Source organism: Poecile atricapillus, chromosome Z (assembly GCF_030490865.1).
Source record: "Poecile atricapillus isolate bPoeAtr1 chromosome Z, bPoeAtr1.hap1, whole genome shotgun sequence".
Lineage (NCBI taxonomy): Eukaryota > Metazoa > Chordata > Aves > Passeriformes > Paridae > Poecile > Poecile atricapillus.
The window spans coordinates 117,759,831-117,883,588 of NC_081289.1; the positions used below are offsets into that span (position 1 = coordinate 117,759,831).

Sequence of the window (123,758 nt, forward strand, 5' to 3'; positions counted from 1 at the left end):
TTACATTGTCATGGGGTGTCTGTAGAAATTGCGGGTGCTTTCGTGGTCAGGCTGAGATACTGTCTTTACTTTAGGTCCCTGAATGGGACCTCCATGACCTGCCAACACTCGGTCACTCAAAAATCACATCAGAGGGGAAGGATACTGGTCATGTCTGACAGTTGTCTCTTTTCCTTTGCTAGAGCATCCTGTCATTTGTGAACTGCATATGGAAGATTACTGTTTCCCAAGCATGTTTCTCTCTTTTTCATGGTCTATCTTTATCCACTTGACATTTGCACTGTTCTGCACCCACCTAAGACGCTGTGGAGAATACTATCATGACAAAAATTCTTGCTATCTTGCTATCTCTGTGATGAAGGCAGAGATGCTCACTTAGAGTAATATTCTTTGAGAAGATTATGCATACTTGCAACTATTTTTTATTATAAAATGTTAATTAAACATTAAATTATGTAAATATCTAGCATACCATTTTACAAAAATTGTACATCCAATTCAAATGTGTGGAGAGAAACTGTAAATATTTATCAGCTTTATTTATTCCGAAAAGTTTGGGTTTTATTCTGATATGTGAGTCATAGCTCCTATTAATACTGAATATGTAAAACGGAACCCCATTGTTACAGGTTTTCCAAAATGTTTGCTTCTGCTTTAGCAGTTCTACCCTTGTTGCATTGAGTTTGGAGTGTTACCTCTAATTCAAGGCAGGAACGGTGCATGGCGTTTATTCAACAGTGCACTCGTGTGGCAAGACTCAGGAAGTACATAGATAGTGTATCAGAATTCCTTGAATACAAAGTATTTTTCTTATTACATGATAAAATACAAAAAAAGTTCTTATAGATCAATGCAATTATATTTCCCAGTACAATTTTTTTTTTCATTATTTTTTAAACCTACTTTGATTGCATACCTAGAAAAAATATCCTCTTTCAAATAATTCGGTGATACAAGTCAGAGGTCCCAATACAGGATATTATCTTGTTTGGTCATATGTGAGCCCTTCTTCACTGAAACTTAGTTTCAGAGTGTAAACTCGATATCTTCATTTCTTTCATCACAGTAAAAGTTCAAGCTTTGACAGGAGATCTGAATATAACTGAGATGTTATCACACCAAAATCTCTGAACACATTTTGTGGTTACTCAGCCTATGAATTGTATGCAGTATGATGACTAATAGTTCCCATATTCTCAAAGCAGGGCCACATATATAGCAAGAAGCAAAAAACTTATCTTAAGTTACTGGGTATTATTGCAGAGAGTATAAATGAGCCAGGAAGTGAGTGTTGCAGGCCAGACATCCAACAGGCACAAAACTTCTAAAAGAGATGCCGGCCGCATCTCGTTTTATTTAATTTATACTAGAAATTCCCACTCTACTTGAATGGTTGCTTTCTTGAGTTATGTTTTTCCCACAGTTGATTAAATCACCACACATGTTTCTAGAGTCCATCCACCACTCCTGTCCCTCTGCTGATGATCTTCTACCTTCAGCTTGGAGTGGACAAGACAAACACTATTCCTGAGATCAGTTATTAAAGAAAACACAGCATTCCCTCTGTTTTACAACAGGACATACTGATCCTTATGATCCCAGTACAAGAAAGACTGCAAAGTATCATTTCAAAAGCAATTTCTTAGATACAACAAAGAGAGAACTGTTATCCTAGAGCATTTCAGATCCCGACAAACCACAAGCAGTGCAGCATCAAATGGGTCTGTAAAAGGAGTGCATCACGGAGACCCTATCCCTTTGTGGTCATTCCGAAAAGCTATAAGATGTTTTCCTTAAAAGAGAACAACTTTATTAATAATTTCTACTGTCAGAGAGGATGTTTGCATAAGGACTTCCGGCTGCAGCTTTAGGTAGAGGCAAGGTCACAGAGATGCCAGTACAGTGTAGGAGCTGCCCACAGCTGCTCTAACAGTGCACTGCCTGAATTTATCCTGTGGCCGTGGGCTATGCAGAGCACAACGCAGATTTGAAGGCTACACTTGGGTTGACTATTGCATGGATCACTACAGTCTCAGTGTACAAGGATCCTTCCAAACAGGTCCACCTTCCTGCAGGATGGAAGCTTTTATTCCCATTAAGAAAACTCCATTGCGACCAAGGTCTCTGGAGTGATCTCTGAAGAACAAGAATGCCCCTACAGAAATAGAGGTGTTTTCTTCCTGCTCCCTTACATTCATTCTCTCCCCCTCCCCACCCCAGCAGGGTGCCCTCCGCTTTTCATATCGTTAGCAATGTGAAGTGCATAAAACCAAAATCACACACAGAGGCGTGTCTCGAGGTGCTTTGCAGTGCTGTGGAGACAAGTACAACTGTGGAGTTCCCTGGTGCCCGGGCAATGTCCCTTAGGATCTCGTACAGGGGTGAACTGGACAGAACGTGAGGGCAAATGTGAAAGGACGACAAGTGCACCCCAGACCAGGAAAGCGTCGTTAGTAGCAGCCTCCCCTCATAAGGCACTAATTCCTAAAATAAGCCGGGCAGAACCGAGCGTAGAATTGATTGCTTTTGTGAGCTGCTGCCTCGCTTCGGCGGCTGAACATCTGTGGTGGCACACCTCTGACATGAGACAACAGACCCGTTACGGGGCGGAAATCTCAGCCGCAGCAGCACAGGATCAGGGCTCTGCGGGGCCGGAGTGCGCTGCCACGGCCACGCGCGGCCGGAGCAGCCTCACCCCTCCCGTGAGGGGCTCGTCACCCCGGCCCGGCCGCGAGGCCCCGCCCCGCGCGCACCAGCGACCGCCCCTGCGTCGCCCCCGCCGGCTCCTAGCTGGGCGCCCTCTACTGACGTCACACCACACCCGGCGCTACACTCCGCCGCGGGCGCACCGCCGCTGGCCGGGCGCGCGCATGCGCGCTGGGGTGAGAGGCTCCGCGTTCTTTCCCGGTCGGGGGGGCCGCGCCCCCTCTTTCCCCTCAACTCGCGCTGCCTCGCGCGACGCCCGTTACTCGACGGACGCCGCGCGGCACCGGCTCGCACCGGCTGCCTGTCCGGAGAGCGCGCGAGCGGCGGGAGGTCCCGGCCGGCCCGGCGGGAAGGGCGCACGCGGGGGGTGGGATGCGCCGGTGCCGCCGCCGGCGGGTGGGGGAGAAGGGGGCGGGCCCTGAGGGCGAGGGCGCGGTCCCCGGGCGGGCGGGGCCGCGCGCCAGCCCAGTCGGTGCCTCCCTGCCGGCGGCCGCGTCCCGCCCCCCGGGCCGGCGGGGCGCTGAGCGGTGTCTGTGTGCGCAGGTGAGCCCGCTGCGGACCCGGCGGCCGGGCGAGGCGCAGCGCCGCAGTCCCCGGCAGGTGCCGGAGAACGGGCCCGGGGCGGGAGACATGGAGTCCCGCGGAGACCTCCCGGCGGATCGGCCCTCGCTCCTTCGGAGTGGGATAGAGGAGTCCGAGAAGGAGACGGATGATGAGGGAGGGAAGACTGCCTGGCAGCAGAGCCTGAATCCCGAGCTGCAGCAGGGGTACCGCATCCTGCGCGAGTTCCTCCTGGAGAAGTACCGGCCTCTGACGGCGCCGTTCCTGAAGCCCCTCGCAGATCAGGCATTTTTCGGGGAAGAAGGCGCTGGCTCCCTCTCGGGCCGTAAGAGCAGCCAGTCCATGCAGCAGCTGCCAGCTGGAATATGGTTATTGAAAATGGAAGAGAAATTTTCCAGTGGGCAGTATACAGGGATAGCAGATTTCGTGTGTGACTTCAGGCTCATGCTGGAGACGTGCTATCGGCTGCACGGTGTAGACCACTGGCTCTCCAAACAGGCCCAGAAGCTGGAGATGATGCTGGAGCAGAAGTTGGCGCTACTATCCCGGTAGGTGTAGAGAGCTGTTGGGGCCGTTCCGCGTGTTCTTTACACAAAGTGGAACAGGAGGGTGTGTTTCTTTACGTTAAAAATTCGTTAAAAGAAAACACGCATCGAACAAAACCCCACAAGAGAAAGAACACTGGAACTTTCAATACTTTCATGAAGATTAACATTTCCTATTGGGAACTATTAAAATCTTAATTCAAAACGCTTTGCAAATTCCAAACCTCAAAATGCCAAATAGAGCACAGCATTTCCTGGCTAAGATTTTCCTTCTGAAAGAAGCCTTTTGTGAACATGGAGGGACACTTGTTTACACAAGATGTCAAATGCTTCTTTCTTTATTTTATTTTATTCTGTCGTGAAGCTGCCTGAACTCTGTATGAATATTTGGCTCTTTGAAATTGTTATTTTGCAAACAGTGAAATTTTTACTGCTCTTAAAATCGTAGAAATAAAATATTAAGCCGAAGTTACCTGCTTGGAAATGGTGTATTTTTTGATAATTATGAAATAAGAGACAATGCTTAACGTACTATAGTCTTAAAGGGCAGAATGGAAATCATGGTGAGTTGAAATGTTAAGTTCCTGGCAGGAACTTTCTTACCAGCCAAAGCAGCTGAAACATAGAAAGCTCTCGAGCTGTATAGTAGAAAGCCTAATTTAAATCACAACTGAAGTACATGCTTTCTTGTGAGCTTGTCATAGGCATAGTTTAGTCATTATTAGAAAACCATGGTGGCTTCTTACAGTGAAACGCCCACTGGTCTTCTGAATGACATAGTATTCTGCATGTAAAAACCAAGAGGTGTTTTTGGTGAAGGACAGAGGTGGAGAAGGAATTGGAAGAAGTATTGGAAAATATATAAAACTGTGTGTCCATCAGCTTTAAGTTTGCTAGTGACACACAGAATGAACTGATAAGCTGGTAAGAATGTTGCTTGTGTAGGAAGAACACATCGGCAGTGGTGCAGAAGTCACCTGAAAGCAGAGTGAGTGTATTAATTCAATGTATGTTGCTGTAGCAACGGTATATTTGAAAGTGTTTCTGTGAAACAGCAGTTTTGGGACAGTCTGGTAGTAGAAGAGAAGAAGCTGAACGTAGTGCTTCTGGTTTGCTTGAGTAAAACCTGATATTCAAAAAACCCACAAAATTCCTGGCTTAATAGAATTACTGCTGGCAGATAAACAACAAAAGGCAACTTGTAAGATTTTGTGTTTTCAAATAGCAGTATAGTAGTTATATAGTAGGTATTTACTAAAAGATAAATTCAGTTGCTCTTGTCATTCTTCCATTCAATCCATGGTATTTCTCAGATAATTATCAGGAAATACTGATCTGTGAAGATAATCCTGCCTCAATGTGTAGTTAGTTTGTCTTGTATTAACTCTTCAGAGATTTGTAAAGATTTTTTCATTATGTCTGTGTGCACTAGCTTAGTAAAAGTTTCTTGGAACTCTAATTATAGAGGATTATGGAAAAAGTCAAAGTTCTTTTACGATTTTTAATTAGACAAATTTGGTTGAACGTTTAACATAATTTTATTTGTAACATGAAATTGAAGAGCTACTTCTTGGAACAATTGTTCTTACGTCATTGCACAGCAGTGTTTAAGTCAATGATCTCCTTCAACTGATTCAAGGGAATCAATCAATATTGCTTGTATAATTCCTGGATGCTACAAGCCACAGAAAATTATCTTAGAATGGAGGTTCCTTTTGAATAGAGGTGGGATTTTTCTCCTCTGTCCCTCAAATCTTTTTACAGGTGGTGAAAAACTCATACTAGTTTTAGTGGAGTATTTTGAAACACTGTAAGAGGAAATGTAACTTTGGAGACAAATTTGTAGTGTTTTGTCTTTCAGTTTTTGTAGTTTTAACTAGGACAAAACTAGTGTTTTACATATGCTTCCCCAGCCTAAACTAACTAATACACCTTTCCCCTCACCACCGAGCCCCCGACTTTTAGGATTCTGCTAAAAATGATATTTTCTTATCTTAAGTCTTGTGGAAGTTTTTTTCTTTCTAAATACTTATGGATTAAGATAGAGAATTCCATCTCCAAATAATATTTGGTAGCTTGTGGTAAATACACTGTTTTTAACTGGTGTGAAAACATAGGTCATATTAGTGTGCTTGGTTTAAGTTTAAAATTTCTTAAAGGAATTTTCAAAGTGGAAAAAATTGCAGGTGAAAAAATACCTGATTTTTTCTGAGTAAATATGCTCAATCCATGGTTGATAGGCTAGGCATTGAGGTGCCACTGGTATGGAAGTTCATAGTTGTGAACTGGCTTTCTTTTTTCTTCTAGGCATTTAAGAGAGAAAACATCATTAGCTGTAACATCTAGAGGATGCTATGGGCAGGACGAGGAGAAAACAACAGGATGCATTTCTACAAGACGTCGTTCCACACCTCGCAATTTAGTAGGTTTGTCAACAGGCATGTTTGAGTCTGTGATGGTTCAGGTTCTAAGACAAGAGGAGCAACTGAGAGCAAAAGAGGAAAAGAGGTAATAAGTAAAACAATTTTGTTTTAGTTTTGAATAGTTGTGTCTTCCTAGTTTTCTAGAGGGGCTAGCTTCTTATGGCTTTTTTTAGGTTAATAAACATTGTGGTGCTCTTGTGGGCTTAAGTTCATGACTTCAATACAGTGCATCCACAAAACAAAAGAATTGGTACCCATTTCTTGAAAAATTGGTGGCATCATTTAAGTTTTAAATTAAATTACAGCTGCACTTATTTTAGTGTGGCAAAGCTTCTAATATTAACTAAAAGCATCCACAGTAATTTCCTGCTAGTGCATTGTGGTTTATCATGTGTATCCTTGGACGAACTAGAAGAACGCTTAACTACAGTCTAATTCCATGATCTTGTCACTGCCTCTCTCACTGATAGCCAGAAGCAAATTGTCTCTGCCAGTGCCGCTGCTGTTACCTCACTGATGTGGCATTTCAGGTTGTCAGTTAGGTAACAATTTTAGATTGTATATGTAAATAACTCTGAGATTTTATGGTCTTCTTAAATTTAAGTTATATATTTCCAGGCAGTGTTTAATGTTAATATGTATCACTTTGAGGAAAATTAAGCTTGTATGTTTGTTTACTATAACAGTAATTTGAGTGAATCTGAGTGTCTAAAAATGGCACACAGTGGTAAGACAGTATTTGCTTCAGAAAGCAAAATGTTTCTAGCTTTTTTCAAAGTTTACAGCTTTGTAGACTTTTCCCCCTGTGTAACTAGCTTGCTTTTAATTTTGCTGGTATTCTTAATTTTCAGCAGATTTGAAGCTATATGGCTGACTTAACTGTAGACAGTACTTTCTGTAGAACTGCCTTCTTTTTTCTTACCACTAATGTTCTCATCACACTTTGCTAAAAAAAAAAAAAAAAAAGCAAAGATTAGTGATCTTGGGTTATTATTGGTGAAATTCTCTTGTTCCCGAACTCAGAACTTGGTAAGAATATTAGGAAAAAGAATATTTTGATTGGATTTTAATTCATTGATAGAGTCTGTTGAACAGTTTGTCAAACAAAATAAAAATTACGCATTCATACACCTGTTTTAAGTACGCTGCTGCAAAACTGTAGTAATTAACTGTTAAATCCGTGTATCTGGATATACTCAGAAGTCCCAGATCCTAGGCAAAAGATGATTGATTCTACAGAATATTCCACAATAACACAAAAACACCACAACTATCTTGCCTCTTTACGCCCTAGAATTTTGAACTGTACCACTTATTAAGAAGTAATAAAAATCTGTCAGTAGATAGCTGGTTTAATATTTGACTCTATTGACCTCTCCAAGTAATCATGCTTCAGATAGCTTCTCTCACTATTATTTCTTAATCACATCATGTTTTCAAAGTAATTGGGACCTCTGAACCAATTCTTTCTCAGCTCACCAAAAATGTCCCAAAAGTACCTTTTCCGAGCACTTTAATGAAAAAGGTTTGGAAGTTGAAAGCCCTATAAAGTTAGCTGCACATTTCCAGTGAAGATCATATTTTACAGTATATATAAATTTTCAAAGTGCTGTACATATCAATGTACACACTTTCAACACTGTTTTTAATTGAGAATGTATTGCAACTTTCTCAACTTACTTTGGCTTATTGCTAAAGTATATATTATGTTATTATGAAGAGAAAATGTTTTTTCTGCTAATTTTTTTTATTTTCTTCAGAAATCTAATATACTGAGGTTGGCACAGAAGAGGTACTTTCTAAACAATATGTAAGATTGCAGCCTTTGGTATTTTAGTTGGAGAGCACAGTGCTGGCAAATGAGTTGTGTTTGGATTGGCAACATTTGCTCTTCACCCATCTTTAGGATCTTCAACTCATCTTTAGGATGAGTTACCAGGAACATAAAAACAGGGCTCAGTTTCTGGCCATCTAGTGGGTGACTTAGTATGCTTGTAGTTGTAATTTATGCTTGTAGCCATAAATTATCTTTGTTTAGAATGTCTCAGAGTTGCATGCTCTCAGTCCCAGAATAGTAAGATGGCAAATGCAAGGGCCTTTCTATAATATTTATTCTCATATCCAAAGAAATTGCCTGGTGAAGTCCAAGTTTATATGTAATTCTTTACTTTAGATATTTAGATACTTTCATAAGACACAGGCATCTTCTGATGAGAATTAAATTAAAATTAAATTTAAAATAGTCAAACATATAAATAAATATAATCAGGTATATTATATAGGAATAAAACTAAAATACAAATTAAATTAGTAGATTAAATCCTTGAAATACTTTTTGATTATTTATTTTCCACAAAATCCTGGAAATTGATTTTGCTTTTTTTATAACTGCATATTCTGGAAGAACATTCTGGAGTGGGTTTTTTTATCTTCTCTTCTGTAGTAAACTTCAGGGAAATCCTACACCAAATCTTTTAGTTATACAGGTATCCTTTATTGAGAGTTCTCTTTTTCTTTAATTGATAAAATTAAAAGAAATCCATTTTCTTTAATCCAAAAAGTAATTTATCCATTTCTCGCATGATCAATTTCATTTTTATTTATGTAATGTTTTATAACTTTCCCCAAGTGACACATTCATGATGGTAGACTTGACATATAAAAACTTAAAAGATATCATTGCAAAGTTGATTTCACTATTTTGCAACTAATAATTTTTTGTACAGCAGCAAAAGCACTTCCCCCCACCAAGGTGCATATATGAGAATATCTGATTTATGTTTATTGTCAGTCTTGCTTGTCAGCATTCCTTTTGTTCAATTGTTGTAATTACCAGAATATTGACTATCTTCTTCAAATTATTAACTACATTTCTATGAGTTTCTACTGAGCTGCTTGCTTACTTGTTAAGTAAGTAACAAATCAATTAATTTACATATTAATTAACAAAAATAGTCGTGCAATTATTCTATAATTAGAAATTATTGACTAATTAGCTAGATACCGAAATATAAAGGTAGATTCCTACTGAAATTTTTAAAACCACCAGTGAATGCCAGGTAACTGGTTGATTTCAGTGGGAATCAAGTGTCTGCATGGCTTTGGTTTGTTGAAAATTACATAGGCAGTTCTGTATCTTTCATCTCTGAAAACATGTTCCTGGGATAAGTTTATGACATATTGCTTAAAACATTTAAAGAATTGAATTCTAGTTGCAAGTTAGTAATTTAATTAAGGAAATTGTGGAATAAGGTATGCTTATATAGTCAATTTTGGTTTTTATGAGGATATTAGCATGCAATTAATTGGATCCAATGGAAAAATATAGTGTATGTAATAATAAGATATAAGATACTTGAGATACAGAAATAAAGTTATATGGGCTTCTCCAAATTTAGTGTGTTCTAGCTACTAAATCTTGGCTTAATTTAGAATAATAAATAATATTGCTAATCTGTATATAACTTTCTATTTTATTTTTTAAAAGAAAGTTTGTAGAAACAAGTTATTGTGAATTAAAATAATTCTCTGTGTCTTGTCTTTAAGAATTCTGGTGTCTGACCTTTAACCTGTGAATCAACACTTCTGTTGTTAGACTTATACTTGGTTACATTAGACATGGTAATTGGGGGAACAAAATTAAATCTAGTCTTTGTCTCCTCTCCCCACCAAGAAATGTTGCAAGCAGGAAGCAATTTGCTTGTGATATGAGTCTGCTGCCTTAAATAAGGGAGGAAATTATAAGAAGAACAAGGAGTTATGTCTGGACTCTGTTTTAGGTGTTATCTCTACTTGCATATCATGTTTGCTGAGTTTTAAGGTCAGATGCCGCTCTTCTTATCCACTAACCTTCTCATCACACTTTGCTAAAAAAAAGAAAGCAAAGATCACTAGGGTTATTCTGCAGCAAAACAGCTGCTGCAGATGTGTTCTAGGAATATGGCTGTTGTTAGTGTAGAAAAATCAACTTTACCTTAGAATAGTTTTGTTACTACTGGAAGTCCAATACATATATACAAACATATTTCTAGTAAATTTAAATAGAAGTTTGAAACAACAGGATATTTTACAATTGCAGTCAGCATGAAAGCTAAATATGTAAGTCCAGAGAATTTCGTAGTATAAGGATATTTGTGACACTAAAATATCAAATGTCTTCTTACCTCCCTCTCCAGTTTCTCTCTTCCTTCACCCCTGCTCCCTTGTCCTGTGTCCTATTCCCTCTTTACTTCCCTTTATCCTCTTGAAAAAAAGCTATGCCCTTCAAAACATGCTAGCAGGAGGACCTCAATAATGAAATTAATGAAATGAAAATGTGCTATCATTTACATTTTTTTCTTGAATGTCTGCTGAGAATGAAATGATAACAGATATTGTGATAAAACAACAGCTTAAAAAGAAGACAAACTTTTTACATGAAAAAACTTACAATTTTCTTTTTAAAGAGCCTTTTAAAACATTCTTAAAAATTACATAATAATTGTATTTTTATCTAGGCAGAGGTGTTTATTTTGATAATTCTACCTTGGTTTAAATTTTCACTTGGTAAAACGTTGAAACTGCTTGCAAAGATGATATTTTTGGATTGCCTACAGCTTTTTTTTTATTAAACAATACTGAAATGCTGTTGTTTCTACATAGGTTCCATCTCGCCATGTACTCACTATTTAGTCTTGTTGCCATACCATATTAATAAAGTTCACACCTTTTGGAGGCAAGGAAGTATGTTTTACATTTAGGAGGAACGAGGGAATGGGATCCAAAAGTGCTGTGAAATTTATATGTGAGACCACTTTTGTGTAGTAGAATATCTTCCTCTGCCTCACTTGGACATTAGGTATTTTTATTTATTATATCAATGCAATATTAGCACATTTAAATAGAACATAAAACAGAATAAAAATAACACTCATTTTAGATGTGCAAGTAGTATGGCCAAATTTAGTGGTTTATTCACCAAGAATGGATAATAGAAGTTTGTGCTGCAAAGTGGGATTTTGTCTTTATATTCCATCCTTTATATTCTTAAGTTAATGCTGCACTGGGAGACTGAAGTTAAGAATTTACTGACTTGTTTGCTTTTACCTTTTATGTTTTACATAAGTCTATCTTTCTGAACTTACTAGGTATATAAATAACAAGGATGCATATATGTGGTATTAAAAATTTCTGTTCAAATTATGGTAACAAGTCACTGAACATTTAATTTTATTTTAGAAGATAAAGTATTTAGTAGAGTCTTACTGTGTTTTATGGTATTTTGCATATGCATGACATGTTTCTCCTGTGCTGATACTGAAGTGTGGACAAAGCTACTTTGTTGCATTTTTTGCATTGTTAAGATAGCTAGTCAATAGTTTATGCTTGAAATACATGCCCTTCAAGCTGGAAGCCACTATCAGCTTCATGTTACTGAAAGAAACATTTTAATTTATCATTACTCTTTTGCTGAATTTGGAAGGCATTGATGCTTTCAATGGATACATAGCATTTATTTGCTACTTGTTTATGAAGAAATAATATTGGAGACTACCAATTTGGAAATAAGGATGTGAAAATTCCAGTAGCAGGTCACATTTGTGTTAGAGGCAGGTGATAGTTTTCACCAGCGATAGAAGCTTCAGAGAAAAAAGAAGCTTAGGATGAGCTCTAAAAAAATTTTCTGTAAGTACAGCTGTATCCTATTCCTGTCTTTTGTAATCTGGTTGTGCCTTTAGGCAAAAATGTTAGTTTACTAGTGCAGCAGCATTAAAGAAAATTTCCTTCTGTTGGTAACTTTTGATATTTGTGTGATTCATGCAGATGTCCAGTTTTCTGCTTTGGAAATAAATTGAGATATCTTGTATCTTAGATGGTAAGCTACATGTAATTGACTATCTGAAATGGAAGCGTTTCTTTTTCTAGCATGTGTTGCCCTTAAATTTCATGATGAATTTACAAATAAAAGCAAATAGAAGTTCCCAGTCTATCATAAAAGGTTTACATACTGCTGTTATGTTTCCTTTTGCCAGTGTTTTGTGTGGACTCCCAGATAACTCAGAAGTTTTTACAGGCCTCTGGTTACTGATAACCTCTTTTTCCGAGCATGTTATTTCTGCTCTATCCTGTTTTTTAGATAGGGGGCCCAGAACTGAATATATTTTTTCAGGTGAGGGCAATCCAATCAATCTAATAACAGTTTATTTTTGGTATTATTTTCCTTCACATTCTTTGTGTGTCCTGATACTTGTTTCTTTTTTGACCACCATTGCAAACTGGCTAGTAACATACCTTGGGATGTGAGGGAAAATGGCTCTTGTACTTGTAAATGAAGCACTTAGCAATTAGGCATGTATACTTGTGTGCTGAGGAAGGGAAGTACAAGGCTAGTGATGTGAGCCACAGGGCAACCATTTGAAAACAAGATTTATGTGGAATTTGTTTCAGAGATTTTTATATGGATAGTTTCTTGTAAATACTCAATTTTGATTAAAAGGGATTGAGGAAGGAAATATATTTTTTTTAATAACTGAAAATCTAGACAACTCAAACTATTGATTGAGTACATATGCCAGGTTTTTTTCTTATCTTTCTCCTTTTTTTAAACTAGTGGTTATAGAAAAAAAAAACTGCAGTAATTTCCCATTTTGGTTGATGTGTTTTGCACTGCAAAGACAGACGGAAGTAAAACTTCAGTTTTACTGTGCTCTTTATAACTTCAAGATAAGTATGTTTGACATAGTGTAGTCCTGATTTTTTTTTTTCCTCTCTCATTTCTTTTTTCACCCAATATCTGAATTGTCATGTAATTTCTTTTAATAGGCAGAGAGATCAAGAAAGAAAGGAAGCAGAAGAAGCTAGTCAGAAAGAAATAGAAGAATGGGAAAAATCACTTTTAGCTCAAGCAGCACCTACAAGGATGGAGACAATGTGGGAGATTCCAGCTATTGGTCATTTTCTTTGTTTAGCACAACAGATTTTAAATTTACCTGAAATAGTATTCTATGAATTGGAACGTTGTCTTCTGATGCCTCAGTGCAATGTTTTTTTATCGAAAATAATGACTTCTTTGTTAAGTCCTCCTCATCGCAGACCTACATTGCATCGCAGGCCTACATTCTCCTACAGGACTTGGGAAGCAGCACTCAGAAAGAAAGTGCAACACTGGTATACTGTTGTGGGGCAGACCGACAATCCTAATGGTGCTGCAGAAAAACTTGGATTGTGTCCCCAGTTTTTCAAAGTGCTTGGAGAAGTTAATCCCTTGGAGGAAAAACCATTTCATGAGCTACCATTCTACCAAAAAGTATGGCTGCTAAAAGGTCTCTGTGACTTCGTGTATGAAACACAAAAGGATGTTCAGGATGCAGTGCTAGGTCAGCCTATCCATGAATGCAGAGAAGTAATTCTTGGTTATGACTGCTTGGAAAATGCATACGTTCACTTTCCACAGTTCTGTGGTGCAGATGTTCGAATTTACAAACAAAAACCTTTTCAGGCTCCTGAATTCCCGTCTCTTCCCATCAAAGTTAGAAAAGTGCCACGTATTAAATCAGAAAGAGTAAAACATGAATATGGAAGCAAAAGCAATGGGGAAGTCAGTTCTGCTGGGACAGAACTGCTGTGTCATTCCAAGACAGAAGGAGAGAAAACTACAGACATTGTTATCTGTCCAGAAAAAAGAACACGTTTAGGTAGCTTTAGAGTCACTACAGAGGAGATGAAGATTGATTGTGAAATAAAAGCCTCGAGAGTTTGTGACATCAAAAAACCTGGTTGTTATAAAGAAAACTTCAGGAATTTGATTACTTCAGGAGAGATTGTTGATATAGGTGTTCACCCTAGTTCAGAAGAAATAACAGACGTGGAGAATGGACAGAGTTGCACTGAAATGACCAGAATAAGATCTGAGCTGAGTCCGTTCAAGGAGAACACACTGAAAGCTTGCCAAATGCATATCAATGGCACTTATAATGAAAACCAGGGCAGAAATTACCATGAATCTGCTAAAGAAACAGTGCTAGAAACCTTAATGCAAAATAATAAGAAACTAAATAAGATGCTGGCAAAAAAGAAGAAAAAGAAAAAAAAGAAGTTGAAAGATATTCTAAATGAAAATTTACAGAGAAAACTTGATGACTTGCAAAGAAAGCGTGAGATTCATCTTCATCCATTCAAATCATATAAATCTGAAATCCAGAACAAGTTATTTATAATTAAAAAGAAAGCAAAACATAAGAAGCACAAGTCTGGTAAGTTGACATTTTTACTTATAGTAAAAATTAGGAGGATACGGATTTTTTTTTTTTTTATAGTTGTTTTCTTAGCTGGTAAGTCTACATTTTATTTTGTGAGAAAGGAGAGCCTTATTGCATTAGACAGTTTGGATATTAATCTTAGAGTCAAAGTTACCTACCCAATAACACAATATAAAATGTGAGTGGATTAAACTGTGATTCATTTGCAGAATGTATCTTTAGAGAACATAATTAATTGGAAGGGTCAATTTGTTGCAAAAAAATATTCAGGAGAATGAATGTGACTGCCTGCTTGGCATCAGAGAGTGTCACTTGAAGGCATTTCATAGTATCTTGTATTATAGCAATTATGGAAGGGATGTTTCTCCCTTTTCTGCTAATATTATCTTATCCAACTTATGAAGAAACATAGAGTAATTGTAGGAGATGATGAATCCAAAGTCACTCATAATGTAACTGTGCAGTCTTAGGTCACCAAAAAATACTGCTTTGTGGGCCTTAGTCTAACAATCTGGGTACATTGGTATCAGAATTTAAGCTGATGACATTTTTATTACAGAACTGGGCAGCACCCAGTTAAGTGTTTCAGGTAAGTGATATACAACCCAGGTTTCAGTTAAATCAATGGAAAATTTCAAAGGTATTTGCAAACAGTAAAGTTACAAAAGCCTTAAGTCAGTTCAAGTTGTTCAGGTAGCTGTAGTATTTTTGATGTCATAGGAAGCAACGTAAAAGCTTAATCCTTTTGAGTCCTGGGCTAAGTTATCTGTGCTAGATTTTAGCAGACTCCTTCAAACATTATATTTTTTGAAGTGACAGGCTGCTTTTCAGAACAGTGTAGACTGACAGATAAATATTTGATTTCATCTGAAAAGCAAAAAGCCAAAACCAAGCATCTGGGTGATGAAAAAATATCGTCTGAAGGTTAAGAAGCTAGCCAAGGTCTGATGGCAGGGCATGTAGCTAGAAATCAAAATTTAAAGCTAAGAGAACAAGTAATATTTAGATCCTAAGTATTTGCACATAAAACCCCAAAACTGTCTTGCTATTCAAATCACAAATTCCTCCTTCCAAAATATTTCACTGCCTACATCTAAACAGAAGTTTTAAGAGTTGCAGTTGAAGTTCATATATGTAGTATTCAGGGAAACTGATGTATTTACATTTTCCTTTGTGACTGTTAGCTCTCCAAATGTGTCACTGTTTTCAGTCTTCTTAAAACCAAGCAAACTCTGCCCGAATGGCAAACAAGGAGTCTCATTTGGGGAACTGTTGTCCTTTATGTCATGTTATGTTGAGGCATTTCCCATCTTACTCTGACTACTTCTTCATTGCTGGAGAAAATTTTGCAATAACTTCACAGCATTGCAAGAAAGTGCTTTTCTTCCTATGTTTGTTAAATGTCCAGTGGTCCTGTAAAATGTCCAGTGGTCCTATAGCTGCTAGGCTGAAATGGATAGCATTGGATTCAATTCATGCTAATACCTTGTTGTTTTGTAATGCTTCCTAATGTTTAAGGTTAAGTAGTTCCTAAAGTTTAAGGCTAAGTAGTATTTCTTAAAGATTCTCTGAAATTAAATCTTCTGTTTAATGGTTCCCTTACAATGTAGAGCAGAAAAAGTAATTTGATAAAGCTTGTCTTTATCATTTACAAAAATACCTGATTTAAGTCTGGTCCTAGCCATAATAATTCTTTACAATGTTCTTTAAGAGTACAGTAAGTAGAAGAGAACATCAGGAATATTAAAGTGAGGACCTTTCATTACTTTTTCAAAATCAACAAAATTATTTTTTTCCTGCTATTGGTTCTTTTAGGCAGCTAAATGTAACTGAGTCACAGTTTGTGGTTCTATTGAGATGATTTGCATATTCCTGACTTGCTGTGGCAGTGGTACCCATAGTGAATATAGACTGGTCATGCAGTTTTTCGATCTGAAAACTTCACGGAAATATTGTGAACAGAACTTACTGGAGAATACAGCTATGTTATGACCTCTACCATAGTGACAGAGTTTTCTTACAATTTATGAAAAGGTGTGACCACTTTATTGAATCTATGTCTTTGAAACAAGGTGATGGTTATTATTGTGGCAGTGTTCTGTGTCAGTATTATTGACAGAGTAGTACTGAATGTAATGGAATGAGTCAGAGCAGTTCTATAAACAGCTGCATGCTATGCATTGATTTTTATAAGTTATTTTCTTACTGGAGTTAGATAACTTCAAGTGCAAGGCACAGTGCAAGAGCATGAGAATCCTACAATTGCATGTTTGAAACATGGATTGGATGAAATTCAGAACATCTGTAGGGTTGAGAAAATAGAAGGGACCAGAGGCTGCTTGAAATAACTGTGATGTGCCTGAATCAGAGGTTGAAGTAAGTGTAAACTGAATCTCTTTTTATTCAAATTGGTATAGAAAATACCAATACAGCGTACAACTTTACAAGAACCTTGGATGTAAATTCTGTATACTCATGCTCTGGAAAATTCATGGTTGTCTTCCTGCTTGAAGCCCATTTTACTATATATTTTATTTTTTAGAGTACCACTGCATTTTGTACATGAAGTCAAGCATTACTTGAATATGATAAAATTAATTTAATTTTTGGCAGCAATTTTGTAGTGCCTGGTTTTTACTGTCCTTGGGAGTTTAATCTACAGAAGTCTCCTGGAGACTCTTCTCTTCAGTGTTGTAAAAACTCTGTTGTGTTGTCTCGCCTGTAGATAAAAGAACAGCCTGTTGATCACCTTGAAAACATTAAGTGAGGTATTCCAGCAAGTAACAATGTAGACCATGCATAAAGCTTCAGTGCCACTGTCTACAGAAGCATGTACCACTGAGGTTTTATAAGGTTTCAGATGTTGTTCTGTACATCAGGAATATTAATGCACTTGTTCAGACTGACTTAGATCATTTGACCACATAAAAGTGTATGATGGGTCAATATGGAAGCTTCAAAACTCTATAATAATGCTTCATTTTTCAGATTGTATCATGTTATATCTGCTAAAAGAGGAGCTGTTGGGAGCAAGATAGAAAAGTAGGAGATTAAAAGGAAATAGGATGTATTTGTACATGTACTATGTACAGTAGTTGCCAAATCTTTGAAAGACAGGAAGTGTGTCATACGAATTTGTTAACAGAAAGATGCATGGCCTGTTAATCAATATGAGAGCACTGCAGTTGCTGCTAGAATGTACTGAAAAAACAGGAGTTCTTGCAATTGGACAGGGCTAACTTAGCTGTTTTCTACCATGACAAATACTACTGAGTTGGTGTTTGATATTAAAAACATCTGTTGCCCCATCTGGGATAACAAGACTCTGCTCCATATCCAAGAAAAAGTTGCAGTCTTATAAAAAATAATTAATAAGTTTTTATTCAAAATTGCTCTGTGTTGTTACTTTATAATTTGAAGCATGGATTGGCTTTGCTTTTGCTCATCAAGGAGAAGCCACAAGAACTCAAATACCAGAGTTCATAATAAAAAGTTTTACCAGATCTGTAAAAATGTTTCTGTTTTCAAATCACATTGATCTCAATGTAGAAAAGGTTAGAAATAGGTTGTATTGTTCTTGCTGAAGAAATTTACAAGTGTCAAGAACATTTCTTGGGCTTAGTGTTTTATTAGTCTCATTTTTATGCCAAAAATATTACTAGGAGATACCTGAATTATCTCTTTGTTTCCCCTTCTTCACCCTTAGATGGCAAGACCAGCTTGAGGTGGCTTATATTTTAGTTGCATCTAATCTCCACAATGTGCTTTTTGGACACTCATTTCTTCAGGTCTTCAGGTCCTAGTTGTTATGTTTGTTAATTGCTTGTGTATCTATTCACTGACAGTATCCGTAGAATTTGCTTTGGCTTGAAAGGAAAACTTATGGCAGTCAGATTTCTCCTCGACCTACTGAACTTAAGTTTGATGTCTAAGAATTTTCACAGAGCTGGCCAAGGGATTCTTGGTTCATAAAATGTTGACTTGCTATGAATTCCTCTTGGGGGTGAGATGCCTCATAGTCTCTTCCAGTCTGAGCTGAAACCAAACTGAGATGTGAAGCCTTTTGGAAAAAGCTGTGTGGAGACATAATTACTAGTTATGACACAGTAAATTGTTAGTGGATGTAAATTTACACTGGAATATCTTTAAATATGGGTAGGAAGCAGGCTGTATTGAATTGAGTAGATTAACTAAGCAGATTATGTATATGACATTCTTAATCATAAGTATTTTTCTAGTAAGGATTTAATAAGGTTCTAGTAAGGTTTACTAAGGTTCTACTAATGTTCTAAGTTTTTTCTAATTGACTCTTTTAGTTAGTAATTAAGTGTATTTGTACAATAAGTATGCTCTGAAAGGCACAGTGCTCCATGATTCAAAATGCACTGTGATCTAACTGCTGTCAGAAACATTACTTCATCTGCTCAGGAGTTAATATAAGTCTTTGAGATAGTTTCTTCATCCAGGATTATGGACAAAAGATCTCTAGCAGACCTTAGTGGAGTGATTTGAGAAGTTGCCTCTCACTGGTGATTTTGATATCCCAAGACGGCATTGTTTTCTGGATGTTTAAAACCAATTACATAGAAAAGATACTTACGTTTATTGCACAGTTGCAAGTCTGGGTGCTGTGTGGAAATCCACAAAACCATCACATCTCTGGATTACAAAACTGCATTTTTGTACACTTCATAAAAATGTATTTCACTTATGTAATACATATGAGTTACAGATAACTGCCAATCGTGAAGGACTTGGTTTCTGTTACCATCGTTTAGAACTGATAAATGATTTTTGAAAAAACAGATACCATCTTTTTAAAAAGGGAGAAATTGTCAGTTCTACCACTACAATTTCCTTCTAATATTGATTTTGTATTTTGAAAGGGTGTTACTGAGGTAGAAGATGAATTTGCCCTAAGTAGTTTGCTGTATATATTAATTCTCTCCCATGGTACAAGTATCTGTAGGTTTTTTTTGTTTGTCTGTTTTTAATACATTATATCAAAAATGCCTGCACCATAGGGACAGCTGGTGTCAAAAAAACAGGAAAAAGACTGTGATGCTGCTCTAGACAGATATGTACTTAGCTCATGGCAGTTACCAGCCTGGGAATTTTGTTGGCTTTTTGGTACGTATATTCCAACTGGTATGCTTTATATGTCAGACTCTAATTTCATGAGTAAGGCTCATTTTCTTGTGCTTCTAGATGGTTTCTTTTAATTCTTGGTCTGTCTGTAACTCTGTATCTTTCCTACTTCATGCTTTTCAGATGCTGATGTGTGGAAAGAAATGTTTATTTTATTTGGGTTTCTAATTATTTATAACTCTTCCTAAAAATTTTCATCCTCCTTTTCATAAGGATATAGTCAGGAAAAGAGAAAGAATATATCTGTTTAACTGTTACTTCTTGAATTACACTGCATCGTACATCATATAGCACTGGATGATGAAAATAGTCAAGTAAATACTTGTTGAAAAAATATTGACAAGTATTCTAGTAAAATGAAAATTCTGTTTTAAACATATTAAAATTTTTCTTTTTGTAAGGAAGCAAGACAATCTAGCTGCCTTATTTTTTGTAGTTTCATTTAGTTATCAGATAACATTTTTAAAAAGGGCTATAGCAAGGGGCCAACATGTGACCAGACTCCTTTTTGAGTCAGTTTGTCAAGAAAGCTTTTAAGCATCTACTTTTCATTCAGTGAACAGCATTGTTTTCAGTAGTAGCATGCATCTGTATTCATAAAGTATGTAACAAAAATGCTGACTTTTTTTCCCATTGTCAGAATGTTTAGTTTGTTATTCTAATAAATAAGCTTCCCTGTTTTATCATGTATTCTCTGATGTGAGAATTCTTTTTGGACATTGAGGGCATTTAAAATTTTTAAATATGGTTGGTATGGGTAGTTTCTAGGCTGTTTTATTAATTTTAATATAGCTTGATTTTATGTGGAGCTTCAGGTCTAGATTCTTCAAGCCCTGGACCTTGTCCTGTTAAGTGAGTTTATTTCAGAGTCAGGTAACATGTTCAGGAAACTCACAGTATAATAAACTGGAAATATAAATGCCTAGACATCTATGAGTATTTGTATGTATGTGTGCATATGCATATGCACACACATAAAGCATCTGTTAGGAAGAAGGTTAAGTGAAATTTTTGCCAGTATTTTCATTAAAATAAATATTGAATCTGCCTGTGCTTGTACTATTGCCAAGTGCCTGCAATCAATCTAGCTGACAACAAATTCCACATTGGATGATTATTTTCTTCAAGCTCTCTTTTTGTCAAAGGTTTTTAATTATTGTTTAGGACTCCTGAATGTGAACGAGTGATAATATTAGAGTGATGATTTTGGCCTGAGTGAACAAGTTAAAAGTGATCTTGTTCTAATTTACCGTATGAATGTAGAAATAATCATGTAAGAAACTTTGCTGTCATGCTTGGTGACATCACTAGATTTGAGAAATGTGTATGACTTGTAAACGCCTGTACTGTAGGTGGTAAAGCACTTGCCTTACCTTCACAGAGATTTTTTTCTTCTGTTTGTATATAGCACAGCTGCCTGTGAAGTGCTTTATAGGACGTTGGTTGCCTTTTTATAAAAATGTTAGGTATTGCCACAAGCAGAAGAAACAAATCAATCTAATTTCCTTGGTAAATTAAGTATGTTCAATCAGGGATTTCTAGATACTACTTGTGTTTTGAGGGTATCTTTTTACTAATAGATACAGAGATTCCAGATCCTAATGTGTTGCTCTTTAGAGTGTTAGAGAAACCAATCTTGCAGGTAAGATGCTGTGTTTCTTAGGTTTGTGTCTTAAGTTCGGGATTTCAATTCTTTGAGAAGAGTGGTGGCAATGCTACTTACAGAACTTAAACTTTTAGGCGCTGTATTATTGAAATTATTGTAGTATTTTTTTTTCTTTTTTTTCCTTCCACTCCACACAAAAAACTGCAGTACACAGATCCTTGTTCAATGTTTGCTTCTGCTGAGTCTAGTTCTGATTCATCATGTCTACATGACTTGCTGAAAACCATCTGTTAGTTGCAGTTTAACTTACAAGTTGGTAGTAATTTGGTTTTATTAATGAAGTACAATGAACAGCATTATGAAGCTTTTCTCTTTTAATCTTACAAGGAAAAAAATCGCTATCTAAAAAAGCAATCACAAAGAAGAGGAAAGGTGTCAGAAAGTCTACCATACCGGAATTTCAGGTAAATTATTTTAATTTTTGTTTTAAGCACTTGAAATCTGAATGTCTATGAAATAAGTCCTTTCATTTCTGATAGAGATCTTGGAAATATTTACTGAAGCTTCTTCTAGTTTTAAAGGTTTAAACTGATATTTTTGAAAGTACATTTCACCTTCTCTTGGTAGAAAATACTTTATCATTTTTAGCATGTGCAACTTGAACATTATTGTCAATGTTGTTTATGATCGCAGATACATTTGTTACAGTATAAAACATGGGAAAACTAGGACTTGTTAAAGACATTTTTAAGGTAGATATAATCGTTTGGGTTAAAATTACTTGGTTTTATATGAGGTGTGACAATGTGGTTCTTGAATTGAAATATGCTTGGTTAACTGAGGGACTTGCAAAAAATTTATAACTGTGCTTTCCATGCTTACAGCTGTTATTCCTTATCAGTATGTGATTTCTTGGCTTCTAGGACCTCTTAGGTTCTAGAAAGCAACAAGAGTTTTAATTATGCTAATATGGTTTTATGGTGCTGTAGTAGAAGTGTGACAGTACATCAGTTCTAAGTTGCTCTCTCTGTATGCAAAGCTGCTTGGATTGAAGTCCTCCTTTGGCTTTTTTTCTTTCTTTTTTTCTTTTTTTCTTTTTTTCTTTTTTTTTTTTTCCTTCAGAGAGCAATCTGTGCAAGTTTGGCCAGTAGGCTTGCATTGAATCACGGCTATTTTGTAATACCCTCACCCTGAATCAATTGAGCCCATCACGATCACGTTTCAGATGGAGCTAGTAGAATTTATCATGTTAAAATTGGGTACTAACAGTCAGTGTTGAGAGATGACTGATATTTAAGTGTACACTGACTTTGTCTGTATTATAATGGTGGTGATTAAAATGTTTTGCTAACAGCTCCAAAAAGTAGGTACATGTATATTTTTTTTCCCCAAGCATATTATCTCCATACCATGGATATATACAGTTGGTTTAGAAATAGTTTCTTACATTATTGAATAACTTAAACTAATTAAGTTGGCTATCTAAAACCTAGCCCAACCTTTGAGCTTCAGATAAAACATATCTGTCTAACTGTATATTTCTCTTCTGTAAAAACCTTATATTAAAATGTAACAAAATACTTCTGGCTCTTTTGATCAGAGCTAGGACTCGTATCTGTTTTAGGCGAGACTCGGACTGATCAGTATTGAGCGGTTTAATCTTATTGGGGAGTTTTTTAACAACAACTTTAACAACTTAGCCCGACTCTTTCAAAAGGTATGACTGTTAGAAGAATTTGCAAATATTAAACCTTTTATATTTGGAATAGTACTAAAACCTTTGGAGTCTAGTAATGTATGCTTCAATATACTCTTCCCCACATACATGAATGGCCAAACTATGAAATTATATAACTGGTTGAAGGTACAAGTGTATTTTTTAAATATTTGGTAAATCGGCTTAGAGCTAACAGGCCCTGTGAGATATGCTGGGAGAGTATAACTACAAGAATATTGCTATTCATGTCCGCACATCAGTTCTTTTGGAGTGAAAGTTAATTTACTAAGAAGTATAATATGTTTCATATGCCTGCAGCCTACAAATGTAAGGAAAAACCCAAACCCAACCAGAAGGCACTGCAGTTTATAAGATTAGGTCCTGTATTTAAGTATAGATCTTCTGAAAATCATGACTCGGCTTTAAAGATGAGTAAATTAGTATTAATAAGTCTTTTAATATGTGCAGGGACAGAAATCAAAATCAATTATTAATGAAAATTCAGTAGGTAATAGTGCTACTTAATCTAACATCTAGAATGCGGTTTTTACAATATATAGCTCAAAGCTGCTTTAAAAAAAAACCTTGCAAACGACAAAATAAACTCAAATCAAAAGCAGATGCAAATTAAATTCTTTTTACCAAATAAAAATACACAAAAACCAAGTCCCGGTTTTAATATTTTGAAAATTACTGGAGAAGTGAGTTCATAGCTTCACAGATCGTGATTTAATTGTCTCTTGCTTATTATTCTGAGTTCCAATCTTATTACTGTTGCTCATTAACATTTTAAAGAAATTAACACTAATTTTAGTGCTGTACAGAAGGGACACTAATGTGTTTTTTGTTTTTTTCCCAGTTACAGAGTACATTTAGGTTTGGTGCTTCACTCAGTCTTTCCTCATTTCACCTCATGTACATTCACATGTAGTTGTATAGACCTACATGTATGATGATTAAGAGGAAAAGGAACATGCATGCTCTGTTTCAGTGTGTCTTTAACATTTTCAGTTTTATCAGCTACAGTCTAAATTAAATGCAGATCACAGAAGGGGGCTATCTGGACGTTTTCTACATGTATATGTCAGTGATAAAAGTGCAGCTTCATAGGAAATATAATTATTGAGAACAGTCATTACACAAATAACTTGAAATAAAGTGTGACACCTTGTTGAAAAGAGTAAAAATTCTGCAAAAAGTTTGTCTGAAGTTAAGGGGGCAAGGAAAGAGCATCAGTGATCTGGTGGAATACAGTAGGTTTGTATTTATCAGTAGATCCACAGATTAGATATGGTTCTGTGATGTTAAAGAGTTCATATATAAGTTGATTACAGGAGAGTCCCAAGTTGGAATGGAGCTTGATCCCCCTGTCTTCCTTTAAAAAGTTCAGGGCAGATTTTTTTTTTTGGTGTCTTTCTTCCTTGAAGTCCTAGGAGTCGATGAGGGTTTTTGAGATCTGAGATTGCATCATAAAATCAAAATTGAACACTGAATTTGAAATCTTATTGACTATCTGAAGTTTCCACTGCATACAATTGAAAAACAGGATGCTTATTGCCTATGAAAAATAAGTCCCTAAGTAGCAAGTACTGTGCCAGATATGATGATGTCTTTGTTGCAGTTAACATGTACACTTCTAATGAGACTATGTTAATGTAAATGTTTATAGCCTGGATCTTTAAGCCACCATGGAGTGTTCTTGAGAATAGGGACTAATCTTTTACTCTCTCGGATAATTCAATACAGAAACATTTTTTCACTTCAGATTATTTTCCTCATGATAGGTGATTAGAAGGCATGTTCTTCAGAACTACCAGTAAGCTATCAAAGTGTGACAAAATATTAGATTGTAACATTAATATTTTTTTTGGCCTTCATGTTAACTTACTCATCAAAACATACAAAACAGGTGTCCTAGTTTAGGACAAATTAGGGAGGAAAACTCCAAATGGGGATTTCCCCAGGGAAATGCCTCCTCCCCACCAACTGGTCCGGGAAAGGAAAAAAAAAAATTCCTTGGAGAGAAGTGGAAAAAGCTGTTTATTTAACAGAAAATTGAATAATATTAAATAATAAAACCTCTTGCTGTTCGATGGAATGGCAAGTCTAGGGAGAAAAGTTCTTTTCATGTGGTGTAGCTCGGCTCGCTCAGGTTCTTATCAGTCCCTCCGGCGCTGGAAAGTGCCGAGGCCCAGGCCCCGGTGGGCCACAGGCGTGAGCTCCTGGGGTTTGGCTGGGTGTTCAGTCCAGAGCAGGCTTGCACAGATCCAAGAAAAGGAGAAAACAAAGGTCCAGGGAACTCCTCTGCCTCAGCTAGCTAAAACTAACTAAAAGCCAGAGAGAAGCTCTGTCCCGCTGTCTGTCCGTGCTGCAGACACCACAGTCCAGGAGCGAGATGTGTGGGAGTGATGTTTTTCTTTAACACAAACTGCGCGCTTCTTCTTCCCCCTCTCTTGCTCTCAGAGCCAGCCTTAAAGGTGCAGAACTTAATATATAACATAAACCAGACGATTTGGGATACCAGTATCATAAAGTCACCCCAGGACAACAGGTTAGAAGGCAATGTTGTTTGTAGAAAATTGAATCTTTGAATTCCACCAATTACCAACCATGAACAAAGAACACTGAAATATGAATATCATTGGAAGAAATAGCATCTAGAGTCCATATCAAAATATATTTTCATTACTGTTCTTTTCATCCTACCTTCAAAACGCTAGCTTCATTCTCTAAGATAGGAAATGTTAACCACATGAGAGAAGTTTCAGAATTAACTTTTTCCCAGTTAGTATGCATCTTTATTTCCTCATCTCAAATCGTACTGTGAATGAAAAAAATCAAACTTTTTTCTTGAACCGTTTTTATAGTGCTTTTCAGTACAGTATTAGAGTATTTAAAATACTAAACTAATTTTGGCTGTAAATCCTCCAAGCTCAGCTGCTGCTACCTTCCTTGTTTTACCAGCAGGTAACTGACACACAGTTGTGACCCTCAAATGTACATCTCATCTGATGAAAATGAAACTTAGATGAAACTAATGAAACTAACTGATGAAACTTAGACACTTGATTACTCTTGCCTGTCACCCTCAGCCCCAAGGCAATTAAACTATTTATTGGCTTTGTTTTTTCCCATTGATGTAGTTTGGATTGGTCTGATAGGAGAAAATAAAAAGCGGCAGTAGAATTTAGTAACTGAATTGTCAATCAGGTGTATAGTCAAAAAATGGATTACAAGTGTGTAGGAAAAACCTTTATCCATGCCTTTATTGGCTTTTGTTAAGTACTTTGCGATGTACTGTTTTGCTTAATTATACAGTGTAATAGATTTCTTCACAGGCCAGAAAAAGCCAGTATTTGGCTTCAGTTTATATTTTAAGTATTTGGGACTCCTTAAAGTGCAGAACATATAATTTGAACCTAATAGAGAGTTACCCATAGTAATTCTGTTTTCTGGGTAAAGATACCTTTCACAAGTAAATTTAGCATAGATTGTCTGTGCAAGACACTGCCAATTTCCTTATTAATTTGGTATTCTACACTTGATAAATGTGGAAACTGTAAACTCTGATTTGAGTCACTCCATTTCCTCAAAGCTCCAAATATGCACTGTTATGAAAATAGTGACATGTGTGCACTAGAGGTTTCTAAAATTTATTTTGCTAAAAGTGTCAATTCAGTGTTTTAATAGTTACTAGAAAAGGAGCTATTTTTAATATTAATTTGCTGAAAATCTAAAACTGCACATGAATTTGAAGTAAAAATATATTGTTATAAATTAGTGATCTGTGAAAAATACTTAACAGGTATTTGATAAAAACATTTTAGTGAGAGTGAGTTTTGTATGGGTGTTTTAAATTTCATTTTCTTAAGTTATTGCAACGTGTTTTCAGTAAACAAAAACATGTCTACCTAAGGGCATTCAAAAGAAGCAAGTCTTAATAAAGACTATAAATCCAAAACATCTAACATCTTAATAATTTCTGGTTTTCTAAGTCTTAACTTGCCCTAGATGATGGCTAGACAAAATGCACTGATCAACTTCGGCAATTTTTTCAAGGAAAGAACATCCATTTTCTGAATGTAAAAAAAATGTAAAAAGCTGATTTCTAAAGACAAGAATTAGAAGAATATAATACTTTTTCAAAACATACATTAGGTAGGTAGATCTGGTCGATTACTAGGTTGCCTTAGAGTCATCAAAGTTGGAAGAAACCTTGAAGATCATCCAGTCCAGTTGTCCACCCAGCACTGCCACTGTCACCCCTATGTGGTTACATCATCAGATCCAGATGCCTTATTGGAGGCATCCATACCCGGGGATGGAATACTCTGTGTATGCATGTAAACTCGTGTTCAAGAAAAGTTGTACCAAGTGTAATATGCTATAAACATAGTATACTACAAAGCTAGTATACTTACTTTGCCAGGGAGTTATTTGGTACTCAAAGCTGTTCTAAAGTTATCACTGTACTTGAGACAAATTTGGTAGTTGTCATACACAGAAGTTTTAAGAAAATACCTACATTTTGAAATGGAAGCTTACAGGTAGAGATATGGTTTATGTTTGAAAAATAAGAGTGTTTTCTACTTAGATTTCTTCCTCTCAACAAGTCCTGGTTTTTTTGTTGTTGTTTTTTTTGTTTTTAATGTTTAAAAATACTGTAAGAAAATAAAAATCAAATGGTGGCACTAAGTAATAATGTGCTTTTAAAGCTTATTTAATTTCACTGTACATTTTCCAAGTCCCACATCACCAAGTGTTTGTGTTCATTTGTTTTTTTAGCTTATTTGCACTAATCTTGATGAACTCAGGGAATTAATCACAAAGATTGAGAATGAACTCAAAGATCTGGAGGACATTAAAAAGAAATCGGTATGTGACATTAAAAGCTTTCTCTTGTATGGTTATGAAACAATGTCAGTTACTTGCTGAAGCCTGTCAACTGAAGTTTTTTATGCTGCTTAGTAACTGCATGAAACCTCCTAAAGTTGATACTTGGGGACTGTAATCTTAATCTTTCCTGTGTGTAATGTTCTGTTCTCAATGTTTTTATGATAAGTGAATTCAGTACCTGTGTTAGCACTTCTCCATGCCAAAACAAAATATAGATAGTGATAATACCTTAGAACGAGTAGTTCATCTCCATTAGACATGAGACTGTTTTCCCTTGAGGACAAGTTCTTACCAACAAATAATTACAGGATAGAATTCTCATATCTGCCTATGCAGTGTTGATCAGAACTTCTAGCGAGCTAGAATTCTTAATTCCTCTTTTTTGCATGTGTTATTAAAATTTACTTTGTTTAATATTTACTGAAGGAGTTTGTACCAGAAAGCACGCTATCTCACTTTTGATATCAGATTGAGATAAAATTTTACCAATATACACTGTATCACTGAGTCTGTGCGACTGAAAACCTCCAAGGAGTAACAGATAAGAGAATCCAACATGTCTGACCTTTTGTAGGAGGCAGTGATTCTTATTAAGATGATGGATGGGTTTAAATACATGAATAGTGTTCATTTAAACAGCCCTCTACAGTGAGCTCTTACTACTTCTTCATTGCAATTCTGTTTATTGAACTTTTCATAGGCACTTCTATGGTGGCATTTCTGTTCTTCTAGTTAGAAGTGTTGATTTTTCTATATTAGAAGTCAGGCTGCTTTTAATTGAAATGAAAGTTTATAGCCTCCTAAAGAATCAATATATTCTTAAGTTATTTAAAAAGGTGAGAGAGCTGTGGTAGAAGAGAGACAAAATAAATTAGGATTCTGAAAGACAAGTATTAGTGTAAACAATTAGCATAATAGTTGTTAATGTAGGCAAAGGAATAATACCAGCTTAATCTTGAAATTATTTTGTAGTTGCTAAATTGCAAACTGGTTTTATCATAAGAAGGTTATCAGAAGGGCTATATCAGCAATAGGATAAAAAGCCAAAAATTAGATTGAAATGCTACTAGAGCAGATCAATAATCTTAGTGTAGGTGAGTCTTTAAGTCTAGTACAAAACTGTAGGAACAGGACTTCTTCAAGGGTAGACAAATGCTAAATATGTCATAATTGCACTTTAAACTGAAATCTGATAATGTCATTATGTAAGTAAGTTGCATGACTTCAGCAGGAATACTATGTTTAGTTCTAATCGTACCATCTTAAAAAACCCAAACAGTTAAACACAGGGGAATTAAGATACAATTCATTCAGCATTCAGAAGTTGTGAGGTAAGGACAATCTTTTTGTTGTGTTTTAATTGCTGAAGAAGTGGTTATGAGTAAACAGTAAAGTGAAATACCGATTCTGAAAAAAATATTTGCTGGGGAAATGTCACATTTACCTTTTAAACAAACAAATAAAAAAGTGCTATATTAGGTGAATTATAAAAAAACCCCTCATTTGCTAAAATGATGTTCTGCTTTATAAGGAAAGTCTTTAGGATTTCATTTTTGATGTCTAACACCATGTGTAATTATGTTTGATGTCTGAAAAACTGAAGAAAATGCAGACTTTCATTCTTCAGCTCTAATGAAATGACAGTGGCAGTTTCAGAAGCATCCAGAACTGAGTTTGTCCAGTTTTTCTGAAGTGCATTTGTTAAGTAAAACAATATTCTAATTTGATAATGGAAATTTGACCTAATGTGAAAGTTTATTTTAATAGGTTGTCACTTACTTGCTGTTCATGGACTTCTTTCTTGTTTTGACTGAAAGATGGTGATGTTCTTATTACTTCATTCAAAAATATTGGTTTTTGTTTGCAGTAAAGACCTGGGTGAAGCCATGGGAATCTTCTTCACAAGTAACTTCCTTGATAATTTCAGTTGTAGTAGTTGCTAGCATATGTTGCTGAGAAAAACCTTCAAGGCGGGCTTTAGAAGGACACATTTTAGAAGTACAGCTTATTTAACTTTAAATTAAGACTTTCAGCTATAACCTTTTCTTTGTTGTAACCTCCCTTTTGTTACTTTGAAGACCATACTTGAGTACATAAAAGAAATTCTTTCTCCAGAATTTGGAAGTAATGGAGTGCATGACTAAAGAGCTGAACTACAGGGCCTTTTTAGTATGAATAAACCTACACTGTTTTCCCTCATTTTTTTTTGGTAGTTGGACTGGTTGTATCTGATACTTTTCACAACATCAGCTTGAGATAACAAATGGCGTGACAGATTTTTGTGTGGCAAGTTAAAAGAAAATTAGAATAGGGTTATGTAATGGAAAGTAATGGATAATTTTAAATTTGTGCATTTCCACAAGTTTCTTTTACAACAATGAAATTATAAACCTGTTGGAAAGTATTTTCACAGTTTGGCTGATTAAAACAGTTTGGTTCTCTACTCTTATATACCTGTATTATCTTTTGAATTAGCTATGTGTAATATTTTTCCTTTTAAAAAGCCTTGTGCTTTTTCTTGATTACTGGTTAGTTTGTTATATCTGTGATGACATTTGCTTTGTGCTAGTTTGCTGTGACTTTTAAGAGAATTAAATTTGACCTCAGTTCTTTAATTTTGAAGAGTTCAACTTTGTACTTGAACTCCAGACACTGTTCTGAAGCAACACTGCAATTTCACATATGCATTCAACTGACATAAGCCAAAACTGCTGCCAAATAAATAGTTCTTACACCCTGTGTCTCTGGAAGCTTCTGTTTTCTGTGCCATCCCATGCGAGAGTCTAGCAAAATTCTTTGTTCATTGCATGGTGAGAGTAAAGTACTTCGATTTATCACATTTGGTTGGTGAATTGTTTATAAGCCGGACCAGTTTACCAATACAATTTATCATGGAGTTGCACAAATAGGAATACCTTCTATTCTGCTACAAGCTGAGTTGTCATTGTTAGAGCAGAAATGGCCATCTACAGGCAAAAGAAAGTGAGACAGATTTTGACAGGAAAAGCACCTTTGTGTAGCAGGTGAAATTGTATGTGATATTACTATTTTGGGTGTTCTAAAAAGTCTGTTCCTTCAGCTACTGAACAATTCCTTTCTTTACCACGTATTACATATCCAGAAGGAGAGGAGAAATGAGTCAGATTTGCTATTATTTAAGTAGCTGACTGGAAATAAGAATGTGAAGGGTGCAGAAAGGGGACTTAAAGTTTAATGTTTTGTGTACTGCCTAGTGAAAGGCTGATTCCCAAAGGAATGTCTACCCTAGAATTTCTTCTAGCTCTTGTACATTGCTTAGGACATGTGAAGCTGCATTGTTTAATTATAAACTGGAGTAAAGGTTGAATTGATAGAAAAAACCCCAAAATTTACATTAATGAAAATTAGATACTAGTAGAAATTAGGCTTCTTTCGTTGCTAATACTTAGATGAGGTATGGGTGAAATTACAAGCAGTCAGTAAAAATTATAAACCTACAGTAGGAGAACATACTGGCTAAAAATTCTATTGATTTTTTCAATTGCATTTTTAGCTCTTGCTTGTTTTTTTAAAATTTAGACTGTGTATGTAATATGCATGGCCATTTTGTTGAATGTGAGCTTCTAGAAATTTTCTATAACTAGCAAATTGACCAAGATATGCAAAGTAGCCTAATTCCACATTTGCAGTGGTATTGCTGAAAAAAATAATTTTGACAAACACACATGATAGGGAAGCATTTTGCTAGTATATTTAGGATCACATAAAGACTTCTATCTAATATATGAAATTTCTTTTATGAGAAGAGGCAGTGAAGTAATGCATTTGGATCACTACAGAGGATAACAATTACCAGCCTCTGACATTTTGGATCCCGCTTTTTCCTAGGTCTTCTCTGTATGGTCAAATCAGTGGGACTTGCAGTGTGAATGGAAATCTTACTGACTTTCAGATAATCTCCCTCTCATGTGATGTGAAGTAATTTTTTGTGTGTGTGTGAAGCTGTTAATTAAGCTGCTTAGTTGATCAGTTGTATGTACTTAACTGTTGCATATCATAGCAGAAATTTTTAATTTTTTTTTTATTTTTTCAAACCCTTCTTGACATTGTGTAGTATGAAAGTGACAGGACTGCAGGTACTTGCGTATAATAATGAACTTAGGGTTTTTTTGCAGGTGCTAGCTGAATTTGTATTAAAATGAATGGGGTTTTAAACATGAACATGGAAAGATTTCTTGTTTACTGAAATACAAGATGTTATTTTGGTAGCACTATTGGATTTGAATCATGCCCTCTAATTGGTAAGTGCATAGCTGTCTAGGGGGGTGAGAAGGAAGGCTGGAGCCCAGGATTCCCGCAGTTAAGAGAAGAGAACCTTCCCACAGAAAAGGTTAAAACAAATAATGGGCAGTACCTTCCTGAGAAGGTGACTACATCATCCATACAGAGAGAGAAAAGTCAGACAAAGATTAAGGGAAGGAGAATTTTTTAATCAAAGGACACCAGCCAAGGTTACAGGTAATTATGCTTTGGAGAAAAGGCTTTATTGTTTGCAGAGGTCTGTAACACTCTGATGTTCTTGACTTAAAAGCCAAAAAAGTAAAATCCTCCCTTTAAAGGTTTTGTGTTGCCATTGTTCCTGGAGGTTATAATGAGATGGTCCCAGGAGGTTGAATGCCTTTGTCTTTGGAAATGGTTATTTGTTTAGGCAGGTAAGTCAAAAGATCTCAAAGCAAACTGAGGTTTTCTGCAGCATTAAGTCACCTACAAAAGTATGTATTTCAGAGCATACCTGAAAATTTGAACTGAAAAACCCAGTGGTTTAGGTCAGAAATGGAACTTCAGACAGAAATTAATTTATGAGGCTTTTCAAAGGAATATATTTCAATGTCCAGGGTGGAACATACTTTCCATGTTTTTTTTTTTTATGAGATTCCAAATAAGCTGCTGTTAAATTTGTTCATGAGGTGTAAGTATCTAAACTAGGAGACAGCTGAGACTTCTGAGGTTTTTAATTGATTTGTTAAATTTTATTTTTAAAATATGTTAATATATGGAAAAAATAAGGCAAAATGGTTAATTTTAAAAGTTTATAAAATATTCCCTCTCTGTTCAGTGAAGAAATGGGAAATACTATCATGTTTGAAAATATTTGGCAGGGAACCCATGTTTGGATAAGAATCTACAGGGACTTCTGAAGAGCTTCCCTTCAGCAGACTCATGTAACCATCAAAAATAGTTTATTAATATTTTAGTTATTCTGACCTTAACTTTGCAAACAATGAAGTGGGAAAACCTACTGTGTCTTCTCATTTGTGGCCTACAGAAACATTTTTACTATCTTATTATTTAAAATCTTACTCAGTTTTTATTCAGAGGTTGACTTCCTCTCCCCATTCCTACCTCCTCTTGTCCTGACCACTTCTTCCCTCCCCAATGAAATATGTGCCATGCTTGAGACTTTTGCATGAAAAGGGTTTTCAGTTATACTTGTTTTAATCAGCATTACTGTATATACATAAATGTACACTCAGACAAAAAATGCTATAATCTGAGAAATCCGTGTATGTACACCCATATGCAGGCTTAAACTGCAGGTAAAGTGAGCTACAATAAAAGAGATTCCAATAAATCACAGGGTTTGAAGGTATATACTCTCTTTTTATGTCCTTATCCTGCACACTTGATTTGTACTTTAGTCACTTCCAAATACTGTTATTGCTTCTCTTGAAAACACTAATATGAGCCCAAGATACTGAATTTTGAGACAGGAATTTACACATTTGCATCCATGCAGCTTCTTGTACTTCTGAGGACAGATTGAAGATGGTGAAGCATTTGTAACATTTAGTTGTATAATATGAATGAATAAGGCCAATTTTAGGTTTCAGTTTTTGAAATCTTCCCCACAGTAATTGTCGTCTCTGATATTTTTAACTTTGGCTTATCTCACTGGCATTCAGTATTTTTGTCACAGTCTTCAGTTTTCCTTCGCTTCTCCTGTTTTCTGTCTTTGTCTACTTTTTTTACAACTGTTTCTCTTGCTATTTCATGCTTTTCCATGTGTAACTGACTAAACCTCCGACAAATGTATTTTATTGGAGAAGGTTTCTTTAAACCACTTTTGCCATACACCTTTCTACAGTTCCAAATATGAAAGTGTGGGTTCTGCATCAGAGATGAATATGTATTCATACGTTTTTGTCACAGAAATACGACTGTGTATTCAGAACGTTTCACAATGCTTTGGATTTTGGTCAGTTAGTATGTTGTTCTGAAGAAATAATTCAAGGCATTCCTGTCAGCACACAGCACTAGCAAAACAGCTGCTTTTAAGATGCTCATCTGAAGAACACAGAAACGCTTGTATATCCAGAGTTAAGAAGATACTCAGATATATGAGAGGGAGTTAAGTAAGATCTTAATAACTTAGAAGATATAGATTTTTGTACATAGTTTAAGATCTACATATATCCAATTGCTTTGTAAGTTGCAGAAGTGTAAGTTAGTTAATAACTTTGAAGTTTTTCTAATGGAGGAGTAAAACATGGCAATTCAGTGCTGTATAATTTCACTGTTCTAAGTTCAACAGTAAGTTTATGCTGGTAATATTTCTCTTGTGTTTTTATGGCTTATATATTTTTATATATATATTTTTAAAATTTATAAATATATATATTTAAAATTTAAAATCAACACAGTGATGATTGTGTAGTCTAAAGAAATCCAAAGAATCTAAAGAAAATTAGAACGTGGTTAAACATCTGAATGAAAACAATTTCATAGTAATGAACTAAATCAGTCAAAGACGAAGCCTTGGTAGCAAGAAATTTATTGCACTTTGTTTTGGTGGTGTTATTTTTTGTTTGTTTTACTTTATTTGCTTGAAAGAAGAGAGTATGAGATCATTTAAGGATATTACTTGGTGTGATCAGATATATAGTTCATGGAAGTACATGCTGGAGCTAGGATTTTCATTAGCTGCTGGTAAATGCTCAAAGATAAAATTGATTAAGAGATGTCATAAGTGAATTTGTTTTATAATTTATTGTAAGTCATTCTTCCTGACTCTGCTTAAACACAGTATTCAAAGAATATCAGAGGTTGGTTAGCTTATAATGTTCAGAATGATGTTGCTGAAAGTAAAATACCAGATACTGACTTTCAGGAACTTTTACTGTAGAAGATAACGCTAAGCATTTTCAAAATTAAAACACTTTCAATAATGGATAAGTTTGCATAGTATAAATACATGGTCTTGTCATGCATTCTTATTCAGTCAAAATTGGAATTAAGTGTCTGAAATTGTGGTATTTGGCCCATTAATTAGTTATTAAGAACATTCAACATTAATCCACACATGATTTGAAAAAGTTACTGATTTCTTTTCTTTAGGTATCTGTTGTCCAAAGCAGCTGGAGATCACCAACTCCCTCTCTGTGTGACATCACTAGAAAACGCTAGACTGGTGATGTCACACATACCACAGAACCCTGCAGCAGAATGGAGCAGGCATATTAAGGGTAAGTTTTCTCCCTCCACCACCACCCCTTTTCAACAATATTGCATGGTTTTATAAGATTACTAATTTTCTTTACTTTATATTCCTCGGATATAAAGTAAAGATTACAGACAATCTTATAAAACTGCATAATATTGTGGTGTTGTGTGTGTGTTTATTTAAAAGCAAAACAAAAACTCCTATAAAACGTTCAGCCCTTACCCCATGTATCAATATCCTGGCTCCAGTCTGCTTTGGGGTTCCATGATAAGTATGCCAGAATAGTGTATGTTGGACAATCAATCACAGAGAGTGGAGTCAGCATTTCCTGGCTGCTCTGGATGTCAGAAACCTTGTTTTAAAAGGTAAGTTTTCAGTTGAATATGTTGAATGTCTCTGCATTTATATGGAAACATTCAGCCCATTTCTGAAATGTATTTTTATTGTGCTTGCATTTTAAAAATTTACTTGTAACTTGACATAGCTCAAAGTCACATTTTATATTTCTCTGTCTAGTTCTCCTCGGTTATTTTCCTGTGTCAATACCTTATATTGTGTTTCCAGAAAAAAAATAGTGTCTTGTTTGTCACTACTTAGAACAAGATGGTAACTAAATTCTGTTTAATATCATTCTCAGTGATCTGGACAAGGGGATCAAGGACAACCTCAGTCTGTTCACAGACAACACCAAGCTGCATGGGAGTGTTGATCAGCTGGAGGGCAGGCAGGCTCTGCAGAGGGATCTGGACAGGCTGGTTCATGGGCCAAGGCCGTGCTGTGAGGTTCAACAAGGCCCAGAGCTGGGTCCTGCCCTTGGGTCACAACAGCCCCAGGCAGTGCCACAGGCTGGGGCAGAGTGGCTGGAAAGCTGCCCAGAGGAAAAGGCCCTGGGGGTGCTGGTGACAGCAGCTGAACGTGAGCCAGCAGTGCCCAGGTGGCCAAGGAGGCCAATGGCACACCTAAAATCCTTTGTTCAGTTCTGGGCCCCCCACTGCAAGAGGGACATTTTGGTGCTGAATTGAGACCAGAGAAAGGCAATGGAGCTAGTGAAGTGTCTGAAACATAAATCTTGTAAGAAGCAGCTGAGGGAGCTGGGGGTGTTCAGCCTAAAGAAGGAGGTTCAAGGGAGACCACAGCTGCCTGAAAGGCGTGTGTAGGCAGGTGGTCTTCTTTTCCCTGGGTACAAGTGCTGTATGTTTCTGATTAACATATACCTTTGAAGATCCAGCCTAAACCTCCTAAACTTCAGTTGAGTTTGTAGCTGATCTCTTGGATTATCATTTGGTATTACTGAGAATTTACAACACAGGCATTTGTGAAAACAAGTTTATTATTGATAGAAATTTATAGGCAGCTATGTAATAGGGAGTTAAGTCATAACTTCATTAGTTACTGTTTTGCCTTCCCCCACTCCCCCCTCCCCCCCATATGAAAAGAAATGCTGAATTTTGTAGTGATATGTCTTAAGACTATATTTAAATTTTTTAATGTCTTTTTAGTGTTTCATATTAAAGGTATAATAACATCTAGCATTTATGTGGTTGCACAGAAAACCAACTGAACCACAATAATTTAAAAGATCAGGATTTTTTTATTTTCCCAGTCTTTTTTGGCCTATGCTTGTTCTGTCCTGACTAGTTCTGAGGAAAAAAGATTCTTCTCATGGCTAAAATTTGTTCATGCTTCCATTAACAGGTTTATTGTCAATTCCAAAACCCCACTACGAAAAGTAATTGGGATAAAGGGAAATAATTAATCTATGTTTTTAAAAATTATGTTGCTATAAAATTTTCATTAAAATTACTTGGAAGTATGGTTCCTCTTTGCCTGTTTCTCCACTCTTTTGAGGTCATTCTGAAGGGTTGCACAGCTCTCTGGGCTATTTGCCACACTTCGCAGCTTAGAGCTTACTGAGGAGACATCTGCCCCTTAATCCAGGTCACTGATGAACAAGTTAAACAATACTGGAGCAGTAGTGAACCTTTGGGGACACCACTGGAGACAGACCTCCAACTAGAGCTAGCTGTAGAATTAGGGGCCAGGAATCTTTTTATGTGTGCTTTTGTAAGCAGAGGGAAAAGAAACATTTGTTTTTCTGTGAAGCAGTAATGAAGTCAGTAAAGTCTTGAAGTCTGTTCTTGACTAAACATTGTACATGTGCTGGCTGCCTAACGGTTGCTGCTTCAAATTTATTCAGTGGTCAGCTGATAATTATCTTTCTCATAAATACTCTCCTTTTCCTACTTAAGTCAAAATCTTATCCTTATTTAAAGACAAATTAGGCTCAGAAATTAATAATTTCTTGGGGTTTTTACTTTGTAGTGATTTTTCATATTTTTTAATATTACATTTTCATACATTTTCTTTGCTAGAACAACTGCATGTATAGCATTTCTATTTCACAATAGTAGTAGCATTGTTTATTTTTGCTAATTGATTTTTGTTTTGAGACAATGTACTAATGCTCTGTAGTATATAAATACACTATTTTAAAACAGCCTGCAAAATGTTTTATCTTACAAGAAAAATAAATCTGTGCATGTAATATTCTTTTGTATGTTAACAATTCTGTTGATTGCTGATATTAAGAGATAATACCAAGTACCTTGGTGGACTATGGTATACACAATGTCTGTTTTTGTTGTGGTGATTAGTGAAAGATTTTATGCATGTGACTGTCCACAAGTGAAGGAAATTATAATAGTTTACTGGCTTGTCTGTATGTTTGACACCGATCATTATGTCGTAATGTGGCATAATGATCCTACTTAAAATCTTTGCTTTTGTAATTTTAATTGAAGAATGAAGATAACTATTTGTTTTGTTATGTAACATGTAAATGATTATCCATAAAAAAATAGATCCCCAGTCTTCAAACAAGCATTCAACTTGAGTGATCTTGCTGTACCTTGGAGAGATCTGCTGAAATGTGTAGAGAGAAATTGTCCAAACTCCTTAGGAAGATCATTCTTGTAGACTGAAAGGCAGCTGTGACAAGCTTTATCCAGATTTCCTGCCTTATGTTTTTTGGTGTGCCAGACCACAGGAAGCTGTAAAGGATATGTGCACTATCAAAAGCTAAATGTGTATATGAAATAAGTAAGTTCCCAAGTCTTACTTCTTTTTCTGGCAGAACCATAATCTCTTTACATCTTCTCTGAACTAGTCAAGAGCTAAAATCTTCATTTACATAAAATGCACAGAGTTAGTAGAGTGGCAGAAGTACTATTCCACATCCCTTTTATAAATTACATATATATGCATTGCTCTGTCTTTTATGCAATGAACTACAGAATAAAGTTTTGGGAAGAAATATGTACAAGGGCTATCTGTGATTGTTAAGGGGTGTGTTCTGCAGCACCATGGCCACCATATTTGTCATTTCCCAATGTTTTCTCTCGTTATTCATACTTTCTAGATACATAAAAACATGAATATAAGATTACATATATCAGTTTTGAAAATAAAACTTTTTAATTACATTTGAATTAAAAACTTAAAGGATTTTATGTTGGAAAATTGGTCTTTGCTACATAGTCTGTTGCTTCATAAATGATGAATTTGCTAAACTTCGCTTTAAAAGAGTTTTTTTCTATAACTTTAAATAAAATGTAATGAAAAATTTTTATCCTTGAAAATTGTAGTAAAGTTTCTTTTGCTAGTAATAATGTTATAATTGATGCCACTTCTCTTAAATGAGATTAGGGTGGTATTTTCTTTAAAAATTTTAACTCAGAAAAGTGTACATACATGGTTGATTTCCCTGACCTTAGTGGATTACTACCTATGTTAGTTACTCATTTAATTTTAAACACATGGTGTATTTGTAGAATCCTGTTTCAGTTTTAATTTTCACCTGTAAAAAGTGAGTGTCCTTGCAGTATTACTTTTCCAACTAGGACATCATCCCTCTGTAGTATTAAAATTGAAGTAATAATGTCTTACATAGGTTAAGGGTAGATGTAACTCTGAAAGTTTCTAATCTTCTATTCTGGTTGTTTTCCTCATGTTATATCAGTGTTCCAGGATTATTGTAGTACTAATACAATCTAACAAGATTTAGGTCTAATGCTATGATAAATAAATGGAATTTATGTTTTCAGGGAAGATGGTACCACCGGAAGCAAGCAGTAAAGGAATTGCATGGTACGTTGTTACGACTGCTTAATGAACTGTTACCATGGGAACCAAAGCTAATTAAAGCATTTCAAAGAAACAGGTAATTACCTGCTCTTTTTTTTCAACAGTGGTGCATGGGATGAAAAACAGAACAAAATTCACCTTTTAAAAACTGATCAATAAGTTGACTTCCTAAATAAATAAAATTATAATAGTTTGAGGAGAAGAGTGAGGCACTGGCAGTTGGAAAAATATCTTATATTCCAGAGTTACTGTCTCCAAAAAAATTTGAGTTTAACCCACTAGTGTTTCTTACCTCTAGAACACTCCAGAATCCTCAAGCATGCTGATCAATAATATATCACAGTACAGCTAGGATTTTTATTGCTGCTTATTTGGTTAAGAAATGCTGAAAACCTTTCTCTAAGAACTATACCAGGGCTTCTTAGAATACTCTGACTATATAAAGCCACTTAAATTAACTATTAATGAATTCACTGCAGAGCAATTCTTGAAGCATTGTTTTGAGGTCTTTGTAACCTCAACCAGTAAATTAGAAATGTATCTGGAAAGATGTCAGAGGAAGATAAGTGAAGTAGTGACAGGTTTAAATCTAGTAAAGTGCAAGTATGAAGGTGCTACTCTGATTATAAATTGTGGAGGGATTAGATACTGTCTTGAACCTCAGTGCCATTCTTACCTCTTAACTCTACATCTGTTGCTATAATTGCACCTTAATTTTGCCAGGCAGGCAATTAAAAAGCAAGGCTTAAACTCTGTGACAAAGGAGAGGAAAATAGACTGGTTCTTAAATGTTGAGTGTGATAGAAGCAAGTTACACTGTTATGTGGTGCAGAGCTAATGCTGAAAAGTGTAAAAGGTGTCATGTTTAAAAAAACACGACAACATAACACCAAAGGCATTAAATTGGTTCCTCAGTACCTCATTTTTTGACTTTCATGCATGAATTAAAAATCTTATTTGGAAATTTGGGATACTGTTGAATATTTTGCTTTAAATAATGGACCCAAGTACAAGTTTTGGGTTTTTTTCTTTTCCTTTCAATTCTCATTTCTGTTCATTTACCTTAGCTGTTAATTTCTTCCTGTCTTTCACAATTCAGAATCCTTCTGGAAATGTGGCAGATATTATTACTGTCAGGAAGAATTTGTTTTCCAGTATGTGAAGTTTACAATTTTGTGTTTTTGTAAATTCTGTTGTGGAATGGTTTGCTGCCTAGTAATCATGTCTGTTAAATCACAGAATCATAGATTGGTTTGGATTAGAAGGGACCTTAAAGAACATCCAGTTCCAATTCCCCTGCTGTGGGCAGGGACACTTTTGCAGACCAGATTCCTCAAAACCCCATCCAATCTGGCCATCCAGGAGTAGAGTTTCAGCAACTCTGGACAACCTGTTCCAGTGCCTCACCACTGTTGCACTTCAGAATTTTTTCCCAATTTCTAATCTAAACCTACTGTCTTTCATTTGAAGCCACGGCCCCTTGTCCTCTCACTACAAGTTCTTGTACAGGTCTCTCTCCCCAGCTTTTTTGAAGGCTCCCTTCAGGTACTGGAAGGCTGCAATTAGGTCTCCCTGAAGCTGCCTCTTTTCCACGCTGACCAATCCTTCTCAGTCTTTCTGCACAGGAGAGGTACTCTATCCCTCTGATCATCTTGGTGACCTCCTCTGGACTTACTCTAACAGTTCCATGTCCTTCCTGTGCTGGGACCCCAGAGCTGATGCAGCACTGCAGGTGGGGTCTCAGCAGAGCAGAGCAGAGGGGCAGAATCCCCTCCCTGGCCCTGCTGCCCACGCTGCTCTGGATGCAGCCCAGGACACGTTTGGCTCTCTGGGCTGGGAGTGCCCATGGCTGGATCATGTCCAGCCTCTCACCCACCAGCACCCCCAAGAACTTCTCAGCAGGGCTGCTCTGATCTGTTCACCCCAGCCTGTGCTGAGACTGGGGATTGCCCCAACCCTGGTGGGGGTTTGCACCTTGCACTTGGTGCACCTTGCACTTGGCCTTGTTAAAACACGAGGTTTTCCCATTGACCCGCTTTTTAAGCTTGTCCTGGTCCCTCTGGATGGCATCCCATGCACTGTCACTGTTGAGAGGAACACAACACAGGACACTAGAGGTTCATGGAGCAGTAGCAAACTTCAAATGCAGCTGCTTTTTACAGGGTTTTCAAAAAACCCACCCTTGGTCCTGATTGGCTGAATTAGGTTACCACCCAGATCACTGGCCTGTAGTTGTCCATGCTGTTTGGGGGTTGGCTGGCATCTGTTGTTTGAATTTGAATTGCCTAGCTTCTCAGTGCCTTCCTTCTAAGCATGTTTACCTCTTTTCCCTAACAGCATAGACTTGAGTTATAATTAGGATTATCTGTAACTGTTAGGCCTCTAGGCAGCTGTTAGCCACCACAGTCCTCTAGGGGTGTCATATGCACCACTCAGTTTGGTGTCATTTGAAAGCTTGCTAAGAGTGTCCTCAATCCCTCTGTCTATCATTAGTGATGATATTAAATAACTCTTGTCTGAGTATGGACCCTGAAGGACATCACTAGCCCCTGATGTCCATCAGGATTCTGTGCCATTGACCACTACCCTCTGGATGCCAACACCCAACCTATTTCTTATCCATTGAATGGGTCTGCTTATCAAATCCCAGTCTCTCCAATTTAAGAGGCAAGGATGCTGTGGGGAGACCATGTCAAAGGCTGTATAGAAGTCCAGATAAATGACAACTGTAGCCATTCCCTTGTCCACTGATATACTCAGTCCATCCTAGAGGGCCACTGAATTCATCAGGCAGGACATGCCCTTGGTGTAACTGTGCTGGCTGTCTCAAATCACCTCCCTGTGCCTTAGCACAGGTTCTAGGAAGGTCTGTTCTATGATCTTCCCAGGCGCAGAGGTGAGGCTGACAGGTCAGTAGTTCCTACGGTCCTCCTTTCAACCTTTTTTAAGATCGGTACAATGTTTTGCTTTTTACTGCTATCTGGGACTTCATCTAACTTCCAGGGTTTATTTTTTTTTTTCAAATGTCATAGAACATCCTTGGTAAATACATCAGCCAATTCCCTCTCTTCTGTACATTCATATTCTTCAGGTGATCACGAACCTGATCTTTACTTAGTGGGAGGGACATTATTCTCCCAGTTCCCATTCTGCTTTCCATCCAGTCAGAAGGTTTGTGAAGAAATACTGCCCTTGAAGGCTGAGGCAAAAAGCCTTTGAGTACCTCAGCCTTCTCCTTATTCATTGTTACCAGTTTTTCCACCCTTATTTATCAGAGGGGGTCACCTTCTTTGGCCTTCCTTTTGTGGTTAACGTGCCTGTAGAAACCCTTCCTGTTATTCTTTGTGTCCTTTGCCAAGTTCAATTCCAGTTTTGCTTTGGACTTCTTCACCCTGACTCTGCACAACCAAACTTGATCTCTTCAAGCTTTTCTGGTTTCAGCTGCCTGTGCATTTGCTTCTTTCCCTTCAGTCTGACCAGCAGTTCCCTACTCAGCCCTGCTGTTCCCTTGCCTTCCTTCCCCAGTTTCTTGCTCCTGGGGATTGCCAGCTCTTGCACTCTGTGGAAGACTTCCTTGCAGATCTGCCATCTCTGTTGCACTCCCTTGTCCCTGAGGGAAGTCTCCCAGTGGATCCCACTGGCTATCTCCTTGAAGAGTTGGGAGTCTGCTTTCCTAAAGTTCAAGGCCTAACTTTGTTCCTCGCCCGGCCCATATTCCTCAGGACTGCAAACTCCACCAATGCATGATCACAGCAGCCCAGACTCCCTCCAGTCTTGATGTTCAAGGTCAGCTCACTTACACTGGTGCCCATCAGATCCAGGATTGCATGTCCTCTGGTAGGGCTGCTGTGTATTCCTTGGCTCAAGAAGGTATCCCTCATGCTTTTCAGGAGTCTCCTGGCTTGCCTGCAGCCCGCTATGCTGCTTTCCCAGCAGATTTTGGGGTGGTTAAAGTGCCCCAGCAGGACAAGACCCTGTGATCATGGTGCTGCCTGTAGCTGGAGCAAGCGGGCTTCATCAGTAGGGTCCCTTTGATCAGGGGTCTGTACTTAAAACCACCCACAAGGTTCCCTTTCTTGCCTTGGTCCCTAATTCTTATCCACAGGCTTTTGACCTGCTTGTGGCTGTTCTTCAGAGACAGATGATGTCTCTACCTCCTGATGTAGAGGGCAACCCCTCTGCCTCTCTCTTTCCTCACCTGTCTCTTTTGGAGAGCCTGTAGCCATTGATAGTCACACTCCTGTCACATCCCACCAAGTTTCAGTTTCAAGGTGACAACTTTCTAGCATCACAGTGGTTTCCAGTGTCTGTTTGTTGCCAGTGCTGCATCCATGTGGTTATGGAACACAGAACTGTTGTGCAAAGTGAACACACTTATAATATATATGAGCTGTGACTGATAGTAGTAAATTTTTGTCTGGAACAGGGTAGTTGAGATCTTAAGTATGTGTGTCCTGGTAGCAAAAGAAGTATGCACTTGGAGTGCAAGATAACTTCCAAAATTAACTGAATTCAACTCATGTTTTAGTATTTATGTTTTAGGCTGTAACCCTAGTTTAACTGTTTGGACTTAAACATAGCATACCACGGACCAGGTCCACCTGAAGAACGATGTTTACGAATCATGGGGAGGAGAGAAAGATAGATGGAGGATTCTAGATCACTGTTTTGGTCTGGATTCATTATGCAGCTGCTAGACAGTCATGTAGCACCTGTGACAGTGGTGAAGAAGGATGTGGATGGCAAAAAGCAATTGAGAAAAATTTGCTTACAGTTGTCCACCATAAGTCAATACCCCATAAGTCTCACTGCAGTTGCTCCATCCATAGGGTGTCTCAGTGAGATACTAACATCTACTAATTGAATAACAGTGTTAAACTTCTAAGGTGTGAAGGGCTGGGCAGCACTTCTTCCAGATGCCATGGTATGGAATAAGAGTCTGGAGTTTTGCATCCTTCCTTAGTTATTGTCTTTAACTAGTGGGAACACACTCTATGATCAAAATCCATTTTTTTCCCTTCTGAAAGATCCTCTAGCTTTTTCAAGATTATGACAGAGTATAATGTTGAATTGTATTTGAATAGCAGCAAGGTTTAAAAGGGAAAGTTATTTATGCCCACTGATTACAGTTGTTCACTGGCCTCACAGCAGAAGTTCCTGAAAAGAAAAAAGGAAATTACATCCAGAAGTAGTAGTAGTACATCCAGTAGTAGTTCCCTGATGTGCTCCTATAGTTCTTCCACATCTAGACTTCAGTCAAAATCCTGATGACAGATTTGGAGAATTGTCCACATTACATCTTCATACAGGCTTCAACATCTGCTCTTAATGAGAGTGTCAAAGCTGGGAGTAAACAATTAGATCTCACTGACCCATATCAGCCCCACCTGGCTGTCCATCTATGCCACCTGTCATGGGCCTAGGTTCCCCATTTCAGGTCATTCTTCAGCCTTCAATCTCTGCTGCAGGTGTGCCAGTTTCCAGCTCAACTACAGCAGTTACTGTGTCTGGCCATGGATCCTACTGATCTGGACTGACCCTCAGACTAACCTTCTACCTGCATCATCACTATGGAGCTGCCCAGAAATCACTCAACTGGGTGGGTCCTGACTCTGGCAGCCATCACTGCTGATGGCAGTGATATTAAACTTTTGAATTGATTTCCCAGTTTGATCTCAGAATGCCTCAGCACCAGGAACTTGCTTGTTGATCTGGGCTCTTGGTTGAAGCTGGTTACAGTCCCTAGGCCTGCCCTGCTTCCTCCTTCAGGTAGAGTGGAATAGCTTTTACTGACTGGTGAGGCTCATGCCCTACCAGCTGTGACATTATTCTTGGCTCCTCCCTCTCCATCTCATAGAGAGCAGCTGGCCATTGCTGCATTCAATGCAAACAACTGTTAGACTAATGCAAAACAATGAATAAATTTAAGATCTTATTGTTAAACGGTCATAACTGTCATAAGAGTTAGTCTAGATTCTATTCCATGCGAGGTGTTGATTGCTATAATCTATTTGCTAAATAATCTTTCTGGGCATTGTGCCAGCAGAATCCTGAAGTTAAATGTATTTGTACACAAAAATAGCTACTATATCCCATCTAAACAATGGTTTATAAGAAGGGACAATTAAAAATACGTAGAGTTTAGCAGTATCAAGGTAAGTGGATGTGTTTCTGAATGAAGTGTTGGAGTGAAGTACCCATGTATTTCTGTTATATGCACATTCTTTAGTGGAATGTGAACCTATGGAAATGGTAACAGGAGCTGTTCTAATGGGCCAGAGATAAGGAAGTGTTCTTAAGGAGAAAGTTATGGTACTCTCATAGCTGAGCCAAAGGTATGATGTGTTTAAGAAAAACAAGATTTACTTGATTCTCTTCTTGCAGTTGTCTTAAAAATAAGGAGTAGACTTTTTACAGTTAATACTTAAGTCCATACAAGTATATTTGTCATGTAAAAGATGAAGGAGGAAAAGGAATATGGATGCAGTAAAAAGGTGGTGGTCATTTGACTCAGTCTTTTTGCTATTGTTAGAGGACATAATGAAATAGAATTAAGTTTGGGAAAAGTAAGGCACATTGTTGTCATTTCACATTTTCTGTATTTTAGAGATTTACAAAAAGAGCTACACTGTAATTATTTGAAGGGCACAGGAAATTAAATCTACACCAACTTTTTGTTTGGTAGAAAATACAAATAAAATTAATGTTTAAAACAATGTGGTTTTTTTAGAAAATTTATTTTTGTTATTTTTAAGGTCTAGATTGAAGAAGAACTATGATGACTTTAAAAGACATCCAGACCATGATAAATTTACCAGAGAATTGTGGAGTAATGATGAAAGTGAAGCTGATTCTGGCAAAGAATCTTTTGCAGTAGTATGTGGTAAATCATCAGAGTCTGCAGAACATACAGAAGTTCCCAAAAAAGATCACTCAGACAATGGTAAGCATCTACTGGAATTCAGTAGCTTGAACTTGATTCAGGAGCTTAATTGAGTTGATTTGGGAACCTAAGTTTTCCATGTGAGCTTGTGTCCTACTTTTTACCTTAACTCTACCACTGTGATAATATGAAAATAATTTGTGGTACATATCTGTCAGATGTAGACTTGAAGAGGGCAGACATGACCAAGATGAAAATTCTGCTGTATTGAAGTGTTGGCCATTTTTTGTGCTTAACTATTTCTGTGATAACATAGTAGATCTGTGTGGAACTTACTTTTATGGTGGTTGACCTTGACTGGCTGCCAGATGCCTACCCAACTGCTGTCACCCCCCCTTCCTTAAGAAGGGAGGCTAGGGAGAGAAAACAATATGGAAAACCTTAACAGTCGATATAAAGACAAGAGAGGTCACTCATCAATTACTGTCACAGTCAAAACAGAATCAAGGAGAATTAATTTGTTGTCAATTGAAAATAGAGTTGAATGGTGAGAGACAAATAAATACAAAACCTAAACTCCCCCCTTTTCACATATCCACCTCCTTCCAAGGCTCATTTTCATTCCCAATTCTTCCATCTCCTCCCTTGTCAAATGGCAAGGAAGGATTCAATCTGGTGACTGAGGTCAGTTCGTAACAGTCCCTTCTGCTCCTTCCTCATCCCTGCTCCAGTGTGGGGTCCCTGCTATGGAATACAGTACTTCACAAATTGCACCATTGTGGGTTCTCTCCATAGGCTAGAGTTTTTCAGCATAAGACTGTACTAGTGTGCATCTCCCATATGCCATAGTTCCTGTCAGGAACCTGCCCCAGGGGTGGGCTCTTTATGGGCTGCAACTTCCTTCAGGGCATTCTACTCACCTGCTGTAGAATGGGGTTCTCAAGCATCTGCAATATACATACCTGTACCAGCATGGTCCTCCATGAGAGCAGGTAAACCTGCTTGATTGGGAGTCTTACTGGGTTGCAGAGGAATCCATTCCAGTGCCTGGATCACCTCTTACCCCTCCTTCTTTGCTGACCTTGATGTCTACAGGCTTGTGTCTATACATTTTTTCCTCAGTCCACTCTGTCACATGCTTTTGCATGTCACATGCTTATCCATGAGACATCACCAACTTGGCTGACAGGCTCAGCCATGTCCTGCAGTGGATTTGTTTTGGAACCAGCTGTGTCTGACACAAGGCAGTTTCTGGCCTTTCTCCTCAGAGAGGACCCCCTGCAGTCCCATGCAACAAAAACCTCAATGCATGGCCCTTCTGTCCACCTGGCCCTCCTGAATGCATTCTAAGCCCTCTTACCACTTCATGCATCCCCTGCTCACTGGCTAGTCTAGCTTGATGCAGTATGAAACATGGTGTTTACGTCTTTGTCACACAGGCATCCCCCACGCACCTGTTAGGCCAACCCAGATGCCCAGGCCCTCCTGCTCACCAGCTAGTCTACCTTGAAGTTTACCACAACTTCAGCACACACACACTGGATTTGGGGAGGATACAGACAGTCACCCTCCAGCAGCTGGCACCAGGCCCACAGCCTGTAACCTCTTGCAGCTGTCGTTGCAGCTCCCCTTACCTCTACACACTGCTTCATGGGTTTGTACAGCTGTACCAATTCCCTCATCCCTCCTGGCTCCATCTCCAAGATCTCCCCTGGTTTATTATTATAAACCATTATTATTATAAATCAATGGTATTAGGTTCCAAAGTTGATCTTCCTGCAAGAAGCCTCTGCAGTTTCCTGAGAGCCCATCAACTAATGTGATTGGTGAAGCTGTTTCTTGACATTGTCTCCATTTTTGTTTGGTTAGATCTGTGTCTCTGTATATTTTTTTTCCTGGCTTTTCCCTTTTCCCCTCAAGATAACCTTGCTCAAATATACATTTTCATGCTCTCATATACTGTCATATACTCTCGTATACTGTTATCTGTTTATCTGATTGACCGGGTTTGGTTTTCCTCACTGTCTCCCATTGCTGGTCAGGTTTCAGTCCCTATGTTCTTGTTTATTACTTCCTCCTTTCTTTATTACCCCCTTTTTTGTATTGCAAAAGTCCTTGACCAGATACTCTTTAAAAATTAGACATTTCCTTTCACATACCTTTACTCTCGCAAACTAGTGCACTGCCTTTAGCGAGACACTGTAAAACTGTTTTATAGGGGTATCAGTTGCAAACATGTAAAACACAGTTTCTGTTTTAATATCCTTGCAGATGAGATGAAACTATTAGAGATGAATTTACCTGCAGGAAAAAACAGAATTCTGAAAAAAGAATCAGCTTCTAAAGAGATACAGAAGACACTGCCCAAATGCATTAAGCGACAATTCAAGCAAAATAGTTGTCTGGATCAAGGCACAAATGAGCTTTCACCAAGGAAGAAAGCTAAGCTGAGCACTGACGAGGTTGTGGTCCAGAGTTCAGATAGTAACCTGCAGTCAGATAGTTGCTCGACTGAGCTGAAACAATTTGAAGGGTCAACTCAAGAGTTACTTTCCTTGACAGATCCTGCAACATCAGTATCAAACTTTCTGAAAGGGACCAAACCCATCCAGGCCTTGCTTGCCAAGAATACTGGGAACAAAGTGACCTTAACAAATCAACTGTTGCCTCCTGCAGGCATGAACATACCTACTCCTGAAAAGTCAGTTTTACCAGCTTTGGAATCATCACTGATCAAACCAGCATTGACCTGCCAGGCCAGTTCAAAGACTCCTTTACAAATGGTATACAAAATGCCAAATGGCCACTGTGTACCAATAGACGTTCCCAACAGCTCAGTGAAAATTCAAATGCAAGCTATGATTGACCCTAAAAATGGAGAAAAAGTCATGCAACAAGTTCTTATTTTACCTAAGAATTTTCTTCTTCAGCAGAGGGAAGAAAAAATTGTGTCCAAGGATATTCAGTCACAACAACAAAAATCATTTGAGGTGCACTGTACATCTTTACCAAAAATGTCAAACATCAGTGTTTCTTTAACACCTGTTCTGGTAACAGGCCCTGCAGATGCCACTCAGTCATCCACTACAGTTTTTTCCAAGAATACTACCCACTCATCACAAGTGACTAGTCCAATGAACACTACACAACCATTGCCGAATGTAACTTCAGCAGATAACTTATCAATAATTAAGGTAAGCCAAAGTGAGAAGGACAAAATCAAGACTACAGTTTCGACTGCTACATTGCCTGTGTCTTTGGCTTCACCTACTCTTTCCACAGCTAGCCAATCCTTGACACCAGCAACAGCATTAAATGCATCTACAAATGCTGATTCTGCCTCTAATAGTCTTGAATCACAGCAGCAAACCAACTCCCCTGAAACAAAGCAAGAGCTAAAGACAGTGTGTGTAAGAGAATCACAATCTATTCTGGTCACAACACGAGGTGGAAACACTGGAATTGTTAAAGTGCAAACAAACCGAGACCAGATTTCACCCAGTAGTTTATGTCCTACTTCAGTTTTCACTTATGCATCTCAACTTCAGGCCTTCCTTGTGCCAAAAACCACAGCAGTATCATGCTCTAGTTTTGCATCTGTAGCAACAGCCACATCTGGTCTCCCACATGTTGGACAATTATCTCCTTCTGGATTTGTCCCCTCAACAGCTTCTGTTAATGCTCCAGCTTTCCCTGCTGATTTTACCCAGACAATGGAGAAAAATACTAAATTCACACTACGGCAGCCAGCTGTTCGGGATTCTTCATGTCAGGCAAGAGAGAAGTCCTGCCATGTGTCTTCTTCTTTATCATCCATTCCATTAGCTACCAATTTGGTGTCTCCAACTCCAAACAGCCCTGTTAGTGTCACTAGCATTGGACAAACTAATGTCAAAACTCCATATTATTCTGTGCACCATCAAGGGGACACCAAAGCGAAAACAAAATCTGTTACACAATCTGAATCAAATTCTGCAACAAATGGAGAGTTAATCAGTGGTGCTCCAGTCCAGAAATTTACATTATTCACAAATCCACCCATTTTATCTCCCTCTGGGGCATCAGGGGTCAGTATTATACCCTGTCCAGCATCCACTGCTGCTAATGCTCAGAAGCTGGTTTTCATTAACACACAAATTGCCAATGGCCCATCAACCACCAATCTAGTTGCAGAGTCATTGAAACAGAACCTTCCTTCTTCCCTAACCAAAACCTTTGTTAATGCCACAGAGCAACCACAGTTGGTTTTGATCCCATCTACAGTAGGAGCACCAATAAGAATAAACTCATCACCAACTATTGCTCAAGTAAAAGATGTGAAAATTGGACTAAATATAGGTCAGACCATTGTAAATACTAAAGGCAGTGCACAGGAGGCCCTACCAGTTAATATATTGCACGCTGGCATTTCTAAAGGAGAAGACAAAAAGAGGACAGCCTTAGGCCCATCCTTGACAAGTAGTACTGTGGTTCCTGTTCCAAGTTTTGCTGTGTCAGCTAATAAATCTGTATGTGTTCCAACAGAAGCTGAAAACACCGTTACAATAACAACAGCAAATGCACGAATAGAATCTGTTTCAGTAACATCAAGTGGAACTTCTTCTGGGACCCAGTCTACTGTCTTGACTGGTGGCAATGATCCCTCAAGAATAAGGCCGGTTCTGTGTAATCAGATTTGCACATCAAATATTGGAAATACTGTGGGTGTGTCAACTGTGAAAACAGGACATCTTGCTTCATCCGTGCTGATTTCAACACAGCCAACAGTATCTCCGCAAGACTTAGGATCTGCTCTGCAATTTCCAGTTATTAGTTTGCCTGGACCTGCAGCCACCCCCCACAAGGTGTTACATACAGTTCCTCAGTTGGCAGCAGTTCCAGCTCCTTTTCCATTACCAAAAAGACAGTTGCCCACACTGGTTCAGTTTCAGTCATCAGGAATGTCAGCTGCTGTGTCAAGTCATGCAAGTATTCACAAACCTCAGAGTGTGTTGCCCCCACCATCACCAAATACAGGTGAAGTAATTAGTTTTCCCAATCTTTCTGCCCTACAATGTCAGCAGGTGCCTCCCAGTACAGAGAAAGAAAGTCATGATTACACTTGTGCTTCTACTGTTCAGATGTCTGAGGCTTCACCCCCTGTAACAAGCAAAACAGGAGGAGTTCCATTGAATGAACCTTCCACTCAACAGAAAATAGTCATTAATACTTGTATGCCTTTGGCACCTGGAACTCAGATAATGATTAATGGTACTCGTTTTGTTGTTCCACTACAAGGCCTTGGAGCTGGCAGCCATGTTCTTCTTCTCTCCTGTAATACAAAACAGACTCCTTTAACAATTAACCATCGTCAAGAACCTCAAGGTGTACCAGCTGTTAATCCAATAACCTCAAAAATCATCCTAGCACCAAGTAATTCATTAAGTTGGCAAATACCAAAACATCCTTTGAGAAGTTCTACAAAAATTGTGAACTCTTTTGGAGCTGCAGATGCTTTACCCATTGTACATGCAACACCGCAGATATTTAGTACTCCAGCTAGCTCATGTACTCCACTGTCTGCAGTAACTCTGTCTGTGTCTTCAGTGACAAAGTCTCCCATTAATGTAGCTACATCTTCTGTTTCTGCTGTTCATCCTCCAAATTCTCATTTACCAAGCAACACATCAGTGTTTCAGCTAGACAGTTCTATCAAAAAACTGTTGGTCAGTCCAGAGGGAGCCATACTGAATGCTCTAAATACTTCAGCACCAAAAGTTCCTCCCCTGTCTTCATCACTGCTTCCTGTTGTTGTTTCCACAAGCAGAAATCCTACTGTGGTCTTCCCTGCATCTCAGTCATCTTGCCTTGATAAACCTGACAAAGCTGCATCTTGAATTTACTGCGAATGAGCCACTTTGAAATTCTGGGGCATTCTTTGAACTTTGGAAGTTGTAACTATTGAATAATTTCTTACAATGTTTTAAACAGTTGATTTACTCAATATTAACAAGGTTACAGTTCTTACCTGTTTACCTGTGGGGATTTGGAGAAAGAAAAATTTTAGTTTGTCAGAAGTTTTCAGAGAGTTCTCTAGTAAAAGGCTCAGAAATGACCAATGAATTCATTAAACAATTTGGAGAAATCTTGCCTTTTGCACATGTTCCATCTTACTCTATGGACTGTTTGCCAGTGTGGTTATGACAGTATATATGTCCTTCTTATTTGTCAAATTTATTTTTGACGTGTTTCTTTAAAAAAAATTATGCATTGTAAACATGCAGTCTATAGTATAGAATTGTACATATTCCTGAACTCCTAAAAACCTGAACTAAACAATATGTACAAAGAACTATGCTGTCTTATTTATGTTTTGTTTACATAATGTATAGTTTTTTAAGTATTTTAGTAACTTTGGACCAGTGTACTGTTTAGCAACAATGCAGAAGAATCTGCATGTAATAAATCAAGTTGCTGTACTGCTTTGTGTTGGCAGTAGTTAAAAATGTGTGTATCTGTTACACCATGGGAGAATACATACATACATACATACATACATACATACATATGTGTGTGTGTTTGTGTGTGTGTATATATATGTATCTACATATATATGTGTGTGTGTGTATATATATGTATATATATATATATGTATCTTTCTTTTGGTGTGTGGTAGAATGAAATTATTTAGTTCCTTCTGTTCTTCTCTGATTTTACATTTCATGTGATTTGACAGGATTTGGAAGGAAGGCCTCCTTATTGTTCCTCATGATTTAGGGCAGGATAACCCATACTTCATCCATTCTTAATGGTTTGGTTATGTTGCCTAAATAACTCCAGTGAAATGGTAAGACTACAAATGGCTTCCAAGACACCAGTCTAAGTCACACTGATTGCTGTTAAGGACTGCCATGCTTTGTCTTAAAGCTTAAAGATCTGTTGAACAATTCATTGTTCTCTGTTTTACACCCTTGTGTGTATTTCCACATACCTGGTAACTGTAACATGGTCACTCACTGATCTTCTGTCTAGCCATAACAACTACCCATTTTTTTTGCTGGTCATGCTTTCTAGATCTGTATTTTTTCTTTAGCTTATAAGTGGTTTGTCTGGAAGGAGAGTGTTAAAACATCATATGTGATTAAAATAAGCTTTATTAGTACTTTGAATGGGGATAATTCACATATTGCATAAACCTTCCCTTTTTATACAGAGTGTTTAGTATTTATTAGCTTAGTTTCAGCATTTGATCTGATAAAACCTTTGGGTTATTTTCTGCAGATCAGCACTGCTGCAGTGCTCATGGAGATAAGTCTTTGATATCTTTTGTGATTCTGCATATAGAGAAAGAGTACCCATCTTATCTTATGGAAGGTGATGATTTTAGAATTGTCTTCGTATATGTTGAACTTTTTGTGGAGTTTGTTGGTTTGTTTTTTTTTAGACACTAGAAGGGAAGATTTCAGAAGAGCTTATGAATGATAGTTGCCTTTTAAATAGCTATGACTTCAAAGGGGATAAAAGCTTACATATCTGTATTTAGCAGTGTTTGTAAACTGAGTTTCATAAAAATGAAGCTTCAATCTTTGCTCCTCATCCTGTTGAATTTTCTACTTCCCTTCCCCTTTTGCTGTACGCAGTTTTGCAGTTCAGGTGTTGAGTTGAAGAAAAGGACCACTTCTTACTGCCTCTGTCAGCTGCCCTTTAAATTGTTCTGAAAAGTAACCTGGTATCTACTTAGCTGAAGTTCTGGGAAAGTGGGGGGAAGAAAGGCTTGTGCCTTTCCTTTTGTACTAATTAAAAGAACTGCATTGGGATTTTGCATCTTTCTGGATCAGAAATCTCCATCTTATCTCAGGGCTGGGAAGGATGGAAGCTGTCAGTTTTGGAATGAAAGAAGATTTGGTTAAATTTAGAAAAAGCTACTTGCTACAATTTTCCTACTTGAAAAGTATTTTGTAACTGATTTTGAAGACACCTGGTAGTAAAGGGTGCCTGCTTGCCCTAGCAGAGTTTACAGTACTAAGAATTTTTAAGTCTGACTAAATTTTACAGTTGAATGCTGCAGGTGACTTTTCCAACAGAAAGAGACAGCAGAGAATGGCAGTTTTTTCATGGACATTTTACATACCCAAAACCCATATATACCATATAATTTATTTCCATTTCACCGATTAACTCTTGGGACTCACTTTTTTTTAATTTTGTCTTTTCTTGCAATGATTGTTTTTTCCTTTTTTCTAATTTATATTTACTGTAGAGTGAGTTGTCTACATTGCTTGGAAAGCTCAAGACTAGGTTCTAGTATTGAAGTTGTTCTTGATGGAGAAAAATTTCTTGCATGGCATTTTTCTGTGTGCTAATGTAATAGAAGGATTTATGCTATAATTGATTCTAATAAAGAGAAAAGTTAGAAAAGCTGAACTTAGGAACTCAGGACTCAAGTAACTTGCTTGAATGATTTCCAACATTTTTTTAAAATTAATATGGCAATATTTTATTATTTTCACAAATATTTTATAATTTGGCAGATATAAACTCTATAACATGGAAAGTTTGATTCAGTTTGGTTACAGTTTTCATGGATTTTTATTCTCAGACATATGTTCACAGTCCAAGTCCTTCTGGAGAAAGACTTGAGACTACTATGTAATGGGATCGCAACATTCATTACGTTAAACCAGCTTTTAGTAATTTTTTTCTGAATAAAATTCCTATTCCCAATACTCTTCTCCAATAGTACGAATGTCAGTCAGAGATAAGGCTTTTTTTCAAATGAACATATATATCCATTGACAATTTGCTATGTACCTTTTGCTCTCCACCAAATATATGGTGCTACCAATAGCACAAAGAGAACCATAAAAAAGTAGATTATATTCACAGGCACAATGAAAAAGCAGAACTGCCTGCATTTCGACTTGAAGTTAAAAAGATATTTAATGAAACATATAAACACAGATATATAAATCAGCCTTTTAAGAGAACACGTTCAACTTTTCAGAGCTTGTAAAATGCTGTGCTTTTGGATGACCTCTGATATTGTATACAAGTATTTATACACTATATTACATGAGAAATTTTAGTTTTACTAATGACTTTGAATATCCTGAATTACATCCTTTTGTTTACCTGAATGGACATGTTCTGCACAATAGTTTTGCTTTGCTATGAGTAGAAAATGACACTAATATTGCTTCACTCTTCAAACCCCCATGTGTGTGCTGCCGTTTTCTTGTAGGGATTCTGCCACACTAGAAGCAATTAAATTTGACAAGTTTCATGGGCCATAGAAGTACCTATTCAAACTGAGTCTTTCTGTCAAGTCATTCAAACATGCTGATTTCACTGTGTGACAGCAAAGGGTTTAATGCAAAAAGGGAAGCAAAATTTTTCCTGGTGAGTGAACAGAAACTAATTTATCTAATGGGAGTAGGTCAGAAAACTAAAAGTTAGCATTTGTAAGGCATCTACAGCTGCCACAGTGTGTGTGGTTCCTAGTTGATTTTGCTTATACTTTGTGGTAGTGCAGAACTTTAGTAGTCCAAATTAATTTTAAAGTAAATGAATAATTTTTATTAAAGCATGAATATTTGTTATGTTTAAGGACTTTTTCCTTTAAATAGAATGGCCAGAGGTGCTCACAAAAACTTACTCATGTAGACTATAAGCTGCACCTCAAATGAGTTTAGGGACTCAAAATAATAAGTAAAATAAGATTAATAATGCTGCATTATTTAAGGTCCATCTATCCTATTATGATGGCCATCAATCCCAGCATCACCTAGTCTCTTGAAGCACTCAACAGTTGCATTCCAAAAGAGCACAATATCAGGCCTGAATATTCTTTTTAGTATTCACTAATCTGTGAGCCAGAGTCTTCCTCACACAGCTGTGATTTTTTTTCAATTTAATAGCTTTCAGTATATTTCTCTTGATGAAATACACCAATTCCTTTCAAGAATTCATGGAAGTATGTAAACAGACTATTACCATTCACAGTATTCAGTGGTAAAGAGTTTGTAAATAAATCTCCTTTTTGATTTCCAAACCTGGCACCTGCTGGTTTCACTTGATGCAAATAGTATTTATATTGTAAGATACAATAAACCTTTGTTCTTTGCTATTTTTCCATGTGACCTATGTAGACCTTTGCCATGTTGGTTATCTCTTTTCTAGAATAAAGAGAAATCGTGAATGAAATTATTTCTTTCATGGAAGTATCAGTTGCTGTCATTGCTGTGTATACCTTTTCAATTTTATGATATCCTTGAGGTGTGGTGTCAGAAGAGTGCATGTTCTAAAGGCCCTATGAGCTATTCAGCAGTTTGTTGATGATTTTTCTTTCAGAATAATTATTTCAATGTTTGTGGGTTGGTTTCTGACTATCATTTAGCCTTGTACTAACTTTTTAATAGAAATATTAATTGTAAATCAACTTCACATCGGTGACAAGGCAATTCATCCCATAAATCCGTACCACTTGCAGAATATTGTAGTTGTAAACACATGGTCTTTAAACCAGGTTATTGAAACCACTGCAAGTCTGGCCATCTCTGTTCCTATTTCTGCTTGGTTTATGTCTCTTGAAGATGTCAAATGACAAACTGCTGTAATGATTTTCAAAATGATGCTTTTTAAATCTCATAGGTTTTGTGTATAGGATACAAGATAAAGTCTGTAGATTGTAATTTTATACAGATTAGCATCCAGATAAAGATTTTTTAGTTGTTGAAGAAGCCACTTTGTGAATGTGACACAGAGCAATGTTATTTTAAATCTTTTTCCTTGAAACTACAGTGGCATAAAAGCAAACTTTAGAATCTTGATAAATCTTGGTGCATTTTCTTGTTTTCTCAAAATATGGAATTGTCCAATCAGTAATCACACCTGAATGTCTTGAGTAAACTTGGAAAGCAGGGTAGTTCATTGTTTGGTCATGTGACTGGTTCAGAAGTTCTTCAGAAAGTCGGTGTTCTTACTGCGTCTTTTATTACAATCTCAGCTGAACTAAACACATTAAATGAAAATGATATGTAAAAGTAATGCAAAGAAAATGTAATTAATTGCTTAGAGTATTTCTTGAAATTATGTTTTTTACGCAGGTCTATTAAAATGTGCATAAATGTGATTTCCCACCTTTTGCAGATGAAGACAATGAAGTTTGGAGTTCTCATACCAACATGGAAGAACTGGGAATAGAATTCTTGGTCTCCTGACTCCTTCCAGCATCCCATCCATAATTAAAGGTTAGACACCTAGATTACTGCTTTGTCTTCCCCTATTACCGCTTTTTACAATTAAGGAAATATTTGGAAAATGCAATTGTTTTAAAGAATCTGAGGAACATTGACAAATAGAATTTATAAAAATTAAATAGCAAAGGGAAGCTGTTGTGTTCTGCTTGCGGTGAGGGGCACAACAACTCCCCTGGGCCCTGGAGTCTCGGACCCCAGCCAACCACTAATGACCAACAGGAAAGGACAACAACAGGATGGTCTTGGTTTAGCAAAACCCAGGATCTTTTATTAAGCCAGGGACCAGGCAAGAACGAGGCTAGAGTTATGGGTTTTATTTGCCAGGGTAGGGGTAGAGTTTAGGATCAGGGTCCAACAGTGAGAGGAGCAGTGGTCTGCAAAGGGCTGGGTCAAGGGGGACAACCAGTGGGAAGAACTAAGATGGGGACACTGCAGTAGAATTTCAACCAATGAGGGTACAGGAAACAACATTCTGGGGCTATTCCTTATCTAGCAAAATGGGGTGGAGTGTCTTTTCCCGGGTTTGCAGGGGCACGCCCCATAGGGTCGATGGGTCGATGGGAATCTTCTTTAAGCCATGCCCCTCACCAGGTGCTGTCTGTCTAGGTAGAATCCCCGCCTCCTGGGGCGGTGGCACTCCACAGGAAGCAAGGTGGTAAAGTAACAGCTGTGGTTCTTGTAATTGTCTTCAGGCTTTAGAACTTTGCTTGTCAGTGCCCATGTCATAAGAACAAGACAATAGACTCATTTATTTAGTTGTTCACATTGATTCCATCTCAAGTATAAATACACAAGAATGAATAAACAAGTATAAAATCAGACTCTTTTGTTGTTGCCATCTGGCACCAGCATATACACTGAGACCTGTCCTTGTAACCTGCTGTTATTTGTAGAATCATTGCTCATTCTTTTTTTTCATAACATGCACCAGTGAAATTGAGTAATGCAGAGGAATTAGTGACTGGAATTACTATGTAGCCACAGGGTGTCTTCCTTATTACACAATGGAAGAGTAATATCATGATGGATTCCATTTACACAATATAAAAAGCAGGTATTTTTAGTATTATAATAAATTCTAGCTGCTAGGGAGGAGGAATTGCTTGTGTCTATTTTTAAAAAACATTGACAATTCATACTAGCAACACACCAATACTAAAATTACAATAGGTTGTTTGAGGCTTGTCTGGACAGTATTCTACAGCTGTAGAAAACATGTAGAAACATGTTATGCTTTCAAAATATTGTTCTTGCCAGTAGCATGCTTTTTGTAATGTGATCATAGAAGAATAAAAAGTGGGAGAGGCCTGTCTGTAGTATTTGCCTCCTCCAAGGCCTAAGAAATTAGTGGAAAACCAATACTTTTTTTAAAAGAGAGCCCATGTCTGAAAGTAAATTTCTTACTTACATGAAATGCAAGTGATGTGGCTGGTGCAGCAGTCCTATCCTTGTATTAGCTGCATCTTGGACTGGACATTTCACTCACTATAGTGGCCAATAGAGAATGCTTAGTGGAAAGAATTATGAAATAGATCAAGTATGAATTAATTTTCCCAGTATGTATACACAGCCCACAGTACAACATTAATTCCAGGAGGCTTGTATGAACTCAGTCTGAGCTTATCTGTGACATGAAATATCAGATTTTGCAGCCAAAGAATCAGGTACTGGAAAAACATGATCAGTAATTCAGCGATGCAGAGCAGAAAAACCAGTAACATAAAAGCATAAAACTGCTTCTCCATTATAAGGAGTGATAGGAGAGGTGCATGAATCCTGTTAAACAGCAGAAGGTTTGAATGAGGAGTTGACTGAAATTGTTGCTGGGGGAAAAATCCAGGAAGTGAAGATCATGTGGGCTGCATATCCTTGGAATTATGAATGTAAGAAAGACAAGCTTCTTAAATCTGTGTTGATACCTAAAATGTTCAGGTTGAGTTTCCTGGAGATAGAGAAATAGGAGTAATTTATAAGAAGATAGACATCTGACCCCTTTTAATCCTTGCAAGGATTTCTCTACAGCATATTAATGTCAGGGAATATTCACACTTACCATATGATTTTTTTGTTTTAATCCAAATTCTGAAGCAGTTCTAAGGCTTTTCTTTTTTATGGCTTCCAGATGACAATCCTAAAATTCCACTTGTAAACAACTGCAAATTCAAATCTAGTACTGAACTGTGTCTAAAAAAAGGGCCACTCTTTTGCTCCAGAATGTCAGGAGCAGTGAGGTTTACATGGTGCTATGGAAAAATAGAAATAAATTACTTTTGTCAAGGTGAGTGTGAAAGGACAAATTGATAGAACTTGGAAGACCGCATATTTTTCTTAAGAAAATTATTTTCAACAAAAGTAAGTCAGATCTTTTCCCTTATAGCTACAAGATGATAAAAGAACTGTGAACAAGGAAGTCTGCTTTTCTGTGAATGCAGAGAACATTGCAAACATGCAGCAGAGAATTCTGTTTTTCCCATCAAGAGATGGAAGCTAGTGAAGTTGAAAACACTTTACAAAATTAGTATTGACAGACTGTAGTATTTATATTAGGCCGTCACTCTTTGTTTTGTACTGATTTGAACTCATGTGATGTATCTCTCAGTAAAGGAGCAAATAAAGCATGTGATCCAAATATCTAACAGGCTATACTAAAATGGTTTGGAAATGTGAAGGTACATGTGCCAATTAAGCATTGTTCAGATTTTCACCCATGGGAATCCACCAAGAATGAAGTTTGCAGCTATCCCATGTGAAGAGCTTTCTGGGGAAACAAGAGAAGGCAATAACTGTGACATTTAATGTCAACAGTATTTGTGACATTTAATGTCAATACTGTTGCCACAATAGATTATACATTCTGCCTTTTTCACTCTAATTAAATTTGGGCCAGTAGTCTCTGGTTCTTTTTTTGATGAATAAATGTCATCAAATCACAGAAGCAGAGAATGGGTCAGGTTGGAAGGAACCACAGCAGGTCACGTGGTCCAATATCCATGCTCAGGCAGGATCATCCCAGAGCACAATACACATTGCTCCAGAATGGTTCTTGACTATTTTCAGTGAGGGAGACTCCACAACCTCTCTGGACAACCTGTTCCAGTGTGAGGGATGTGATTCATCAGTGGAATTTGAGAGATGGCTCATGGTGGGTGAGGATGAGATGGATGAGCCTTTCTTCTTCATATTGCTGTGAGCACTTGGCAGTTAGGAACACCACTACCCCTAAAAATGTAGTCTTTTGTATTGGTACAAGAGTAGAATCTAGAAGAACTACATTTTGGCAGCAAGGGAAGGAATAATTCATTCTCTTCATTAGAAGTCTAAGGCTGCTGCCATTGAGCCAAGGACTTTTTGCGTAAAGGAAGAAAATTAAAAATTTGAGGTTCTCTAAGGATGCAAAATATAGAGGGTCAATTCCAAAAAGTGCACAAGTGCTGGATTTTAGCTGGCAGCTTATATGGGATGTGGAGATAATACCTGTAGATAGCTTTTTAAACTTTATATTGCTGCTAGTTTACCTTTATTACTGCATGTAAAGTTCAGTGCAGATACGTGTCCAAAAGAAGACACTGGGAATTTTCAAGCACTTTTCAGCTCTAATGGGCAGTAAATTATGTTTAATTAAATGGCATGAACACACAACAACCTTTCAACCTTGTTGCACAATTTAATATGCAGTCAACAGAAATGTATAAGTGCATATAAGCTACTCCTCCAAAGACAAATAAACTCATGAACCTTTTCCTTTACATAAGAAGTAAAAAGAAGTTTGCTTTTAAAGGCAAAAAAATGTACTCACATCATGTGAGAGAACACCAACAGAGTAATGGGTATGCTACCAGTATTAGACAAAAACATGAATCAAAGTATTTCATTGAAAAATTACAATCAATATGACTAATACTACTACAGTTCTTAGGGCCAAGATAATATACGTACATCCCCAGCTGTAGCAGGAGTTAAGCCAAAGGACATTGCTGAGGTGAGTATCACTGGATTCTCCTAGCAACCAGCTGCAAATGCCAATTATTTACAATAGACTAGTGAGACTGAAAAAGCAAGTGCTTTCTATGAAAAGTTTGTGGTACTCTCTTTTATGATAACTGTCTGACATGTGTAGACTATGCCCTTTGGCTCTTGGCTCAAGAGACTGTTTTGGTACATGATGGAGTATGCCAGGAAGATTGAACTCATCAGGACCTGCTGCATTTTACCTTTGTTCAATAGCTTTGAAGGCTACATTAAGGCTTGTAACTGCATTAGAAAGTAGATGATCCAACAGGATCATACCAGAAATCCAAACATAGACAGTGTAACTGCTGTTGCCATTCTAATTTATAATCTGGCCAAAACATGCTATATTAGCAAGGGTTCTGTTTTTGAAGTATTTCTTGCATCTACATAAGGGTTCTATACATAGCTATGGAGAAATTCCTAAGGTCCTATTGTACAAATAAGAATTAATAACAGTGTGTCTGCTGCTCTGATTGTGCAGATAAGAAGCAAGCAGAGCTTTATTCTCCAGCTATGACCAGCCACCTCTTCTTCAGCATCCTGGGGAACAATTCAAATTGCCTGTGAATTTTTTCATTAGCTTTTTTTGATGGAAGAAAATGAAGTACAAACATCACGTTTGTTCAAAATTATGGTTGTAATAGAAAGCATCTGATAGCAGGCTGATTGCAAAGAGGGTAAAAACCAGAGAAGAAGAAGGTCTTTGACTTTTACATGGTCTCTATTACATACATGACCAAACTAAAGAAATTATGAATCTGAATTTTGGTGACCGGTTGCTATCCTGGGGTGATATAACTGTCTAATCTGAAAGACTTCCCAGGAAGGTTGAACACCCTGTACCATGTTCTCCATGTATGGTAGTTAAAAAATTTCTGTGCTTTTCTTTTTAAAGGAACAGATGTCCTTGAATGTTTTAACTAGTATTTCGTAAACTGCAGTGTTATTGAGTGTAATACAAAAGTACCAGTTCTTGCATCATGCATCTTTGGCAATTACAGGTCTCTTGTTTTCAAGGTCTGACCTGTCTTGTATCAGTGTTTTTTTTAATATGTCAGCAGTCAGGCTCTGCCATGTGCCATCACTGGGTGTAGAGCCAGATTTGAAAAACGGAATTAGAATGGCATTAAGAATGAGTGATGAAGTTAACTGTTTGAGTGCTCTATGGAGCTGTATTTCATGCTCTTATTTTAATGCACTTTAATCTGAGACCACTGTCTCAACAATGTCTATAAAGCAAAAATGCTGCTTTCACCAGTAGCAAAAAGGAGAGGACTTTCTGAAAACTAAGGATAGGTTTCCAAGAGGGTTTTATCTATCCTTTAAGTATCTATAAATACGGCTGAAAGTTGAATTGTTCCAGTTCTGGCTGCTGAGGAGTTTTACATGGTTCCACAAAGAAATTTGTATTTCTACTTCATCAGTGTTAACTTCCTCATGAGCTTTCACAACATCTGGTAATATATTTAATTCTACACAATTAACATAACTAAAAATGTGTGCAATCAAGTAAAGCTTTTTGAACTCTAAGCACTTCACTTCTTCATAGTAAATAATCTCTATTAATTTTTTAAATGATTTTTTTCTCAGACATGAGGAAATGTCTGCATATTTCAGTTCTATTCCACTGTAGCACTACATAGTCTTTTGAAGGGATTTTAAAGAGACTTTAGTCTGCCCCAGAGCAGAGAAATGCAGAGCACTGAGTTGCTAAAGATATCAGCCCCAAGCTTTAGCTTTTACCAGTCCTGCAAGAAAATTAGTCAGCCATTGTGTTCTACATCTCTAGTGCTTACTAGCTATAAGATGGCATTTTTTATGTTCTCCTGTGTATTCTTCTTCCTGTTGCTAAACAATTCCAGATTTTTTTTTCCTGACAGGGTGGATATTGGAAATGACACAGGTAAGACAGCTTTTTAGGTTAAAATACATCTCTAAGTTTTTAAATAAATAGATCAACTAAATTTATAAAAACATATGGATGGATTGTAACATTTCACAGCAATTGCTGATACTTACTAACTTCCAACAATTTTACTAATCTATTCAAACATTTTTATTACAAAAGAAAAGTTTCAAAAAACTCTCTTAAACTCCATATATGTTGATACATATGTTAGGTAAATAACTGTGCTTTGTGTTGAAAACTTTTTTTAAGATGCTTGTATTTGTGTATTTGATGACAAGGAACTAAATTCTTTACTAATAGCAGTTAATAATTGCTTTATGAAATCAGTTCTCTTCTGTAACTACTTTTGATTTTAGTGAATGGTGCACCATTTTAGCTGCCTTCTGCTGTGAGATATCAAGCCTTGTGCATAAATGTATTGATCTATGTATAATCTTAAGTAGTAATCTGGCAAGCAAGGAGTAGCAAAAAGGCTGAGGAAACAATAACTATCAAATGTATGTAGCCAATTAATGCATATCAAAATTATTCATTTTTTATTACTGCTAGTGTTCCGGCAAGCTTGGAAAATTAACATCTAGGAGTCTGTTGTCTGGTAATCTGTAAGAAACATGGTTTTCATGCATTTTCTTACATAGTTTCATCATATTAGAAAGAAATTACTTGTAAATCTTCATATTTGTTAAGTTCTTTTGCTCTCTCACGACTGCCACAAGGAAATGGAAGGTGATGTCATTATATCCATTCACTGTATGAAATAGTACGGACTGCAAGCAGAAACTCCTAGATTGCTTAGATTGATTGTGTTTTATGAGGAATTAATTCATTATAGGTACATAAACAAGTGATGTAAGGTAAAAGTGTCTTGTAAAACATAGTCACTTTTTGGAAGTTAATTTTGAAACTGCTGGTGAGGAAAACAGCCTGTAAGGAGTCATGTAGTCAAATGATTCATTTTGTGGCAGATTCTTTTACATCACATTCTAAGGAATAGTTGGAGAGTTTTTGTTTGGTTTTTTTTTTTTGCTGTAGTGGTTTTTTTTTGGTGTGTTTATTTTTGTTTGTTGTTTTGTTTTGTTTTTGGGGGGTGTTATTTTTTAAAGAAAGGGAAACTGAATGAAGAAGATGAAAACAAAGGTGCCATCACTTTTTACTCTGATTGATACTGAATAGTGTGTGATTACAGATCTATGTAGACCTATGAAGGATTCAAGATGACCAGACCATAATGAATTAATCTGACTGCAAGTGAAAAGCTTAAAACAAAAGCGCATTCAGTTTATTAAGGCATTTCAATGACCACCTCTGTAAATTAAGCGGGAATACTTTTCAGCCACTGCTAGTGCAAACGTGTTTTCTTTTGTAAGATTTTAGCTTTAAGAAAGTTAAGCATATACAGGAAATAAAGAGTGAGCATGAAAAAATGGAATCAGTATGTTTAAGTTTTCAAATTTCATGTTGTCATGGTGAATAAGGTGGTGGTGATGGATCTGCAGCAATTTTGTCATAAGCTGGTGGAGCGTCAGGTACCTATGGTAAGGAAAATGGGTGTAAAAAATAAAAAAAAATCCCAATTGAGTTACAAGAAAAATGACAAGAAAATTATATTGAACACAGAGCAAGATATTTACCACCATATTAGATACAGTTCTATGACTTAAAGAAGCTGAGCTCATTCATTGTGTCTATTTTTTAAGGTTACTTTTTTGGTAGTATGTTTTCTAGTTTTGCACCAGATTCACTTTATTGCTATTGTTCATCCAAAGAGAGAATTTTCAGTGTTATAAAGGCAGGAATGTTTTTCTTATATATATATGGGGTGTTTTTAGATTGATAATTCAGACAAATATTGAAGCTTTTCTCTAAGAGTCTTGATGCAGGCATGTTGTCTTATTTCTAGTGGTAAAAATTTGAGTAGCTTATTTTAAATTGTTCAAAGTTAGCTTCTTCTCAACTCTAAAGCAATTTAAACACACCCATTTATATATCCTTATCACTTAATTTACCTTTTTGAAAATTGAAAGTTTGAATTTTCATCTTTCCATTAGAGCTAACACATTGAAGTTTTATAAGGTTCCCTGATAATGCTTGTCAGATTATAGTATACCAAACACAATCCATTTGTTTGTCAGAATGGCAGAAAATCAATTAAAGAGATGTTTGGGCTTTTTCAGCATATTTCAGTATTCAGGTGTTACATCATTCTAATAGAATGCAAAACGATCATACAATTTAAGAATAAATGTAAATTGCAGACAGTCACTTTTAAAATAACCATTCTAAATAGTAGATTGAATTTAAAAAAAAAAAAATTACAGTACAAATTTTTCTAAATACTACTTTCTAAGTTGATATTGAGGTATTGAAGACTCCAAGTATGAAAGAATACACCAAGGGAGAAATCATCAAGTGCTTGTTTAACAGTATAATCTCACCATGTCTTACTCAATTTTATGTGAGATCTTGATTTACAACTTACCACAGAATTAAAGTCTCTGTAGTCCTGCAGAGCCATTTTGCAGTCCAGTATTTCTCCCTCACCTACCACATTTCGTATTGTGCTCATACTAGAGCCTTTGCTCTGTGACAGATCATAAAGAAATATGGAGAAGGTGAAAGGAAGAAGAGACTGTTAAGTTGAAGCAAAATTTGACAACACATATACAGAATGTATTAGAATCTGGGATTAGACACAATGCAAATGAGGAAGATACCTTAGCTAACACTTTTTGCTGTGTCTGCTGAGATATGCTCTCTCTCCTGTGTAATCCAATTACATTGCCAGAAAAATAAGTATCATATTTTTTAGGTCCCAGACTGATGCAGAAACTGACATCTCATGTATCTGAATGCCTCCTCTTTTTTATGCCCCCCATTTCCGTCCTTAATCCCCAACCTTTTTGTTTTCCATTTTGTCAACATTTCTTTTGTACACATTCTGTACCAGTTCTCCCCTAGCAAAAATAGCCTAAGAAAAATATGATCTTCAAAACCAGAAAGCAGCAATCTGTGATTAGAAGGAATTAAAAAACAGATTATGCTTTTTGCCAGGATATATAAAGCAGGCATTTGGTTTGATTTGTGAAGGGTTTTTTTTAGAATTACCTTCATTTTTGAAACATTTCACTAAGAAAGTTCATGTTTTAGGTATTCTGCCAGTTGATATGTGTATTGGATAGATAACTGGATAGGACAGAGTTACCAGAAACAGCAAGAAAGTAGATTTGCTGACTTAGATGAGAGCTTTGCTGAAATTGGTTTTTCAGTCCCAAATAGTTACTTATATCTTCTTAAAATATTAGGATAGCAAAAAGATAATGTAAAACATATGTTTGGATAAACCTTTGTCCTGGTTTCAGCTGGAGTAGAGTTAATTTTCTTTTAAACAGCTGGTACAGTGTTTTGTTTTGGATTCATTATGAGGCTAATGCTGATAACACAATGATGATTTTTTTTTCGTTCAGTAGCTCTTGCTCTAAGTCAAGTACTCTTCAGTGGCTCATGTTCTGCCACAGAGTGGGCGCACTAGAAACTGGGAGGGCTCATGGCTGGGACACCTGACCTGGACTAGCCAGAGGAATATTCCATACCAGAGAACATCAGGCTCAGTATATAAAGAAGGGATTTGGGAGGGGCTGATTGCTGCTCAGGAATGAGATGAATATCAGTTGGGGGTGGTGAGAAACTGTATTATCAATCATTTGTTCCTTTGGGGTTTTACTTCTCTCCTCTCCTTTTCTTTATTATGATTAGTAGTAGTAGTAGATGATTATTATATTTTGTTTCTATTATTCATCTGTTCTTATCTCAACCCATGAAGTTCACCTTTTCTTTCCAATTCTCCTCCACACTAGGGTGGCAGTGGGAAGTAAGCAAGTGTCTACATAGTGATTAATTGCTGTCTGGGGTTAAACCATAACAAACTTTCACTTTAAAGAATTAAAAAATACCTCCCTTTTATAGCAGAGGGAGCAAAACTTCAAAAATAAAGCTTTGGGACTTCAACAACGGATGTTATAAGAAGGATTGTACCTTTTTAAAAAATATTTCGAAGAAGATACAAATGGAAGTATTTTAAAGTAGTCTTTAGAAAACAAATCTCAAACCCATCCCAATTTTTTTGTAAATCCTAAAACTGCAAGTCAAAATTTATATGGATTAAGCACACATCACCCCTATGTGAGCATATTTACCTACTTGTCAGTTATTTTCCTTCTCTGCTTCCTTGATTTATTCTAATCATATCTAACCTTATTTAGGGGTAAATCTGATGAGCAGTGCATATATTACTTTTATTTAAATGAAAGGACACCGAATGTTTCTTCATTTTGTGTAAATATAAATAGAAATTTAACTTTTTTTACTGATGTGTTGTGCAAAGTTGGGCAACTGGTTTCATGTCCCTTTGTTTTGGATTCCTCTTACCTCTTTGTCTGCCTTGCAAGTTCTTTAGATCAGGTAGTGTTTCATATTGTGTGGTTTTGTCTGTGACACGTCAGTGTAGATACTGCCTGAGATAATGACATCCTCTATAGATTTGATGTTTTTCTCTGCATTAATATAATGCAAACCAAGGTAATATGTTGTCAAATTAATAGCATGAGAGAAAATGAGCTGCCACACTTACCCGCAGACTTCTGTAGCCACTACGTCTTTTGTAATACCAGCAGCCAAAGGCAAGTAAAATTGCCAGCACCAAAATGAGAAGTCCAATACCCAGAGCTCTGTTGGGAAAACAAAACAAAATAATTTGCAAGACAACTAGATGCATCCTCCTGGGAGCAGGAATGGTTAGATCAAAACTTTGTGTCATTGTCCTTTTATCAGAGGAAGGTATGGTGACTACTGATTCCAAAAACACCTGTTTACCTGTCTGTAAATTTAGCAAATCACAGCATTGTGATACTGCAAGTGAATGTGAAATAAATTAAATGTGACATCGTCAATGATGCAGCTCATGTTTATTTGCTAAATTTCTCTAGGTAGCAAGTACTTAAAATGTATCCTAATTGCATCATATTGCAACAACTTCTAATGATGGAAGGGTTTTTTGATACATAAAACACATTACAACCTTAAAACATGCCTAAGAAACTTTGAGTTATTCATAAAGAGCTCCATAAAGATTTAGTTCTTGCATGACATACTAGGCACAGTACTGGTGCCACTGTGTTGTTTTAGGGAAAGTATGCTTTGCAAACTGTGCTGTAAAACATCCTTCCCACTGCTCACTGGGGACTTGGCAGAAGCAGCACAGTTCCACTCAATGTCAAAAAGCAAGCTGACAAAGTAATTTCAAATTTCCTGATCACAAACCCCCTTCCTTTAGTGTCAATATCTTCCCTGTTGAGACATATCAAATTCATTCTGTTTTTTGTTCTTTACCTGTTCAGGAACAGAAGAGTATGTGAAATGATTAAAGGGAAAAGAGCATGGTGGAAAAAATTACTCTGTGAATCAGGATAAACATTCTAACACACTTCTGTATATCTTATGCCTAGTTGCCTAGGAATTACAAAGGGATTTTCTTTTTCCCAAGTATGTGGATCTTTTAAGTCTCCTGCCCCTTAAAGACTCTGTGTGGCCTGCGGGTCAGGCTGTATTCTTAACCCAAGAATAGAGCTCACAGCACTCACTTTCTGATGCATCCAAAATTGTGAGATTGCTCCACTGGTTTTGCTACTCTTGCCAGCACAATTGAAACTTGGAGGGACTACTTCTCCAGGCAACTGGTACCCTCTCTACATTTTTAGACTTTCTGCATGTCATATGTTGTGTTGTTTAAGCTGTCCATTAGTCTGTATGTCCCCAGAATGTGTGTCATTTCTAGAGCTGGTACTTCTGACCGCACATTTGCCATCTAACTACTTCCCTTACTACTCAGAGGCTAGTATGGAATGTGTGTATACAATTTCTTGCAATTCCAGTTACAGCTGAAGTTGTGCTGCTAGGAATCTGGGCTTATACCTAGAATACTTCTGGTAGGGGAAGGATAGTGTCACTTTTGCGTATCTAGAAAAACTATTTACAGTTGCAACCACTAGAACTCACAGCAATTAGAGGTAAGCGTGCCTCGTTTCAAGTGCTGAAACATGACTAGCCAGGTTTTTTGGGTTTTTTTGGGGTTTTTTTGTTTTTTTTTTTTGTTTTTTTGTTTGTTTGTTTGTTTTCTTTTTTTCAAGAACTGAACTGCTTTGGATGGCCTATTAGGGAGCTTTCCCTTTTGTTAATTCTTTTTCCAGGGCTGATGGAGGAGCAACTATCTTGTAGTATGAGTGTTTGCAATAAGTCATTAAGTTTGGGGCCCAGAAAGCCAGTACCAGCAGCACAATTCACATACAGATATCCCAAGCACACTGGAATTACTTATGTGATAAAACATCACCAGTTGGCTGGTGTCTCTAATAATCCCAGACCAAACCTATATTATTGTAATTCAAAGATAAAAAATAGTTGCCAGAAACAATTTAGGAGTCACATTTGTATGATCTTATTGATGTATTTTGGGGTTTTTTAACCATTTCTCTAGGGGTTTTCCCCCTTTCTTTCATTCAAAGAACAATGTCCCTTTGAGATTCCTAAGAGACGTCTGGGAATCTAGAGATTTAGTATACAGATCATCTTGCAACAGGCTCAAAAGTGAATTCTAAATAAGCCTTAATAAACCTGGTAAAGGCTAATGACTTGTGATCATATGATTTAACTCTAGATTCTTGAATTCTGCAATTCTGATTTTTCTTAATATTGAGGGCTCTCTAAGATTGCACTAGGACAAACATTAGAACTATAAGATAGTCAAAAGGCACTCTATCTATATACAATAGTGACTTCTTTTGAAACAATTTTCTGTTTTCCTTCAATGCAAATTCCTTCACCAGCTTACATGCTAACACAGGTTTTGATTTATGCTTACTCTTCTGCTGCAAAATAGTTGTGTCCTTTCCCTCTGAAATGGTTGCCATCCACGTGGTTATATCTTCTGGGCATTTTGTGAGGCTCAAACCTACAGGGTAAAAACGTAGTGTGCCAGTGTGATAAACCTTTAAAGCATAAGGTTCTTTGTTTTAATAGGAGCATTTTAAAGAGGCAGGGTAATCTGATATCTTAAGAATCAAGTAGATCCATATACACACACAACTATCCCAAATTAAGATAAAGCTCAAAACCATAACTATAGTCTACATAGTGGTATCACCACTGACATAATGGTTTTTTGCCACTGAGTGTAACAGAGTTTGCAGAATTTGATCTGTTTAGGTATCAAGTGATGGCAGACTTCTGAAGCAAAATCTAGAATACAGAAAAAAAGGCAATTTACCTGGACAAGAAAAACAATTGAGTTTTCACGAAAGTTTTTTTTCTATTCAGTTATTTCGTGTAAACGCTCAGGGGACAGGTTTTCTGCCACTGGAGACTCTCAGAGATCTATTGAATTTCAGATAGGAATACTGATTTATGTCTGCTGACAATAGAAACTCAAATGTATAGGGAATTTATATTTATCATTATATTTATATTTATCATTATTTCCAGTCTTAAGGTGATAATCATAGCTGTCTGAACAGTTAAAAATCTACTCAATCAAATATAGTGAAGAAGAAATCTACATGAAATCATGTTTCCATAATATGAAGAGCAGAACAACAGCTCCTACTTGATAGTATCCCTCTAATCTACCTATCCTATACAGGTAAATTATAAAACACAATGACTTTACTAAAGAAAATTCTAGCCAAGGAAAGAAAACATCTTGAGTTTGCTTAGAGATAGTCAAGCCTCTTCTAAAGCAAAATTTTTAAGCAAAACTGAAAATTTTGTGTAAAACAAGAAAATATAAATCTTACCTCCTTCAGACCTGTATTCTGTCTGCTAACTGAAGGCATATGCAGCTTTCTTTGATTTAGTCTGGTTTTTTCTCCTTTGATCTGTCCTCTTATGACTATCACGAGTTTAAATTCCTTTCAGTACAGCTTCTGAATGCATTAATTAGCATGAAAGGGGCAAGGAGACAACTTCTCATTTTCTTCTGCATCCTGCCCTCTTAAAAAGCAGCAGAAAAATCTATTATTTCTTGGTTAATTACATGTGCTCTGAGAGACAGCCCCTTTTTTACCTGCCCAATAAGTACAAGCTCGTAGAGTGGACAGACTGTTTCTAGATTCAAACATGTTATGGTCTATGGCTGCTTATTTTGTTACAGAGGACTGGTATTTTTGCATGTACTTACTATAGCTTTTTTAATGCATACTTTTTTCACCATTTTAACACTGTGCAAACTAGTATATGTGGACCAAAACTCATTACCTTGTGACAGAAATGTCTTAGATTAAGGTAAATACAGTTTAATTCTATTTTGAGAAGAAAATACTGCAACAAAAAGAGGGTCTGTCCCATGGGCTGCAGAACTAATAAAGCCTGGCCCTTGCCTATGCTAACACTGTAGTAATTCCATTCCAAGGTCAGGCAAGAAATGGCAGTGTGTGATTGATTCAGAGGTCTGGGTGCTATGATATACCAGCAGCTCGTTACTGCCAGAAGAGCAAGGAGATAAAAGACCCATGTTCTACTTGTCATTTGTCCTAATGAATCATTAATCTGAGCCTCTCTGTCCCTCTACAGATTTTTTTAAGTTTAAAGGATTAAATACTTTAAGTTTTCACTTTCTTTGAAGCGCTGCACTGGGCTCTAAATATGGTGAAAATGACTGATAGACTTGAAAGAAAAGAGGGAAGAACAGATAATGTGAGTGACCAAGATCCATTTCATTAGGAAGTGAGGTGAAAAACATTAACATTGATATTTTTTAGCTAGTGTGGGGCTGCTGCTGTATTTTTCCTAATTACAGTAAAAATCTGACCTGTCTTTATATATTTTTCCATGGTAGTGCCTAGTGACTGGACCAGAGACAGTGAGAACAGACTGAAACACAAGCTGTGCTCTCTGAACCTCAGGAAACCTCTTTTTCTGTGAGGGTGACTGGGCACAGACACAGATTGCCCAGAGAGTTTGTTGAGTCTTCCCCATTGGAGATTTTCAAAAGCCATCTGGACACAGTCACAGGCAGCCAGCTCCAAGTGGCTCTGCTGCAGCAGGGGGTTAGACCACAGGAACTCCAGAGGTGCCTTCCAAGCTCAGTCATTCTGTGATTAGTGCCAGAAGGATCTAGCTGGTTTTGCTAGACCCATTAAAGTTTGAAGCAACAGTTTTTGCAGAGGGGGAAATAAAGGGTACAGGAAGAATGAAGAGTAAGGAGCATAGATTTGCTAATTTGGGCAAATTAACCCAGATTGACTCAATAGGAATTTCAAAGGTGAAAGAGCTGCAGGAAAGTTTATGTAAATATCAATGTGTGTAAAACCATAAGTGGACACTATCACAGTGAAGTTCCCAAGAAACATACCAGCCCTTGTGCACTCTGAAAATTTTGTAAAGTTCCTTATCAAATAATGTTTTCCTGAAGAAAAGCTTCACTTCTGGAAGCGGATGATAACTGAAGAACGCTGCTTGATCTTGTGAGAATCAAAACACTAATAAAGAAAATACATGTGATTTCTTTGTATAGCAAAACCAGTCTCTGACCCTTACTTGCCTCAAGTGATGTGCAGGGTAAAATATCAACTGCTTGAATATTATGTGTTCTGAATTAATCTCTTGTTAATAGTATAACAGGGAAAAAAATAACATCTTTGTCATGGATCTGTGGTGCCATCTGGAATGTAAATGCAGAATGCTGCTGTTGAAGAGTTGGATGGATGAGGAGGTGAAACACCACATCCTGTTTCTGATCTCAAACTTTTTACAAAATCTTATTTCTCTGGTGTAGTGCTGCTAACTCCATCAGTGTGAAGTTACTGAAATTGACATGGATTGCAAAGGTGTTACCTTTTCAAAGACAACTTTTCAGGAGAAGAGGATGCAAGAGAAGTGCTTTGGAGAAACCCCTAAGTAACACAGTTTTTTTCTGATAGCCAAACCTGTGGCAAATCCAGGACACTCCGATGAATCTTGGTGAAAGGTAGGAAGTGAATGCTTCTGGTGTAATAACAGGCCTGACCTTTGAAAAAGAATCGCTCTTGGTTGGTTTTGTGCTGTTGAGATTATGATTCCATCTTTCTAGGACAAGATCCTTGAATTTTTATTAATTTCCTTCCTTTAAGTAATTGATAATTATTTTTCTCTGACATTTGAGGCTTCCTACAGCACACAGAGCAAAATAACACAAGTACTTTGACACCTGATTTAGCAAAGATTTTAGTTTTGTGTTTTATGGGAAATTCAGTGGAAATTCACAAGTATTTCACTGCTAAATCTACATTACCAGTAACACAGTAGAGTAAGAGAAAATAAGGAGTTCTATCCCTTTCAGTTTGTCCTGAGGATCCTTGTCTCTCCATGGTTTGGGGACCTACTTTGAAGGAGGTATTGTCTGGCTTCCAGGCTGAAGAGTTCCACTATAATCTGTTTGTCTGAAGATTTTTGAAAAGAAGATATTCTTCAACTTGCTCCTACTTTGACTGCAGGCCTATCCAGGGAGCAACATATGCTGTATACTGTCAAGCACCATAAATATATTCATCCTGAAAGCCTGATTCATGACAGAAACTTCCTCCTCAAGTAATTTCCCATTGAAGCTGTGGTCCTTACTGTCAGACCCATCTCCCTCTGCTCCATCTCTGAATCTTACAGTGAAGAAGGAATGGTAATCTTAATCTAGTAGAAACTGTGCCAAGAGGATGCCATGATTATAGTGGTGCTTTTGTTTCTCCACCACATTTTTCTGAAGAAAAATGTTTGAACAACTTTCTGGCAGTTTTCCTTTGCTCCTACTTTGTCTGTGGTAAACTAGATGTTCTGAGCCCAGGGGATTGTTCAGATTTGTGGGACTTTCTTCATGAGATGCAGGATGATCAACCATGGGTGAAAAAATTTTGGATGCAGCTGGGTGCTATCAAGGTGAGGTTATTACTTCCCTTGCATGTAATTTCAGGAAGCCATACCTGGATTCAAGAGAATGGCAGTGCTTTCTAAAGCCTCACAATCCTGTTCCCACCAGTAATTTGCTAACAGTTTTGGGGTGAGAAACTCCTTACAAGTGGGCTACTGATTTAGGTCTCTGAGGCCACTTCTTGAAGTATAGTCAACACTGACTACTTTCTTAGAACTTGGATCAAAAGAGTCCGTTGCTCAGGGAGGTGGTAGAGTCACCATTCCTGAAGATGTTCTAGAAGCGTATGGACTTGGCACTGGGTGATGTGGTTTGCATTTAGAGGTGACAGTGGCAGTGCTGGGTGGATAGGTGGACTTGATCTCAAAGGTCTCTTCCAACTTTGATGATTCTATGAATCTAAATAATTTCTGTAGGAATAGTGCAGTGAAATTTAACTTGGAATATTTTACTTCAGCTGGAGCTGAAGTAAAAGCAGTTCCAAAATGAATACAAACACTCAGTACTTCAGCTCTGGATGTCAGGAGAGCAGACTTCAGACTGCTCAGGAACAAGTGAGTAAGGTACCCTGGGAAAATGTTTCCACAGGTGCTGGGGCCCATCAGTGCTGGTCACATTTTAAGCACCAACTTCTAAGGGCACAGGAGGAGGCAATTCCCAAATGTCAGAAGTCAAGCAGGTGAGGCAGAAGATGGTTTGGCTGAGCAGGAATCTTCTTTGGGAGACAGAGGAAAAAAAAGGTGTTGGCTCAGCAGAAGCAAGGTCAGGTGATGTGACCATGCAGAGATGCTGCTCGCCACTGCAGGGAGAAAATCTGTCATGCTGAAGACCCACTGTAGTTAAAACTGATCACAGTTGAGGGGGACAATAAAAAGAGCTTTTTCAAATATATTAATGGCAAAAGGCAGTGTAGAAATAACATGGTTCTGTTGCAGGATGAAGACTGTCACCTCACAAACAGGGACATGGACAAGGCAGAGGTGTTAAATGCTTTCTTTGCCTCTGCTTTCAACACCACTTTTGTACTAAGGGGACCCCACTGCCTGGAGCTGGAGAACCATGGCTGTGAGAATGATCAGCTCCCAGATCATTGGGACTGAAACGTCCAGCACTCAGCTGAATAAACGTCATGGGATGGGTGAGCAACTGGCTGATGGGTCAGGCCCAAAAGTTTACAGTGAATGGACTGGTGACCTGCCACTATTGGGGTTCCACAGGATTCCAGCTTAGGGCTGGTGCTCTTCAAAATCTTCATAAATTGTTTGGATGCAGGACTCGAATACTAAGTTTGCTGAAGCTGTTGACTTCTATGAAGACAGAGAGGCCCTGCAGGCCAAACTCGACAAATTGCAAGTGAAACAAATGAAGTTTAACAAGGGAAGGTGTCAGATTATGGACCTGAGATGAGACAACCCTGGATGTGTGTATAGACTGCAGAATGGGGCTGAAGGGCAGCACCTCAGGAAGGGTCCTGGGGGTCCTGGTTTGTGGCAAGCTCAACACGAGTCAGCAGTGCCCTGGCAGCCAGGAGGGCCACCCGTGTCCTGGGGACATCAGGTAGAGCATCAACCAGGCAAGGGAGGGGATTGTCCTGCTCTGCTCTGCCCTGGGGCAGCCTCACCTCCAGTGCTGGGGGCAGTTCTGGGTGTCACAAAAATATAAAGTTATTGCCCAAAGGAGGGCAGTGAGGATGATGGGGGGTCTGGAGGGGAAGCCATGTGAGCAGTGAGTGAGGCCACTTGGTCCGTTCACCGTGACGATGGGAGACTGAGGGGAGATCTCACTGTGGTCTTCACCATCCTCACAAGGGGAAGAGTAGGGGCAGACACTGATCTCTTCTGAGACCAGTGACAGGACCACAGGAAATGGCTTGAAGTCATGTCAGGGGACGTTTAGGCTGGCTATCACGAAAAAGTTCATTGCCCAGAGGGTAACTGGGCACTGGAACAGGCTCCTCAGGGAAGTGGTTAGAGCACCAAGCCTGACGAGTTCAAAAAGCATTCAGAAAACACTCTCAGGCATATGATGTGATTGTTCAGATGGTCAGATGTTGAACTTTGATGATCCTGATTGAGCCTTTCCAAGTCAGTATATCCCATGATTCTATGATTTGACTTCTTCTGTGCCATTAAACAGATACAGAGCAACAAGATGACAGTGTTCACATGACTAATGCTATTTAGTGTTTTTAGCAAAGAAAATAAAAGTATGACTTTTCATTTCTCACAAGATCTTGTTCAGGCTGGTGGGAACCAGGAGAAATCTCCAGCCTGAGCCCTGACAGAGTCAGTTCTGAACTCAGACTGCACTGCTCAAGACTTCACTCAGTCAGGCCATGAAAGTCCCAAGGATGTCATCAGCCCAATCATGCTGGACCATGTTCGTGCTGCTGGGCTGTCCTCATGGCTTCAGCCTGAACGCCTTGTGTTTCAGCTTTGCTGCTGCCTCACCCTCATGCCATGCACTGCTGTGAACAGCCCAGCTGCATCTCCTCTATTCCTCCTGTTGGTGCCATGGATGCTGTTTGGTGCTCCCAAAGCTGCTGCTTCCCCTGGCTGGACCAGCCCTGGTTCTGCAGCCTCTCAGTGATCCTATCCTGACCTCAGTCATCTTTGTCAACTTCTTTCCTGTGCTTGCTGCTCCAAAATGTATGCACAAGAGTGGAGCAGAGGGGAACAATCACTTCCCTTGACCTATTCATTGTGGCCCTGTTCTTCCAGCACAGCATGGCACTAAGTGCCTTCTTTACTGCCCATGTCAAACATCAGGACATGTCAAAATAAATTGGTGACAGGGCTTGTAAACAAAATATAGAATTTTAACAGAATGCCAGAGGTGGAAACTGCATCTATTAAACATTTTCCCATTCTTTCCACCTCCAGGAATATCACTTCCATTTTATAAAATGAAGAGTTATTTATTTAAATAGTGGAACACTGCAAAAGACTGAAGAATAATACTCCTAGAAGAATCCAAATTTTTCAACTGATAAGTTTGAAAAGGATTTTGTCAGTTATTTCAGAGCCTTATTACAACACTTTGCAGACCCAGGTGTGTTCCTTCCAATATGTGTTCTTTAATCAAGCCCTCACAGGTGGTTGATTTATTAATGGTTCAGCTGTTTCCCTCTAAGTTAAATTAAACTTTTGAAATACTTGTTCTTATGAGACAAGGAGGTAATTATTTCAGATGAGAGATTTGTGTAAACTCAGCTTCACAGAGGAAGTGTTTTGATAGTGAAAATTTCTGAAGTTTATCAGTAGGGCAGATAGGATATTCATAATAGTTTGAAGGCTTTAAAGTGCTATGTTTTTTTCCTTTCAATGTTTCATTCTAAATGTTACTCAGCTTTTTCTCCCCTAAATTCTGTCTTCCCCTGATAGAGTAAAATTACAAAAAAACTGTTGTTTGGATACAGGCTCCTTTTTATTCTTATAAATACAGTATTTAATCAAAGTATTTGCCTTAAGGTAATTGGAATGTGGGATTGAAGGGGTCCTCAGGAAGTCATCTAGCCCATCCTACTGCTCTGAAGAGTATATGTAGATCCTTGCTCGTGTGTTACCTATTCTCTGTTATCTCTATCTTTTTATATTCTCCCCATAGTCTGCACTGTATCCTAACAGGCTACAATGAAACTTTTCCCCTGTTACATAACTGCCTTTCCGTGAATTATATCAATGACCAGTTGACTTAACAAGGAAAGGAATTAATTATATTTTATCTCAGCCTAGTATGAATTTGAAGGCTGTTCTCATGCCCTGTAAAAATTTTTGTCTTCTAAACCAGGCAAACTTTATTTCTTATACTTTTTCCTTATACTGTTTTCTTAATATTTTCATTTATGGTTCACTTAATTCCTTGCAACTCATGTTCTTCCTCCAGTTAAAGCTTTTTGTTATCTCCTCTATGTTACCTTAATACAGAAAGACATTCACTATTCTTAATACAGAGTTCCATTTGGAATTCTTATTCAGTTTGAAGTCCACTGTAGCCTTAGGTCTTCCTCTAATATTCATCAATCCTTCTCCATTTTGTGTGGGTATATTTTACTTTTTATTTCTAGGACTGCATTTCTCTCTACCATATTCTATTACTCATATAACTTTTACCTTTTTCCAGGTTTATTTATTTATCTTATTCCAGCACTGCTCTGCAGAGTACCTGCAAACCCATTAGCTCAAAACTGTATTCATTTACTTGTGCTTTGGGATCCAACTTATTTACTGAAAATAGTGGGCACTGCTTCTCCAAGTAGACATTTGTGAGCAGATGCTTCTTCTTCTTTTTTAGTGATAGCTGCAGTTTGCATTTGGGGGTAGAGTTTCTATTTGCTGCACACATGCTTCATGGCAGTTTAATTTAGGCCATGGTTTCCCTAGTTCATTTAGTGTTTTTCTTTTTCCTTTATTTTTTATGGCCCCTGTGGGACTCTGAAGATTTGCACAGTCAAAATGCTACTTCAATATCAAAATAATATGGTAATGGTTACTGCTCTAGTTTGCATGTAAATCAATTACTTTCTTCCTTTGTTTCAAACATTCCTACCCAAAACCTACGTTCTTTTATAAATCCTAAAAATAGTAAGTTTGGCAAAAAAACTCTACTTCCATATGTCCTGAAATGCTGTCAGAGGTCTCATGTAGTCACACCAGTACATTGTGCTCTCAATACCTTCTGGTTTGATGTTTCAGGGTATGGAGGGAAGGGTAGGGTAATGTTGACTTTTCTGGCTTAGTTCTGATCTTGCTTCCTCTTTTTTTTCTCTGTTGGAGTAGATCTAAAATAATTAAAAATCCAGCTGATAGGACGAGAGTGGCTCCTGCCACGTAGAAGCTTGCTCTGTAATCTCCAGCCATGTCCACAATCAGACCTGGAGGGAAACAAATGACAGGAATGTGATTGATAGAAAACAGACTAATGTGAATTAGCTCAGCAGTATGAATATATTCTCTTAAAAAGGCAGTGAGCTGGCTGCATATTTGTCTTGCAGACTTCTACATCATGAGCACGTGGAAATCACCCCACTATAGCACTATTCAGTTTGCAACACAATTCACATCTCATTGCTTTTTATATGTGAATTACTAGGGAAACAATATATTATACAGTTTGAAGTGCTTTCCAACCTAAAGTGTGGCAGACAATGTGGGTACTGGCAGAAAAAAAAGACAGACCGTGCAGCTGTGTATGTGAGTAGCTCCATGTTGTGTGGTGTAGCTATCACCAGTTGCTGTAATTTGGACCATAACTACAGCACGAGTGAGTTTAGAGAAGGAAAGGAGATTCATCTGCTGGAAACAAAGTTGAAGAATTTGTCTGGTGTGTTATGGGTTTCCGGTTCATCATTTTGCAAAGAGTCACAGATGTTAACAAAAAGACCTTGGTTTTCAGGGAGCTTTAAGCCAACCAAAATACGTAATGCTATTGTGTATCATTGTGTATAATACTGAAAAATCTCTAGTACAGTAGTAGCACTGCAGCAGTGTGTCATCTGCCCTATTCCTTTGTGGGCTGATGAAGGTTGCTTGCTTGTGGGAAGATTGTCCATGTTTACAGTACTCCCTAGCCCACATTCTAAATTAAGAGCAGCCCTGTTTAGGCATAGGAACCATGAACTCAAATATTTTAGATTTTATGCTCAAAGGAGGAGAGGAGAGCTTGAGAGGCTCTTAGGGAACTTAGGGTTCCCTGCTCTTCCATACCTTCTTTGTAGTTTACTAAATATACAAAAAGGGGCCACCCTGATTCCCAGATAATCAGTACTAATGACCAGCCACTATGAACTGTATTTTATTCAGATCTTTCTAACACATTTTTGATACTGTTCTGTCTCAAACCCTCTACAAATCTTCCTGGTTCCTGTATTTTCAAAAGTGAATTAAAATATTCCTGTATTCAGTCTGACTCATTTGCAACCCATTAGCAATATCATTACCACAAAAGTCACTTGTAGTGCGTGAACAGTGGTCTTTGGATGAGGACTCCAATCTGCATTGTACAAGTCACGCTGGTCAATTTTTTTTTTTGCTATATCACTTTTTAAAGTTTCCACAACTTGCATTTAATTTGTCTTGCATTTTTTCAAGATTACTATATCTTGTTGCCAGCCCATAAATCCATGTGCTGTCTCATTGTCTGCTCTCTCTTCCCACTGTTCTTATGTGGTGCCTTCCCTATTTATTATACTTGTTGGCTCAAATGCTGTCTAAAACCAGCAGGCATTTCTCTGAATATTTCCTTGAGGTTTGCATAGCCTTATGTTTCAGGCTGTTCAATTTGAACTTCTGTAGAAACCCTCCCAACAATACCAGCATTTGTGCAACATCACTAGGCTCAAATTTCAGTTTCTTCTCTGAAAGTGTGTGTCTGCTGCTTGTCCCAAAGGCACACTTTCTTAGCAAGATAGTTGGAGGCCATCAAGTGGCATTATGTGGGATTCAGGAAGCAGGATCACCACCCGGACCCTGCCTTTCATCCCTCCTTTCTTGTTGAAAAGGTATCTGTAAAATCACACAGAAGAGAAGGAGCAAGGTATTTGGAAGAAGATTTAAACTGACTATTTGTTTTTATGTACTTCTTGGCTCAGATACTCCTGAGTTAAAACGTGGGGAAATTTGAGTGCAGATCCAGATCTTTTCAGTTTGGATTAACATTCCCCTTTCTTCTTGTAAACTGTATTTGGCAGTGAGTTGTCTTAACTTACCTGCAAGAGGAGGCCCCACGAAACCTCCAGTACTTCGAATGAGCATGAAAAGCCCTAGAGCGCTGTCAAATTCTGGCATGCCTACAACATCTGCCAGCACTGTAATGTGAATGGCGACTGTTGTACCAAAGAAGAATCCGTAGAAGCCAGTGAATATTGCCAAGGAAAGGTAATTGTTAGCCAGTGGCAACAGCATCAGGGAAGTACTGATCAATGTAATCGTCATTGCCAACAAATGAATGGTTTTGGTAACGTGGAGGTTGGCATACCAGCCACACAGCAATCTGCCTCCAAAGTCCACCATAGCCAAAATGGATAGGAGGGATGCAGTCCATGATTCGTCTATTCCCAGGCTATAGCTAAGTGGAACTAAAAATAACGGAGGAACAAAAAAGCTCATAGCAGCTAATATACCAAAAATGGCATAAAGTACAAATTCTGGTCGTTTCACAAGCATCCAGTTTAAGGTTTTGTGCATGATGGGAGACTTATCTTCTTTGTCTCTCCCAGATGCACCGTTGCCAGGTGGTGTTTCAGTTCCATAATGGCTGGTCTCAAGGAGGCAGCTGCTTGCCAGGGGTCTCATCAGTACTCCACAAACACAAATATTCAGTTGGATGCCACCTATGATCAAGAGTGCACCTTTCCATCCATATTGACTAATCAACCACTGGAAAAATGGCCCAAACACAAATGCAAAGGCACATTCTCCAGCACTGGCAATAGCATTGGCCAAAGCCCTTTTCTTGGAGAAATAGTGGCTAACAATGCTAATGGCTGGTGTCCACGAAAAAGAAATGCCGAGACCTGAAAAACACCAATAGAAATTGCACTGCTTAGACACCATTGAGGTATTTTTTGAAGGTAGAAATTAAAGCAGTCAGTGCTTCTACATTTGCAAAGTTAAAACATGTTAGAAGGAAAACATTTTTGCCTAGAAGAAGCATGAACACTCTTACCCTGGAGTAGGGTATATTAGTGACATTATATTCTGTAAGCTGTATGTATTCAAGAAAAAAGGCAGAACATGAAGTATATGCATTATTACATTTTTACTTTAAACAAAAGCAAAAACAAGTTGGTTTCACAGCTTCATCAGTGTGTGAGAAATCACATGGTCATGGGATTAAAGCTAGACAGATCTCAGTGTCCATGCTGTCTGCATTAAGGCTGGTACTAGGTCAGACCAGCAGGTTAAGCTGAGCTGTCTTCAGGGTAGACTGTGAGGCAGGACAAGAAGGAAGCTGGTGTATTGCCTCTATTTGCTCTTCATTTTCTTGCTCAACTGCTTAGAGTAAAATTAAAACTTGCTCTAACTTAGTTATTTTGATGGCTCCCTGGACTCTTTGGCAGCCCAGGACTGCCAAAGGGCTCAAATTCCAGACATTTTCTCAGGCATCCAGTGCGGAATTCAGAATGGTTTATTTTATTCCCTGCTAGTTTTGCTTCCTGTTCCAGGAAAATCTGCTAGCTGTTGGAGACAATTTTCTGGCCTAGTTTTTCCTGGAGTAAAGGAAAGGATTGGAATAAAATGAAAGCCTGGGACTCTGTTCAAAACATAAGGTAAGTTGATAGAAAGTATGGAATTTGGGATCTCCATGTTTTCTTTAATTTAGCATCCTTTATGAAGATTTTTTAAACTTTCTCAAAGTTCTTATCTCTGAATGGAAAAGAAAACACTTAATTTTCTGCTTGCATATAATTTGCAGGGGTAAATTTCTGGCATCTAGCAGTTGTTTTCTTTGTTGTTGCAGGTTTCCTGCACAAATTCGTATTTCCAGAGTGGGACAGGAGAGGAATCACTTTTGAAGAGTATTGCTTGTTCTGGCTGCTCATAAAGTCAAAATAGATACCAGATTTTAAAACTCCTACCACTAGCACCCACAAATAAGTTGCTGGTGGAAGAAAGCCGTAAAGCCATAAATTCATACCCTGTAGGAAGCCAGTTGTTGCATACATCCAGACCATGTTGAGTCCAAAAAATCCCAATGCCATTCCTGAAAAAGCCAGAAGTCCTCCAGTGATCACAACTGTCCGATGGGTATATTGTACACACAGTGAACTGGCAACAGGGGCTGGATCAGCATAAAAATTGGAGAAAGAAAAATACATTAGGAACATTAATCTGATCAACATGGCCAGATAAATAAAACATTTTGAGGAGGACTCCCCTTACAATGCTTGACACAAATAGCCTGTGTAATACTGGATGGGGTAGGAGGTCAGACAAAATTTCAAAATTGTGTACTTGCTGATAAAGAAATTACTTTCCCTGAGGCACAGATTTGAAAATATATTCAACATATGTGGACTCTTTTTAAAGGGAAAGAGCATTTTAGCCTTCCTTGTAGTATGACGGTTCTACTGATTTTCATGTAAAGATACAAGTACCAACATGACAGAACCTCATGGACTGTTTTAGCAGAAAGTAAAACTTCAGCCACAGAATCTATAGGTTCACCTATAAAAACTGTACTGCTGAGAATGTATTATTGATATGGCTGGCATGAAAACTTTCTGGAGAAAACTAACTTTCGTTTTCTAGAATTTTGAAAAAAAAAAATCAACCCTTAATGGAATTTTAAAGGTTTTCAAAGGACCAAAAATTAGGGTTTATTTTGTGGTAATACTTTTTACAGAAAATTGTCAGTTCATTTTTTAAATCTTCATTTAGTGTTACAGTTTCAACAGAATGCAGGGGCTCTTCAACATAAGGGCAAAGGTCAGGTGGTACAGATCTGATGGTGCAGCAGCTTCTTTGGTCTCTAGTCACTCTCTGGAAACACCTGAAATGTCAGGGATATATTTTATTAATTAAGGATCAGTTTTACTGCCTGGCTGTCCTTTCCATCAGCATCGCAGAGTCCGGGTTAAGGCCGTAGGATTTCTTTAAATGGCCATGGCCACTAGGGGGTTCTCAAGTACCACCTGGCAGGAGCCAGCTCCCAACATCTGTTAAATATCCTGGGGAGTTCGTGCATAAAACTCAGTTTGGTTAACGGGGACCATGCTTCCAAACTGAAATAAGTAGGAAGACAATGACTAAGAGAGAGCAGCCAGCAAGGAAGGTTTTATAATGGTTTGTAGGGGCAGGTTGTTGAACATTCACCTGTGTTAAGATCAGAATTAAGAGAATTTGCTAGCTAGGATGAGTGAAATAAACCTGACAGAGTACTAGTTGTTGCAAAATCTACAGGATGTACGCTGTCTGACAGCAGAAAGACATGTCAGGAGTTATACGAACCTCAAATGTCTCATCAGCTTTTACAGCAAAAGTCTGATCATTTTATAAGCATGTAAAAAGGGTACTGAAATTCAGTCATTCTCTTAAGATGTAGTTGATGGGACATGATAAGGTATATACAGCTGGTGAATCATACAATATGATAAAAAAAGAAGAGAAAAGTAGATACAGGATAACGTCCATGAAAGTTCTTGAAGACAAGAAAAAGGTCTGCAGTTGGTGCAGAAAAATATCTCAATTTTTAAATAGTAAGTAAGGAGAATAAACAGGCAGCAATTAAACATGAGGTAGCAAGAGAAAGAAAGAAGCTAGCCACAGAACAGGAAATGGGTAAAATAGCTTGACTCCAGAATCTGAAACAGTAAAGGCAACACACAGAAAATGTACAAGCAATGGAAAGGATGACAACCAGAGTGCAAAGAGAAAGGTGCTGGGAGGTGTGCATCAGTACCCGAGGGAAGGCTGGTGAAGGTGATGGGGAGAATCCTTGCTGTGGTAAACTGAACAGTCTGTTGCAAGTGCAGACCTTGGGAGTGGAAACACATGCTCTCCTTCGACACAGGAAACAGACCTGCTGTTGAAAGTATCCAAATAGGAAAAAATAGTAATTCAGTGATCGTCCTTCATACTGAGCCAAGTGACACTTAAGGTTTCCCAGAGATACACAGTAAGAAAGACTAAGCCAGGCCAGGAAACATGGCCAAAGAACTGGAAACTCAGGTGATTTTCATCAGGAAGTCTTGTGGTCCCTATAAATGAAGTAAAGGCAGAAAAAGATGAGGACAATTATGTATTGACCTGAGACATTTATAAACTGCTATACAAAGGGGATTTGGAATATTTGACCACCAAGCTTTATTCACTGTAAGAGGATTATTTTCAAAGGATTTCAAAGGACAAAGACCAATTTCAGCTGAAAATTATAGCTGCCTTCCTTGAAGTAGGCTGGCCTCACACTAGGCAAAGATATTTTTACTGGTTTATACTTGGTATTATCGTGTCATATGCCCTATTCCTTGGTACATTCCTATACAATGTAACTATATACTATATATATATATATACTATATACTATAACAAAACAAAACCTAAGTAAAACAGGACTGTTAAAGTTTTTCCTTCTTTTGCTGGCTTTTTCTTCTCATGAAGTTCAAATGCCTGAATTACAAAATAGTATCACATTATGTCAGTGATATGTCTACTTTGTAAACCAAATTGATAATTACCATTTATTAATTTCTGTGGTCTGTGAAGCAGGTTTTTCAATTTTTTTTTCCAGTTAATTATATCTGTCGCTGCAAAGCAGGCATCAAGGACAGCAGTTTATGGAACTGATAAAATCTTTTCAACTCATTACTTATTTTATCTTTTTACTTTGACTTTGGGTTACTCTCCTTTCCTTTTGAATACATATTTCAAAGAAAGATCAGTTGCTCTTGATGTTTGGAAATACTGCAGTTCCGAGCAATAATACTGATAGGTGTGGACTGAGTAGGATGCATGTAATTATACAATGCAATGTCTATGCAATGAAGAGCCTTCAGAAATAAAATTATGATAGCATTTATTATGAAAGAAAATTTACCTATTGCAACCATACATCTCTGTGAGAATATGCAGAGCAGACTTAACAAATTCTGTACAGTTCAAGCCTGCACATGTTTGGAATCCTCATATCATGTGAAAGATGATGCCATTTACAAAGGCACTAAGGACTCTCTAAACAACCAAGCTGAGTCAAACACAGTATGTTTTGCATTTTTTCTGCTTTCATTTTGATGTGAGGTATTTGACCTGTTCCCATAGCTCACTTTGAGCCTGGGATTTGACTTGGATTGTTTACTGTCTCTTCCCCTACTCTCTGCTTGTGTTCTCATGTCTTTATTGAGTTCGAGTCTTCTGGTAGATCAATAACCTGGAGTCATACTAAGAAAAAGTGACAGTCACTCTGAGATCAGTGAACTTGCACAAACTGGCTTAAGAGCTTGATTCTTAAACCAGTTTAAACAAGCTCTGTGGCTATCAGAATTACCTCTAACGAGTTTAACTCGAAGCCTGTAGCAAAACTTAATCATGAGTTTAGGTAGATGATGTTTTTTTCAGGCAATCAAACTCCTGTGTCTGTAGAGTTTTGTTATTAAGCCATTCCATATCTGAGGCAGCAAATGCCAATTTTCTGAAAATTTTCTGTATTTTCTGTAGAAACAGAAGAAGGAAGTATAGGCCTTATATGTTTCTGGGTTTGGTTTTTTTTAAGGAAGATTTCCAAACTTGCTATAGTAGTTGCTATTGGTAGTTAATATTAAAATAAAATGATAGAGGAGTACTACTACCTACCTCCTAAATGAAAGACGGCAATAGTTACTGATGTAATCCAGGAAGTGGTGCTTGCAAGTTCATCAAAGTGCTGCTGGATTTCAACAAAGAACAGACCAAAAGTCTTGAGGACAGCAACAGTGAGGCCCATCACCATGAAGGCTGACACTACCACAACCCATCCATAGCCACCATCTGGTGGATTGCTGTCCTTAGCCTGCATCTTTTCTAATTCTTAGATCTTCTCTGGGTTTGGGTTGTTTTTTCTTCTTTTTTTTTTTTTTTTTTCTGGAGTGGTAGTGATGGTGATGAGGTTTTTTAACAGATCTGCAAATTGGTAGAAGGCCCATTGTTAAAGAAATTTATTAAAATATCCTAGGAATGGCTTACAGAAGTAATCACCAAGTTAAAATACAACATTCATTACAGTGGTTTGACTGAAAATATTACCTGGGGAACAGATGCCCCAAGAGACAGAAGACTGAATAAAAAAATAAAAATAAAAATTCAAGTACAAGGTTAAGAAAACAAAAAAAGCATGCAGATGTGAACAAAGGAGAGAAGACAATGGGAAAATATTCAGACATGAAGATTTTCAAAGACAGAAGAATTTTAGGGTCCCCAACATTTTAGCATTTATAAATATTAATTGTTCTTGCAATGCCAAGCATTTTTGCCAAAATTATGCACATCCATCCTTGCAAAGATGTATTCATAGGCAAGAAGATCTTATTAAACACAAAGCTGGAAAAGCATATTTCCCCTTTAAAGTTTTGTGATAAACATGCAGTAATCATGCAGTGCATGGAGGACACGGCATCTGGCTGGAGGGAGAGAAGCATTCATACATTTTTCTGGTTTCTTCATGGACACTAAATTCTGAGTAGGGGTATTGTACAAGATGCAGAAGACCAAAAAAGACCTATCTCAGGAGCAGAATGGGAACTTGAGATAGCTGAAGATGTACCATACTTAAAATTATCTACCCTGTGTGCAGCTGGAAAAAATGAGCTGTATGAGGGAATCCATACCACTTGAAATTATCCAGTACAAAGAAGTAGTCACTAGTCCTCTGATTTGCTCCATTGAGGTACATGATCTCAGAAGGATCTGAATCACTGCAGCAGAGTGGTGAAAAGAAGCCATCAGAGCCTTCTAGGGATCAGAAGCAAAATCATTCTACTGCCATGTGTCCAGACTGACATGGCACTGAACACATTTGCACATCTTAAAAAATCTTAGAACAGCCACAAGAGAGGGAGAGACTGCCTTGTGTTGAGGCCTGTATGAAAGAATCAGGTTTTCATTCCCACAGTTTCTGGGTGACCTTAAGCAAGTTGTTAGTTCTTGCTGTGCCTCTTTTCTCAGTTGTCAAATGCAGCTAATACTTTCAAAGGTCATAAATTTTGTGAAGTTGGAAGCATTAATACTTGTATTAGTGCTCAGTTTACTGTAAGAAAATACAGAAATTATATCAAGCAGTAGCCATGTCTTCTGACAATGTTCAGAGTAGCATAGTCCTAATGTTGTTTGAGGCCTGGAAGAACATAAAAAGGACACAACACTCAAGCTAAATGAGCCTGCCTAGGCAGAGTGGTACTGATATTTCTGCATTCTGCATGGACATGTCTGGGCAAGGGATTATGATTTGTGCCACAAGACAGATAGAAGAAGTCCTGCTACTTACCAGGCAACACCGAGACTAAAACAGGCATGATAAAATCTGCATGACACCACCCAGCACCCTTTACTTTCATTAGGCAAATTCTTTCCCAGGAGGAGTATAAATTGGGCCTTACTGCTCACAAAACTTAAATGAACAGTATGTTTCCTTACAACAAGTACATCTTTTATGTCATAGCTCAGAATTCAGCCTTCAGTTCCTATTAATGATCACGTTATATGTAACTCCAAAATTAAATTTCTATTTCTGTTGCATTATTAATTAATGAGGTAGTTATTTTTCATCAGTCCTATGGATTTGAAAGCAGTGAAGCTACATACTGTAGGGAATTGTTGGAATGCCTGAAGAGGGTAGAAGAAAGTATAGATATTACAATAAGGGAACATGTTTCTAACACCATGCTTTGTTCCTCCTTCGCTTTCAAGACAGTTTTTTGTAAGATGATGTAATTGCAAACATCCTAAGCTGAAAAAAACCTACATATGATCTCCTTTTGCTCTTAGCTATTGAGCTATGACAAACAGTAAGGTACTAATATCTCCATTTACTCACTTTGTCCCTGGAGCTAACCTTCTAAATGAAAAGGAGAAAAAACTTGTAGGGAAACTACTCCTTCTTTTGTGCCTGACCATACACAAGATCCCTCAAAAATGTAAAGCTGTGCCTGGAAGCATAAGTTTTCTATCTAGCATCCCACTGACTCCTACCTCCAAGATTTCTCATGGCAGCTGGAACAGATGTCCTGTGAGACAGGGACTTAAATCTGGAAAGCCTGTTCTTGGTGTGTGCGTCAGCAAGAGCAGACAGCTCTGTTAGTAGTGTTACGCTCTTGGCAAATTTTGCCAGCAAGAACATGCAGGCAAGAGTGCAACCTTTATCTTTGCACCTGGATAACTACAAAGGCACTTTCTGAGGCACCAGGGCTGTTCCTCTATTCATGCTCTACAAGTTCTCCAAGCTATTTCTGCTTTGATTCATGCCATTGATTCAAAAAGCTTATCAGACAATAATAAAAATAAATTATAAAATGCTTATCTCATTGCTTGCATTTTAGGGTGCCACATAAACTTGTGAAGACGGATACTTGTTCTACTTGGTTATCTTGTGCTCCATGTTCTAATTTACTTTTCACACAAGTGCAAATGAGTTGAATACATTTGCTGCACATTGCAAAACAACTTGGTGGTGGAATCAAGAAAAAACTGTTGTTAGTATGAATCCTAAACTTCTTGTTTTCATGCAAGTCATACTTAACACTCCTCAACTAAGTGTATTCACTCTCACTGAATGGAGGCTGAGTGGGCTTCTTGTGAGATGGTGATACTTTACAGATATAGGTTGCCCAAGACGAAAAAGAGAAAGTTTTAAGTTTTTCCACACTTAGATAAAGAAATGCGATTTGGTAATGGGTGTATGGTTTGGGTTTCCAGCACAAATATTGTACTATTACTTTGGATTTGGACTTACCAAAAAAAAAAGAGAAAAGGGAGAAAAACATACTTAATATACAGAGACACAAAACTACTTTTACCAAAGGCTGATACTTTGAAAGAGGAACTATGTAAAACTAAATATATAATACATCTCTAATAAATTAACAACTGATTAAATAATATAGTCCTGTTTTATTAGTTGTGTTAGAAGAAAGATGGAAAGAAACAAGGAAATCAATTGTAATTTATGCTGAAATTTCCTCCACACATGTTCCTTGGTACAGAGGCAAGCACTATGTTTCTCACATTCAGATACTTTATTATTTACATCTAGAACTTGGACTAGCTCTGCTAATGCTCACCTGTCACTAGAGCTTCAACTACAATAGAGTCATACTAGTTCCTGCTCCTCAAACACAAATTCAGGAGGAATTCTTTATTAAATTTTCCTTTCTATCTTTGTAACATTTTAGAAGGAGTCACTCTAATGAGTATGATCTATAGCAGTTTATTGGCAAAGTGTATTAGGATGGAAAAGAGGGGCTGGATGCTCTGAGCAACCAGTTAGAAGTAACAAAAGTCAAGTATAGCATCAAGAAATTACCTTATTCAGATAGCCAGGGCTAGTATGGGATATGAAGTTCTTCCTTCACCTTCCAGTTGTATGTAAGTTCTTGAGAAGTGCTGCAAACCACCAGGTCATCTTTCTCATCTGAACTGCCATCTGGTTAGTGGAACAGATCAATTTGTTTCTTTCAGGATGCATAAGCATCGGGTTTTATAAGAATCCCCTCCTCCCCTCCTCAAAAGTCATTTGACTCCACCTATACTCAGAAAAACAAAGTTCTGTCCTGACTAGAGACCAGAGAAACAAAATCAGGAATGGGTGGAGGAAACTTAGAGGAGGAATGCAGATTTTGTTATTTATCTGCACTGTACTTGTACTAGCCTTGGACTGTTGTCCATGTTTTCTACTGAACTTAACTATTGGACCAACCAGAAAGTTGAGATGTGTCAGCTGATATCAAACTCCCCTGTGTTCTGGGGCATTTACTGCAAGTGTTTATTCAAATTTGAAATTCATCTGTGGCTTCCTTATGGTTGTGCTGTTGGGCAGATGTTGGCTACAGCGAGCATCACGTAGCCTGCAGCAACTACAGAAGTTACAGGAAGCTTGAATGTGCTCTCCTGAGCATGATACATGCATATTTGAACCTTTTATCACACCGGAGCAGTCCTTTACTTGTGTGGTTTAAGAGCCCACGGTTAAATACTGCTGGTCCTCATAAAACTTTTCTCTCCCAGCTCTTACTGCTAGTTTATTGTAACTTATTCCCTTTCCTACCAATTTGCCTTCCACTGAGGTTGTGGTGGCTATACTGCCATTGTAATTGTTGGGGGGAGCACGGTGAGTTGCAGTGCCTTTTTGTAATATTTTTATTTACATATTTGTAAATAAATAGTTACTTGTCACTCTCTATTAGGCATGGCAAGGTAGTACAACACAGATCCTTTTGTGAGCTGAACAGGAGAGCAAGGTTTATTACCTCAGATCTTCTTTTATAGACCGATACACAAAAGTACAGAAAGGTAAAACTCTTATTGGTTAGTAAACTAACACATCACTGTCATTGGTCAGTGGGGCACACCACCCCTCGACCTTCTCTTGCAAGAAAACAAGAAACTGACAAACAGCACCTGCAAGGCTGCTTTCTATCTCTGAGGATTGTTTTGATTCCTCCTTATGATTTCCCAGGCGGCTTTCTCAGGTGAGTCTGAGAAAGTCATGTGGCCAGCTATTTCACAGGCACTGTTTGTGCTCGCGTTTAGCATCCATACTTACTTCATGACTTGATCAGTGATCTGTGTAGCTTGTGTGTGCTATGGGGAAGTATAAATATGCAGCTGACCTGCATAACTTAGATATGTTTCATATTTTTGGCATATTTGAATGAGAAGCCAGCAAGTTTTGTGAGATGACATTCTAATTTTCTTTTGCTGGGAAAATTCTCTAGAGCTATGTTTTAGGGCTGGAAAAGACAAAATCATGGCAAAGGGGGTAGTTTTTGAAGTGGAATTAGTGTGCAGTCATGATAGAAAAGTTGCTGCCACTCCTACTTCACCTTCCTGCTACCACATGGGTTTTCATGCAGTGTACTAGACTGGTGAACTGACCCTGCTGGTCGCTACATTGTGGCAGTTTCTCAATTTGGAGAAATTAACTGTGTGCTTTTACAATGAAGAAGGCAGAAAAAAAGTACCCAAGAATGAAACTTGGCAGATGAGACTGCTTAATCCAAAAGACAAATTAACGTGGTGGTTGTATACAATTAGTGTCTTCACATGCCCTGAGCCCACCAAATTCTGACTCACGATGATGCCAGACACAGGGCTGTGACTGACTGGACTGTAGTTCCCCCAGTGTTCCTTACTGCTCCTCTAAAAACAGTAGTTATGCTTCCCATTTGCCAGTCACTGACAGCTTCACCAGAGTGCCACAACTCCTCAAAAGTGCTATCATGGCTCAGCCACTTCCTCTGCCCATTCCCTCAGAACCCACGGCTCATCCAGATGAGCCTCCTGGTATTGCTGCCTGACTTCCTCATTGTTGGGATGCTTAGACTAGGTGGCCCTCGAATATTATATTACAGTCATGGGAGTTCAAATCTATAGACAAAATAACGAAGTCTGGAATTTTTCACTGGTCAGTCTATCAGATTATTTTTAACATTATATTCACTGAAATTTCTGGGGATTATGCACAAAAGAATATTGTCATGGCCTGTCATGACTGTCTGAAAACCAGAATGGTCTTAGTAGGACTACACTGAATGTTCATTTTCTACAGCTCTTCCTACCAAATACATTTAGTCTTTCTGCATACAATTTAGTTTGGGTTATCCAGAACTATTATTATGCATTAATACCAAAGTAGATTTTGCTCATCTGATCAGGCTAAAATATTTTCACAATTTTTTGTCAACATACGGAAGCTTTATGCTATACCTGTGTACAGTACTTCTCCTTAATCATCTATTGGTTTTCTCCACTTGTTAAATTTACGAATAAAATTTAAATATCTCTTATTTCTACTTAAGAAATAAGAAAAAAAATTGTAGACTGCACTTCTATTAAACTGCTTACATTATTTCTTGTTCAACATTTAAGCATCTTAGAAAACTGTTAGGAGAACTGTCAGGTTTCCATTCATACACTGGAGGAAAAAAGTTTATTCCAGGTGGCAAGAAGAGTCACTTCAGATCTAGTTTGTCAGCTCAGCTTTCAGTAACTCCAAGGGTTAGCTTCCACTTTAAGTGCTTGAGTAAGCACAAAATACGTTCACAGGTAGACTGCTCCATGAAATATTTGGTGTAGAGTGAGATGAGAATCTCCCTGGAACATCTGTACTTCAGATAATAACGGTGATTCATGATTATAAAGAGAGTATGCTTAAACACTGTTCAGTCAAGTCATAAAGAAATATTTAACCATTCAGGAGTTAGTGTGTCTTGGCTTTTATTACTAGGCTCATAGAATGATATCTGCAATGATTAAAATGGTTTAAATGGAGGCTGGATATAGATGCATTTCTAAAATGCCTTTTCATCAGTATTCTTGAAATTGAAAGTAATGATTGTGTTCTCTGCTGCTGTAGAAATTTCAGTTCCACTGATTTCAAAATTGCTTCACCCCTTTCACCACCAGGGAATTTCTTCACTGATTTCTCAATGGGAACAGGGCTGTCTTAGAAGAAGATGCAACATATCTATCTATTGCCCCTTTATTGTAATTATTATAGTACATATAAAATCTGGAAAACAAGTCTCTGAAATGTAGTTCTTATTTAAATAAACTGCAGAAATGTAGAAAGCCAGCCTGACATAAATAAACACAGATCCTGGTAAAGTCTCCTTGTAGTCAGCTGTACTCAGATGCAAAGGCAGAGAGCTTATGAAACCATGCCTTCTGCATTCACCAGTTCTTGGTGGTGATCATGCTTGTCCCTCTGCTTGGAGCTACTTGCTCTTATCACATACATCCTCTTTTTTTTTTTCCTGACCAATGCCCTCTGACAGCATTGATAAACAGATAGTAAGCCAAGATAAAACATTACCAGTTCATATGATTCACCAGCTAAGAGAATATTGATTGAAATGACTGAATCAAAATGACTGTGTTTGATTTGTTGTGTTAAGTGATTACTAATGTAATATGGGTAGCCTGAACATAAATATTCAGAGGACTGTGTGCAGGAGAGATAGAATATGAAAGGATTGGAAAACTATTATGTAAGAAATAAACAGGCTGACATCACTGCCAAAATAGCTGTCATGGGATGCTAAATGAACCTGGGAAAGAAATGTGGATGAGTGTGGAGGTACTTAAGGTCTCGAAGGAAAAAAATAATTTAATCTTGATGTGATTAGAGAAGAAGAACCAGGGTGGTGGTTCAGTTGCATAAAGCTAGGATGATAAAGGAGGTATGTTTTGTGGAGATTGGATAGCTGGCAGTGATAGCTGGCAGATATTAGAGGGGCTAAAGAGCAGAAGGAGGTAGCAAATAAGCGAGTGATTAGGGTTTGTCAGAAGCTGTCAGACTGTAGAACGTGAGCTATTTAATAGATAAAGGAGGAATAAGGGGCTTAGTTTTGGACTGGGTTCTGGTTATCCTATTACCAGTTTAACAAATTCTTATTAGTTTAAGATTGACCGAAGCTTTACAGGCTGGGAGCAAATGAAGAAAAAACCTTCTGTCCTGAAATTACAGTCAGGTGTGCTGATTGATCCCCTCCCCAGAGCAACATCAATCCCTGGCTTCCCTTTATAACAAAGGGAATGCTTAGCTTGCATGGAAAGGGGGGTAGACTATCTATGAGGAAGAGGGTGACATAGAGCCTGAACTGGCTGCAAATGTAGGGTATATTTATCTAAACAAAGGTTGTTTGTTTTGTTTTTCAACAAGCAATAATCTGTTCATTTTCTCTGTGTAATTCTTGGTTGTGATTATAGCTTCCATTACAAAATTATAGGGTAAGAAGGAGAGGGGGCACAGGAAATGAGTACTGCTAAACAGAGAAGAGGGAAATGCACTGCTTAAGCTTATCAAAATAAAATGGTTAAGTACAGTGCTGATGCAAACAAGAGTCTCTCTGTGCCCTATCAATCTACCATCTGTGGGTGGCTTCTTCCACTTCCTGTTCTGAAGAGTGACCAGGGTTTAATCATTCTGCTTTAATTATAGCATGAAGGTGAAAATGCCCAGTTCTTGGGTATGTCTGGAGTTCCAATGAGGCATTTTCTGTCCTCATGCCTTAGGAAAGAGATGGATGTATTTGGCTAAATTACCCCTAAATGCCCTTTAGTTGATGTTTGGGAAGGATTTTTACAAGTATTCGGCTGAGAACACCAACATTAAGGGACATAAGCTCATTAGACTTCCTGTGCTATTTTCTTAAACTAGCTTGTGACACACTGTCATTGGTGCTGTTTTGTGGACGTATGATAAAGTGAGGAAATAAAGTCTGAGAAGTGCCAATTTCCTTGACAACATGAAATGTGCCTGTATAGGAGAGTTTTTAGAATGAACAGCTGCTTGTATTGAACTGAATACAAGGCTACCCAAGGCTGCCCTGTATTTCTATGAGGATAGTTTCTTGCATTGAGGCCTTAAAATATTCTTCCTAGTTTCATTTTTAAGACTAGAATGGCAACATAATGAAGAAGAATGTATGTTTACTCACAGCAATACTGAATGCTTACAAAGTTTGCAGTACACAGAATGAGAACCAGGCCACAATTAGGAACTTCGAATGGGAACTGGACTGTTGGTAGCAGTGCCCAAAAAAGCCACCTTGAAGACAGAGCAGAAAATTGATTTAATATGAGCTTCTAGTTACAACCCCGTGGTTACAGGAGTGAGGTAACTGCTGGGTATATGGTTGAAGAGATGAAAGATGTGTGCCTGAGGGAGGAGTAAAGATCTAGCTCTGTTGCAGCAGGAAGGCTGAGTGATCCAACACCTCCTTCTGTGCAGGGAAGCAAGATTTTTTCCAAGCCCACATGTGTCACTAAGGAAATGCTGATGTAATAGGCCCTGGAAACTCAGAATGTAAAATCTGATTTTTCTTCCTCACAGAATTTCCTCTTGAGTCCAAATTTCATTGAAAGTTGGTCTGTCAGAGAAGATGTGGGACACTGAGTGGATGGCTGGAACATGCTGCAGTGACAGAACCAGATTCCCAAGAGAGCTGGGCAGAACTGTCATCTCAAAGCTGTGGCAACGTGCTTGTGTTAAAGCAAATAAACATCTCTCTCTCCCTGCAGAGAAGCAATGATTTTACCTTTGTACGTGTCACTGGTGTAGGTGCTGTAATACTACTTCTTTGGTTTAGCAATGCAGGAAAGTTACTAGAAAACTTGAAACCATCAGAATGATTAGCAGGAGGATGAAAGAGCTGGAAAATCAGAAGTTTATAAAACTTAAACTTGAAGATGAATGTAAGAGGGATCTCGATCACGATGTATTAATATCTACACTGGACTAGAAATCTTGTAACAAATGGATTTTCAATTTATTGGTCAATGATGTAAGAAGATTCAATAGATAGAGAATGGAAGCTAAGAAATTAATACTACAAGTAAGTCATGTTTGAATTAGAAAGGTGACAATGGGAACAACTTACCTATTATTTCATCACTGTTTATTTTTAAACAAAACTGAATGCTCTTCTAAAGATAGTGTTATAGTTCTCTTGCCCTAGATAGCTGATGGTGGCCTCAGTGCATATAAACATTCATATCTGTATTTTTCTGTTAAGCAAGAATGCTAACCTGCTATGACTTAACTTGCTTTTGCTACTCAACTAGAAAACGAATCCAACCCATAGTCCTTATCAGTAAGGAATTGTCTTTTTCCTTTTTCTGCTTAAAACACGGTTTACAAATATGATTAATGCTCAGTGAACATGGGATTTTCCTCTTTTGTGAGCTGACAAAATGAACCAGCTTGGATTGCAAGATACTACGTTAAACACCAGCCTTCTTGACATAAAGTCAAACTGAATTTACACTGAATAATTTGATTGGAAATTAGATCCAATTATCTTAAATTGGTCATTCCAGACTAACAGAGCAATAAAGGGCACTGTGTTTGTTGATGTATTTGACCTTGATATTACAGTCATGTCAAAACACGTAAGTACTATAATTCCAGCCTAATTCACACCGCACAGTGCCCTCCCAAATGCAGTGCTCAGAACAGATGATAAAAGGGCTGTCGGTATTTCAAACATATGAAGTCTTACTGATCTAAAGCAGAAAATTACTTACGAATTTTGAATTGACAGAATTTTTTAAATTGTTTTGATTGATAAGGGTATGACTATCACCAAATTCAGTACAGTCAAGACTTTTTCTTAACAGGGAGTGGTTTAATATTCAAGTATTTCCCAAAGAATAAAAGGCAGAAGACCATTAAGAAAATAATGACATTTTTCTACAGCTCCAATCCTCATGTATGCCTAAAGCCAAAATAAATAAATGATGTGTAGCTCCTATTTCTCTAACTGTGCATAATGCTTCAGATCAATAATGTAAGCATAGTAAAATTGATACAAAGCAAAACATGTTGGAGAGCAGCTGGCCCTGCTTAGGTGAGATTTCAGGAGTGGTGGCCCTCACTACTTTGACACTGATGATATTATCCATGAAATCAAAATAAGAGAAGAAAGTATGTATTTGATTCCTTGATTGCCTTCTCTATATAATTTCAAGACTTACATAAGAATTTCAAAGGAGAAATAGAGACCTACACTCAATAGCAAGCCTGTCTTTCTTTAAAACCACTTTTTCTTACGTATATTAATAATATTACCTCATCATACAGGTTAATATGACATTATCAAAGGGCAGTTTCCATTTAATATTGGGAATAGAAATATTGACATATTGGGAGATCACATTTCATTTTTTGTTTTGCTTTGTTATTTCTGTTGAAGCCTTTCACTGCATTAATTCTGCACTGGTATTTTTAAGAAAAAAAAATATATTGAAAATTTTCATAGTAGTTTCTAATGTAAAATCTGCTTTTGAGAACCTAAACTGTAGGTATGTTTGTCTGCTCATACATGAGCCAAAAGCAGAAAGGAAGAAAAATTGAACAAAACAGAATAAACCAAGCCTGTCAGCCTAGGTCTATCTTACTGGGTTGTAGTGTAATCTGGAGTTGTAAATCAAAATTGTCATCAATAATCTTGTGTGTACTCAGGATGCAATGATGCAAATAAGAAAATTTGCTAAGCCTGAGTATGGAAATTTCCTAAAGAACCTGGGGTGTGCAGAGAGCATAGTCATCACCTTTCAGCCCACCACTTTCTTCAGACTTTTCAACTCCAAAGAATATTACAAATGCTATTAGTTTTCATTTGGCAACAAGGGCAGGGTAGAAAGCAGCAGTGTTCTGTGTTTACGTGCATCACTGGATTTATTGCAACTGCCAGTTCTCTAGATCATTACATATTTTGTTTCCAGATTACATCACAAAGCAGCAAAAAATAAGTATCTTCTAGGATATCTTCAAAAATGGTGAAGAACACTGGAAAGCAGTATGATAAACAGGGAAAATGGCCATAAACTGGTCTGTGCCATCATTCAAAGACAGTGTGAGAGTAGGCAGAAGTGTTCTATCCCTAGGAGAACCATGTGGAGTGCTGCATTAGTGATGGTCCTTGTCACTGCTCAGGCCCCACTGTCACACGTGCTCTCCATGGCATGAGTTCACTGGAAACCACTATTCACTACCACCTCCTGGCACTATTGCTCTGCACCCCAGCCTACCTGAGCTCCAGTCTGGACACTACTACAGCTATGAAATGCCAAAGATACAATGCAGTGGAGGGGGAGACCCTGCAAGAGCCACCGCTTCTGTAACTTCATGATTTTTAGGGTTAGAGAGTTAGTGTGGCACTTTGCTTCTCCCCTGCATGGCACCACTGTTACTGCTGTGAGCTTTCTGTTTTAATGAAAACAAAGCCAACCAACCAAAACAACTAAAATAATCAGGAAGCCCAGGAAAGCCTTGCAAACCTTTGCAAGCGAGGAGATGCAGCACGTAACACATGGGACAGTCTTCTGGTCAGAGTCCAGCGGATGCTGACCCTGGAGCTCTGGCTGGACAGAGGGCCCAGCGCCTCACCACTGCCAGGCCGCCACTTTCCAAAGGCAGCCAGTGCTGAGGGCTTCTCACCCTCAGTGTGTGGCCAAGGACAGGCCCAGCTGCACTGGCTGTGCCCAGTTATGGGCTCCTGAGGACAAGAAAGACATGGAGCTCCTGGAGCAGGTCCAGCAGAGAGCAACAAAGGTGAATTGGAACACCTCTTTTATGAGGAAAGGTTGAGAGCTGGGCTTATTCATCCTCAAGAAAATAGGACTGCTAGGCGACTTTATCAGTATCTGGAACTCTCTGAAGGGTGAGTGCCAAGAGCATGGACCAGGCTCTTCTCAGGGACTCTGAGCAACAGGGGAAGAGGGCAAAAGACAAAAGGCCAACGGTCAGAAAATGATGCACAGGAATTTCCACCCGAACACGAGGAACAACCTCTTTACAGAGCAGGTGACTGAGCACTGGAACAGATTGCCCAGAGAGGCTGTGGAGTCTCCCTCACTGGGGATATTCAAGAGCAGTATGGCCAAACCCTGCGCCATGTGGTCCGGGATGTGGTCTGCGGCTTGGGCAGGGAGGTAGTACCAGGTAACCTGCTCCTCCCTTCCAAACCAACCGACCCACCAGCGGGCCGCGCAGCCATCCCCACCGCGGGGCCCTCAGCCGCGCCACGTCAGCGGCGGGCGGGGCCGGGCCGCGCTCTGACCCGAGCTCGTGCTCCTACGGCGGCTGCGCGGCGGGCGGCGCGGCCATGGAGCGCGGCGGCGACACGGCCGTGTGGAGGCTCCGCGCTACCGCCGCACAGCGCGACCGCCGCCAGCCGCCGCCGCGGGAGGACAGCGACCACGGCTCGGGCGGGAAGAAGCGGGGCGGGCGGCGGCCGCTGCTGCCGCTGCCCGAGGCGCGGGGGGCGCCGCTGGTGCTGCTGTACCTGCTGGGGCTGCGGGCGCTGGCGCAGGTGTCGCACCGGCAGCTGCTGAACCGCTCACCCGCCGTCGCCGGGCCCCGTGACTTCAGCGCCTCCCGCGCCAGGTACGGCGGGGCCGCCGGGAGGGAGGCGACCGGGGTGGGTGGCGGTCCCTCGCAGAGGGGTCGTGTGGTGCTCTGCCTTGGCGAGAGCTCCGAGTTGATGGAACAGCGCGTCCCCCGTAGTTTAGTTCTAGTAGTCCGGCGTTAGTGCTCAGTGTCTCCGAAAGCCTCTTGGCAAATTTTCAGTTGTTGTGTCACCGAGGCGTCGGGAAGACTAAAACTGTCAGTGTAATTTCAGTTTTAGAGTGTTAACATCAGGTGTGTGTCTTGATAAAAGTGTGCTTTTCAGACATTCAGAAAAGGGCATACAGAACCTCGCTAAAGGTAAAATCTTTAGCTTCTCCATTCACCATTCTGTTAATTTTTGAATTGATACGTTCAGACCAGAGAACCAATACAATGGCTTAATATCATAGTAGTTAAGATAAGGAGTCCGGAGTAAAGATCAGGGCTATATGTCCATTATGATTTAACTGGCTTTAGCCTCTTCTCCTTACCTTGAGTTTTGAAATAGAACCATATATGAAAATGTTACAGTTTTAAATGAGTTACACACTAAATGTTGAATATGTTGATGCTTAAATTTTAATTTATGTCTTACAGGGGATATCTTGACAACATCACAGCAATTGGGCCCAGAACAGTTGGAAGTCCAGAAAATGAAGTTCTTGCAGTTAACTACCTCTTAGAACAAATTAGGGGAATAGAAAGAGAAAGTACGGATGCTCACAAGATATCTGTAGACATACAGAGGCCTACAGGCTCCTTCAGCATTGACTTTTTAGGGGGTTTTACTAGTTACTATGCAAACATAACCAATGTGGTAGTGAAGCTGGAACCTCGAAATGGAGCTGAGCATGCAGTGTTATCCAATTGTCACTTTGATTCCGTACCAAATACCCCAGGTAGGTCTGTGTGTTTGTTTCCATGTTTTTGTGTGTTACGTGAGCTGCAGAGCTTGGCTCATGGATTTCTCCTACCAAGTAGCCACGTTAGAATAATGCATGTGTCAACTAATCAATTTGGTCTCAGTGAAATTCATTGTGTTAGAGTGACAGGTTGATCCTGTTAAACTCAGGATTTCACTCTTACTTTCTGGTAGGCAGCAATTTACAGATGCTTATTTAGATTTCTGGAAAGTTTGGTTATATCTGTTCTTCTTATAATTCACTGCTTATGCATATAGTTCATGCACTATTTCCACCTATGGTCCAGGCATTTTCATACTTCTGTACAGATTTAATCCTGATTTCCCTTTCACAGGATGCTTTGTGCCAGAGACTATGCCCATTCTCACTAACAAGTCTGTTTTCCTGTCCTTTTGCTGGTATCTCATCTTTTCAGTCTGATATGTTTAAGATATGCCAGGTTTTTTCCTTTGCACATTCAAAGCTTCTGTCTCAAAAGACTGTAGTACTCAAAGGCTGGGGTACTGCTGCCTTGGCATTATGTATATCTTTTACTGCTAGTTTGACTGTCATTGTTGTGTACTCTCTTATTCTTCTTCCTCTATATTTTTTAAATCTAATCCTCTTAAATTGTTATTGCAGCAAGGATGTAAACTGTTTTGTAAATTTGTGGGTTTAACAAAGCCGGGAAGGTATGGATCTAAACCCAAAATTTGTTGTAACACTCAGCCACAGGTATGTGCCTCTTATTACAGTTGGAAAACACCCACAGGTGGCACTCACCAGTGATGCAGCTTTTACTGGAGTTTCTTCATTCACATCCCACGCAGTATTTTATTTTTTGGTAGTGAACCTTCTGTTCTTTAGCACATGTGACTAGTCTTCATTATTAAGGAAACAGTTGAGTATTAGCTAGAGAAATGAAGCTTTTGCTGGACTCCTCCTGTCTTTTTCTGTCCATAAATAGTATACAGAACTTTTCTTTCTCCTCAATCATATTTGTACAATGTGAGTTTCTAAATTAAGCTTAATAAATGCATGATTGTTATACATGCTCTGTGGTTGAGGAACTGCAAAGATGCTAATTACTGTACGTTTAGTCTACGTACGTCTACCTAGACTTAGAATATTTCACAAACACAGTACTATGATAATTAAAAATTGTTTTCATATTGATGTCCTATGTAAATTGTGTGTCAGTTTCTGAGGATTATAAAACAGGATTATGTTTATGTCAATTATTTTCTTTACAGTTACTCAGACACTTAAATATTTCACCAAGCTTGCACAGAGGTGCCAAAAACATGAGTGGTTCGTAAAGGATTTTCCAGAAATCTGCAGAGGAGCTAGAAATCTGCCTGTGTGCTTGTTCTTAATCACAAAGCAGCCTAGCCCTTTATAGCAGCAAGGAGCTGCTCTGCCTTTTGTTTTCGTAGTATGCCACTTGCACATTACCTAAGCAAGAAGCTCTTGTTTTCTCTTGTCCTGTATTTCTCTTATCTATTTGCTTACAGCCCCTTTTTTCATTACCAAAAAGGTGGGCTTTTAACCAGAATCAGCATGACTGAAAGATCAGTGAGTAACACATTCGAAAATCAGATAATAAAATGCAATCTGCTTGTGGTGCATATATATACAAAATACATGAAGCAAATCTGAGTAAATCATTCATTTTAGGAAGCTTCTTGTGAAGGAAAAAACATAAACTGTAAAGTCCTAAAACATATCTCTTGTTCTGATTCTACTGGTCTTCAGTTTATATGTCCTATGTGATTCTTTTCTGATAAACTCGATAGCAAAAACATCCTTGAAATTATCATTGCAGACATAATGAGGTTTTCTTAGGTTACTGATATCTGCTGTAAAATCTGTTACAACCTCCTGTCAGTTTTGTTCTGTATGAGGTATAGGGTGTATTTTCTCTGCAAGTTTGTGTTATAATCTATAGCAAAATGGCTGCTTTTATCAGGTGTAAATCTGTATGGCTCTTGAAGCCAATAACTTCTATTTTTCTTAGCCTCACAGCAAGGCAGGTAAATTACTAACTTCACTGTAAACTATAAATGTCTGCTGAGTTTTCAATACAGCATTTTAAATGAAAGAACTCAGTGTGGCTAAGAGCAGACTCCTAATGAACTTGGGTAGCAATTAAGGTCCCCTCCAACTCAGAATGCACTGTGATATTCTGTGAAATTAGTGAAAACCTGTGACAATCAGGGCCTTAAATCAGGTATTTGGGTGGTGATCTACGGAAAACTTTTGTCAGAACAATGCCATAATTTCTGAGAAATAGGGTAGAGAATGGTGTATTGGAAAGATTTCAATTTTATTTATTCCATACAGTAAAGTAAAGCTAAAATCTAGAGTAAGATTTATGTTTATATTAGGGGTATGTTGTTTTCATAGCAGATACTTCCTAAGTTTTGCCTGGGGACAAGCTTTGGAAAAGCTGCTCTTTTTTTTTTTTGATGTGTAAATTGAACATTTTGAGCAGCTAACAAGTGAGACCTGACCATACCAGTGTGAGCATCTCAGTGTGTGTCAGCAACCCAGGCCCAAAGGAATGAAGTTGATTTCTGTTTTCTCCCAAATTTTATTTATTAGAACAGGATAGGCAGGTGGTAAAGCTTCCACCAAAGTGAGGGAAGTGGGAAAATTGGACAGCTTGACTAAAAGATGGATGTTTAATCAAGGTAAAAAACCAGTGGGGCATGGGAGGTGTGAGATTGTAATGTTGGATGAGAAGCTCAAAGAGAACAGAGATTAGAATGAGAGGGGTTTTTGCAAAGAAAGAAGGGTGGTGAAAAGCATCTGATGATGAAAATCTTTTGTTTTAATTCATACCATAGGATGATTTTAAAGATGCAATTTCTGGTATTCCTTTATTTTGCACTGTTAGCTGTTACTTAGAGTTTTTATCCTAATTGAATGCATCGTAACAGTATAGAACGCTTTAGGGTGACTTGTGTGGGAATGTTTATGTTTTTAAATTCTAGAATGTTGTCAATGAAAATTACATCCTTATTTATTCACTTTGTATTTAGGAAAGTAGATAATGATCACATTGCTTTCCTAGTAACCCGGTTAGTCTGCTTTTCTTGAACAGTAGTGTTGGACCTTATATCTTGTATTTCACTTGCTCAACTTCTGAACATAATTTTTCTTTCAGCTGTTGCTTTCAAGTTGTATAGATAGAGGGTACAAGCAGTACCAGAAAATATACTAAAGCTTATTACAATTGTAATGCAGTTATATTGACTGAAATAGCATAAACCATTTTTCCTCTCTTGTCTTTGTTGCAAATCTGTGCATTAGTTGTAAGCCTTATTATTTTGCTGATTATTTTAAGGTGCCAGTGATGATGCTGTTAGCTGTGCAGTGATGCTTGAAATACTTAACACACTTTCAAAGTCATCAGAATCCCTGCAGCATGCTGTCATATTCTTATTTAATGGTGCAGAAGAAAATATTTTGCAGGTGAGAATGTGCCAAAATGATAAATTATGCATCAAAGTAGTGTATTAAAACTCTTAACAAATGAAAGATATGGCTTGTGTTTAGTCTCTTGAAATATTCACTGATTACCTGTCTTTTCTGAGGAAAATGTGTATGATTTCAAAGGGAAAAATGTAGTTGGATTAAGAATATTTTCTATACTAGTTTTAGTAGAAGACTTGCATTTTCTGCATCTGTTTGTGCTATCTGCCTTGTGCAGTCTTGAGTTATATGCAGTCTTGAATGATAGAAAGTAACATTTAAGCTTGTCTGGTAGGTACTTGACCTATATTTTTTTTGTTTTCCCATCAAGGCTAGTCATGGCTTCATTACGCAACATGAGTGGGCCAAATCAGTCAGAGCTTTTATTAACCTGGAGGCAGCAGGTGTAGGAGGAAAAGAACTTGTTTTTCAAACAGGTACGAGCTTGTATTGTGTCCAATTTCTACATTAGGATAATTTGATAATAAATGATGCAGACTTGAAGGAATATTGAAAAAGACTCATAAGCAAAAGACAGGAGAACCTCTGTGCCTTTTTCCCAGTCCTGTGCAGCAATTAAGTTGTTCTCAGTCTTTAGATAGTTACAGGCTAAAGCAGTGCCACAGAAGTTACTTCATAGGTGGGAAGCCTCTGGAGAGCAGAGTAACAGAAGTTGTGTTTCCCTTTGACATCAAGGTAAAAAGGGGAAAAACATTTGAATAGTACCTCTATCTTAATACTCATACTTTCGTATGTTCTATTTATTTTTCACAGCAGTTCTTTTAAAATCTTTGGAGTAAGATGTTGGCATTAGGACTCCATCTCATGTTGAGGAACCAGCAGAACTTCTCTGTTTTGTAGGCTACGGTTAGACCTGTGTCCCATCCTAGCTGGACTGTGGACTTTCTTGTACTGAAGCTGTTTAGCTGTTTACTTACACTGAATGATTTAGGGGGAGAGACATTTTTCTGAACAACAGTATTGATATGTGATACATACATGATGTATTGGAAGCTTGGTAAAGGTTGTGACTTCTTCATTAATGCTGGGTCTTTTTGGGATATGGCTTATCTGCTCTACCACTGAGCACAGGAGGTCAACAGTGGCTTGGTTTTATTTTTCCCTCAGGTGTAGCTAATTGTTTCTCTCAAATGTGAGTCACTTATCCAACACAGTTGTACTTACTATATGCTCTGTGGGGCAACAGTGTTAAATCTCCAGTGAGTTACTTTGCATTATTTATTACCATGAGGATGCATATCCTAACTCAACTTCAAAAAAATATTTTCTGCTCATCTTTTGTTAGGACCTGAGAACCCTTGGTTGGTGCAAGCATATGTAGTTGCAGCCAAACATCCCTTTGCCTCTGTGGTGGCACAGGAAATATTTCAGAGTGGTATTATCCCAGCAGATACAGACTTCCGTATCTACAGGGATTTTGGCAATGTTCCAGGTATGTTATCAAAAGGCATGTCAATACACATTACATTTATAACAAGGACACTGTTCTGTGGTTGAACATCCTCAAATTTGGTCTGTCTCTCATATTGTGAGGGAATTTCCCTGTTCCTTTCCAAAGAAAAGAGTTTTTAGATTGAGTTTGTTTATAAATAAACAAATAAACATAGTATCATTTGTTAGGGATGTTTTTAGATGACTGGTGTTTTCCAGATAGGAGCTACCTGGTAGAAAAGCTTCCTGTAAATCAGGAAAGTACTCCAGGAATTAACAGTACTCAAATATTCTATTTTGAAACATTTTGGTACATGATGTTAATAAAGTGCTTGCAGGAATTAAATGTCTGTATCTGATGGAAAAACCAAAATCATCTTCTTTAGAGATAGTGATATAGTCATTTTCACTGCCCTTGGTTTTTGTTTGGTTGGGATTTTTTTGTTGTTGGTTGGTTTTTTTGTTGTTTTTGTTTGGTTGTTGTGGGTTGGTTTTTTTTTTCTTACTGGTGGTGGTGTTTTGTTTGGGGGATTTGGTTTTAGGGGGGTTTTGGCAGGTTTTGGTTTTTTTTTTCCATAATCAAGGATAGGACAGAAGTTTTTAGTTTTGCTGATCTGTTTACAGGTTGCTATCCTTTTTGTGGAGAATGAAAGTGGGAAAGAAATGTGAAATGTTCACTCAATGTGGACACACTTCAAAAGACTGTAAACTTCTGTAAAGTTGCCAGGACAGGTTGTCATTGGAGTTACTTTCAAGAAAAGTGATATTTTTGAATTGATTGTTAGTACAAAGCAGATGTTCTGGCATGTTCTGTACTGTTCTAAAGTACTCTTCTAGTGTGAAAATAAAGTAGCTGATTTTGTACAATGTCTTCTTTGTTCAGAATCATAGCTGCATGGTAAATTGACCATTGACCTCTGGGTGCTTTTTTATAAACCAATTAAAAAAAAAAAAGTAAAAAACCTGGTTTGTTTCTCAGAATTGAAACCTAATTAGCCAAAAATTATGAGAATTCAGATTGCAACTGGCAGCTTTTTGCATATGCAGCTGAACAGGTGAATGGTATACACTGAATGTATAACTAATGAAGCAGAATAACCTTTGGGTTTTGGTCAATACCTTTGTTTGTTTGAACAACTTATTTGGACTTTGAGATGAAGCATTTTCAGACCGGCTCTCTGAAAAATTGCTCGCATGTTAGAAGTACAAAGAGCACACCTGGTGTTTTGAGAAGGTGCTCTGTAGTTTCACAGTGATGCTTTTTATTACTTTTCAGCATGAACATTTAGTGAAATGTTGCAAGTAAACACTTGACAAGCACCCTGTACATATTTTCTGAAGCTGAGATGATCCGGTGTTTTCATGTGTTCCTCCACTTGCATACAAATATCATGGGAATCGGTGCATGCAAAAAGACAGATGCTTTAAAATGTTTTAAAGCTGTTCTCTTTTCAAGGCACTGGAAGTCCAGGTAGCTTGCTTTCTACAGAGAAGACTATTCTGTTCATCTCTAAGGATAATGACTGGGTTACAAAGTAGAGCAGCATTTTCTGTGAAGTATATGGGAGGCTTTCACATAGTTATTTTGCGGTTTTAGGATTGCATAGATTTTAAAAATGCTGCTTCTCTTTCTGTAGGAATAGATTTGGCTTTTATTGAAAATGGCTACATTTACCATACAGAATATGACACATCAGACAGAATTTTGACAGATTCCATTCAGAGAGCAGGTTGGTATTTCAAAAATTCAATAGTTTGTCAAAGAGTTGTATTGTAGCTGCTTTTACGTTTTGCTGTAAGATTGCTGTAGTGATAAATTAATAATTTTAATTACACATTAGGTACATGTTGGTTGTGTTCTCAAGAACAAAGAATTAACTGAATACATATCTTTTAAATAAAAAGGAAATATATTTGGTCAACTGGGAAGATAAACTTTATCAGCATCCACTGACATTAATTCGATTCCACAATTGTTTTCAAATCAAAGTTACTGTCTATCCACTGATACCTGACTCTTCAGCATTATTTATCTCACTAAGTCTCATTATTGGTTAATGTTTCTCATCAGAAGTTTTTGAGTAGGTTGGTGGCATAGAGACTGATCTGCCAACACAGATTTTTGTTTTAGGACAGACCTTGGTCAAACTTATGTGGTAGCACACTGATTGGGTAAACAGGATTTATTTTCTACAATCTACAACAGGTTGTGCTCATAGCAGGCTGTTTTCAGACTGAAAATTTCTAAGAGCCTTAGTTTCCCAGGAGAAGCTAGAATAATCCAAATGCCTCCAGGATTTTGACAATTCACTCTTCAAGTTTATATAGAGGCCAGCTTAGATGACCAGCATGAATAAGGGTTTTAAATACTTCCTTGCATCAATTTAGCTACAGGACAGAAAGTAACACTTTTAAATTCTTATTGGAAAGATGATTTTAGTAGGCATGGTGGTTTTATTTTATTTAGTAGAACTTGTCCCACTAAATATATCACAGATTTAGAAAAAAAAAAGAAAACAGACTTTACAACCAGTAAGCACTTCAAATGGTGTAGTAAAAGCAAAATGAAAGTTGAGAATGATTGTTCTCATTTGTTTACCTGTGTTCTGGTTGTACTTTGTGAGAGGAAAAGGTGATTGGTGCCTGGAGGCTACAAAGGAAAATAGTGGCCTTGTCTTTACAGTCCTGTAGGGAAAGAAAGGCAGGTAATTCACAGTCATGGAAACCTGGAGGGGTCACTTAGTGGTGAGGAGAAGAGGAGGAAGATTAGGAAATTCTAAACTCTTCTATGGGTTAGCCTTCAAGTCCAGTGCTAAATACCAGAAGTGAAGAAGAGTTTATGGGCTGAAAGCCTGACTGTTGCCTTCACTGTGGTGGTGTCTAAGTTCATGAGACTTCCCAAGTATACTTATTTTGACAGCTGGATAGAATAACTCATGAAAATACTGTTCTGTGGGTACTGTCAAACACCAGTTTGAGAATAATTATTTGTGTATTCAGGTCTTCATTAAGGATATTTCTGTACAGCTTTTCAGAATGGTTATATAAAAAAATGATGTGTGGTAATTTATCAGTGTTGATAAAATTATGTTTTTTGTCTGTTCTTTTAATAGGTGACAATATTCTAGCTGTCCTAAAATACTTAGCTACATCAGAAAAGCTGGCTAAATCTTTTGAGTATCGGCATGGAAATGTTGTGTTCTTTGATATACTTGGTTTATTTGTCCTGGCTTATCCTGCTCGTGTTGGCACAATTATGAACTATATTACAGCAACAATTGCTTTTTTTTATTTAAGCAAAAAAGTATTACAGCCAAAACCCAGAGGTAAGTCTAGGTGATTTTTGTTCTTTTTTTCTTTTTTATTTGCATTACTGTTTAAGAAATAGCAATTACTAGATGCAAAAGTGTAGGTCATAAAGTGTTCAGGCAATCACAGCATCTGGTTAGTTGAACCTCAGAAATAAATTTTAGGTGTGCAGCATGCCATAGGAGTTACTTTGTGTTTAAATCTTGCATCTGAATGTTTATGATAATGAATGAATATGATAGGCCTAGATGTCTAGCATTTATGAATCATGATTTTGTCTCTTATCATTTATGAAGATTAAAATGAAATCTTTCAAAGGTCTGGAAATTGAAAAAAAATTGCCTAGTATCTAAATAATTTTTTAATTTTGTTAATTCAGATATGGTGTCATAACTGTGTTTCTTCAACACCTGTCTATAGACAGGGCCAACTAAGAAAAAAAATGGGGAAAATGACAGAAAAGCTTAATAGAGAGTATAAACCAACTTAAGTCTAGTTAGACCTTCTTAGTATGTGCATGAACATGTCTGTTTAAAAGAAAAAAGGCTTAAGAAAAGACACCCATCTCAAAATCAAGAAAACCTTTTTGGAGTAAGAAAATGTTACAAGAAAAACAACTCATTTTTCTGTTGTTGCGGTTTTTTTTTTTGGGAAAGAGGAGGGGGGACTTGGGTTTTGGTTTTTTTTTTGGTGGTTTGTTTGTTTGGCTTGATTTTGTATTTTTGGGAGGGAGAGTTTCTTTTGGTTTGGAGTTTTTGTTGTCATTTTTTGTTGGGTTTCTTGTTGCGTTCTTTTGTATAAGAGGAACCACGGCTTCACCAGTCCCCTAGTAAAAATTTCTGCTATCAAGAATGCTGTAATCTGCAAAATACACCAGTATTCTGGGAGCAAACCTTGCAGCAGGAATGTGTGCAAATACACACGCAAAGAAATAGGCTAAGTGATGCAAACTATGCTGTTAAAATGTCTTCACAGGGGACTGCTTTATTTTGGTCATTAGTTACACTATGGGGTAATTAAAATTTTGATGATAGTCTGCAGTAGAATACACAAGTGTTGAATGAAACTTTTTTTCTTCTTAGCTGTTCATAACCTGAAGAAGTTACTGACTGCATTCAGCTTAACCCTGACGAGCTGGGTGTGCACACTGGTGGCAGTCCTCATGGTAGCAATGTTTGTCTCCATCATTGGGAGGGCTCTTTCTTGGTACACCCATTTCTATGTTTCTGTCTCTCTTTATGGCACTGCAGCTGCAGCTAAACTCATTCTTGTGCACATGCTAGCCAAGAAATTCTTCTACAAGGTAGGCAAGACTTTGTTGTTATTGTTGAAGGGCAATGATGTGTTTAATCTGTGGAGGACCTACCTTTTGAGCTGGTTAAAAAAAATGGCAAAATGTTTCCATTATTTAAAATGTCACTGTAAAAAATTGCTTCATCTAAACATAGGGATTATTCTGCTAAATCAGAGAGGCAAGAGCTATAAGATTTAAGGAAGCTTTGACCTTTAGGAGATGTTTCAGAAAAAAGGCAGGAGCCTTTGTGTCTTAGGTCACAACAGCCCCAGGCAGTGCCACAGGCTGGGGCAGAGTGGCTGGAAAGCTGCCCAGAGGAAAAGGACCTGGGGGTGCTGGTGACAGCAGCTGAACATGAGCCAGCAGTGCCCAGGTGGCCAAGGAGGCCAATGGCATCCTGGCCTGTGCCAGCAATAGTGTGGCCAGCAGGAGCAGGGCAGGGATTGTCCCTTATACAAAGGATGAAGTGCAGGGATTGTACTTGACAAGGGTGAGACCACACTTCAAATCCTGTGTTCAGTTCTGGGCCTCTCAGTACAGGAAAGACACAGAGGTGCTGGACCATGTCCAGAGAAGGGCACTGAGGCTGGAGAAGGGTCTGGAGCACAAGTCCTGTAAGGAGCAGTTGAGGGAGCTGGGGCTGTTTAGGGTGGAGAAAAGGAAACTCGGGGGGACCTTACCACTCTCTGCAGTTGCCTGAAAATAGGGTGTAGCCATGTGCGGTTTGGTTTCTTCTCCCAGGCAACAAGCAGCAGGGTAAGAGGAAATGGCAAGTTATGCCAGGGAAGGTTCAGATAAGATATTAAAAGACATTTCTTTATGGAAAGGATTATCAAGGTCCAAAACAGACTGCCCAAGGAAAGGGTTGGGTCACCAGACATATTTAAAAGATGTCTAGATGTGTCACTTAGGGACATGGTTTACCAGTAGCCTTGGCAGTGTAAAGCTTAGATCAAATGATCTCAAAGATATTTTTCAACCTAAACAATTCTGTGATTTTTCTGATTTATAGTTGTTTTGACCACAGTTGGAGATGGAACAGAGGTCTTTGTTGTCTCTGTTCTTCTCTACGATAAAATTTACTTAGGCCCCGAAAGGCTCAGTGAGGATTGCTGCCATTTGTCATGATTACTGTCTGTCTACCTGTTTTGCTTAGTATTCTTTTTTATGGACTAATCAATGCAATTTAACTTGTGTAATAATTTCATAATTATAGATAATAACAGTACCACATGGTTTTGTGTTAAATACAAATAGTTTTGGGTATCTGATAGATTAAACTCTTCCAGGCCTGAAGTTGACTACTCAGGCCTGCTAGGTTGCGGTTTTAGGTGCAGTAATATTTAGTCATTCAGCTTGCAGTTACTTATCATCTCAGCCATTTGGGTGGGTTTTGAATAAGCGAATTAAGGAGCCTTAGTTGTCAGCCAAATACAAATTTTTGAAAAAGTTTTAAGAACTTCATGCCATTTGATTGTATGAAAAGTTCAGAGTGGATCCATCATGTCTTTCTCTGTTGAAGTGGGGTTTTTAGAAAATTTTTGGGGAAGGGGAGTGTTAACTGGTACATGTATGTTACCAAATAGATGTATTTCGTGTTTTCCCTTTGTGGAAAAGAAGAGCTGTTTATAAAATAGATGCAATGTTACCATTTTCCAGTCTTCTGGATGAGCTGGCTTATACTTTCATTAGCTGTTAGGACATTGCAGGCTCTGTATCTACTTCATTGCCTAATCATCAGATCAACTATCTGGAAATCAGAAGCATTGCATGCTGTAGCTTGCACCACACTGTACAGTTAATGTTGCTTCTGTAACTTGAATTTGACTTAAAAGTTGCGCAAAAATTTTGGAAGCCAGTCTCTTCCTTGGCTATCAGAGGCAGTGCCTGTTCATAGCTCAACAGCTTATGAGATGATAAGCTTTATGTTTTGAAATAGGTTTGGCAACTTGCATGTTTCTTCACTCTCCTCTGTTTTTTTCTTCTCACCCCGAAACTGAAGTAGGTGCTTTCTTATAACCATTGATCATGCAAACAGTCCCTCTTGCTACTAGCAGGATTTGCAGTTAGGAATCGTGCACTGCAAACACTTATATTGCCCATGTAACTTAAAAAAAAACCCAAAACCAAAGCAAATCACATTTTTGATGGTTAAATTTCTTCTTCTTTTTTTTTTCTTTTTTTTTTTATTTCCCCTGAAACACATCTGGTATTGTCTCACCTATGATATCTTTTATTCAAAACAAGTAACATATTTTAATAATCAGATTTCTGAAGTGACAGCTTGGGCATGACCTGAAAGAGTCACCTAAAGTGGTATAATATTTGTGCACTACTAACAGTGCTTGTGTAAGAAGTCTGTTAACAGCTGTTCAAAAACAAATTTACATTCTCAGGATGTCCAGATAATTTTTTTCACTCATAAGTATTATATAGTTTTTTAATGTGCTGTGGTTCATATTTTTTAAAAAGGCCCTCTTTGCCTGAAACACTAGCTTTGCGTATTCTTTGTGTGGTCATTTGTACATTCCCTTCCTCCTTCTTTCCCAGCCTATGTAATCTCTTTTTCAAGTTATGTCAGCAGATTTAGAAAACTAATGAAAAAATATACTGTCATCAATAATTCTGTATGGTAAGAGAATGGTGAGATGATGCTTGTTAAAATTGTTTTGCCCAAGGAAAACAGTTATATACAAGGAATATGGATTTTTCTGTGTGTTCTCATGAAATGGGATCTGTGGAATGTGCATAGTAATGAAATGTATTTACTTTTTGCTACAGAATGTGAATGAGCAGTACCTGGGAGATGTTTTTTTTGATGCCTCATTGATGATTTGGTCAATAGCATTGGCTGTGATGACTCAGATGGGCCTTTGTTCAGCATTCATTTGTACATTATGGGTAGCGTTTCCTTTACTCACTAAGCTGATGATCCACAAGGAATTCACCCAAAAAGGTATGGGTTTTGAGGGGCAGAAATTGTGTTTGTACTTGTACCCCTACTCTTATTTAAACAAAAAAATTGCAAACATTGACTTTGAGTAGTCAAATCAACCAAGTCACATTTTTGTAAGAAGTGTTCTTGAACTAGAGGCAGTTTGAAAGTGTGAGAAGCTTTAAAAAAATACACTGAAAAACATCCTCTGTCTCAGGCTAAAATAACAGTATGTGACTATATTAATAAGTGATCAGGATTTTGTTGAGCAGTAAAGGTTCATAAAAATATTGTAATATTTAAAGAATACTTGGGACAGAAAATTGTTTGCATTTTTCTTGTAAAGCAGAATTAATTTTGTGGTGGATTTGAAAATTATGCATTATAATTACAATGGTGTTGGCTGTGCAAAATGAGATCTCCTTTCCGTATGCAATGTCAGGGATGAGGACCGGTGTTGTGTCTTGGGCCTTGGCAGCAATATATCTTTGTGGATATATCAGTAAAGATGCGTGTTTATGTCCTTTTAAGCTTTTACTTTTTTGTCTTTTGTTTTTTTTCTCTTCTGTATAGGTGCCACAATAAAATTTATTGTGATGTACATGCTGGGGATGTTTGTTCCCTATCTGTATATGCTGTATCTTAGTTGGACTGTGTTTGAAATGTTTACACCTGTCATGGGACGAAGTGGTTCAGAAATTCCACCAGATATGGTGTTGGCAGGATTTATTGTGATCTTCACTATGATCCTGTCTTCCTATTTTGTAAGTAGATTTTGTAAATGTTGTTTAAAACCCATAAACTACTTTCTCTATAGTTTAGCATAAGATGAGTTTTTTTAATTAATACTAGAAGCTAGTGATAATTTGACAGTATCTTAAATGTCAGTTTCTTAAAAGGAAGGTTCTAGAAGATCTGTCAAAGATTTCATATTTTTTGTTAGTGGAAGAAAGGTCATTGAAACAGAGCTTATATTGCTCGGTGATGATGTAGTAAAATACATAACATGACATAAAATACAAAATGTAGTGCTGAATTTTGAGCAGAGATTCATTTTAAATGTAATGTATGGCTGAGCAATAGATGTACAAACTTCAGAAAGAATACTCAAGTTTGTAGGCTTTTTCTACTGCCATAGAGGCTGGAAAGGTTCTGTTGGGCTTTTTTTTTGTCGGCAGTTGTTTTAAAAATAGGAAAGTTTTGAAAGCTCCAGGAAGTACTTACTTTATTCCTTTTCCATAAAAAAGAAATCATCTTAAAAGTCCTAGTTTTAAATACTGAGATTAAGAAGAAGTTTCTTGTATGAGGCGGTACTTGCAATTATGTTTTCTTAATGTACCTTCAGTTTCATAATTGAATTTTAGAATTATACAAATAGTGTCTTAGATATAAGTGTTGCAGTTTTGTAACTGGACTGTTTTTTTATTCTCTAGATTAACTTCATTTACCTTGTCAAAAGTACCAAAACGACACTAGTAACTTTAACTACTGTGTTTGTAGTCACTCTGATTCTCGTTTGTAGTGGAATCTTCTTTCCTTACAGTTCTGATGCAGCTAACCCAAAGCCTAAGCGAGTCTTTCTCCAGGTAAGAAAAGCTTTGCATGTTGTATTGCTCCTTTTGGTTGCAGGAGTGTTTGATTTTTTTCAATGCTTAATATTCCCTTTCGTTCTTGGTTTAAAAGCTCTAATGATTATTCCTCAATTTGAAGCAATTGTTCTTGTTTCCCTTGTCCACTCTGTGTTCAGCTCATATGTGTCAGAAGAGCAGGGGGTTTTAGGGGGTTTTAAATGGGTGAATTGTGTAAGCAATGGTAATTTAAAAAGTGGATGTGGTTTGAGGTGAACTAAAATGGTCATCTTGTGATTGTGTTTTTGTGGTATGTTTTTTATCTGAATAATTCTTGCATTTTTATTCATAAATACTCAGATACATGTTCAATGCTGAAATGTCTACTGAAAACGCAATAGACCTTAAGGATTCACAGGGAGGTTATTTCAGAATCACCTCTGACTCTTGGTAACTCCAGAGGCTTCATTATCTTTCTGTGTTTGTTTCTTTTTTTCTAGCACACAAGCAGAAGATTTCATGATCTAGATGGAAATGTGATTAAAAGTGACTCTGGTATATGGATTAATGGGTTTGATTATAATGGAATATCTCACATAACTCCCCATGTACCTGAAATCAATGACACCATCAGAACTCCATGTGAGGAGCAAGCTCCCTTCTGTGGCCTTCCTTGGATTCTGCCTGTGCATTTCATGTTCCGGTTCGTGTGAACTCTGCTTCACTTGAGCACTCTACTGCAAAGTACAGGGGTCATTTATGCAATTTTGCTTATGTAAGGGAAGAAAAACAAAGGATAATCTTGGTCCAAAAGTAAATAATCCTTCCTCTTCAGAGGACAAACTTCTGCCTAGATGCTTTGTCTTCTGCCACAGTTCTGCAAGAAATTTATGGGTCTGGTGCAGGAGCTGCAGAAATTATGTGTGGAAGATAGATGTAAGCACCAGTGGAGAAAAAGGTGAAGGGGGGCCCCTAAAGGGCAGATCAGAGTAGGAGGATGTATGTCTCCTCCCTTCTTCCCTTCCTTCACCGCAGCTGACAGCAGAGGATGTCTAGAGTAGCAGCTCTCCACAGAAGGAAACCAGCTGCTGTGGCTATTTCTCACACCTCAGGAATCTTGAGAACAAAAGTTAAGCCATTTGAAGGTGAAAATACTCTCACTCATTTGTTTTGTAATTTAAGGCCATGAAGGTGATGAATTGATACAGTGCTGACTGTTTTTCTGTTAATATGCCCTTTAAATATTTGTCTGGCCACATGCTGATTTTACCTGCCTTCTGCTAGCATCAACACTTTTGGAATATTTCATGTAATACCAGCACAGTCATCTGTACTATAGAGAAACTTCTTGTCTTCTGATGTTTAGTACATTAGGGTGTTGCATTGAGAGTAACTTGAAACTATTTTTTCTCCACAGGAAAAACTGGTATCTTCCTGCTCCAGAAATTTTTCCAAGAAGCCCCATTCAGTTTAAACTTCTGTCCAAGAAGCCGATGCCCTGGAATTCTGTGAGGTTAAGCTTTGAAGTATCTGGTGAGTGACTGATGCTTTTGTTTTATGATTTGTGTTTATGCCCTTAATAAATCAGGCTTTGACTCCATTACTACAGGTTCTAGTGCCGTTCCCAAGATGCAGTGAACTTTCTGAGATTAGCATGAATTAATTCAGTTTCATAGCACAGTAGAAGCTGTGAGTGGTGTCTTGCTGTTCTTATTTCTAGGACTGATAACCTCATCTGTCTTGAATTAGTCTTGATTGTTTTACATAGGTCCTTTCTAAACTTGATCTTGTAGCATTTTGTATGTTAGTATGTGTGTGACTATATTATATTCATTACTATAAAATGTCCTGTATTCCTCTGTTACATCATCTCACTTATCCCAATGCTTAGAAAAAATTGAAGCATCTTCTGTAGAGAAGACATTTCTGTCATGCTTTAGAAGACATGAGTAGTAGCTCAAGGATGATGTGCTGTTCCGTGGGAAAGCAGGTGGTTATTCTGTCTCTGCCCGTGGATACATGTGGACGCACATCTCTGTCCCCGCAGGCCCGAGCCACATGTCCCTGTACGTGCGGCCACGTGTGGGGTCGGCGCTGTCCCGCTGGTCCCTCGGGGATGGAATGCCGGTCCCCAGCGTTGGGGGAGACTACTTTGTATTCTACTCCCACGGGCTGCATGCGGCTCCCTGGCACTTCTGGGTGGAATTGACGGTGAGTGCGGCACTGATGGAAACCTGGTGATGCCTTGGTCCACCCTCTTCCCACCATGGCTGCATTCTTGTGTGAAAAATGTCACAGCAACTTCCTAAAGCTTTGTTTTATTTGGCAGATCCTAATTCTAGTATCCCTCTTTTCATATGTCAGCTCTGTAGATCAGTTCCCATGTATTTTCCATGAGTAGTCTGCCAACTTGACAAACAGCCAAGGAAAAAATATTTTTCTTGTCTGCATGGTCTTTGATCATAAGTTTTGATTTCTCCAATCTTTACGTCAAAGTATGTGAAGTTTTATCTTTACTACTGTTACTTAAGAGTTTATTTTTATTATTATGAGTAGTTCCCTTTCCTTTTCTCTTGTCTTGTTTGCTTGGTTTTGGGAAATTACAGAGTCCTTGATGGAAAATTTACCTGTCTTGAAGCTGAGGAGAGTTGTAAAAGCTTTTTTTTCTGAAGTTTCTTTTACATTATTTTCAGCTGGAAGCAAGGCTTCCAGCCTTGTTGTTTCAGTGGAATTTATGATCTGCCTCTCCACCCTTTTAACTTGCAAAGGAGTAAGTTTTTGCAGACCTGTATGTTTTTACTACAGGTTTAACAGTGTCTTACCCTTCGATAAATATTACAAGTATCCTTGAAAGTTCAGAAAGTCCCTTTTTCCTTCTTGCACCAGGCAGTCTAAACACAAATAATCCTCATAGGGTACTTGATAAAGCAGACTGGAGTGTCAAGTGTGACAAGTCTTGCAAGACTGATAGTGGCAAAGCTAGGCAGAAAGGGGCTGTGTATCTTCAGGATTTGCCATAGAAGGATCAGTGTAAACAGTGCATTGGAGTCCATATCTTGATTTGTCAGCAAAACAGACAGATACAAACATTTAAGTTGGAGCACATGGAAGTGTGTAATGACACATCAGAGGCACTGTGATATTAACATCTGGTTGTCAGTTCATTTCAAATTGAACTCATGTGATCACACTGATAATGCTGAAGATAGGAAATGTTTTAACATAGGACACAGAACTGCAGGATGGATTTTGTTGCGTAGAAACTGTTGGCAGGAAAGTGCATCTGAATTGATCTCATGCTGAAAAGTCGTGAACAATCATAAAGACTATGTTTTCCTTTTCTCACTTTCAGGTCCCAGAAAAGCATTCTGATGGAATAGTTTCCCTTGCCATAGCAGCACATTACTTTTTTGGGGAAGATCAAAAGTCACCTCAACTCTATGCCTTGCTGGAGAGGTTTCCAAACTGGACATTTTCTTCTGGCTGGTCCTGTACTTATGACCTTTTTGTCTTTTAATTTTGACAGCAATGCTGCAGGGCTAATAGGGTTATTTCTGTTGCAGAATGCCCTTGTGGCAAGCCCTTTCTAACAAGATGCCAGAGACTTAAGCAAGAATTTAAAATACTTCAGCAAATGGTGTTTCTTTGGCAGTTTGACTGTTTAAAGACTACTGCTGTCTTGGGGATATAATGATACTTTTCTGAATTCAGTTCACCTTGGCTCTTCCACTGAAGTGGCAGTTTGGCTAGTGGGATTCTTAAAATGAAAACTGCACTTGATGAGGTAATATTAGCGTAATAAATGCTGGCAATTGTAATGGAAGGGCTTTATGGAATTATTTTGATGCTGTGTAAAATTGTACTTCACCGATACATGGAGTACCACATACCAGTCCTATCCGTCCTGTTCAAGTCTGATCTTCACCCGTTCCTGTGGGAGCAGGGCAGAGGTGGCAAAGTCCTGAGCATTACTTTTGTCACTGGATGAAGTCACTCAAAGCTGTGGTACTCATGGAGGTTGCATTGAGTCCTTGGCAAATGCACAATGCAGAGAAATCAATATTATGATGGAATGTGGTAATTGTTTATCCAAATTGTATGTTTCTGTTAAAAAACTTAGTTCTACCCCTTTTCCTGTCTCTTTGGTGTTACAGCATGAGTGGCTGAGTTCAGCCTAACTACCTTCTTGTGGTTTTGTTCCTCTTGGGATCTTTCACTCTCAGCACTTGAGCATGTGACTTGCTCTCTCATATGTAAGAGTGCTAAGTCTGCACTCCTTTAAGTGGATGTCTTATAATTAACCTACTCTAAATTTTAGGTTACCTTCCAATTTATTAGAATTGGCTAATTTTGGTATCTCCTCTGGAGAAACTTTGGTAGTGTGTCAGTATTGCACTTGCTAATACATTTTACTATTTCTTAAAATAAGGTTTCCTTTCCATAAGGAAAAGTACCTAAGAGAGTAATCTTGAAAAGCTGTCTAATATTCTGGATTGCTCTTATTTTATTTTCACAGGATGGGTTTTATAAATGGCTGTGTTTTAGAGTATCTTCCAATTTTAATTGACAAGCTTTGAAATCAGGAGCTACTGACCTCTTTTTTTATACTTACCAGGTTTTGGGGTTTTTTAGTACAGTGGTTTACAGTTAAGGGTAATTTCTGAAATTCAAAGAACCTGGTGTATTTGGAGGAACTTCCATGTTTTTTGACAAATTATATATAAAACATTTGGCTATATCATTACCACACTACAAATTTAAGTGTTTTTTTTAATCTCATGAGTATTGCCTAATGTCACGCAGAGCAGATTTTGTGCAGGCATCATCATCTCAAGTAGAAACATGCTAGTACTGGTAAGTTTGCAGAGCACATGAAATAAAATTGTGTGACAGTTAATTTGTGTGAGCTGTGATGGATAACAACTCTCCAGTTAGGTATTTTTCCTCTGGGTTGTTCTGTAGTTCTGTGTAATAGTGGAAGGAACCAGTGTCATTGGTTGCAGGGACATTAACAAAGATTGTCACTTACTCATGGACTAGGGTAAGAGGTTTAATTACTGTAATCATAATGAACTGGCCATCAGTATTTTAAAACTTGTGGGTTTATATATTAATGTGCATTAATCATCACTCACTTGATTGTATTTGATTTGAAAGTACAATCCCTATATAATTTGAAAGTGCTATTAGTGATTTGAAAATCAGAGTTATGAACTGAAACTCCTGTGTCTTGAATCTCAACAAATATGTTGTACTGTACTCTAGCTGATGCACAGCTAGTTAACTGAAGCTGCACTGATATTTACCACCTTCCTGAGTTTTTTGTGTTTTGCCTCTGATTTAAAGCTTTGAAAATACTGTGTGAAGAGTTCATACTGGGAGCCAAAAATATAAAAATGCCTGTTGGCAATTTCTGAAACTTTAAGTGAAGCAATAACTTCTGCTGTCTCAGGATTTAATTCTTGTTAAATATTTTAATTATGAGGTATGTCTGGTTTGTTGCAAATTTCTGTCTTTGTGAATAAAAGCAAAACTTGATTGGTGACACTTGATTTTTAGCATGATTAAAGGGTGTATGAGTTGTTTTCATTCATTGCTGTAATGTTTTACCCTAGCTTGGAGTAGGAATACTGCTAAGAGGTGCTGGGTGTTATTAGACAGCTGGTGTTAGAGCTGTGTGGAAGATAAGCTTGGCCAAAGAATGCAAAAATCATCTGCGTTGAAAAAAGTTAAAAATGGGAGTTCTGTCTGGTTTCATGGAGAGGAAGGTGGTTTTTGAAATCAGATGTGATACAGAGAAGTCACTGGTAGCCAGGCTAAGTATTCTCTGCACAGTTGATGGTTGACACCAGATTTATTCTTGATCGAAGACAAAAAAACAGGATGGAAAAATTTGCTGTTTGCGTCCATCTGCTTCCCTATCGAAGTACAAGCAGATGAGTCTTCTGCTGCTGTAGGTTACTATTTCTCATAAAAAAGCATTGTGTGACTTACTATTTGAAGTGTATGGAAAGCAAGCAGCTGGTAAGTTTTAGGATACAAGGGCATAAAGCAGAAACATTATTTATTCTTAGTGGAGGCAGAAAACAGCTAATTAGAATTTGCTATGCCCATCTGAAAAAATTTACATCCATAGCATTTTCTAAATTGCTTTCTTGTATTTTTCCTTCATTTTGATGGCTTTGAGAATCTACTATGTTCTCTATTAAAATACATGTTTCTGAAGCTGAGTACTAAGTACTTTATCAATTTGAGCAAAGGAAGCCTCTACATGTTGTGATTCTACAATCTAGGGCATCCTTGTAGTGTGTTACCATACTTTTGAGATTGTCTGTCAAGTAGAGTATTCTTTTATGAAGAAAGAAAGTGTTGGGAGAAGTGCAATGTACAGGAAAATTTCAGCTATCATACACAAACTGACAGACTGTTGAGATGAGTGGGGCTGTTCTGTGCCAGTAAGACCTGTCTTTAATGTCTGTCAGTCTGGGTTGGATTGCAGTCCTGGAAAAACACTAATCAAATAGACAAGAAAGTGCTAGTGGTAGCAGGTGGGACATAGCTGAAGAACAGTTTGTCTACATGGCAGAGCTGTTCCATACTTTTCTCCCTTGAGTGCTAAATGTAATCTGACTTTTGATGGTTATCTGGAAGGGGCCTGCAGGATGACCCATTTTAGAACTTGGTATGTGGTCTTGGTAGAGAATGGTAGGAAGACATGCAAGATCAGTAAACCTGCATTCTGTGGTGTCAGTTTCTCTAACTGTGGCTTCCATTTTGAAGACAGAACATGTATTCTCAGCCTTCATGAAAATCCCTTTCAGTCTTGGGGAATAAATTGATCCTAGAAATTAGCTGCTGTATTTCAAACAGGATGTCAAGCATCAGTAGCAAACATCTTTTTAAAAAATTCAGTTTCACAAAACTGAAAGAATCAGTCTTAAAAACTAGGAGTAATTAATCTAAAAAGGAACAGCTCTTTCAGTCTGTTCTGAGAATGGAACAAATAGAAGCTTCAAAGCCAGTAAGTGTACAGATGAGTTGAAGTAACCATCTTAGAGAGCTGCCCATGCAGTTTATTTGGAGATGCTTTTTTCAGGGGAGAGGGTGGTGGTTTGTTCTGTTTGGGTGGTTTCGGTTTGTTTTGTTTCAAGGTTTTTATTTTGTATTGTTTGGGAGTTTTTTTTGTTTGTTTGTTTTATTCTTTTGCTTTTGTTGGGGTTTTTGAGGGGGTTTGGGGTTTTTTTTGGATAGGAAACAGTAACTTGAAAAAAGGAAGGAAAGAGTAGCTAGGTGCCTTGTGTCTGCTGTGTAAGAGGCTTCAGGCTCCAGCTGTCTTCTCTCAGTGCTCCCTGAGTAAGCCCAGTGGAGTTTCCTATTTCAGGGGGCACATGATAAATAGAACACTCAACACATTTGTATCGCTCTTTTCTTTGCTTAAACACTGGGATGTCTTACACCACTCACCATACGCTGCCATTCCTGTCACTGCTGACTAGAGTACTTCAACAGTGTTCAGCTCTAGGATAGGAAACTGAGGCAGTAAATTGTGTCTGTAGCCTTTATGTTCTCTCTTACTTGTGGGAAGTCCATCCTTCAGTTGAAGCCAGCTCACCACCCTAAGCAAGTTACTCATCATCCTTTATAATATTATTACAGCCATAGACAACTTCTCCCCTCAGTTTATTATAAAAAGGACCTCCTTTGTACAGGTTCTGGCTAGATTATGAATTCAAGTACTTCTGCTTACTTAACAGTGGGTCTCAAACTTGTAGCTTAAAGACACTTTGGCTCTAAAGCTATTTGAACTGGTTTCTTTGACCTAAAACATGCTGAGGAAAAATCAGCTTGCTTGGGTTGACAGGAGTGATTGTGAAAAATTACCTTCAGAAATGCAACTTGATTCAATCAGTTTTGCAAGTATAGCAAGTATACAAAGTATGTATTTGCAAGTGTGAAAGGATTTGTTAAATTTATTTGCAAGGAATACAGAGTACTGTTGCTGCTTTTCTGAGGCAGTTAGCTTTGCACAGGATAAAAAACAGATCAAGAAAACTTGATAGGCAAATTGTGGTGAAGGAGGAAATCTGACAGCCAGTTTTATGTGAGCTGGATACACAAAGTGAAGAGTGTCAACATGTTGGAAGTCCATAAAAAGATACTGATCCTCAACTTGTTAAGTGACGCATTTTTCCTATATTTATATGGTGCAGATTTCTAGATAAATAAAGCTTTTGTGGTGGGTTAACCCAGACTAGTTGGTGGGTACCTATTGACACCCTCCTCTCAGCAGACCAAGAGGAGAAAATAGAATGAGAAAATTCATGGGTTGAGACAGGGACATTACTTACATGTACCCACAACAAATGAAAGAAACTGGCCTTGGGAAAGTTAATTTATTACCAATTAAAAGTTGGTAATTGAACACTTTCCCCCAACCTCCCCTTCCTTCCTGGATTTACTCTCCTACCTTCTCCCTCACAGTGGTATGGAAGAACTGGGGATGGTCTGTTGAGGGTCAGGTCAGGGTCAGTCTGTAACATTTCCCCTCTGCTTCTTTCCACTCCTCACTATTGCCCTGCTCCAGCACTCCCGCATGGGGTCCACTCCATGGGATGGTCTCTCATAAACTGCTTCAAAGTCGATCCTCCTCTTGCTGGGGTGGTCCTTCAGGAAGAGACTGTTCCAGCGTGGATCCCCTGGGGGCGACAGTTCTTGCCAGAAACCTGCTCTTGCGCGGGTTCTTTTGGGCTGCAGCTTCCTTCAGGGCTCATCCATCCACCTGCCTAGTGTGGGTGC

The 123,758-nt window shown here is 37.9% G+C and overlaps 4 protein-coding genes across 6 annotated transcripts; 2 read left to right on the forward strand and 2 right to left on the reverse strand.

Annotated features, from left to right (window-relative positions):
• The first annotated feature begins 2,888 nt into the window (after positions 1-2,888).
• On the forward strand, positions 2,889-57,554 carry KIAA2026 (KIAA2026 ortholog). The gene is made up of 9 exons (XM_058826579.1): positions 2,889-3,815; positions 6,120-6,320; positions 13,037-14,466; positions 21,614-21,690; positions 27,729-27,818; positions 39,423-39,538; positions 46,218-46,405; positions 48,617-53,171; positions 57,473-57,554. Exons 1-8 carry the CDS (start codon positions 3,079-3,081, stop codon positions 52,219-52,221), a joined length of 6,444 nt encoding a protein of 2,147 aa, XP_058682562.1. The 5' UTR covers positions 2,889-3,078; the 3' UTR covers positions 52,222-53,171; positions 57,473-57,554.
• A 6,146-nt stretch (positions 57,555-63,700) lies between these two features.
• On the reverse strand, positions 63,701-78,936 carry MLANA (melan-A). Its single transcript, XM_058826592.1, has 4 exons — positions 70,416-78,936; positions 68,130-68,226; positions 65,982-66,083; positions 63,701-65,032 (listed from the first exon to the last, which is right to left on the reverse strand). The coding sequence occupies exons 1-4, from the start codon at positions 70,577-70,579 to the stop codon at positions 64,964-64,966; spliced, it is 432 nt and encodes a 143-aa protein (XP_058682575.1). The 5' UTR covers positions 70,580-78,936; the 3' UTR covers positions 63,701-64,963.
• Positions 78,937-91,594, reverse strand: LOC131573022 (monocarboxylate transporter 13-like). Of its 2 annotated transcripts, none has more exons than XM_058826590.1 (4): positions 86,735-91,594; positions 83,085-83,228; positions 81,154-81,960; positions 78,937-79,320 (listed from the first exon to the last, which is right to left on the reverse strand). In XM_058826590.1, the coding sequence occupies exons 1-4, from the start codon at positions 86,934-86,936 to the stop codon at positions 79,115-79,117; spliced, it is 1,359 nt and encodes a 452-aa protein (XP_058682573.1). In that variant the 5' UTR covers positions 86,937-91,594; the 3' UTR covers positions 78,937-79,114. The 2 variants fall into 2 exon arrangements, with proteins under 2 accessions (XP_058682573.1, XP_058682572.1); XM_058826589.1 differs by lacking the exon at positions 86,735-91,594 and adding an exon at positions 84,849-85,394.
• An 8,135-nt stretch (positions 91,595-99,729) lies between these two features.
• On the forward strand, positions 99,730-121,060 carry ERMP1 (endoplasmic reticulum metallopeptidase 1). 2 transcript variants are annotated; one of them, XM_058826586.1, is made up of 15 exons: positions 99,730-100,022; positions 100,623-100,924; positions 104,277-104,404; positions 104,736-104,841; positions 105,711-105,857; positions 107,494-107,586; positions 108,970-109,182; positions 110,248-110,468; positions 113,241-113,415; positions 113,968-114,158; positions 114,828-114,980; positions 115,463-115,665; positions 116,380-116,495; positions 117,010-117,173; positions 118,315-121,060. In XM_058826586.1, the coding sequence occupies exons 1-15, from the start codon at positions 99,742-99,744 to the stop codon at positions 118,477-118,479; spliced, it is 2,658 nt and encodes an 885-aa protein (XP_058682569.1). In that variant the 5' UTR covers positions 99,730-99,741; the 3' UTR covers positions 118,480-121,060. The 2 variants fall into 2 exon arrangements, with proteins under 2 accessions (XP_058682569.1, XP_058682570.1); XM_058826587.1 differs by lacking the exon at positions 107,494-107,586.
• The last annotated feature ends 2,698 nt before the right edge of the window (positions 121,061-123,758 follow it).

What these genes read in the sequence shown, in the direction of transcription:
- MLANA (XM_058826592.1), bottom strand. Translation starts at nt 70,579, where the DNA reads ATGCTCCTATTAAAACAAAGAACCTTATGCTTTAAAGGTTTATCACAC. An exon ending in GTGGCTACAGAAGTCTGCGG is followed by an intron (nt 66,084 to 68,129) that starts GTAAGTGTGGCA and finishes GATCTGTCACAG; the next exon opens with AGCAAAGGCTCTAGTATGAG. An exon ending in ACAGAGACTTTAATTCTGTG is followed by an intron (nt 65,033 to 65,981) that starts GTAAGTTGTAAA and finishes TCCTTACCATAG; the next exon opens with GTACCTGACGCTCCACCAGC.
- KIAA2026 (XM_058826579.1), top strand. Translation starts at nt 3,079, where the DNA reads ATGCGCCGGTGCCGCCGCCGGCGGGTGGGGGAGAAGGGGGCGGGCCCT. An exon ending in CTACCATACCGGAATTTCAG is followed by an intron (nt 21,691 to 27,728) that starts GTAAATTATTTT and finishes TTGTTTTTTTAG; the next exon opens with CTTATTTGCACTAATCTTGA. An exon ending in AAAGCATTTCAAAGAAACAG is followed by an intron (nt 39,539 to 46,217) that starts GTAATTACCTGC and finishes GTTATTTTTAAG; the next exon opens with GTCTAGATTGAAGAAGAACT.
- ERMP1 (XM_058826586.1), top strand. Translation starts at nt 99,742, where the DNA reads ATGGAGCGCGGCGGCGACACGGCCGTGTGGAGGCTCCGCGCTACCGCC. An exon ending in AGATTCCATTCAGAGAGCAG is followed by an intron (nt 107,587 to 108,969) that starts GTTGGTATTTCA and finishes TTCTTTTAATAG; the next exon opens with GTGACAATATTCTAGCTGTC. An exon ending in CTAAGCGAGTCTTTCTCCAG is followed by an intron (nt 114,981 to 115,462) that starts GTAAGAAAAGCT and finishes CTTTTTTTCTAG; the next exon opens with CACACAAGCAGAAGATTTCA.
- LOC131573022 (XM_058826590.1), bottom strand. Translation starts at nt 86,936, where the DNA reads ATGCAGGCTAAGGACAGCAATCCACCAGATGGTGGCTATGGATGGGTT. An exon ending in TGCCGTCTTTCATTTAGGAG is followed by an intron (nt 83,229 to 86,734) that starts GTAGGTAGTAGT and finishes ATGCTGATCCAG; the next exon opens with CCCCTGTTGCCAGTTCACTG. An exon ending in AACAACTGGCTTCCTACAGG is followed by an intron (nt 81,961 to 83,084) that starts GTATGAATTTAT and finishes GGTGTTTTTCAG; the next exon opens with GTCTCGGCATTTCTTTTTCG.